A 115,047-nucleotide genomic window follows, 5' to 3' on the forward strand; every position below is an offset into this window, starting at 1 on the left:
TTTCTATGTTCCAAATTCATTAATTAAACTTCTCCTCCTTCATCTTTTATATTTATGCAAATGATTCCTTATATTTATGCAACTAATTCAAGAGCAAGGACAACATTGATTACTAAAATAATATATGAAGGACGAAATTGATGAAGTTGAAATAGAGGTGGGCTTGAAAAACGAAAAGAAAAAAAACAGAGCCATTCATTGATTCGAAAATTGAAAAAAAATCAAACCAAGGGAAAACAAAGAAACTGGACTAAACTAAAAGTTATTGGTTCAATTTCAACTTTAAAAGTTTAGAAACTAAACTGAATTAGATCTAAATTAATATTTTATATATTGATTTATCCTGGGTATTTATTTTCCAAGCCCCATATTAATTTCAACACAAGTCGCACAAGCCTAACTTGAGGTGCAAAAAGTCTAAACGTCTTATTCTTAGGGAAACCTTAGCGTATTTTATTCTTCATTTTATCTCTTTGATGTCTCTTTCCTTCTATCTCATCTTATTTCTCTTTTTTTCTCTACAACTATCCCTCAATGAACTAAGGGTGCGTTTGTTGCACCGAACTGTCTCAAACTGAACTAGCTTCAGGGACCAAGCTGGACTGGTTTAGACTAGACTAAACTTGACTAACTTAGTGAAGCGTTTGGTACAGCGTCGGACTAAGAAGTTGGACTCTAATATTTTATTTTTAAATCTATATAGACAATATTTTATCATTAATTTAATGTAATCTACCAATTTATTATTATTATTTTATCATTTGCCCTTTCTCTAGAATCATCTTCTTCCATCATTTTTATCTCCACACATTGCCTCCTTCCCCTTTCCATTTTTTCTCCCTTTTTCTCCCTCATTTTCTCAGTACCACTGTCTCCCTCCACTCTATCTTTTTTGTCCCGTTTCACCCCCAGTCACTACTCTACTTTCCTCCCTCTTTTCCACACGCGATTGGAATTATCATCACAAGAGACTTGCCTCCCAAATTCTCAATTCCCAAAAAAAACCCCAACTCATCCCTCTCAAGCTTAAGATTGCCAATTCGAGTAGCGGCCATGGAAAATTTCCCATTCAGCTCCTTCTCTCTTCCCTTTGTTTTTTTTTTTTTTTTTTTGTCCAGATCCCTCCCTCTCTTCCCTCCGCCTCTTTTCCCTTCCAATCACTGGGTGGTAATTGAAACAGGGTTCTAAGAGTTTAAGTCACGGGGCTTGCAGTCAGTGAATAAGGCTGCTTGCGACGGATAGGGAGAAGACAAGAGAGCGGCGAGATCTAGTCCTAGCTAATACCATACTTTCGGTCGGGATTAGTTAGCGCCAATTAGCGAGGCCCGGAGTCGAGGCGAGTCCAAGCTAGCGTCATTAAAGCTAAGCCTTTGCTGCACCAAACACTGGGCTACATTAGCTATTAGTCTAGTCCAATCCAGTGAGACCTAAGGATGTCAAACAAACACACCCTAAAGGGCGTCTCCTTCCTCCCATGATCTTAATTGCAAGGTCTTTGATTTTGCTTTGAATGAATAGTAGCGAAGTCAGAGATTTGTATGAATAGGGGCATCCTCAAACAACAAAGTCACTATTAAAACTCTCAAGAATTTATTGAACAAAACACTAATATATTAATCTATAAAGTTTTTCATACAACTTATTACATTATTCCTCGAATCGTTTTCATGTTTTGAATGCATTGCATAACAATATCATTACCAATACCATTATATAAAAATAATCATGTTATCATTCATCCATTGATCTCTAAATTAGAAAGCTAAATTCTAAATTGAAATGCCAAAAACAAATTAATGAAGTAACGTCGTATAAAATACCTTGTGGAGATAAAATTCTTGTGTTGAATTTTGATAATTGATTACTTGAACTCCAACTGTCTATAACACTCCAAAATCAATTGAGTTTTGGTTGAATGAAAGGGGAGGAAAAATCTGGAGAAGTTGAGGACTGGAATTGCTTCGCAGTATGTGGTGGGATGAGTTTTGTGTGTATTAACGACCCAGGGTTAGAAAAATGAGAAGACATAATTAAATTAATTGTTAATTAAATTGTCATTAGGTAGGGCATTTGGGATCCAAAACGGTAGACTAGTTTAGTTGCCTACCAAAATTTTTAACTGTAGTTTAATTAGGGCTCGTTATTGAGAATTGGAACGCAACCATGCATATTTTTTAAATGAGTGGGGGCATCCGCCCCCTAGGCATACACTAGCTCCATCCTTGATGGTGGGATTTTTAAAAAGTCTTTCAAAATCAATAGAAATGGTCCTTGAGATTGTCCACCATCCATTATTTTGGTCATTCCGTTAAAAACTCCATTAAGTGTCCCGAAGCTCTTGGCCAGAAGTTTGGACAATTTTTAAAGCTTCGTAACTCAATTATACCTATTTGTAAGCCCAATGGTTGCCGGAGATGGCCGGAAAATAGCTTGAAAAGTGACTGGTCTGGGAGAAAACTGGAAAACTAGCCTGAAATTGGGTAAACTTTAAACGTTCATAACTTCTTCAATACTCAACGAAATCGAGTGATTCAAAAACGAAAATCATACTTCTCAACAAAATGAAGAGAATGGTATATTTCTTGATAGCTAACTCGCCATAGTTTGACCGGAAAATGGCTTGAAAGTGGCTAACTCGACAACCAAGACAACCACTTTTGAGCCATTTTCAGGCCAAACCACGGGGAGTTATCCTTCAAAAAAGGTACCATTCTTTTCATCTCGTCGAGAAGTATGATTTTCATTTTTTAATCACTCAATTTGATTGAGTATTGAAGAAGTTATGAACGTTTAAAGTTTACCTAGTTTCGGGCAAGTTTTCCAGTTTTTCCACGGACCAGTCACCTTTCAGGCTATTTTTCGGCCATCTTCGGCAACCATTGGGCTTCCAAATGAGTATAATCTTGTTCTATACTTTCCTATCTTCATTTTGATATATTATGGGTCGAATTTGGTTAAGAAACGATCGAGTTACGAAGTTTTGAAAATTGCCTAAACTTTCGGCCAAGAGCTTTGGGATATTTAACGGAATTTTTAATGAAATGACCAAAATGATGTGTTATGCAAATCTCAATAACTATGTTGAATAAAAAGCTTTTTAAAAATTACAGGAAGTGATGCCCATAGAAATTCTTTGTAACCCAACTGGGCGGCTAGTTCTTGTGCGCTCTAGTTCTCTATCTGCAACTTTTCTCTCAACCCCTCTTCTTTACATTTATGTTTTCTTCTCTTGTTCGCACCATTCCAGAGTATATTCATGTGGGTGCTTGTTCCTTTTGGAAAATTAGATTGTACCCGTATGGGGATTTGTTTGATTATACCCCATAGATTAAGTTCTAGGTTTTAACAAAAAATTGAATCGAATGAAACTGAACCCACCTCTAGTATATACTTGCAGTTTAATCAATTTTAAATGCGAAAATGGTAATCACCCTCTAGGGAGTTTGAATATGATTTGACATGATCATAATGCATCAAAGTGTGTATTATTAAATATAACATATTTACTGTAAAAAGAACTTTGTTGCTCGTATAGTTTGGCTTGACTATGTTTATCGTACAATTTGAGAGTAATAGTTTTTTAACAAGCTCTTTTTTGTTACTGCTGATTACAGTTGATGCCCCATTGTCAAACATAAAAAATGGAAAATGCTATGAAGATCATGTTTTTAAGATAATATTTTGTAGACCATACGATGTAGTAGTAATGATTGGGTACACTCATTAATGATTTGAACAAGGCTTATTTTTAGCTACACTATTTATAACTCGATTTTGATTATATTTTGTCATCAGAAACTCAAAAGTCGTCTCTATAAATTTCAAACTCGCTTTACATTGCCTTAGATCATTAATTTCATTATCTGCGTTTGATTTGGGAGCACTAGGCTAATCAATTTCTTTTTTATTATTTTCATCTCTTCAATTTCTTTTAAACTTAATATTTGTTTTATTATTGAATGTTAGCACATAGTAAAGATTTATAATCAAATTCATTGGCACATGTGTCATAGTCTTTCTAGGTATTAGGTCTCATTTTAGGAAGCGACTTTTGAATTTTAGGGAGGAGACTTCACAAGTCAAAAGTGAAACGGATTTTGAGTTTCAGAGAGCAAAGTTGTGACCTTTAAGTTAAAAGGGGACAAAATGTGATCAAAATCGAGTTTCAGAGCATAATTAAAAAAATATTTTTGTTTTTACAAACGATATTATTTATAGTAAGAGGGTTGGGGGGAATAGGCTAGCCTTAGAGCAAGTCCAGCCCAGCACATTTGACTGGCACCCAGTGAAGAAAATAGCCCGGCATGGCATTTTTGAGCTCCAGCCCGCACAATTGACTGGCACCCAGCCCGTGCCAGTCAACAGCCCAGCCCAAAATGGACAGACCCAGGAGCCGGTCAATTGCTTGGCGCGTGCAACACACGCGGGTGCCCAGGCGAGTAGCCGACAGGCTTTGCAGGCGCTGGGGCCCGCGTGCAGGTCCACTTGCAGTCATCCGGGTGAGGCCTACATGGCCCTCCTCAGAGCCGTTGGATTTCCAACGGTAAAAAAAATTTAAATTTAAATTTTAAATTGGACCGTTCGATCACAGATTAACGGTCCACGTTTATTTCACCAAAAATTTAAAAAAAAAAAAAAAAAAAAGGCCCAACGGTCAGAAATTTGACCGTTGGCCACGTGGCATCGTGTTGGCTGTTGGATTTGATTATTTTTCAAATCCAACGGTCCAGATTAATTACAACATTAAAATTTATTAAAAATTAATTAAAAAATGTCAAAATTTTTTTAAAAAATACAGAAAAATTTTAAAAATTTAATTTTTTTTTTCTATAAATACCTAACCCTCATCTTCCACCTTACACCACATTTTAATATTTTCTACACTTTCTACACTTTCTATATTTGAATATTTTGTACACATTGAGAGAAAAAAATGACTTCGTGGAAGCTCAGTGAAGATGTTACGTTGTGTGAATGTTGGGTTCGCACTACTCATGACCCGATTACGGGTAATGAGATGGATAAGCGAGAAATGTGGAGTAAAATTACGAAATCGTTCAACGATGTACATGGAAGAGATGTACATGAAAAAGATACCAGATCTAGTCAAGGTCTTCAAGGTCGTTGGAAAAAACTCAACGCATCCTTTACTTGTTGGAAAAACGTCATCTCTCATGCTTCTGGTAATTTGCGTAGTGGGACAAGTTTAGTGGATGAGGTAACAATATTTTTATTTATTTATATGCATTCCACCCACATCAATATTTTAATTTATTTAATTTCTTATGTAATTTTTATGTAATATGCATTCCACAATACTTATGTAATTTTTATGTAATTTTTATATAATTTTTATGCATTCCACAATTCTTATGTAATTTTTATAGACACTACAAGCACAAACATTCTACAATGCAAAGAACCATAACAAATCATTCAACAAATGGGAATGTTGGCAAATTGTCAAAGATTGCCCTAAATACCAAATTGTGGCAACCGGTCCAAAAGTTGTCATGCACGGTATGGGTTTACACAGTTCGCTAGAAGCAGACACAGCCGAACAAGAAGCCAACACATTTGAAGACACGAAAGGGATGCCTGAACAAGTGCCAGAGACCCAACCGACTCATCAGTCCCTCAGGCCTCAAGGTAAAAAGGCATCAAAGAAAAAAGGTAGTTCTTCCAAAAATGACTACACTAAATATATGGAGGAACTTACTCGTCAAGGTGAACTGAACATGGCATGGGAAAATGCTAGAGATGAGGAAAAAGCTAGAGATATGGCAGCAATTATTGCAGCTACTGAGGCTCGTGATGCGGCGGCTGAGAGACAAAGAGAAATAGTTAATCGAGAGAACGAGATGATTAGAGAAGCACTTCATCGAGAGAATGAGATGCTTAGAGAAGAAAGGATGGCTCAAACAGATCGTGACACTATGAACAAGTCTCTAGTAAGACTGTCTCCGAATTCAAAATATTTTTGGACTTCAGAAAAAAGAGATGTCGTGCGAAGGAGGCGTGCAAGAGATGCCGAAACAAGTCAAGGGGGTTCTAGCTACAGAAATCCTAGCAACCAAGATCCTAGCACCACATATCCTAACTCCACAGACTTTATTTAATTTCTTATGTAATTTCTTATTTACTTTTAGAACTTTATTTAATTTCTTATGTAATTTCTTATTTACTTTTAGAACTTTATTTAATTTCTTATGTAAACTTAAAACACCAAATAAAATTACATAAAACACCATTTAAACTTAAAATTACATAACCTCACCATTTAAACTTAAAACACCAAATAAAATTACATAACCTCACCATTTAAACTTAAAAAAAAAAAGCAAACACACTAAATAAGATTACTTAAAAAACAATACACTTTATTCTTCAACCACAAGCCTTATTTTAATTATCTTCGCCTTCGTGCAATCTCCACTGATGGTCAATCAAGTCATTCTGGCGGGCTATGTGCCAGTATGGCTCTTGCAATGAAGTGTATCGTTGAACGATCAATTCATTGTAACGTCCATCCTGTTCCAACGGCTCGTGTTGCACGGGATCTTCGGTCCGGTCATGAGCATAGTAGATTTGTGTTCTTGAGTTGTTCATCGGATCCGGCTCGTATTCATCGACGACATCATAATCATACTCGTCTTCAACAATCAAATTGTGGAGAATAATACACGTCATCATGATGGATCGAAGAGCCTCGACATCAAACATTCTAGCTGCAGCCCTGACAATGGCCCAACGAGCTTGCAAGATACCAAAACAACGCTCGACATCCTTCCTTCACCCTTCTTGACACTTTGCGAAGTGTTTCTCTTTTTCACTTTGCGGGTGTGGCACTGTTTTGACAAATGTTGACCACCTTGGGTAAATACCATCTGCAAGGTAGTATGGTCCCTCGTACTTATAACCATTAACCCAATATGTGCATCTCGGCCCACGCCCTTGTAGCAGTTCGTCAAACACTGGAGATTGGGCAAGGACGTTTAGGTCATTCTGAGCTCCTGGAACACCAAAAAAAGCATGCCAAATCCATGTATCAAAAGAAGCCATCGCTTCCAGAATGATGCTTTTGGCTCATTTTCTGTCGCCATAAGCTCCTTGCCATGCACTTGGACAATTTTTCCATGTCCAGTGCATGCAGTCGATGCTTCCAATCATGCTAGGGAAGCCTCGCATCTCACCCTTCCTCAGAAGCCTTCGCATGTCCCTTGTCGTGGGTTGCCGAAGGTACTCATTGGTGTAAAGGGCTTCAATTGCAGAACAAAACCGCATCAGGGACTCCAGAACTGTTGTTTTTCCCATCCTTGCGATTTCATCCACTTGATCTGCAGATGCTCCATATGCAAGCATTCGCAAGGCAGCAGTAATTTTTTGCTCAGGAAGAAGACCTAGAACATGAAAAGCATCCTCTTTTTGCACAAAATATGGATCATGGTTGCAAACATCATTCATGATTTTAGCGAACAAACTTCGTTGCATTCTAAAACGACGTCTAAAAACATGATCAGGGTAAACGCTGTTGGGAATAAAATAATCTTCCAAGAGATCTTTACCTCGTCTTTCCCTTCTTCTATCGATGTTTGCCGCACGTCCGGGTTTGGCTATCTGACCCATAGCTTCCATGATACGGCTGGAATGTGAGGCCCTCCGCCTTCTATGGTGATCATCCTCATCCTCATCCATTGCGAAGGCCTTATCTCCACCTCCACCTTGGTCAAGATTGACCAATTCTTCCTGTTGTGCCAACAACCTTTTCTGCTGCTCTTGCAACTGTTTATACGCTCTCCTTGAAGAAGACATTGTAAGAACTCAAGATTTGAAAACGATAAAGAAGAATTCTGAGCTAAAAAAAAGGATTGAGTTTAGTGTGAGGATGGATGTAGGGATGTAGGGTTTATATGGACAAAAAAAAAAGAAGATGAGGTTCTGGACAATGCCACGTGGCACTATGTGATTGGTTGAAAATCTTAGCGGAAATCTATTCAAAAAATAGTACGTTCGGATAATGACACGTGGCGTGACGAGATTGGTTAAAAATCTTATCGAAATCTTGCCTAAATTATTGTAAACAGGAAGTGACACGTGGGTTGTCGGGATTGGTTGAAAATCTTAGCGGAAATCTATTCAAAAAATAGTACGTTCGGATAATGACACGTGGCGTGACGAGATTGGTTAAAAATCCTATCCGAAATTAAAACTATTTTTTTTATTATTATTTTATAAAAAATTTATTTAATATTTTAAATGGACTGGGTGCCAGCGCATTTTGTAGGGGTGGAGATCGTTTGTGCCAGCGCATTTTTAGACTAGGTGCCAACACATTTTTTTTGGGGTGGAGATGCTTTGACCTATTACTGTTCATTGGGTCTATTACTGTTCAATTAAGTGGATAAATGGGTTGAGTGCTGGCGCAAAGTGGATAGGGGTGGAGTTGCTCTTATAATAGGTAAGACATGATAATATGGTTTAAGTTCATTTTTGACGGTAATCACTTACAAACGATCATCGTAATACTAAATAACAATAACGGTTAAAAATAAATATTTAAACAAAGAATCTAACTATCAACTAGCACTTGTATAATCTACAAAATGAACGGTCTCTTGCCTAACAAGGGAGCCCCACTCATCTACTCCCACTCATACTTTTAACGCAACGCACCGTTCCCTATCTCCGCAGTCGACACCCCAAAAAACCCTAAATTCGAAAAAGTCTAAGTGAGAGAAAGAGTGAGAGGAGAGAGAAAGAGAGATAGCCCGCCACCTTCCTCATCATCCACAGCCAAAGTCTCAAAAACCCTACCTGCAACTCTCGACTTCGCTGCAGCAATGGCCGAGTCGACTCAGCTACAGCAAGCTCAACTGGCGACGATTCTCGGGTCCGACCCGGCCCCTTTCCAAACCCTAATCTCCCACCTAATGTCCTCCGCCAATGAGCAGCGCTCCCAGGCCGAGCTCCTCTTCAATCTCTGCAAGCAGACCGATCCTGACTCCCTCTGCCTCAAACTCGCTCACCTCCTCCAGTTCTCTCCCGCTGCCGAGGCCCGAGCAATGTCTGCCATTCTCCTCCGCAAGCAGCTCACTCGCGACGACTCGTACCTCTGGCCCCGATTGAATCCGACAACCCAATCCTCGCTGAAAACGATTCTCCTGACCTGTATTCAGCAGGCGGACAACAAATCTATCTCCAAGAAGCTCTGCGATACAATTTCCGAGCTCGCCTCCGGAATCTTGCCCGACAACGGCTGGCCCGAGCTCTTGCCGTTCATGTTCCAATGCGTCTCGTCCGATTCGCCCAAGCTTCAGGAATCGGCGTTTTTGATATTTGCTCAGTTATCGCAGTACATCGGCGACACCATGGTGCCGCACATAAAGGAGTTGCACGCCGTGTTCTTGCATAGCCTGGGGAACTCGCCGAACCCTGACGTTAAAATCGCAGCTTTGAACGCCGTCATCAATTTCATCCAGTGTTTGACAAGCTCTGCCGAAAGGGATAGGTTTCAGGACCTGTTGCCGGCGATGATGAAGACGTTGATGGAGTCTTTGAACAACGGGAACGAGGCCACAGCACAGGACGCTCTTGAATTGTTGATTGAATTGGCAGGGACCGAGCCCAGGTTCCTCAGGCGGCAGATTGTGGAGGTTGTCGGGGCAATGTTACAGATTGCCGAGGCTGACACCTTGGAAGAAGCTACCCGGCACTTGGCAATTGAGTTCGTAATCACCCTTGCTGAGGCCAGGGAACGTGCTCCAGGGATGATGAGAAAATTACCACAGTTTATAAGCCGATTGTTTGCCATTTTGATGAGGATGCTTCTGGATATTGAGGACGAAGCCTCATGGCATACAGCGGAGAGTGAAGATGAGGATGCGGGTGAGACTGGTAATTACAGTGTTGGGCAGGAGTGTTTGGATAGGCTTGCCATATCCCTGGGTGGGAATACCATTGTTCCCGTGGCATCCGAGCAGTTGCCTGCTTATTTGGCTGCCCCTGAGTGGCAGAAGCACCATGCTGCATTGATTGCTCTCGCCCAAATTGCAGAGGGTTGTGGCAAGGTAGTAATTGTTATTCATTATTCATGAGTAGTATTTCCAGGTTAACTAAATGTTGGTTTGTTACACTATTATAGGATATTTTGTTGTCCAAACACTTCAGATGTTTTTCTGTTGAAGTGGTAGAATCTGCGAAAAGTACACCTTGATTGTTGATGGGTATTGTTACATTCACACTTGACACATCTAAACGAATTTTTTTAACAACAAAGCCTTATCCTACTAAGTGGGATCGGCTGTATGGATCCTAGAACGCCACTGAGCTTAGTTTTACGCTGAGTTTTCCATTAGCGCCGAGTCTTTGTTTACCTTATTGTTAATCTGTTGTTTGGTGTTTCAGGTAATGACAAAAAATTTGGAGCAAGTGGTGGCAATGGTATTGAACTCATTTCAAGATCCACATCCTCGTGTAAGGTGGGCAGCAATTAATGCAATTGGGCAACTGTCTACAGATTTGGGTCCAGATCTGCAAGTTCAATATCACCAAAGGGTACTCCCGGCATTGGCTGCAGCTATGGATGATTATCAGAATCCCCGCGTTCAGGTTAGTTGCTGATTGTGTTTTTGGGTTCTCTTTCTGATTAATTGAATTGGTGAATGATTTGGTTTTTGCCATGCTAGTGTCATCTTTAACCTACTATAACTAACACTATTTACCAAAAAAAGGTACGGTTCATGTTGACCTTGTCACCACAAGACAAATATTGAGAGACAGTTTCTCTTCTTAATACTTTACGAGTTGTGAACTGTAGAGCATTATGGTATGTATGAAGTTGCTTAAATCAATAATCTAATTAGATAGTTCATTTGATTGACGTTTACTTGAGGAGTCATTTATGCTGGAAGTAAAAAAAAAAATTAGGCTTTAGTTTTGTGAGCACTATTTATCACGGTAGGAAACAATTTGTTATGTGCTTTAGTTTTGTGAGTTTGAGTTGCTTTATGTATTGAATTTGTAATATGCGGTGATTGCTCTGGATGATAATATGACATGCCCTTTTTATTAGCTCATTATCTGGACCATGTTATTGCATGTGCTTGATTATCTATTCATTTGCGTCCTCTTTGTAATTTGATATCTGCAGGCACATGCTGCTTCAGCGTTGCTCAACTTCAGTGAGAATTGTACTCCGGATATTTTGACACCTTATTTGGATGGGGTAGTGAGCAAATTGCTTGTACTTTTACAGGTATGTGCTTCTAAAGAAAATAACATATTCATCTAATAAAAAAACTTGCATAATAATAATCTTGTTGAACTAGTATTAGTTTACGTGCTTCTAAATATTTATGTCTCATGCAGAATGGGAAACAAATGGTGCAAGAGGGAGCCCTTACTGCTTTGGCATCTGTTGCAGATTCATCTCAGGTATTGTTTCTATTTAATGTATTACCTCTTGTTTAATGTTTTTTAATAGATGATTAAGTTTGATGGTAATGGGATTTGTAGGAGCATTTCCAAAAATACTATGACGCAGTTATACCTTACCTGAAAGCTATCTTGGTGAATGCAACTGATAAGTCTAACCGCATGCTTCGTGCCAAATCCATGGAGTGCATTAGCTTGGTTGGAATGGCTGTTGGAAAGGATAAGTTTAGGGATGATGCGAAGCAGGTAAGACATTATATCTTTGTATCCATTTTTCACTGTATCAGAGCATCCTTGTTTTTGAGTTTGTATTGAAATAATTATCTTGCATACCACTGGTTATGGAATGGGTGGAACAGTCTGGATGCTTTGAAGCTTTGTTTTTTTAATTTATTTCGTAACCTCCCCCTCACGTCCCAATAGAAATTTAATTTCATTGGAATTGTAACTTTTCCTTTTTCTTGTGCACTCTACAGTTTTATATTTTTAAGCTCTTTTATGTTATGGGAATGATAAATTGAATCTTCAAGCTGTTAAAGTTCTGCTACCATTTTACTTAATCTAAGATAAGAAACCTGTTTGGAATATGCTGACAATTTCTTGTGTTGTGTGTTTGAACTTTTAACTTAGCTAATTATATAGACTCGTAAACTGATCGTACCATTATTCTTGAAGGTCATGGAAGTGCTGATGGCTTTACAAGGATCTGGAATGGAGGCAGATGATCCAACGACAAGTTACATGCTACAAGTATGTTCTTATTTCTTAAATTGCACAAACATTACTATACTTTCAACCTGGTATTTTCCATAAGAATTGATCTACAATGGTGTAGGCATGGGCAAGACTCTGCAAGTGCTTGGGACAAGATTTCCTCCCCTACATGAGTGTTGTAATGCCTCCTTTGCTTCATTCTGCTCAACTTAAGCCAGATGTAACCATTACATCTGCTGATGACAATAGTGATATTGATGATTCTGATGATGAAAGGTAGAATATTTTTCAATTTTTTTCATGCAAGTTCAATACCAACAGCCATGTATAATGTATGTGAATGTGGTATTATTAGCTATTTCTTGCTATCCTTCCTAAAGGTTGTTATAAATGCATCTGGATTTATTGTTGGTTCATATTCATTTTTACCACATTACACCATTATCTACATGCCGCAAAATGGATAAACATAATGGCTTTGACATCCATAAATGATGTTTCTCTTCTTGAACCTTTGGACGATTATCTGCGTAATGTACCAATTTAGCAATTTAAAGATTGCAAGTTGTAGTTAGTGTAATTGAATGCAGAAGATATTTACATGTCGCAGTAGGGTTATTATGCTGCTCTTTAGTAGCTGTTTCTCTTAATGTTGCTTTTCCGTTGCAGTATTGAAACAATTACTCTTGGGGATAAGAGGATTGGAATCAAGACTAGTGTCCTGGAGGAAAAATCTACTGCTTGCAATATGCTTTGTTGCTATGCTGACGAGTTGAAAGAAGGATTCTTTCCTTGGATTGATCAGGTCTGTCATAGTGTATCGTAATTATTTTTCTTACCTGGCTTCCTATGAATGGTACTTAAAAATGTAATGTTTGTGCAGGTTGCCCCAACTTTGGTTCCACTTCTTAAATTTTATTTTCATGATGAAGTTAGGAAGGCAGCTGTTTCAGGTATTTTTTTAATTTTGATATTAAACGTTTTTATTTGGGTTTTCCCCTTCTGATAAAGAAGTAGTTGGAGGTTTGATAAAGAAAGATCTATTTTTTGTCTGTAGCGATGCCGGAGCTGCTGCTTTCTGCAAAATTAGCCATAGAGAAGGGGCAAGCTCAAGGTCGTAATGAAACCTATATAAAGCAGTTGTCTGACTACATTGTTCCAGCTCTGGTGGAAGCATTACACAAGGTTGTTTATTATTTGTCAATTAAGCCTCCTCGATCAGGGTGTAATGATATGATGTTTCTCTGAAGTATGAGAGTGCAATTTGTGTGCAGGAACCTGATACAGAAATATGTGCAAGTATTTTGGATGCACTAAATGAATGTTTACAGGTATGCCATATTTTGAAGAAATTTATTAAATTTCCTTCGAGACCTGGTTTAACTTGTGGTACTTATTCTGCACAAGTTCAGCTTTGTGGTGATGGGAATTGCTAAACCCGATTTGGGTGCCTTGCGCGGCGCACCAAAGTGCTTTACGCTTCTGACCTGGGATCGAGCCTGCCTCCTTAGAGTGTACGGTGTCTCTCCCATGGGAATGGTTGGTAAGCTAGAGCTTATGCTTTGGTACCGTCCAGCAAGAGTCGCCCTATCGGGTGAGCTTTACTGGTCTCTCGGAGAGGTACCCAATCCTCGGAAGATCCGGGATGAAACCAGCGAATTCCCGCAATTGTGGGAAACTCGGGATAAATGTTGCCTCATATCTTGCTGGGCACCAGTAGTCTATGTATCTTGAATGCAATTTGATACTGGATGCTATTGGATACTCGAGTTACCCTGTTTTTCTGCTTTTTATTTCAACTGTTTGCAGAAGAAAAAACTGCAGTAACTATAAGAATAATAGTTTATCATTATATCTTAATTATTTTTAAACTTTGAATTGAAGACAGTTACTGCACCATAATACTAATTGTTATGTAGTTGCTACTCTACTGTCTAAAAAAAGTTCTATTTGAGTTTATTCATACTTTGCTTAGTTCGAAATTCAATAACTTTATTTTGGCATTTCCATCTTTATCATTGCTTGAATAAGACACCATTCATGCATTCTCTGCATCTTTTGTTTCAGATATCTGGACCACTTTTAGATGAAAACCAGGTCAGATCCATTGTAGAGGAGATAAAGCAGGTGATCACTGCCAGTTCAAGTAGAAAAAGAGAGAGAGCAGAAAGGACCAAAGCAGAAGACTTTGACGATGAGGAAAAAGAGCTAATTAAAGAGGAAAATGAACAAGAGGAAGAAGTTTTTGATCAAGTAAGTTTTCTCAAATACAATCTTTAAGTAGCCCATCAATACTATTGTTGATGTTTTCATGATTTTCTTTAACACCTTTTTCTCATTCCAGGTGGGGGAAATCTTAGGAACTCTGATTAAAACATTTAAAGCCTCTTTCTTACCTTTCTTTGATGAGCTATCATCGTATCTAACACCTATGTGGGTGAGTTTCATCTCAAGGGAGCTTCCCGCTTTAAGATTTCAACTTATTTGTTTATATTTGCTTAGTATCATTCCCTCTGATTGTCATTTTGAGGAACCAGAATGTTCATTTGAAAATCTTATTATTTATGTTCTATTGTGCCGATCTTTATTTTCGAGTTAGTTTCTTTGTTTAAATTATAATAGTGGGTCCAAACCAACAGGCCAAGGATAAAACACCTGAAGAGAGAAGGATCGCAATATGCATCTTTGATGATGTTGCGGAGCAGTGCCGTGAAGCAGCTTTAAAGTAAGTTTGTTCTATTAGAAATGTTTGGGCTGAACTAAGTCATATTGTTGTGAACTCATCTTTTGTTCTGATGTTGTTGGATCAGATATTATGACACATTTCTTCCTTTTCTATTGGAGGCCTGTAATGACGATAACCCTGATGTTCGACAGGTCTGATCTCACCAATCTATTTTAATGTGTAAGGGTACTTTTTTCCGTAAGTTTTATGTGATTCTTTTTGTTTTTCTTTCCTTTTCAGGCAGCTCTATATGGACTTGGTGTCTGTTCAGAGTTTGGCGGAATTGTAATTAAACCTCTTGTTGGCGGTGAGTCTGCTTGTATGTTTTACATAGTTGGAATATTTCTGATTGCTTATTGTAACACTTTCTGATGGCTTTATCCAGAGGCTCTTTCGAGGCTAAATGCTGTGATTCAGCATCCTAATGCCCTGCAAGCTGAAAATGTGATGGCATATGATAATGCTGTTTCTGCTTTAGGAAAAATATGCCAATTTCATCGTGACAGTATTGATGCAGCTCAGGTACTTTATTTTTGTTGTGACATCTGAAATTCATTTGTTCTGTTGCCACTGTATGCAGTGTGTGCACTATACAGTGTTTCCTGAATTTTTTTTGTAGCACAACACTAATGCTTTGTTGTAACTTTTATTCAAGATTTATTGACATATTTCTTTTATTGGCTGCAAATTTTTTATTTCTTCGCTTTATGGTTTGTCAACTTTCTGTCATTTGGCAGGTAATTCCTGCATGGTTGAACTGTTTACCAATTAAAGGTGACTTGATTGAAGCCAAAGTAGTTCATGACCAACTTTGTTCTATGGTGGAAAGGTAGAGCTTTGTCTGTCTTTTACTTTGTGCCTAATCCTGTTACTTTTCGCCTTTTCATGCAATTAATGTTTAGAACACCATGACCGATGAAATTTATAGAGGTGCACCTTTGTAATCCATCTGCAGGTCTGACAGAGAACTTTTGGGTCTCAACAATCAGTGTCTTCCTAAAATTGTTGCCGTGTTTGCTGAGGTTTGTGATCCATAAAATGATTTAGCACTTTTACACCAAGTATTTTACACACTTAGAAAATCATGATATGTGATATTCTCTTTTCCTCAATGACACATATCTCATTAACTGATAAAAGTACAAGTATTATCTACATTCAATTGCCTAATTTGCTTTGTTGTACTGGTCTTGCTGATAGCTGTAAACTTTTTTCACGATGATATTGCCCCTTGCTGATTTTGTTTGTAATACATATTCAAGAGTGCGAGTATATTTACTTTGAAGGGTATGATTGTTCTCTCGTAGGTTCTATGCGCGGGTAAGGATTTAGCAACAGAACAAACTGTAAGCAGAATGATTAATCTATTAAGGCAGCTTCAGCAGACTTTGCCGCCAGCTACATTGGCCTCAACATGGTCCTCCTTGCAACCTCAGCAACAGCTTGCACTGCAATCTATCCTCTCCTCATAAGTATCGTGGCTTGGATTGTGCATATTTCTGCTTTCGGATACACAGATCTGTCTTGTGTGGTAATTTGTGTCACCAATTCTTTTCCTTGAGATGGTTCCCGGCGGTTGGTTTTGCAAAGTGTGGGTGTCATCATTGTGATTTGATTGTCTACTCCTTTTGGTAAAGATGGGGTATATGCAAGTGTCAATTGTGGGGGCTCTTTTTGTGGGTGGCTGTGGTTCGTGAGGGTTGTTGGTCGACAAATTTGTGTACCAGTTTTGGTCTCGTTTGCATGTTTGGTGTATTCTATGTCTACATTTTATGTTGTGGGAGTCTGTTGCTAGTGGTTGATTCTTTCATTCTGTTTGAAATTTTGATCCCAAAAGGCAATAAATTGGCTTTATGGTTTATACGACTGTAGATGCTCGTGTTGTGTTGGATTGAGCTTCGGCATCTCTCACATTTTTCGTCTTTTCATTACGTTCACGCGTAATCGCTTCAAGCGACCGTGGAAAGAGTGTTTGGGCCGTTTCTGTTCAAATTCGTACAAATAAATGTCCAGGAGTATCGGGTTATAATTTAAGGCGTACATTCAATGTCATTACTTGAAAATTGGGATCACGAACAAAGTTAGACTAGACTTGTAGCTCGTTTGGATGTGTTTTTAAAATAACTGAAAGTGTTTTTGGTAAAAATATTTTTGGAACCAATCTTTAGTAAAAATGAAAGTAAATCCTAGAAATGCTTTTGGAAAAGCACTTAAAAGTGTTTTATGGAAGAAGCCTATAACTGGTGTTTCTTGCAAAAATTACTTAAAATGCTTTTGGAACCCAAAAATATTTTCTCTAAAAGTGCTTTCAGCTATTTTAAAAACACATCTAAATGAGTTATTGGTTAACTGAACATTATGAAGGAAGTTAGGTCCTTTCGTATACCGAACAATTTGTAAACCTATAAATTTGAAGTGTGTAAAGATGAGTAAACCTTGAAAGATTTGTGGCAAGTTGGATGAAAATTCAAGAATAATTTTCTTTTAAGAACGACAATAAGGTTAGCAATGCAAGTTGGAAGAGTGCATTGAGTTTGTTTGGTGTGTTGTAAAGCTTAAGAAAAAAGTTATATAGGACGTCAATAAGATCATCAATGTTTTATAGCAAGAAATTTTGGTAGGTCAAAAAATAACACATGCAAAAAATTATTGTGTCGAAGATGAGAATGTTTTGATATGGATACGTGGACACATGAGAAAGTATAGGATTGGCACCACCTAGTGGGGAAACTTTATTGTTATTGTTGTTTTGGGTGGGAAGATTCATCTTCGGTATAAACAGAAGGTCCCAAGAAAACGAGTGCGCTTGGGCCTTGAGCAGAATCAGCACGGCAACCGTGACTTTTGCAGCACCGCGTGGTTGCTTGTCAGAGCATCTAAAGCGTCCAAAGCCAAAGCCAGACCAAAACCCGCCCTTTCTGTCTCACTCTCTCACTCTTCTCACTGGTTATGTGAGGCAAGTTAATAATCTCAAACTTGTCTTTGGCTTTGCAGTCACTTTAGTAATCTCACACTCCGTCATCGAATTACAAGTTTCAGACAGCGCGGAAGATCACTCGCTATTTACATTTTGAATGCACTCTAGCTGTTTGTGAAAAGTTGTGAGTGGCAGGTGGGTTGGGGGCTTTCGAGTTTCGACTTCATTTTTCGACGAATTATGGTGCTGAGGCTTAGTGGGAGGCGCTGAGGACAAGGGAGAAGATGCTTAATTGGTTAAGTAGGCGTTACTTTTGCACGGCTGCTCCACGGCCATGGCTATTTGTAGGTTTGGGCAATCCCGGCGATAAGTACAAAGGAACTAGACACAATGTACCCTACACTATAATGCATTCTAGATACCCTGATTTGACAATGTTTTGTATTTCTTGTTTTTTGTTTTAATAACAAGTTTCAGATTACCTTCTTTTGGTTTGAAGCAGACGGGGTTTGAGATGATTGATGCTTTCGCTAATTCACAAGGCATTGAAATGAACACGGTCCATTGCAAAGCCATCTTTGGGCAAGGCATGTGAATCTTTGCATATGTTACTTTGTTTGTTGTCATTTTTTATGTTTGTTTGTGAAGTTCATGGAAGTTTGGTATTGTAGGTTTTGTGGGTGGAGTTCCGGTTTTTCTTGCAAAGCCTCAAACTTACATGAATTTGAGTGGTGAATCTGTAAGTGGCTGATATACTTCCTTTTCACAATCTGATGGAATTATGATATTGTACTTCTATTTGCAAAAAGGTTATTCATTGATCTAGCCTACCGAAATGATATTTGTTCCGTACATTTCATTCCTTCTAGCACACTTCCAAACCCATTTGCAATTCCTTCGTGATTTTACCTGCTTCACTTTTGTATGTTAGAGACTTAGAGCTATTAATCCTACTGCTTATGTAACTAATGTTAGTAAAAGAGATATCAGTGAATGGTTTAACCTCGCGTTTCTCTTTGTTAAACAGATGGGGCCTCTTGCTGCTTATTATAAGCTACCTCTCAATCGTGTGCTAGTGGTACTTTCTTCTTCTAATTTTAAGCTTTTTTGTACTTATAGCATCTGTACGTATCTTTATGGTTTTCCTTTTATTCTTGGCTGCAGTTTCATGACGACATGACCTTACCATGTGGAGTACTTCGTCTTCACCCAAATGGAGGTCACTTATGCCACAATGGGTATGATCAAATTTATTACTTTCGGGTTTTAAGCAAATATGCTTCTATATGATTAAGCAATGATGAAAAATGTCTTGCCTAAATGTTAGAACCCACCTGGACATTTATGTTTACCATGGTTATAGTTACGTAGCCTGAATTGCTGAGTTCACAATAATTGGTGAGCTAATTATATAGCTGCATATTAAGATGGCTTTTTGGTATTAGTAGAACATCACTACTACCATGAAGAGTCAAGACCATTATTATGTGGTGTTACCAGAATTCTTCTGGTCAAGCTTGCCTTTTTCAGGATCATCAACCATTAAGCACTCATATATTTACTGAAAATGTATTAATTTTCCTCTATCTCTTGAAAGGCCTTTCAATTTTGCCATCTCCCACACTCAAACTTAGGGAAAATATGTGGAATCCGGTACTTATCACTGATTTTTTTTTTTTTTTTTTTGTTATTCAGGTTGAAGAGTGTGATCTATCACTTTCGAGGGAACAGAGAATTTCCTCGACTAAGAATCGGTGAGTTTGAATGTCCAAATTTCATAGTTATGTTAATTTTATTATCACTTCCAAGTGCTAGAAAGTTTGTTGAATTTCTTGTAAGGTATCGGAAGGCCTCCTGGTCAAATGGATCCGAAAGCATTCTTGCTGCAAAAATTTAATGCCACAGCTCAAGGACGAGTAAGTATATTTTGGTTGTGTATTTGTCTCAAACAACATTTCTTGACACATCCATATTCTTAGTTTGTTTCTTCTATTGCATTACAACAATTACCAGATACTTAGAATTTATAAAAAGTATATTTTGAAGGATTATACTACCATTTGTTTGCTTGTTATTTACTGATTCAACTGTGGATAAGACGTTAATTAAAGAGGTAGACCTAGCTGTTTAGAAAACTTTATGAAATCTGATCTTTGTAAGATCCATTCATTCCATATGGATTGCATTCATTTTAAATTTGGCCAAGTATTATCGAATCCTGCATTTTATGTAATTGGACTCGTTTTCTGCTTAACAATTTGATGTCTAATCTTCGTTTGGTTTATGTTATCATTCCTTATATCCTAATGTAAGTCTAGTAATTACTTGGAGGGATAATGATGATGTGCCTGTTTGATCTAGATTGATGCTGCTTTGCAAGAGGGAGTTAATATATTGAAGGTCGTGCTTTCTAAAGGCTTCGCAGAAAGTGCGAGACGCTTCAATTCAGAGCAGAAATACAAGCATCTAAGAGTAGAAACCTTGCCAACATGAATTTACACAGCAGCGTCTGTAAATGAGTAAATGGGTTTTTGTTTTTTGGGATAACACTTGGGTCGTGATTGTCAGAATATATGGAAACTCGACCGGTCGTTGAATCTAAAATCAAGAGGACCTACGGGCGTTGCATTGTTGACAACCCATGTCATCGAGTAGGGTTCCAACAATCACGGCTCAAGGATTATCTTTGTTTTGAGATCGTCTTTTGTGCTATAAATGTGACCCATCACCCATCAGCTTTAAATTTCATCAATGAAGGTAGAGCGATAAACGACCTCAGACTCATCATTTCTCGAAGTTTTGCCGGGGAGTAGGCAGTCGGAAGTCTCAATGTCTCATGACTGGGGGTTGGGATCCGGTGGGCACCCAGTGCATAATTTTATCATAAATGCCCATTGTATGCAGTTTTATTTGCATTGAAGTTGTTTTCACGATTCGAACGATCTTTCGACCATAAAAAAATAATATTTTCGTTTCATGAAGACTCGTCTTTCGGTCAACTCGTTGAATAAAGCGGAGACTGGGGAGTGGCTGCCGCTGGTTGTAGTTGTATTTGTAAGGTTGTCTGAAAAATAATATAGAAAAGAAAAGAAAATAAAGGCTCAGTGCTCTGCGGGTCCCGTCTGCGGCCATCCTGTGCTGTCATTTCTGCTGCACTTTATGATTCAAACTCCGCCAGTCCCACGCGCATTCGGGTAAAGGTTAGACTGATACTCTCCCATACGCAAAGCGTAATTGAAAGGAACATGAAAAAATAAAGTTAAAACAGAGTAGAGGTTGTAGGTTTCTAACTCTGAGTAGTTAAGATGATTAAGGCCTGGTTTAGTATTGAGGTGATTTTGAAAAAAGCTGGGAGCTGTTTTTGTGTTTGGTAAACATTCAGCTTTAGCTTTTTTTTCACAGTTTTGGGTTAAAAAAAGCCAAAAACAAGAAGCTGCAAAACCTAACTTTGAAAAATCGATTTTTTTTCACATCTGTTTTACATAAAAGTTTACCAAACACTATAATACTGCTTTTTTTTTTCAAAAGCATTTTTACAAAAAAGTTTACCAAACACTCTACTACTTTATTTCACAGATGCTCATTCTCACAGCACAGCAGAATCAACTTTTTTTCAAAGCACAGCAATACCAAACCAGCCCTAATTCATGCACTCGATTTATATTGGAGGTTAAAAAATATAGAATTATATACACACCGTCTAATATTTTAGTGGATATAGTGCTTCAAAGCGTCTTGGGTTTGAAACTTTATTTAAAAAAAAAATTATTATAATATTTTCAAACCCTTCCACTCCTCTTAATAATAATAAATAAAAAAAAAATACAGTATTATAAAATAAATCAATAAAAATCATCATATAAATGCTTAAAAGCTACTAATAACTAAGAGATATACATCAAGTGTATCTAATTAATATAGATGTACATAGCCACAATGGGAGAACTCCATACTGAAATTTTAAGTAAGGAAAAACATTGTGAGTGCACTAAATTGATGCAATTTTTTTTATAAGGCATCACTTAGTCGGATTCGTAATGTCATTTAATAAGAAATTATCACATTGACACGAGTAAGATGGAATTAACCAGCTGCCCCTAAATTCCAGTAGAGAAAATATAGCTCTGGTAAAGCAAGTGGTGTTAAAGCAATAGATAGGCGCGTGGGAGTATATTCAGCTGCCTATCACAATATTATTATAGCTGTGTCTCGGCTCCCCATCTTTTATCTCTCGATCTCATCTCCCATCCTCCTCAATACCAAACTAGGTGAAGGTACAAAACTATATCTACTTAAACACAAACAAAAAAAGAAAGAAAAACAAGATCAGGTTGTCAAGATATCAAAATCTCCATTTGTCTTCGCATTCGATCCACTCCTACTCAGAAGAAGAAGAAAAACAACACTGAAAAAGCTTTACAATGAGGAACCCCCCGTCGTCGTCGAAAGCAACAGCAGCAGCAAGTGCTACGATGACAACAGCATCGCCGTCGTCGAGTAAGGCGGGGATTGCCGGAGGGAGTAAGACGCCGTGTTGCGTAAAGGTGGGTTTGAAGAGGGGGCCGTGGACTCCCGAAGAGGACGAGCTGCTGGCCAATTACATCAAGAAAGAAGGTGAAGGACGGTGGCGGACCCTCCCTAAGCAGGCTGGGTTGCTCCGCTGCGGAAAAAGCTGTCGCCTCCGCTGGATGAACTACCTCCGCCCTTCCGTTAAGCGCGGCCAGATCGCCCCCGATGAAGAAGATCTCATTCTCCGCCTCCATCGCCTCCTCGGCAATCGGTAAAGCTACATACATACATACATACATTTATATACGCATTATCAATTTTCCTCGACAACATTATCTTATCCATATGTCCACTCTACAAATTTATCATCATTTCATTAAATTTTTAGGGTTAGGGTTTCACTGTTCATATATATTATTTTGAATTAGGGTTTAATTACTATTTTGGATGTGTGTATTATTTGTCTGTAGGTGGTCTTTGATAGCTGGGAGGATTCCAGGTCGTACGGACAATGAGATAAAGAACTACTGGAACACACACCTGAGCAAGAAGCTGATAAGCCAAGGCATAGATCCCAGAACCCACAAGCCTCTCAATCCAGATCATCACTCTGCTGCTGCCGATGCTGATGTGGACAACACAAATAAATCAGTTGCTGCTGCTGCTTCTTTCAAGGCCAATACCCGGTTCTCAAACCCTAATCCTAGTCCTCCTCCTTCTGATCGTCTTGTCCATCAAGGAGCGGATCCCAGTATCAACGGTAATGATGGAAACATCGCAATTGATCATGATCTGGGTACTATAGTCCATAGCTGTGCAAACTTGATCACGTCCATTAACAATCCCGATGCTTCTTCTTCGGCCGCAGCAATGGGCACTTTGAGTTTAAGGACCAACAACAACAGCCACGCTGGAGTACTACTTGGGGGAGGAGGAAATGAAGAGGACGAGGACATCAACTGTTGTGCGGACGACGTCTTCTCTTCGTTTCTGAATTCGTTGATCAACGAGGATCCATTTGCTGTACAACACCAATTGCAACAACAGGTACTGCACAATGGGAATGTTAGTACACACGCAGCTGGTGCTGGTTCCGACCACGTTCCTTTGATTTCTATGACTAGTGCTAGTACTATGACGCCGTCAACATTTAGCTGGGACTCTGCTGTGCTCATGTCTTCTGCTTTCATCCAAAATGATCACCAGAGGGTTACTGATCAAACGGAGCAGTAGCTAGCCACCTGTTTGATTGATCAATCACACTGCGCATGTTGAAACAAGCAATGCAGTTGCTTAATTAGTTAATTTATATGTGGAAATTAGTCCTAGGTAGGGTTTGAAATATCATATGAAATGTGATTTTGTGGGTAAGCGGTATCTCTATTCTTAATTATTCGACTACTTCAGCATCGATCATTTTGGCACTACGAATGGGGGCGTATATCACTGTATGGTCGATCATGTTTGTAATGTTATCTATATATATGTTACCGGTATTGTAAAACAAACATTTGATCAATGTTAATTAATCTATATTTATAAATATATAGAGGGTAATTTATGTGTGAATCAATTTCATGTTTTATATCTCTGCCACATTTCTCATTTTGCATGCATACATACATACATACATACATACATATACATATATGTATATGTATGTATGTATGTATGTATGTATGTATAGGGGTTTGTAACCCTGATGACAATGCACCGAAGAGCATCGAAATTATAATGTAAACACTTTGTATACAAAAATATAATGTCAGATGCTCAATTAAAGTTGATCTTCATGGAAGGAGATTATATATCCGTTCATTCTTTCTAAAGTGTGATCTTCAACGCATGCAAATTCAAGTTCATGGAGGGGGATCGATATGTGAATTCAACGCAGAAGAAGGTGCAAATTATCCCAGAAGTTCTTAACATGGTGAAGCTTTTACTTTACATTTATGATTAATATTGGCACTTAATGTATTCTTTGATGTTTGTATATCTCATATATAGTGTCAGTCAGATATATCCAGACTAATATGCTTCAATATTCAAAATCTACTAGCTAGCTAGGATCCGTGGATCATGAAGTGTATATGACAATCAGATACACATATATAGATGACATGAACATATAAATCTTCTTTGCTTAAATCCCAAATAAATCTTGTACTAATCCGTTTAGTATATCTGTATTCATTTAGTGCATAAACGTGGTAAATATTTGACATCTTTCTAAAATCTTATTACATCTAGCATATAATGCATCTGAGTGATAAAAGACTAGTTCTACAACCACACTTTAAACAAATTGATCATTGAGGGTAAGTATGCAAAATAAGTAAATAATGGTCGATATGATATATATGATTCCAAAATACGTTACAACACAATGATATTGCGTGCATGAAATAAGGCTATAATCATTATAGAAATTAAAATATCACATTCAGAATGTATTCATTTTTTTAAATATTTCTAACTTTGAATTTTCTTGTTCTTGATTCTCATATAATTAAATTTAAAAAACGGGTCTTTTTTTATACCGTGTTTCCTTACTAAATCATCAAAAACATTTGAGACAATGACAAAAACACGAAACATATATAGTAGTGTTTATTATCTCCCTACATATATATACGATAGCTCCAAAACATAAACAGAAAGAGGATATGGCAACAACATAGAGGATATGGCAACAACATCAAGGTTATAGACACAACTACTGATGTAAATTAACGTTGAAAGGAACTAGAGAAAGAGAAAGAAAGATAATTAAGTTCTTATATATGAAAGATCAATGCATGGTATTAGTTAGAAATATGTTTTGGTGCAAACTTTAGTAGTGAGCACGTATTCTTGCTTTCTGTATATATAATGTGAATATATAACTGTTTAATTTGATCAGAAGTACTTAAACCTATACATAATACCTTAGAAGACATTAATTCCATTAAGGGAATGAAGTTCTAACCTTATATATAATTTTAAACTCAATCTAGTTATACACTTATACTACGAAAAATCTGGGGTTAATTAAACCACTGTTTCTGTTTAGATAGAAACAGTAGGTAGTACTTATGTTAATTCCACGTAAGCACCAATGAATCAAGAAGCTATTTAATTAAGCCATCATGCAATATGCATACATACGTGTCAAGGATGAAAGTCACTTTCTCAGAATGGCAGAGCATGAAATAACATCATCTGGTTTCAACTGATAAAAATAATTATTGAGTGTGTACACTTGATCATCTGTGGAACAAGATTTCGTTGAGCAATTTCAATCAGTTTCCCAACATTTCTGATGCGATATCGTCGTGTGAGCTTCCTGCAGAACCATGCATGAAGAATAAAATGAAATCAATGGAGTATACGCCCTTGATGCATATATGCATGATAATCATATGCTGACCGTAGGATAACATCAACACGTTCGTTCTAATTATCTAAGATGGAAGATGGCTCACAACACCAGGCTGTTGGCTTATTGTACCTTCTCTCCCTCTATGACATATCGTATATTTTACCATAACAGGACAAGGCACGACAAGCTTACTCCTCAACACCTCAAGGCTTACGCCTTGCTTTTGCGAGACCCTAAATGTCTTGATTTACATCTTCGCCTCTTGAAACATATATTGTTTATAGACCGATGTACAATAAATATTACAACAAATTCATATTCAAAGTTTTCTTTTTGTTGATAATTAAAAGGCCTAAATATTTTCACGAGCACCTCCTCTAAATATGTTGACTCACAAACTTCATGTCTTAAACTATGAGCTATAAAATTAGTTGGGTTGTGTTTAGATGAGGGACTTAGAAGTCTCAGGGCATCGAGGCCAAATTAGTAAAAAAAGATGAAACTATAAAATGTTACATAAATGCTATATTTGGACGAGGGATTTCCAAGTTATAGGATTAAAAGCCAAATTATGAAGAAAAAGGTTACAAAATGATAGGAGAGATTAGCTAATCCCTTTGCGGGGATGTGTCATTTGCAATCTCTCTTACATGTATTTGTATCGCTCTATATATAATGCATTATATCCAACATTTTGTTATCATTTTCTTTATAATTTGGCTTTTAATCCCATGACTTGGAACTACCTTATCCAAATTTAGCCAAAGGGTATTACAAATGCAATACAAGAGAACTATGAACACATATGTCTCTATAAATGATTATGTAGTACATTTTTAATTCTATGTTTTAGTGTGTTTCTTCCTTTTTTAACCTAAATTCCTGTCACTTAGTATTACAGTCTAGTGATATTTTTCTTCACTTGTAAGTGAGAGGTCTTTGGTTTGATTCTTGCCAAAAGCGAGTTTGAATCACATTATTGCTACCTCATTAGAAGACTAAACTCACCCATTTTCCCTTAGTGTAGATAATATCGTTTGCGAAAAACAAAAATCTAAATTCCTTAGGATTAAAGTCCCTCACCCAAACACAATCTTGGCTATTTGATCACTTTGTTAGAGGCACATGCAAGCGTTTAATTTCTACTACAAACTAGATACCTTTTCAGTAACTATAATAATGTTTGAAGAAAGCTCTCCCAGCCTAGAAAAAAAGCGCGGCTCCCCCTCTCCCAGAGTCAAGAACCTCCAAACTCCCATCTCGGCTTCAGCCGCCGAGCCCTTCCTCTTGGGTGGGATCGGTGGCAACCCCATCTCCTTCTTCCCTAATAACCTTCTTCTTCTTCCTTAACTCTTCTTCCCTAATAACCTTCTTCTTCTTCCTTAACTCTATCTTCTTCCTTTTCTTTTCATTTGGCCCTTGATTTCGGGTAGTTTTGTTCCGAGATTGTCTCATTTTCCTTGAGGTAATTTGTCTTATTTTTCTTCAGCTTTGTCTCAATTGTTGGCAAATCTTGTCGTTGATCCAAGTTTCATGCATTTTTATTTCCAAATTGTTGTTCCTAGTTGCGAGCCACTGCCCACCTACTAGTATGGCTACTAAAGTGCATTTTGCTCTATTTGGTAGGATTATTATGGGAGTGGTTTAAGTGCGAGTGGCTTGCCCAACCCCATTTTCCGTTCATCCTTTATGCCTGTAGGTTCTTCTTTTTGGTGGCGGCTTGACGATGGTGGTGACACTAATTTGGTGGAGGAGGCTGGTTCTTGTTTCCAGATCTAGGGTTTCGGCATAGGCATTGTTATGTGCTCATTTTTGAAGCTTGTTTTCTTATTTTACTTTTATAACTGGCTGCAATTTTACTTTAGTGTTGTGCATTGCATTTGAATTTGTCCCGCTTTTTATCAATATGTTTTATTTTTAATGAAATTAGTTGTTTGACCGAAAAAAAAAATAATGTCAATAAATTAACCAGGTAGAACTGAAACTCGAGCAAAGTGGTAGGTAACACAGTCCAAACTAGTAAAGAAACCTACCTTGGTATTGGGTATGTGGCCTGATTTTAACTTATATTGAATTCTAAATGGGCCTTTAAACATTAGCCCAAAGCTTATATTACTTGCGTTTTTGTCTACTTAAGGTGGAAAAATAACAAATTTAACCTAGCGCACTTTACAGTTGACCTTAGTTGCTGTCTCCTAACTGTTCAGGACCGTTGTGGTTTGACCTGAATATCGAAATATTTATATATCTGATAATCCGACCCTCCACTCAAAAGATCAAACTACCAGTCTTCTGCGATTGGTAGATGGTTGACTTGTTGCATGCCAATTCAGTAGCTGCTTCTACTGCAACTTGTTTGACTATTTAAAACTTGAATAGTGCTATTTGTATACTTATTTTTACTTCTTACATATTTTTCTCAGTTTTCGATCGTCGGATCGAATAGACTAAAAAGATGAATGACTAAAATTTAACAAGAATGTATGGAAAGTAAAAATAAATGTATGAATAACACATTCCTAAAACTTTGGTTGTCTATCTATTCCCTCATGAAATGTCTAACACTCCATTGATGTCCATGTGCATGAACATTTTTTGCGTATTGATACAAGCGTATCAACTACCAATCTAATCTTATATGAATAGTCAACTAATGGGTGTGAAAGAAAGAAAAAAACCCGGTTTCATGATTATAATCTTAGTGTTGTCAAGTTACAGACTTGTAATTCAAGTGAGTGAGCAAATTTACTTTCACTTCTCCGTCTGAGATCATGTTGGATTTTTTTTCATCCCTAATATGACTTGTACAGAAAACAGTGTGTCATTTTATTTTCTTAGCAAATTGCAGTTCTTTGTCATGATTAACATGGATCAAAACATTTTAAGGTTTTTTCTTTTCATGGGGTACTCTGCGAGTAAAGGGTTAAAACCTTTATTCAAGTCATTTCCAATTCATGAAGAAACAAAAAAAAGAGTGTATATATGATTTTGTATTAAATAATATTTCAGGGGTGGGTCAAAGGCTCCGAAACAAGCTTTGAGAATTTGTCTTCTGGTGGGGGTATTTTCTCATAATTTCAAATGGCCTCCGATGGGCACAATGCTGCACCTTTTCATGCCATAATATTTTCTCAACATGATAATTTGAAGAAAACATCTCAAAAATAAAAATAATCACAAAAATGTGAAAAAAGAAAGAAGAAGGAACATACACAGACAGACGGAGTGCGTCGTGAGAGTTTTGTCGTCGCTAAAAAAACATATAAACCTGAAAAACAGAGAAAAGAGAGAAAACATATATAAACAGGCATTTGCTATGAGCCCCATTTAACTTAATCATGATATTAACGTTTTTGGGCAGGCTCATTAACTAAGATGATAAGAATAAAAAGCTACCATGTACATGCATAAACCAACCTACTTCTCCAAAAAGCGCTTAACATCCACAAACATGAAGAAGGCAAGTATCATCACAAAATGATGAAAGCAAAGCACCATTAAAACAGAAAACAAGAAGCAAAAGTTTTTCAGGACTTACTGAATCATATTCATCCGCGAAAAACTGTACATCTCCGCCGTTCGAGTCCTTTTCGCCAAATGCATTACTGCTCGATGAGACTGGCGCAATGATCAAACGGGGTCATGGAAATCTCAGTAACTTAAAGTAAGGGTTGAAACTGGAAAAAGTTGTGTGAAAGAAACTTCGTGTTGTAGAAAGCTCTTGCAATATATATCATTTTTCTACACGCACCCAGTTTTTTATAGGAAAGTACACGTGTCAGTCAGGTGCTTGGTGGCCAAAAGCTGCAGCTCCCTAGAGGAAAGGGATCATCTCAATATACCTTCTTTCTAATTCACCAAGTTCGGGGATCTGGATCGTTGAAATTTGATCCAACGATTATAAATAGGGACTCATTTTAAAAGTTATAATAATTTTAGCCGTTAAATCAAATTTCAATGGCCTAAATCCCTGAATTTAGTGGATTAGGAGGAAGGAATATAGAGATGATCCCTTTTCCTCCCTAGGGGCAGTGCAATGGGGGCTTATGAGAGAGGATCCGGATCTTTTTTGTGAAGATCCTCCAATTATATCCGTTTATTGTATATCGTGCGGTCAATTTTTATCAGTATTATTTATATTTAATTTTAAATAAAAAAAATTTACAATGATTTCCGACCATACGATATACGATGAACAGATGTGATTGAAGGATCATCCTAAGGCTTATAGCTGGAAGGTTTTATCTGGGATTTGACCGGTAGATTTGTATTGTTTATAAGAAAATAACCGGCTGAGAATCTTTCTGATAAAATTGGAAAACCCAACCAAACGTTCTAACCCAAAAAAAAGGTCATAGTGTTTGTTAGACAGACCAAACTTTCCAATCTCATTCTTTGCTGCCAAATACTTACTTCCCTTCTTCCAACTGCCTATCAGCTCTCAGTCTCTATCTGCATTTTTTTTGTGGTACTATATATAACTTAACATCTGCTTATTGGGCCACTGTAGTATTTTTGTGTACTACGTTGGAGGGATGAGCATATTTTAGCAGTTGTTTATATATAACAAGGTATTAGAGCTCTAGTAAGGTTTAGAAACCTCCGACTCCCGTGCCCCACATAGTTTCAGTTATTGTACGAAGGGTGGGGTTGTACTTGTTCCGTTGTGTATGTAAGTTTTGATTTCCAAATGCATAATGGAGTTAGACATGAGGAGAAGTGTTAGCTTGATGTATATTGTCGTCTCATTCTTTTACAATATAAGATTTTCGGGCCTAATAGCTAGGCTGAGATTTGACAAAAGAAAAAAAAAAAAAAAATTAGGTCGAGAGATTATGAACAATGCTGTTGCGGGTTTACAACTGATCAACTAATTAAAGATGTTTATGCTTAAGTGGATGATGTAAAAGTTTCAAAAAAAGAAGAAATGTTGATGATTTAAACAGAATTTTGTACAAAGTAGAGTATGGAACCACCATGAAAAACTGTTGTATGCAAATGTACTTCCATATTACCACCAATTAACAACCTACAGTCAGAATTTTATTATTTTATTCAAAAGGCAAACATCTAATTTAAGGACATGGAACCTACCATTCTACAGCTCAACATACAATTCCCACCGGGGAGAATATTTTAGTGTGCCGAAAACACTAGCTGATGCATTAAGAGTTAAGATACAATTTATTTTTTTCAAATTTTCAACTATTTATATTGTAACACTTGGTTGATCTAATCTTGTTTCTGTCACACTAAAACATCTCTCCTCATGCAGACCAATTTTTGATGAAAAAAATTAATATTCTTATGATTATGTGAGTCCTACTCAACTAATTGCCCCCCACCAAAATAAAAATTGTGATATTGCGAGAAGGAAAACCGAACATTAACACACAAATACAAAAAATAAATGTTCTAAATTATATAAAGTAGCTATTCAGATATAAACTCATTTCAAAGAAATTAAAAGTAAATAATTCTCAGATGCACAAGTGGATAAACCTGCTCTGCCAACTGTAAAGTTTCGCTTCATCACATAATTCCCAGTACTACGTTATATGGCAAAACATTGAGAATTTTATATGAATAAAAAAATATACAAGTTGACAGCTATAAACATCTGTTGAGAGAGAGAAAAAGATTAAAGTCACTTTACATCCCAAAAATAAAAATTATCATAAAAATTTTTTCACTAAAGAATATCTTAGAAAATTTAAGATATTGGATTGAGGTCGGTTTTTATTTTTTTTTAATTTTTTTATAAGGATTCAACATGATAAGAAATTATTTTACATTTTAAAATACAGTGATGTTCAAGAATTCATATCGAACATAATTAGTGTAATAAAGTTTGATTGTTGTTATTTTTGTAGTAAAGAAAATAATTTTACGATTTACATTTCTCAGTAAAATATGTCATAACAAAAAAAAAAAAAAAAACAAAAAAAAAAGAAAAAAGCTGTTTAACTAGAAATTGAGCTTCCCTTTGCGCATGCGCGCGCTCTGTTTCTCTCTCTCCGCCCCCAATACCAATTTCTCAAATTAGGGATTTCAAATTTGATAAGCGATTTATCAAATTCACCAAAGCCTTCAGCTTCCTTTTCCAGCTGCCCTGTAATTTCAAGTAATTTGGCTATCTCGTTCTCTCTCACAAATCCCATTTCAAATTTTAAGCTCATTGGCTACAACAAAATCTAATCGAATCTCCAAATCAAAGCTCAGATTTTTACATAATTGAACTCTCGATTTTATTGCAACGTAGTTTGCCATTATTTCATCTGGGTTCGGATCATAACAAAAGTCAATTGTTTACAACAAGCGGTAGTGCTTTTTTTCCTCCTAAAGATTGAATTTCTTTGGTTCAATTAATTGCAGGAAATTGAATTGAAGAAATGGGCGAGTGGAAAAGGCATAGAATTTTGATGGTCTCTGATTTTTTCTATCCCAATTTTGGTGGGGTGGAGAATCACATCTATTATCTCACACAATGCCTTCTCAAGCTTGGTCACAAAGTCAGTATACACATTCTCCTTCACCTTCTGGGTTCTGTATATGTGTTTTTGTGTCTTTAGTTATTTAGCAGAAAAGTGGAAGTTCGAATTTCAACTGCTGATTTATTACTTCACAGTGCTGTCATGTTGCATTTCCATTACATAATGTTGCAGCTCCCATCGTGGTTATGGGAGCATTAGATGGACCTCCATTTTGTTTAGAGTAATGATGGAGGCGGGTTGTGCCCAATAATTTAGTAGATACTCACGCGTTATTGTGTAATGTGATTGGAACAGTTTAGCTGCCAAGTGAACTTTTGAGTTATAAATCAATGAAATTCTTTCATGACACAAGTCAGCTTCCTTTGTTTAATTAGTTGTTGACTAGGTGAACTTTCATTGCTTGAGTGTTCAGGTGGTCGTAATGACTCATGCCTACAACAATCGTTCTGGGGTGAGATATATGACAGGTGGTCTGAAAGTGTATTATGTACCATTTCTCATGCAGAATACATTTCCCACCTTTTATGGGACACTTCCAATAGCGAGGACTATCGTTATTCGACAAAAAATATCACTGGTACACGGACATCAAGCTTTCTCAACTCTTTGCCATGAGGCTTTGATGCACTCACCCACAATGGGGTACAAAGTCGTATTTACTGATCATTCACTCTATGGTTTTGCTTATGCGGGAAGCATACACATGAACAAGGTATTGCAGTTTACTTTGGCAGAAGTAAGTCAGGCCATTTGTGTTTCTCATACAAGCAAGGAAAACACAGTGCTAAGGTCAGGTTTGCCACCAGAAAAAGGTCTTTGTAATACCTGTTGCTGTTGACACAGCTATGTTCAAGCCTGCACCAGAACGACTGAGTAGTCATGAAATTGTAATTGTCGTTATAAGTAGATTGGTTTACCGAAAAGGGTGCAGATCTTCCTGTTGAAGTCATTCCAGAAGTATGCCGTTTATACCCTAATGTGAGTTATTTTGACATAGCATTAGATGAGATATTACATTTCTAATATCCGTTTCTGTTTGATGAATTTTGATATTGACAAGGACTTCCGTGTGCACATCAATATTTCTATGCTTGCATAACTTGGCAGCATTTCCTGTAAAATAATTTTGTTGCATGAAGCCATAACCTAAGGGGGATGCTTTTATTATAACGAAAATGTTGAGGGTGGTTTGAAGCATAGCATCATTGATGTAATTATTGGCATAGTTAAATAGCACTCAATCATCGCATTCAGAAATATGTGGTAAGGTTTGTTTCATTGTTGGAGGAGATGGACCTAAACGTGTGCGGTTGGAAGAGATGAGGGAAAAACATTCTCTTCAAGATCGAGTTGAGATGCTAGGAGCTGTGCAACTCTCTAAATTACGATCTGTCCTAATTTTTGGCCATATATTCTTAAACAGGTGCTTGTCAATCTCTTCTTTCAAGAACTGGAGAACAGTTTGTGTAATTTCTTTTGTAACTACACCAAATTATGTGAAAAAATTAATGTTGGATTTTGGTAGTTGACTTTACTGCTGGTCAAATTGGCTCTCTCTTTCTTTAATAGGAATAGTACAGCAGCAAGAATTAGATTCTCTGAAGTTAAACAGTGGTGCTACCAAAGCGGTGATACTATTAACAAAATTTGAAATATAAGTAAATTAGGAGCTGCAATAGCTTGCATATACATCTTTACATGGTTCTTTTTCTGACTAGCTTACTGTTAAAACTATGGGGAAAGTATCACAAGTTCACAACTACAGGAATTTGTACCAACATATAGGGAAATCAACTTATTGTACGGTTCTCATGCATGCTTGCTTCTGTTGTATTTTTTCCTGATACAATTTCTACCATTATTGCAGTTCTTTAACAGAAGCTTTTTGCATAGCGATCTTAGAGGCTGCAAGTTGTGGATTATTAACAGTCAGTCCACATGTAGGAGGCGTCCCAGAGGTATGATATGTGAAATCTTCCACCTCTTAGTAGAATAGTGTTTGTGGAATCTAGGCTTGTTTGAGATTTTAGCTAACGTCATTTCTGGACATAGGTACTTCCAGATGACATGATTGTACTTGCAAAACCAGATCCCAGTGATATGGTTCAAGCAATAGAGAAGGCAATATCTATACTTCCTAGAATTGACCCATAAGAAATGCACAGTCGTGTGAGTACACTGTCATTGATTGTGATCTTTAGGCAAAGTTGACTACTAATGCAGTGGTTAAATGTGCTTCCTTGTTTATTTGTTTGTTTCTACATGAAGGCATTGTACAATTGGCATGGTGTGGCAAAACGGACATAAATTGTTTTTGACCGTGCTTTGAAATGCTCAAATCAAAATCTTTTACAACGATTCTCACGGTGTGTTTTTCAGAGCTTTCTTCTAAATTGCGTACTCATACAGATGTTTGGCTAAGTCTGGTTCTTAGAACAAATTCATTGTGCATAGAGTGTGAATTGTCTGTTCTCTTCATCACATCAATGTCTGTAAAAGCACAGTGATCAATTTGAGTTTTTCCTCACCGCTTTGGGGTGAAAAGGATGCACTGGTGATTATTTTTGCATTTAGAATGCCGGATGTTGTATCTCTAGTTCCATTAGCCTATAATGATCGCAAGATGGAGGGGAGAGGGAATGTTTGTGTACTTTGTTGTTGTAAAATGTGACGGTGATTTTTATTTAAGCTGCCTTAATTGGATGAAGTAAACTTGATCAGGAGGCGGTGATGGATTTAGAGCTTCATGTCCTTACATAATTATGTCGATATGCAGAAACATCTTAGGGGCAAGGGTTGCTAATTGCTTAATTTCTTTATTGTAGATACCTTTCGTGTGGAACTTGGGCAGGAAAGATTTTTTGCTTGGTTATGATCATTGACTTACTGTTATGACATCTGTTGCAACTATGGAAGTTTGTAAAGTTTCTGTGCATGTCTTTGAATTTCCGGATTAACAAGATTGCCATGTTTAATGACCTTCCCTTCATTGTCCATCAGCCTGCAGAGGATATTGAAGAGGTGCCCGATTTTGTTCTATCCCATGATCAAGATGAAGGGACCTCGCTGGACAATGCAAACCAACGCTCGAGATGACTGCATACAAGATTGACCTTTTTTTCTTTATTATTTTTTGGTAGGGATACGTAGGATTGACCTGGTTCTTCTTTGTGTTGATTTCAGTTGGTAGCATCAGTTTAATCCCGCAAGTAATCAATTTTGTTCCAGATTTTGAATATACAAGACATAAAAGATGATTGTCTGTCGCTTGTATGACAACTTTCGAACAAATTTTGGTGGAAATTTTAAATTTGAAAGTTTATATGGCACAAAACTTGCAAACTGAATATTTTTCATTTGATAAGCTACTCTAATTTACAGGGTGAGAGATTCAACTTGCGTGTAAGGGGACGGAAACGTTGCCTTTCCCATTGGCCTAATTCACACTTGTAAATTTATAAACCACAGTCACATGATGTTACTAATTCACGTGTTATAGGCTTAACGTATAAATAAATGGCAAAATAGATACCTTACGAACTTAGATAAGTGTTCAAAGTTTATTAATAACACTGCATGACGGTGTAATGAAACTATTGAGATAGAAATGAAGGGCCCACAAACAAGTTTCTTTGTAAAAAGAATATAGAAAGGAAGGGCAATGGTACATGGCACTTGGCAAGTTGGGTACATGGAGCAAGCCTAGACATGAAACAAGCTGACCTCTAACCGTTGGTTCATCTTCAACCTCTTCCTCTCTTTCACAAGAATCAATACCATCTGTGGCTTCCATATGAGCTTCATATCTTGTTAGACAAATAAAGAATATGGTTGGAGTCCTTGTGTAATTGTATATAATATTATTCACTATTGGAAGTATAAGCCGTCCTATAAGCCGTCTTACCTACAAAGTATAAGCCGTCCTACCTACAAAGTATAAGCCGTCCTACCTACACACTTGTATCCCTTAATTTAGGGTGATTTGATCTTGTTACTTGAAGTCATGTATATAAATCCTTGTAACCTTGTAGAGAAAGATAATGAGAAAAAAAGCATTCTCTTCCATTTTTTCCACATTCACGTATCAATAACAAATATATTTTTTAGCCTACATACCTTTTTCTACATGGTATACAGAGCAGGTTTATAACCCTAGCCCTATTTTTTTTTTTTCGGCAGCTTTCTCTGCCGTTTCCATGGCTGACTCTTCTTCTTCCGATGGTGTTTTTTCCCTTCATCATTCCGACCACCCGAATCTTGTCCTTGTATCCAAGAAGTTGAATGGTGATAACTACACATCCTGGGCCCGTGGCATGCAGCTTTCCTTGAGTGCCAAGAATAAACTTGGTTTCATCACTGGCGATATCCAAGAACCTTCTTCCTCCGACGACCCTGATGCTCACGCGGCTTGGCGTCGTTGCAATGACATGATTCTCTCTTGGCTTCTGCATTCCTTGGAACCTGACCTTCAAGAATCTGTGCTTTTTTCCACCTCTGTCCAAGTTGTATGGGATGATCTTCGCGAACGCTTCTCTCAGAGTAATGCTCCACGCATCTTCCAACTCAACCGGGAACTTGCTACAATTTCTCAAGGTTTTTCTTCTATCTCCGCCTATTTTACTCGCCTGAAAGCTCTCTGGGATGAGCTTGCTTCTTATAATGATGGCTGCACGTGCTCTTGCAACGCCAAGCATGACCGTCAACAACTCATGCAATTTTTAATGGGCCTCAACGAATCCTTTGCTGCTGTTCGTGACCAGATTCTTTTAATGAATCCCCTTCCCACTGTTCGTCAGGCATGTTCCTCGGTGTCTCAAGCTGAAAAACAACGCTCCCTGGGCGTCCTCCGCTCTGTCGATCAACCTGCTGCCATGGCTGTTCGTGGCCCGTCCCGTCCCTCCTCTGCTCGTCCTCCCCTCCACTGCACCTACTGCAATTTTGATTATCATACCCGAGACACATGCCATAAACTTCATGGCTATCCCGTTGGCCATCCTCTCCATGGCCAACCGTGGCGACCACCGCGCCGTGCCACTGCTTCCAGTTCTTCCCGCAGCCATGCACCTTCCAATCCTCCCCGGCAGCCACGGTTTTCTGCTTCCCGGCCCCATAATTTCACCCAGGCCCATCACGTGCAAGACACCCAGGCCCCCGCCTCCTCTTCTACTCCAGCGACCCACCAAGTGCACGGGGCCCAGCCCACTTTGCATGACTTGCAGCTTGCCATACCTGACCTCTCTGCCGAGCAGCACTCCCGTGTTCTAGCTGCTCTACGTGACACCACCACCCCTTCTCAGGCCAATGCCGTGCTCACTACTGATTTTGCCCAAGGTTTGTTACCTGTCACCTCTCGTCATGGTCAATGGATTCTTGACAGTGGTGTTACAGATCATATTACTTCTTCCGCTTCATGTTTGGTTAATCGTTCTCCTTCACATTTGCCGCCTGTTTCTTTGCCTAGTGGTGCTTCCGCTCCCATTACTTTTACCGGCACTCTTCCTTTAAATTCCTCAGTTACTTTGAAGGATGTTTTATGTGTCCCTAATTTCCGAGTGGACCTTTTATCGGTTGGTAAACTTATAGATGGATTATCGTGTTCCATAACCTTCTTTCCTTCTTGGTGTGTTTTGCAGGACTTGGTTTCGAAGGCGATGATTGGTGTGGGTAAGCGACGTGGCAATCTGTATTACCTTGTGGCCCTTACCTCTTCTCTCCCCACCCGGCAACCTCTCTGCAACATCATTACCATCCCCTCCTCCCTCTGGCATAGGCGTCTTGGTCACCCCTCCTCCACTCGTTTGCAAGCTTTAGCTTCTAGCTCTCTTAATTGTACTTTTGATTCTAGTCATATTTGTGATGTTTGTCCGTTGGCAAAACAAACTCGTCAACCTTTTCTTTTGAGTTCAATTTCATCAACTTTCCCTTTTACTTTAATTCATTGTGATATTTGGGGCCCGAATCGTCAATCTTCTCTTTCTGGTGCTCATTATTTCTTAACCATTATGGATGATTTTTCTCGCTTTACGTGGGTCTTCCTCATGAAACATAAATCCGACACTCAACAATTAATTAAGGATTTTTTTGCTTATGTCACTACCCAATTCCGCACTACCATCCAATGCATTCGTACTGACAATGGTGGTGAATTTTTATCTCTTCGTAGTTTTTTCTCTGATCATGGGGTGCTTTTACAAACTTCTTGTGTTTATACCCCCCAACAAAATGGCGTTGTTAAAAGAAAACATCGTCATCTTCTTGAAACCGCTCGCGCCCTTCGTTTTCAATCCCATCTTCCTATCAAGTTTTGGGGGGAATGTGTTCTTACCGCTACTTATCTCATCAATCGTCTCCCTACCCGTCTTCTCCATCATAAATCCCCATTTGAGGTTCTCTTTTCGAAAACCCCATCTTATGACCACTTCCGCATCTTTGGTTGTCTGGCATATGCCACCTCTGTCACTCCCACCACCAAATTTTCCCCTCGGGCTCATCGTTGCATTTTTCTCGGTTATCCTCATGGACAAAAGGCCTATACCCTTTACGATCTCGACAATCACCGCATTTTCACTAGTCGAGACGTCATCTTTCACGAAACTACTTTCCCTTATGCCGTTTCTCACCCTCCTATCCCATCCTCTTCGCCTACCCTACCCATCCCACCCCCTCTGGACTTTACATATAACCCACCCCTTCCTGCCCCGACGCCTCACCCTCCTCCACCTTCCTCCCCTTCCACGCCTCCCACAGATTCCCTTGCTGCCCCATTACCCGTTCCTCCCCATGCCCCTGCCCTCTCGGCATCCCCTCCTTCTCCCCCCCCCCCCGCTACTTCCTTACCTTTCACCCTTTTACCCACGGACATCCCTACCCCCCCACTACCTACCAATCCTCCCCTTCCCCGCACCTCTTCCCGTGCCCATAAACCTTCATCCTATTTAAAAGACTACGTTTGCTCGCAGATGATTTTGCCATCCCACCCATCTTCGACTTCGCAACCCGGTTCTACACAAGGTACGCGATATCCACTTTGTAATTTTCTCTCTTATCACCGTTACTCTCCCAGGCATTTTTCTTACATTAACTCTGTCAGTCGGACTGTGGAGCCTTCCTCCTTTGCCGAGGCTGCCATTGACCCCAATTGGCAACGTGCTATGACTGAGGAGCTTCAAGCTTTACATGCTAATGGTACTTGGACTTTAACTTCCTTGCCCCCTGGCAAAATTCCCATTGGTTGTAAGTGGGTGTACAAACTCAAGCACAATTCCGACGGCTCTATTGACCGCTACAAAGCTCGTTTGGTTGCTAAAGGCTTCACTCAGGCTGAAGGTATTGATTATCATGACACTTTTTCTCCTACTGCTAAGATGATTACGTTGCATTGTCTTCTTGCTCTTGCTGCTAGTCAGTCTTGGTCTCTTCATCAGCTTGATGTTAATAATGCTTTCTTACATGGTGACTTACATGAAGAAATCTATATGTCTCCTCCTCCTGGTCTTCGGCGACAGGGGGAGAATCTTGTGTGTCGCCTTCACAAGTCACTTTATGGTCTTAAGCAGGCTTCTCGCCAATGGTTTGCCAAATTCACTAGTGCCATCATTTCTGCCGGTTTTCAACAATCCAAAGCTGACTATTCATTGTTCACTAAAAAGTCTGGTATTTCTTTCACAGCTTTGCTCATTTATGTGGATGATATTGTGATTACAGGCAATGATGCTAGTGCCATTAATTCTCTGAAGTCTTTTCTCCGTGATCATTTTCGGATAAAAGACCTTGGTGATTTAAAATATTTTTTGGGTATTGAGGTTTCTCGTTCCAAACAAGGGATTTATATTTCTCAACGCAAGTATGCATTAGAGATTCTCAAGGACTATGGTTTTTTGGGAGCACGACCCATTGCTTTTCCTATAGATGACACAAAATTATCTGATAAAGGAGAACTTCTCAAGGATCCTGAAAAGTATCGACGATTAGTAGGTCGGTTAATATATCTCACTATCACTCGGCCGGATATCACCTATTATGTGCATGTTCTAAGCCGTTTTATGCACGAGCCAAGGATATCTCATATGGATGATGCGCTTCGTATTGTTCGTTATTTGAAGGCTACTCCAGGTCAAGGTTTATTATTTCGTTCTGACAACCAGACCAAGTTAACTGCGTTTTGTGATTCTGATTGGGCAGGTTGCCCTATCACTCGCCGTTCGACTACTGGGTATTGTGTATTCTTGGGCGGTTCTTTGATTTCTTGGCGGACGAAACGACAGAAAACCGTTTCGCTCTCTTCAGCAGAGGCGGAATATAGGGCCATGGCAGGTGCTTGTTGCGAGATAGTTTGGCTTCGTTTTTTGTTGAAGGATTTGAACATTCCTTTCGATGGTCCTTCCATTTTATTTTGTGATAATCAAGCAGCGTTACATATAACTGCCAATCCTGTTTTTCATGAACGAACTCGTCACATTGAGATGGATTGTCACTTTATACGAGATAAGATTGTAGATGGCACAATAGAGACCAAGCATGTGGGTACGACACAACAGTTGGCAGACTTGTTTACCAAACCTCTTGGGAAAGAAAAGTTTTCGGGTATGTTACGCAAGTTGGGAGTTCTTGACATCCACTCTCCAACTTGAGGGGGAGTGTTAGACAAATAAGGAATATGGTTGGAGTCCTTGTGTAATTGTATATAATATTATTCACTATTGGAAGTATAAGCCGTCCTATAAGCCGTCCTACCTACAAAGTATAAGCCGTCCTACCTACACACTTGTATCCCTTAATTTAGGGTGATTTGATCTTGTTACTTGAAGTCATGTATATAAATCCTTGTAACCTTGTAGAGAAAGATAATGAGAAAAAAAGCATTCTCTTCCATTTTTTCCACATTCACGTATCATGTATCAATAACAAATATATTTTTTAGCCTACATACCTTTTTCTACATATCTCACTTCAAACTTCATCAGTCCATTGCTCTCTCTCTCTCCCTCTCTCTCTCTCTCTATCTCTCTCTCTCGTCAAAGCCATGGCAAGCACCAGCTCCCTCGCTCTTTGTCAAAACTAGACTTTCCACTACTTTCCTCTCAAAGAAACACGCAAAATGTCCACCAAGTTAAGATTCCTCGTAGGTTGTCCAAGTTTTCAGGGACTAAATCAAACGGGTTTGTCCTGTTTTCTTTTCTGAATGGCCAGATTGTTGAGACCAACCTTCCAAGTGTTGAAGAAACCACTTCAGTAAACAATGCGTCAGACGTCCAACTTCAAAGCAGGTGTCATGTTTTCAGTTTTCTGTTATTCGTTTTTTTTCATGGTTCTGTTTGGTTTTAGAGAGTAGGAGTATTTGAAGCAATTGTGAAGTCCTTGTTTCCGGTTTCTTGGGAACCAAACGGAACTTAGGGGATCAAATCATCGAAGTAGACGACTTTAATTTAGTTAGGGAGTTGTACATAAAATTATAAAATTATTGAGGTAATTTAATTTAAGTAACCATAGTAATTCAATTAAAATAATAAATTATGTTTGGTCCTATGTGTCACATCCCGATCCGGGCTCCACCACATCCCGGGCTCGACTCTGTCGTAGTACGATATTGTCCACTTTGGGCCCCGACCACACCATAACGGTTTTGTTTCTAAGAACTCACACGAGAATTTTCCAGTGGGTCACCCATCCTGGATTTGCTCTCGTGCGAACTCACTTAACTTCAGAGTTTTGATGAACTTCGAAGCCAATGAGCTCCCAAAAGGCCTTGTGTTATATGGAGGTGGGCATGTATATATAAGGTACAGAGGATCCTCCCCTGGGTGATGTGGGATCTAACAATCCACCTCCCTTAGGGGCCCGACGTCCTCATCGGCACATTTCCGGCCATGGATTGGCTTTGATACCAAATTGTCACATCCCGACCCGGGCTCCACCACATCCCGGGCTCGACTCCGCCATAGCACGATATTGTCTGCTTTGGGCCCCAACCACGCTATCATGGTTTTGTTTCTGGGAACTCACACGAAAACTTCTCAGTGGGTCACCCATCCTGAAATTGCTTTCAGGCGAACTCACTTAACTTTAGAGTTCCGAAACTTCGAAGCTAGTGAGCTTCCAAAAGGCCTCGTGCTATATGGATGTGGGCATGTACATATAAGGCATAGATGATCCTCATCCCTGAGCGATGTGGGATCTAACACTATGGCCCTGGGTTGGAGATGGTTTTTTGTGATAGTGCTATGTTTGGCCTGACCCTCGGTTGGAGACGGTAAGAAATATAGCCTTGCACTGTTCATTAAAATATTAATTTCTTGGAGGGTCAGAAGGTTAAAATGAGCCCTCTGGCCCTCCTTTGGTTGGAGATGGTCTTAAAGAGTGTTCCAATTTTGGTTGCCATTATATTGTATCTTTGATCTTTATTTCAAGTGAATTGTAATTGATATGAATTATTTGTGTTTTCTATGATTATATTTATAGAGTAATGTTATTCTTACCATATTTTTGTACCACATTCATATACCACCTTATGTGGCATTTGATGTGGATAACCATATTATTTAAATTAATCAAAATTTAATTTAAATTAAAAACATTTGATAAACCAATAATTAAAAAAAAGTTTGAATTAAATGATGATTGTGGCTTACTAGGAGTCTTCTCCTTCCTTCCCTGTTCAATCCTGCTTCTTCTCCCGTTTCTTCTTTTACGCCATTTTTTTTCACTTTAGTGTGGACTATCACCCACGTCAGTACTTTTCTACCCACTCCACACTACTCACACCATACACCTTTTTTTTTTTTTTTTTTTTTTTTCACCCCATAGTACAAAACCACCTCTCATTATCGAGTAAAAAAGCTCCACCACCTCTTTCCACCTCTGGTCTCTAAGACACGCACTGATCATGGCCGACCAAGAGTACAAATTTCTATCACGCATTGCATAGAATTGAATAGAATTGGTGTCAATGCAAGATTGAATTAAATTCATGTAAGTAGTGGAAGTTACCTTCGACCCACTTTTGGCAATGAAGTCAACAACGGTGACGGCCTCCTTGAACTCGCCATTCTTGCAGAGGTAATTCAAGTCAGAGTTTGTGAATTTCGAGAGGGTTTTTCTGGAAAAGGAGATTGTGGGTTTGGTTTGTCGTGGTAAGAATTCATATGGGTTGCTGAATTTGGAAGGTATTATGGGTATTGGAGGTGTGAGTAGTGTGAAGTGGGTAAAAAAGTACAAGAGAGGGTGGTAGTCCACACTAACGAGAAAAAAACATGGGTGAAAAAAATGGCGTGGAAGAAGAAAAGGAGAAGATGCAGGATTGAACGGGAAAGGAAGGAAAAGACTCATCGTATGCCACAATCACCATTTAATTCTTTTTTTTTTAAGAGAAAACTAATGAAAATGATTTGAAAACTTTGAGTTTTAATCAAAAAGACAAAAAGGTGTTGTAAGTGAATAGTACCATGAGTGACTTTTTAGAGTAAAAATATCATTTTCGTTAAAAGTGAACAATACCAGGAGTGTTTTGTTAAAACTCCCATTTTTTTTAATTATTGGTTTATTTAATATTTTTAATTTAAATTAAATTCTGATTAATTTAAATGATGTGGTTGTTCACATCAGATGCGACATAAGGTGATATATAAATGTGGTATAAAACATGGTAAGAATAACATTTCTCTGTTTTTATATCACATTTATATACCACCTATGTGGCATTTGATGTGGACAGTTACATCATTTAAATTAATCAGAATTTAATTCAAATTAAAAATATTAAATAAACCAATAATTAAAAAAAAAAAACTAGAATTAAATGGTGATAGTGGCATACGATGAATCTTCTCCTTCATTTCCCGTTCAATCCTGCTTCTTCTCCGTTTCTTCTTCCACACCATTTTTTTTTCACCCAAGCTTTTTTCTTGTTAGTGTGGACTACCACACCCTCTCTTGTACTTTTGTACCTACTTCACACTACTCACACCTCCAATACCCATAGTACCCTCCAAATTCAGCAACCCATCTGAATTCTTACCATGACAAACCAAACCCACAATCTCCTTTTTCCAGAAAACCCTCCCAAAATTCACAGACTCTCACTTGAATTACATCCGCAAGCCTGGCGAGTTCACGGAGGCCGTCACCTTTCTTGACTCCATTGCCAAAAGTGGGTCGAAGGTAACTTCCACTACTTACATGAATTTACTTCAATCTTGCATTGACACCAATTCTATTCAATTCTACGCAATGCGTGAGAGAAATTTGTACTCTTGGTCGGCCATGATCGGTGCGTGTCTCAGAGACCAGAGGTGGAAAGAGGTGGTGGAGCTTTTTTACTCGATGATGAGAGGTGGGGTTTTGTACTATGGGGTGAAAAAAAAAAGGCGTCTAGTGTGAGTAGTGTAGGGGGGTGGGTACAAAAGTACTGGCGTGAGTGGTAGTCCACACTAAAGTGAAAAAAATTGGGGTGAAAAGAAAATGGCGTAAAAGAACTAGCGTGGAAGAAGAAACGGGAGAAGAAGCAGGATTGAACGGGGAAGGAAGGAGAAGACTCCTTGTATGCCTCAATCACCATTTAATTCCAACTTTTTTTTAATTATTGGTTTATTAAATGTTTTTAATTTAAATTAAATTCTGATTAATTTAAATGATGTAGCTATCCACATCAGATGTCACATAAGGTAGTATATAAATGTGGTATAAAAACATGGTAAGAATAACATTACTCATAAAAACATGGTAAGAATAACACTACTCATATTTTTAACGTTCTTTCTCCTGTGTGCCGTAGTATATGGAACTGGAGGGGTTATTCTATCCGATATCAGCATGCAGGCAACAGTGGCCCGGCATTAGTTTTGGTTCATCGTTTTGGAGCAAAGACGTCCACATCATCCACATATTACTTGTCATAAGCAGACGACTAATTGCTATAGGTATTACATGCACAAATTGCTAAGACAGTCATAATTTCACACACACAGAGACACGAGAGATATCTATTTTCGTTAGCTCGATGTATGATATGAGGTTTCATTAAATTTACATGCACATGGTTTTACTCTTTACATTGGTTGCCTATTAATTTGCTAGAGGATTATTTTGTACATAACCGGGAGAGAAATAATTAATTCTTTGCTAATTAGATTTAATAAGTCAGATCATTAGCTCCTGAAAACTGTCGCTAATGATTTAAGGATGCAGAGTCATTCGTAGAAACAAAATGAATGCTCGTTAGCACTCAAATTAGTACCCGATTAGTCCCTTATGATGATTTGAATACTTGAACAGTTAAGATCATGTTTAGAATGCATGCATACTGTGTTTAGTTCATTGGCTTTTACTGCTTCTGTCCTGTTAAAGCATGACATTTTGGACTCATGGGATGGGATACAGCAGAATAATATAATTAATACAAACTACAGACAATAGATCAATCATTAGAATTACTAATTATTTGGTTTGACAAAATAATGATGGGCTATTGTAAATTAGGCGGGAACAAACATTGATCCTAGTCTGTTGTGCTTTCTTTTTACTGTCTCCTTCATTAGTTTTTTCCCATGTGAAAACTAAGATGCATGCTGATTTATGTTAAATCTGTAGCAGATTCTCAAGGATTAAAATGAAATAAAGTCGGCAATATTGCTTCATAGTAAAATGGAGAAAAGAGACAAAATTAAGCCAGAGACATTTCACCAACATGTTCATTTGCCCATGTTTTTGTTTCACTATCGAATTTCTCTTTTTCTTTCTTGAACTATTATTAAAGCTTTGACCTTGAATTTCTCTTTTTCTTTCTTGAACTATTATTAGAGCTTTGACGTTATTCGCGTCGAATGAGGATAGAGATATGAATAAAGAATTCATGCACCGGTTATATCGAAGGTATACCTAATAAAAATAAGAAAAACAGATTGTAAGACAATTTCATCTTAAGAAAGATTGATCACGGGTCGTGCTTATGACGGTAATCCTTCGGCGGACTTGTGAAGATATGAAGAACTATTCCACACGAAATTTAAAAAACGTGTTTACAAAGAGTTTGGCGATTTCATTGTTAAATTGATTTAAGGATGAACTCTCAACTTCCACAACCCTAACAAAGAAAGTTGAATTCTTTTGGTGCCTCTTGTTCCTGCCTTTGTTCTTTGTTTTTCATTTCTTTATAGGTAACTTGCCCAAGTCCAAAGGCAACTAAACATGATTAGTGAAGCACCATATTAAAGCATGAGAGATTTCTACTTTAATTAAATCCGTTGTGGGCTCTTGTACATAATCATCATAAATAATGCACGCTTTAACCCCATTTTAGTATCATGCCTATCATAATTAAATCATGGATGGTCTAGGCCCAAGTGTGCACCAATATTGATCATTTAGTATAAGATATTCAAAGTAAAAAGTTGGCAAGTGTTCCAAGCACAGGGAGCTATATGCGGTTCTTATAGATTCATGAAAAAAAACTTATATATGGATTGAATAACCTGCTATTATGAAGGTGGGCAAACGGGTCTTGGATCCACGGGTAGGAGAATGTAGAAGTGGGTCGAGGTGGGTACAGAGCGGGTCTAATTTTTATAAATCTAAAACAGGGTGGGGTAGGACCGTTCTATGTTACTTGCGGGGCAGGGCAGGTCCAAATTGGGCCCCGACCGGACCGTATCTATTGTCCAATATGTGGAGATTTAATCTCCACCATTGATTAAATCCCACAATCCACATTCCACATTCCACATTCCTGCTCTTTTCTTTCCATACGCACCCAATCCAACTCGAATGAGTCCAGATCTCAGAAATTAGCACTCGTCTTCTTGGAAGTCTTGGTGGCGGTGGACCTGGTAATTGTGATTCTTCCATTGCCTTGACCGCTTGAGCTCCATGAGGAAGCATCAGTTCTTCTCGGGGGAAATCGTGTTGAAGTTGACCTTGCCAGTGATGGGGATTCGCTGGCTGGTCTCCGGCGAGGATAGAAAAACAGTGAACTGCCCCAGCAAGATTTTGATCTTGTGGCTTAGAACCGACAGGAACCGCGGGAAATCAAGCTTTGGGTAAACGACGAGGTCGCCGATATCGGTCTCGGTCTCATCGTAGGAGAAGACGACAGGGAACGAGACGCCTCTTTCGCCCTCCATCATCTCTACTCTCTCTTGTCTCCGGCGAGATGACATCAGATTTTCGATGATTAAATTCGTCAGAGATCACGTTGGCGACACGAAGGATCTAAGCTTAAGGGCAAGAGCGGAAGGGACGACCTTTTTGTTGAAGACCCTTTGTGGAGAAGGTGGTGGTCCAACATCTCCTGGAATGATCGAGATTTGAGAGAGCTAAAGAAGAAGAGAAAAAAAAAAAGAAAAAAAAAAAGACTCGTGGACCCAACTCGAACTGGCCCGTTTCAAACGAGCCGAGTTAGGTTCGGTTCTCGTATTAGAATTTCTTGTACCCACCCAGGCCTTTCTCGTTTCTTTTAAACTCGAGTCTGGTCTGATCCTTTTAAAATTGGGCCCGGCCCAACTCGTGCCCAACCCTAATTATGACGTCGCGGTTGATATAACTTGTTATCTACATCTACGTCAAAAGTTTCATTTTTGCTATATATATTAGCTTGAATTGAAGAAAAATGGCTATATCAACATATAAAACTTTTGAGAATCATGCATAGCAAATTATACAATGGGATTAAGCACCATAATAATCATCAAGATTATCAAATAGGATTGAAGCGTGGTCATAATTAAACCAAAAGGAGTGACCAGCAATATGACATATTGATACGACTGCTTATGATTAGGCGGTCAATGTGCTAAAAGTGCATGCATGCTAATGAGAATTTCCCTAAATTTTGCTATGTATGTATATATAGGATGGTACTATTCGCATATCCATTTTTATCTTTTACGCAATTTTCTCAATTTTTGGCCATTCGATCGAACGAATTGAAGAAAATTAATGGACAACAATTAACAAGAGTGTGGGAAGTAAAAATGAACGTGTGAATAAAATACTCTATATATATGTTGAAAAATTAAAGGATATTTTAAAGTATACCATTTAAACTAATTAGTACGATTGAGTCAATACGTTTTTAGCCACAAGATAGGTCTGTCAAAAGACAATATCATATCAAAATGTAATTTTGTTTTTATTTTCATTATTTATTTAAGCGATATTGGCAAGAGAAGGTACGAAACATTTTTGGTACTGTTCATTTTTAACGAAAAATCATATTTTTACCTTTTTTTTATACTATTCACTATACTTTTATTTGTCATTCTTTATTAAAACTAAAGTTTTTTTTGGACTTTTTATTAGTTCCCCATCCCCCCCCCCCCTCCCTCTCTCAATTAGGAGTGAGATTTCTAAATTGAAACCTCTTCCAATATATTTGGCATTTGAATACAATAAAAGAGCTTAATTAGTTGATCAAATAAGATTTTTCCAAATCAAAGTAAGCGATGAATCTCCTCTACATAAATTCTAGGAAAAATTAGGATCCAATCCCTAGTCACCAATGTTTATAGAATGAAACTTTATTGGTTTTCAGTTTTTGATCAAAGTCCCTTGACTTCTTGACTTTGTACACCTCAGCATTTTACTATAAAATACTTCCATGTCATCTTTTTATTTTTTTTTACAACAAATTTTAATTTATAATTTCTCCCACATTATCACATTTGTAATTGAAAATCCCAAAATTTTCTCACTCAAATTTATGCTTGTATTCAAATTCAACATTATTATATTGAATATGTATCTTCAAATTTAAATTTCACCAAAAAAATTTCAAACTTATTTTTTCTCTATGACCATCATATTGCAAAATCGTAACAAATGAACATTTATATTGCTCTGAATGCAATTTTAATTTCATTGGATACATTCTCTTCTCTTGTTCCTTAATCCATGTACCCAACTTTTATTATATACTACCATTGTAACTTTTTATTTTTTTTTGTACCCATATATGTATAACTTTTTCCTATAAGATTTATATAGTATGTACTCTTAAGTAATTTGGTCTTATGGTTTGCTTCCATTTTTCTATCCTTTAATTATTTTTTACATTAAGAATTTATATGGGCAAATTGTTTTTCTTGTTTTTGTTACATATGGGTTTTAATGTTGAAATTGTTTATGGATACATTCTTGTGAATTACTATAATTGTACATGGGTACATTCTTATAGGAACATTTATCTTTTATCATGACATTCAATAAAAAAAACAATTCTTTTCTAATGGTGGAGTTTGTTGTTTAATCCCATAAAACGTTAAAGTTCAAATCTTATGGGATTTTTTATCCCATAAATATGGTAATTTATTTTATTTAATTGTTTTAAATGTTCGGACAAAAAAAATTACTTTAAAGGATGTCTATATTACAATATTTAATATAATGTTTAATTTAAAATGTAAAATACTTGACATGGAAATTGATTAATGCTAATATGTTGATGTGTACAAAGTCAAAGGACTTTGATCAAAATCTAAAAATTAATGAAGGTGCAGATCGAGAAGGGTATATATATTATTGGTGCACCCACCAAACACAAATGAGATATAGAATACAAGTGACTGAAAGAAAGGCAGAATCTTGTTTGACTGAAAATTGATAAATACTTGCATTATTTTCATATACGTGGGACCTCATACATACATACATGCATGCATGCATGCATACATACATACATATATAGCATCACCTCTCACGTGTCATGCAAGTTCTACAGTACAAAGAATTGTTAAATCGAGTATATATATGGGTGTGTGTATATAGGTAGACATCTTAATATTAGAGGGTCTGCGACTTATTCAGCAGAAACATGCAATTGATGGGTAAGTTCAAAAGGATGTGTGTATTTTGTGGAAGTAATTCAGGGCACAGAAAGATATTCAGTGATGCAGCTCTTCAACTTGGGAAAGAACTGGTTGGTACTTCTAACCTATATATATATATATATATATATATATATATATAAAATAAAACACACTGGTTAATTAATAAATTGATTTGTTTTGTTTAATTATTGAATTTGCTTGATGGATTTGAGGGTTTTAATTGCAAGGGTTCTTAGTTAATCGATTAATTTTGCAGGTGGAGAGGAAGATGGATTTGGTGTATGGAGGAGGAAGTGTAGGGTTGATGGGGTTGGTTTCTCAAACAGTTTATGATGGCGGATGTCATGTTCTTGGGTAAGATAAGACTAATCAATGAGCACGAATATTATAAAAATAGAAAACTTTGGATTTTGAAGATATATATTCTTAGCTAATATGATTTGCGAATCTTTAGTTAATTAATCAAGTGATTAATATTCTTGTTTTTGCTTTGGCTAGAGTAATCCCAACAGTCCTAATTCCCCTTGAGGTTCTCTCTCTCTCTCTCTCTCTCTCTCTCTCTCTCTCTCTCTCTGTATTCTGCACACATATAAATGCTAACTCATGAGTATTTGTTTTGTGTTGTGATTGAATGTTATTTAGATATCAGGTAATTCAGTAGGAGAAGTATTGGTTGTATCGGATATGCATGAAAGAAAGGCTGAGATGGCACGTCGAGCTGATGCTTTCATTGCATTGCCTGGTATATATATGCATACACACACACACACACATGTTTCATATGCTTCCTTAATTACAGTATTAATTTGAATTAATTAACCAGCAAAACAAATTAACTAAAGTTACAAATATCAGAGTATGTATAAACTTCTGATGATAGTTAATTGTTAATTAATTAAGCTGCATGCATGTATGTATCATGCATTTTCATTGTTAATTAATTCTATATTTGCCTGGCTTGACTGCGAATTACTATAGGTGGGTATGGAACCATGGAAGAGTTGCTTGAGATGATAACATGGTCTCAGCTTGGAATCCATCATAAACCAGTAAGTAGTATATTACTATATATACATATTGTATCAACAATTGCATATTAATTTTATTTTCAGTTGTCAATTTTTGTTGGGATTAACTAATTAACTAGCTAGCTAATAACCTAATTAGAATTATTGGACTTAGCATATATAATTTGATTGCATGAACTATAGGGTGAGGAGGCATGCATAACCCTAAACTATAGGCATCCTTAATGATAATATTGTTTACTCAGTTATTTGGAAAATTTAAATAATTCGTACAAATTTTCCACAACAAAATGATTGTAAGAAACAATAAGATTCCTCCCCACTCCGCTCTTTCTAGAAACTTTTCAATGTGCCCGGATTACAGCCCATTATACTAAATTTTATAGTATAAGTGGTTAGAAGTTTTTTTTTATTTTTTTATTTTTAAGTTTCCAACCACTTGTATTATAACACTTAGTGTACCGGACTGTATTCCTGGCACCCTGGAAAATCTTTGTAGACAAGTTTTGCAAACTAAATGATGCGTCATCAATAGGAATAACACGATTATCAACTTTTAAGTAATAATCCAATTATCAATTTCCATGTCATTTAGTTTACAAAATTTAATCTATAATTTTTCTTTTTTTTAAAAAAAAAAACAAACGATATTACTAAGGGGAAGGGAATAATCATTATCCTATAATTTCTCACATGTTTGTGGAATTTTTTTTATGAAATTTGTTAAAAAAAAGAAAATAGAATTCACTTGATTTTTTCTTTTTGCGGAAAAGAAGACCACATGACATATTTATTCATCGAATATAATGTGTTAAGGTAAATCTTGGACGTGTACAATCACACCTATAGTGGTATTATTAGTCAAACATGTTTTTCATATCATTGTTTTTCGTTCTTGTAATAATTACTGCTACATGTGAAAGTTCATCAAAACTAAAAACTTCTTGGTATATATAAGCTTTTCATTTGAAATGATTATAAAAAGGGTCCATCCTAGGTCCTAAGAACTCCACCCTACACATTCATCTAGCTCTCCTCGGCTTCTTGTTCGATGGCGTGCACGTGAAATAACCTATTAATTTGGAAGGGAAAATATCATTGCACATTCTATGCAATGGAGGGAACTGGGTCTTAGGTGACAGTTGCTGTATAAGTTCACATATTCGTGATCTAATTATGTGATCTTGATTGTAGATCCATCATTTGTGATAAGACAATAGATTCTTTAAAAATTGATAATAGAACTTTCAATTTCTTAATGAATCTTGCTACGATCTGTCATATTAAACGCATATACAGTTTATAATCGTACATACATATCAACCTCACTATCCTCACTATGAGGTCTAAATGCGTTGTAAGGTCAAAAATTGCTCGCGCGCCACCGCGCAGCTGACCTTAGCACTCCTCTTCTTAGTTGCCATCCATTCAAATTAGCTAGCAAGTATTTAGCTCTATTTGGTTATAAGTCAGATCTTGCTTTCAGCTTGATAGCCATGGATATGTGATAAGGATGGCCATGGATAAAACTTGGCAACCATTTTTAGGCCCATATATAATGTGATTGAGCCCTACTCTTTCCTTGACAAATCCTTATTAGCATACCCTTGCACTAGGAAAAGGACATTTCACCTTTTTCAATAATAACCCACCAAATCTATGTCATTTATGAATTTGTAACCTTGACATTAACATATGAATATACCACATATTTTTGTCTGCAAAAATCAGGTGGGTCTCTTGAACATTGATGGGTATTATGATTGCTTGCTTCGTCTGTTTGACAAAGGTGTGGAAGAGGGGTTTATCAATTTATCTTCTAGGAATATTGTCATATCTGCAAAAACTGCTACAGAGCTGATACAGAAGATGGAGGTACTGGTATCACTCTCTCCTTTCATACTATTCCATGTCAAATTCCCGTTTTAGAAAGTACTTCTGCTCATAAACGCTTCTAGTAAAAGTTCAACACAATATTTGCTATCTGAAGTGCTTTCTAGTTGGTTTCCTTGTCCAGCACCAAAAACTGCTTTTAGAAACCATAAGCACTTTTGGTTATCTGGAAGCACTTTTCGCCCTTACAAAAGCATTCCCGAAATTACTTCAATGTGGAAACACCATTGAGGACAAGCATTGGAGATGCTCTTAGCTTTACATCAATTTCTGCTTTGAAGGCAGTTCATGTTTTCTTTTTCTTTTTTCTGCAGGAATACATACCTTTGCATAATCAAGTGGCTCCCCAAAACTGGAATGTGGAGGAAAACCATGCAAATGGTTTGTTTTAGATGAAAGCAAGGATTGAATTTAATTACATTTGATTTTCTATAGTTTAATTTGCGTCTTGAGATTGTGGATGTAATTGATACAATTGATATGGTATTTCCTTCCAGATGAAATAACAAATGTGCCTCTTAAGACATAATTCTTCATTCCCATATGCATAAAACTATAAACTGTTTAAGCATTCTGTAAAACTAAGAACACCAAAGGCGAACGATATGGCTACATGAGGAATTTTGGAGTTAAACCGATGCAAAAAGTTTCAAATTATCTGCAGGTTGAAATGTAAATCTAAACGTGCTGCATCGATCTAGACCTTTGACTCCACTTTTCAATTCAAATTTTCGCTCAATGGAATTGACTACAACTTCTAAGAGATAAAACTGATATAGGCTTTGATGTGATCAATAATACAACATATATAGCCTTTGATGATCAATATGAATTGCCAACATCCAATACAATAAAAGAACAAGCAAACAACAGCAATAAGCCTCACACGAATTCAACTGTATCATTCGAAAAGTGAATCAAAATATGGAATAAGGAACTATATGTTTCTCCAACCTGGGTCAGCATGTGTTGATTCCGTCCTTGCAATCTGCCGTCAAATTATAGAATGTTTCCACACGCGTCTTTGCCCTGTAAAGAACCTCGGTATCCACTTCAACCCTCATGTATCCATCAAAGTCAACTGGTCGTCCGTTGTTTAAAATGCTAGTCTCATTGTACCATTCACTTGTGTTACTCCAAAGTTCTTTGTAGTCATCAAGCAAATGAACCTTGTACTGCGACCTCAGTTTATCGAAGTAATTGTAGAACGGTTCATTGGTGGCTATATAAAGATTCCTCCAAGGCTGCACCATCGTCTTAACCTTCTCAAGAAGCATGTCGGGGGATGTATCATGATCGAGGTGAGGCCAAAGCTCCTTATTCTGTGCCTTCTCTCCTCGCACAACATGAACAGCATCAAAATCCCAGTCCATTTTCCCACTTATCTCTGTAACAATATTCATCAATCTCTTTGATTTCCACAGGGCATGCCACGGCCTCTGAACGTACTTAGCAGCCTGTCCTTCGCATACCCTGTACCAGTAGTTCTCTGGCTCCGGACCATCAAACTGCCTCCATATAATCGTGCTCCTCTCTTTCTTGAGTTGCATTGGGGTCACCTTATGGCTCGCAACCTTCTTAACGGGCACTTTCCTCTTATGGCTCCGATCCCACTTCTTCCAATCCTGCAGAAATTCAACCTCATCCACAATCGAGGCAGTTTCCTTCAGATGTTCATAATCAAAGTAATACCGAAAATCTTTCTCCTCCTCATCTTTATTACTCGCAGTATAACTCCCCGCCAAGCAGACACTCAAATCCATCACAAACGTCCTGTTCAAATACATAGCCTCACCTAAACCACACAAGAAACTCCATTGGAACTGATTCATCCCCTTGCAATAATCCCCTCCACGCGAATAGTACAAGTACCTCCCCCTCCTAAAATTCCTATCCGATCCCAAGCTAGGGATTGTATCATTGATCTGTTCATCACGAACTGGTGGGGCGATTTTAGCATTCCCACCACCCCTGGTGCCATTGCTACTAATCATCCTCGCCCTCCTCGCATTAATACCTGAATGCCACCCTCTGGCGTGCACCACCTTATAAGTACAATTCACTCCGAATCCGAGCTTAAACCTCCTAAAATCCCTATACTTCCTCCAAGACTTCTCCTTTCTGTTCCTAAATTTCCACAACACGTCACATTCATCCTCTTTCGACCCATTAACAGGCGTCTGATACTCCAAGAAGACAATGTTCTTAAACAACCTCAAATTAAATCTCTCCACCGCAATCAAAGCCCGTGGGTCAGAGCAATTCACTCTCTCCAAATCCTCACAATTCAACCCGTCCGACACGGTCGAATTGGTCGAACTAGAGACCTCGGCTTCGGCTTTCGCAATCACAGCCTCCGTGATTGCAAAACCCGAAGAAGGCGCAGGAACGGCGGGGGAAAGAGGTAAATCCTCGCCGGTTTTGAGGACAGAGTCGTCATTTTTGAAAGTGGCGTTCTCGGAAGCGGTGAAGAGTTTTGTTAAGGCCGGAGCTGACTCCAGCCATGGATCTGGGGGTTGGTAGGTGATGGCAATTACAGTAATTATAAGCACCGAAAATACAAAAACAGAGAAACAGAGATTGCTGATGAGTTTGATGATGTTTTGCCCGATGGGCTCGGTGGTCCGATTCGATTCTTTCATGAGTTTTCGAGAAAACCCAGGTGGGAAAACTGATAAGATCTTATGAATACATGAAAAAAATGGTGGGTTTTGAGAGAAAGTGGAAGAAAATGGGATGGGGAAAGGAAAACAGAGATTCGGAGTTGGGGATTTACTTACAGGTGATCGATTGACGAGATCTGCACAGAGAGACCAAAGTGTGAGACTTTTAGTTTTACTGGAGTGTTTGTTTTTGTTTACTTTTGTTTTGAGGACGGTGGGTTGGATGTTAATGTCGTGCGAGACAGATTTGGAGTGTAGAAGCGGAGGAGTGTTGGACTTAGGGAGCTTCAGCTGCAAGGGACGGAAGGAGGTTTCGGCTAGCTGGCCGCTGGCTTGTCTTTGACTGTTTGACTTGCACTGCTTGCATTTGCCCACGTCAGTCGTTTAGTAGGGCTCATACTTTTGTTAGGGCCCCTTTGGATGCATGGATTTGAGAGGGCCTAAAATTTCGACCAACTTTTTCTTTGGGCCTTAAACAAGAGCTTGTAAAAACGTGCAAGAACTCGTTCAAAAGTGCTAGCTGAAGTTGAGTTCTCAGGTACAAAACATCACTCGACTCCCCAAGATCTTCCCACGCAATTCCGATGTGAGATTCGGGGTATCATAATCTCCCCTCCATAGATATGGAACACAAACATTAACATGACCATGGATTTCACATTAGATCATTTTCAACCGAAGAGGTTAAACATAGTATTGTTCAAAATTATTATCATGTGAAAAATTATTTTTAAATGATCAATGTCACGCCAGATTTATATAAAAACCTAGCTCTCTCAATGATTGCTTTTACTCATCGTCAAGGAGATTCATCATCACTATTGGCCATGAATTCAGCAAGTTCATGTTCAGTAGTTTGGACTACTGGATAGTCTGACAATTTATCCATAAAATTGACAAGTTAATTAAAATAGTATTTATTCCTTTCAATTTTCATCGTCTATTTTCTACATTACTAATATGTATGGACTATTGAAGAAAAATTGAAATTTAACATAAACAAATGGGTTGCAGCTCAATATCAACTGTAATAACTCAAGGCATCATTCAAAAGTGAGACTTGGGAGTCTACATTTTTTTATTCTTACACATCTCTGGATGATTTATAATATGAACGGTTCTGATTATAAACACGAAGTTCTATAAATTAATAATGAACAATTTTGAGAAATTTTGAGTATGCGTTTCTATTTATCTTTGAGTAGTCAAGTATTGTTGATAAAATAATTATAGTGATTAGCCCACATGGTAAACAGCCGAAGAAACTGAGGAAAATCCCCACCTTCTTCAGAAACACACTAGAAGAGCCAAACCTTTTCTTTTTTCGTTGCTCCACTTAATTAATCCTAAGTTCTGTTGCTTTGTTTGGGTTAATCATTGTTTGTTCTTTCAATTTTCTTATTTTGGTTTCCATGTTACATATCAATTGTGCATTGCCACAATGACTCTTTGTAACTATATAAAGAGGCATTCTAAACATGATAGGAGATACGTTCCATACGAGATAGGCATTTTGATGACTCTGAAGGTTTTAGTAAAGAGAGCTATAGTAACGAAGAAGAAGATGACGACTTAAATCACCATGATCAAAGATAGATGGAAGCATTAAGAAATAGCATAGTCACTAGTTTGATGAATGCATCTAATTAAATTATTTTTATATTGAACTTGTACATATTTATTCTCTTTGAAGTATGTACGATATAGTTAATGGTATTTCAGTTAACCCGAGAATGACAACACTATTATTATATATTCGATGGTATTTTAAGGGTTGGATGAGGATCCTCACTGGATTCTCTTTATGAGGATCCCGAGAATCCTCCAATCATGTCTGTTTATCGTATGTTGTGCGGTTAGTTTTCATCAAGTACTATTTATATTCAATTTTAAATAAATGAATTTACAATGATTTATGACCGTACGATATACAATAAACGGACACGATTAGAGGATCCCCGGGATCCTCATTCTTAAGGGGTAAAATTATCCACACACCATTTTTACTTCTTACACACACCTCTCAATTTTCGGGTGTCGAATTGAATGAATTGAAGAATATCAATGACAAAAATTAACAAAAATGTTTGAGAGATCAAAATAAGTGTGCGGATAGTACTATCCTATTTTAACTACCATATTTCAATATTATAAATTTTTTTTCCATGATAATTATTTAGAACAGGGGCTAGGTAAAGTAAGACAGATTAAATTGGAATTGACCAATATTTTGAGTTTTTAACTACTTAATTAAATTAATGATCATCCAACAACATGTCATTTTTTATTATCTTACACACTCAATAGTTTTATATAAAAGTTTACCAAACATTCTTGATACAATGTTTTTTTTTTACTAAAAGCACTTTTATGAGTTTACCGAACACTTTCATGTTTTTCTTAAGTTATTTATTCTCACAACACAGCAGAATGGTTATAAAAAAAACATACCTAACCCCAAACGCCTTATGCGCAGTGAGCAAAGCTTAACCAGATCACCGAAGAGCATGGTTGTAGTCATGAAAGTGAAACTGTTTGTAGATAAAATGAGCCAACCATTTTGAAGCTGCGAATGACAGTATAGCAGCTGCAACGAGCATAGTTCTTGCAGCCACCGATATGGCAGCCTGCTTGGTTGCTGCAACAATTCCAACTAAAGAAAGAGCGACGACCTGCAAGACAACTTCAAGCACTTTCACACCTTTGTATCCGGCGCTGCAACTGCTGCAGTTCACCACATGGGACCAGTACCTGAAAGGGTTGTGCAAAAACCCATCGATGATGATTCAACAATATACGACTTTAAGTTTTAACACACTCTAACTTGGTTCTCAAGGCCACAACACAACCTGGTAAGGCAAATGCTTGCATTTCAACTAATAAACCCAAATTTTTTAATGTGTGCCGGAAAATTCTATATCTATTAATGGCTGAAGATTCGAAGAACAAACTGAGAGATACTTGAAGTTATTTCCAGGAAAGGAGTAAAAACTGCTCTAATTTTCTGAAACTAAGTAATCAAATTGTTGTTTAAGTCCTGCTTCATAACTATGTGAAAGTTACCTATCCAGCAACTGTTCTGTAGGAGGAGAGGGGGGAAGAGCCCCACTGAACTTGCCTCTCCAATCTACCTGACCGCCAGCATACTTGTTTAACCATTTTCTGAAACCAACCACGAGGGCATCTGACTTTGTTGGCACAAAACATGCTTTCTGCCACTGGGCAGGGCCGGCTTCCATTATCTTACGTTCCTGTACAAAGAACTCAGGTGTCAGGCAAGAATAACTGCGATAAAAGATTCGACTAAGACTTTTATTCCGTGGTCATGCAGCTGCATATTTTAACTCGTTCGAATATTTTTCTTATTGTTCAGAAGAAAACCCTCAACCGAAAAAGTAGTGTCTTACACATTCAGCAAGTGAAAAGCAAGATAATTTCTAAACCTACTATCAAGAGTTAAAAGTCACCTCAACATGAAGAAGACATAAATCGGAGTCCAGAACCAGATTGTGTCCAATATGAAACATCCACCGCGGAACAATCCTGTCAATCCATATGCCGAAGTTTCCTGGGAAGGTCCATATCAGCCTGCTATTACCCGGACTAACTGGGATGCAAATAAAAACTACAACAAGTGGCCCCTGGGCTGATGGCACCTACACAAATCACCAGACACATAAACAGATGTACAAGGATAAAAAGCTAAAGGATTTGAACAAAAAATAGAATGTTCTACCCTTTTGGTTTCAGATGATGATGCAGCCACATCACCCTGCTCAAGCGGATCAAGAGGAGAAACGTAGAACACACATGGTGACAAAAATTTACTTCGACCCCATTCCTGCTTTGCGATGAAACCATTTACGTCTAACTTCTGAACACTCAAATCCAATAGTTTACCTCCTTATCTATCAGCTTTCACTGTAAAGAAATGAAATGTAAATCATCCTGAACCTCCTACACAAAGCGAAATTAACTTAATGAAAGCGATGCATAAACTAGTATTTGCCTTTGGGTTTTTCTGGTTGCAATAATATTCCATAATGTGCATATGGAACATGAGCAGGGTCCATAAGATTTTCAATCAAGACCTCATACCTGGAATTGCAATAAAGATAACAAGCAAAGTTAAAAAGAGGAAAAGCTGAAAAATGAAAATTCCCCATACCAAAGCTTTCTCGAATCAATTAGTCACATAAGAATAATCGATATTACATATCGATACACCTAAAAATTCTTCGACATGAAAGAGGAAATAAGACCTGGATGCAGATTCACAAGGTTTCTTACTCAGTAGAGAAATAGTTTCATATCGGAACTAGTTGAAAAAATATATCTTTACTTACCCGTAAGGAATATTAAGCGACAATATCTTGGAGTATGATTGTTTCCTTTATTATAGGAATAGATTGATTTATGTAATCCTTGTATAAGTAGACTTCCTAGAATAGTCTAATTCTTATTGTATAAAGCTTGTACTTCCTGTGAAGAAAATATATACGAAAACATCTTCAACACTTCTCTCTCACGGCTTAAACCCTAGAACCCACGAAACCCTAGCAGGTCTTCAGCAGAAGCGGAGTATCGTGCCATGGCCTCTGCGACGTGTGAGCTTACATGGATGAAATACTTGTTGGCTGACTTACGAGTTGATCATCATGTGCCAGCAAAACTGCATTGTGACAATCAAGCGGCTCTTCATATAGCAGCCAATCCTGTGTTCCACGAGCGTACCAAACACATAGAGATCGATTGCCATGTTGTTCGTGAACGTATTCAATCAGGGGTTATCACGACAGCTTACGTTCGAACTGGAGCACAGTTGGCTGACATATTTACCAAGCCGCTTGGACAAGGGATGTTTCACTCATTACTTGGCAAGATGGGTGTGATTGACATTCACATTCCACCTTGAGGGGGAGTATTAAGCGACAATATCTTGGAGTATGATTGTTTCCTTTATTATAGGAATAGATTGATTTATGTAATCCTTGTATAAGTAGACTTCCTAGAATAGTCTAATTCTTATTGTATAAAGCTTGTACTTCCTGTGAAGAAAATATATACGAAAACATCTTCAACACTTCTCTCTCACGGCTTAAACCCTAGAACCCACGAAACCCTAGCAGGTTCATATTTTAACAAGGAATCTCTTTGTTTCCCATTGGACCACTATACGATGGATCATCTAGTTCAGGTATGTAGGGAGGTTTTTTATCTGCAAGAACATCTTTGTATTGAGGATCGGAATTTGGCCAAAACCACACAATGCCATTCTGCACCGTTGTTGGATAAGCAGCTACACACGCTTTTTTATTCGTGTGAATCTGCATATTAAGGTGAAAGCGTCATCCCTATTCATCTTATTTAAACTACAAATCATGCACAGCATGTAGTTTATTGCCATAGAACCATTTCTGCAAGAAGAACAACCATAGGAGTTTCGATTCAAACTTGGATACTATTACTATTACTAAGGCCACAGTTCGTCTCTAGGATTGGGTGATAAGTAACTCACTAGATTTGATGTATGGTGAAATAATAAATGAATTTCAACTGCCAAATTGTCATAGTTGAGGAATTAGATGGATTAACATAATTAAGCCATTGTCCTTGAACTGCAACAATTAGTAAGCTACAACACAAAAACGTCAGATCGCAACTGAAACTACAGAAATCAAAGAGGAACTTCGCCCGAAACTAGAGAAACCAAAATCATACTTCTATTCAAAACTATGGTATTATGTGGCATCTCTAGCAGTCTATCTGATTAACTTGTATGAAGGTTTACCGTAACCATAAGTAGCTATATATATATGTGTGTGTGTGTGTGTGTGCGCGCGCGCGTGCGTGTGTGTGTATTACTTGCATGAAGGTGAAGGATTTCGTTCAAGAATTATTTACCGGAGGGCCATCAGTTGGTGCTTGAGGGATGAACTTGCAGTCACCGGAGCCATTAAAACACCAACCATGATAGACACACTGCAATCTGCCCCACTGATCAATCCTCCCTTCCGACAACGGCGCCAACCTGTGCGGACAAGCATCATCGAAAACCTTCCAAGCACTCTCGTTCCGGTCCCACCACACCACCACGTCTATCCCCAAAACCTTCTTTCCATGTGGGACCCTCTTATCAAGATCACAAACGGGCATCAGAGGATACCATTGGGCGTACCAGTCGAATTTCTCCTCTTGGGTCGGGTTCTCGAGTGATAAGTCGGGTGGGTTAGCAGGCTCGGTCGAAAAGGATTGTACGGCGGCGTTGAAAGTCTTGCATGCTGATGATGCAGTTCTTTGAAACAGTGAAAAGGGTGAACTGAGTTGCGGGTTAAAACCAGAGAAAGTAAGTTTTTTGGGTTGGGATTTGTCAAATTTGGAGGGGAGTTGCAGTGATGGAAGAGATGAAATTCTCAGAGCTTCCATGACTGCTGCCACCTTTGGAGGTAAAAACTTGCAAGTAAAAGTGTTGTGGCTTCTTTGTGTACTCAAACTTTTCTAGATGGTCGTAGTTGTTTTCCGCAAGGTACTTATTATACCATGACCGATTGGCCTTGTTTAATTTTCCACGTTCAGCTCGGCCCCACCCCAACCCCAACACACCCCCCCCCCCCAAACAACAAAGGAACAAATTGGTAGGAGGGAAAAATGCAAAAGCAGCACTAATATAAATCAAATTTTTAATCTAAATCTAGAAGCTATTGTTTGAAAAAAGGGTTCATATCAACACGATTTGTTGATAGAGTGAGTAATTTCAACCCAACATGGTATGATATGATTTTTTTCGTTTGAAAAAAAAAAAAAAAAAGAGAGGAAAGAGGTAAACAGCACAAACGTCTTCCCAAACGAAAACTGAGGAAAAGTAAACCAATGACTGGGTCTTCATTTTTTTTCCACGCTGCCTATCATATTTGCAGCAAGCAATCACCATCACATAAAGCTAAAGGTTTAGATTTTTATGTGTCTGTCAAGCAACAGCAACAAACACAAGAGCCCCAATTCAAAGATCAACCCTTTATTCAGAAAACTCTACGTTGCACAAATTTGTTGAATTGGAATCAAACTAATGAGACTGAAATCAAAATTTTAAACGAAATCCAAAAAATGAAATTGAAATTAAACAAAACCCTAACTCAATTAAAGCCCATGTTAAAAACTCCTCAGTGATATTGAAGGGTTATTCTCACTTTACTATCATCAAGTATTGTGATCTTCAAATAGTAAAAACGCTACTCTTACCATATTTATACCATCTCTCTATTAGAGATGAGATCCACATATGTTGGTGAGCCATGCCTCTAAGAAGTGGTACAAATACGGTTAGAAAATATAGTAAGTGCAAGAAGTAGGGAATGTCACGAGGTTGACAGTACATGAAGAAAAAATTGAATCTTGATTGTATTAGAATTAAAAGGGAATCAAACCCACCAATATTCTAGGATTTTGCCATCTCCTTTTGTACAAGTCTACAAGATGAAGGCATGAACAAACAAAATTGTTGCTTTATCATATTTTCTATACACAAAAGAATAAATGAATCTATATTTTTCAGTCATGAGACATTAGCAATGGCGGTTGCTCTACTTCCCGTAAAAAGTTGGAAGGACTGAGTTCTAGGAAGGCTAATGCTTTTTGAAGAAAACTTTCCTCTCTCAAGTGCCGGGGAGCTTACGAGTGCTTCCACCTCCCCAACACATTTTGTGGGTGTCAACACCCTTGGACTCAACGCACTGGTGATCTGAGGAGAGAAGTATGACCTCAAACCGGCAGCACTTCGTGGAGACAAGTTCACGTGCTCCAGTGCTCGGAACTGGAGCTCCGAGGGATAGTCCCTCACACAACCAATGCGAGGTCCAGCTCCCGTTGTCCATTTGCATGATAACTGCCTTCCAAGTTGGAATGATTCCATTCCCTTGTGTGAGTTAATCCTTTTGAGAATTGATTCTTGAGGAACCGCTTCTTCCTCCTTCTCCTCATGGTTTTCTTCAAATAGGTTCTTCTTTGAAACCATGTAATCCTGTTCCGATGGGAGAGTTTCATCCACCGTTTCATAACCATCAACTGGATTTTCTACTGGAATACCGCTGCAACTTGAACCAGCAGGTTGAGTTGCGCTCTCTACCTTCTCCAAATACCTTTCCCTGTTTCGTATTGCAAGATTAGACAATTTTCTGCTAAAACAGTGGGGCCGGCTTGACATATGAGAGTCGATTGCAGCAGCTTGTCCTACTGAATCAGTGTCCTCCGGAATCAAGTCTTCGTCAATAGTCTCTTCAGTCTTTAAATCACATACATTTGGGAGCAAGTCCTCCTCAGATGAGTTGCATCTAATATGAGCACTGCTTCTTTTCTTGCCAAGCGAACCCTCCTCTTCCTCATCAACAGGACTTAACTGAAAATAACAGAAAAGCGGGATTATTAGTATAAAGATTTCCACTAATTTTCTCTTGAAACCTATTAAATCGTAGTAAAAGAATATAAAGTTTTATTTTTCTTAATTTATACCTTAACATCTGTAAGATCCACGTTGTTCTCTTCAAGGAATGAAAGAAAGTCTCTGAAATTTTCTTCTGTAGGCCGATAGTGACCACTGTGAGGCCAAACAGCCTGTACAAAATTAACAAGAAATCAACGTTAGAAACAATCACAATATGTCAATCTCTGCCATCAAAACGATGGTATGTACGCAAGGAGTAGGAAGATTTTACGAGTTTCTCGTACTATAGCCATACCTTAATGATACCGTGTTCAACAACTAATCTCCCAGCAGCAGATGTGGCTCCTCCAGCCAAAAAACTTGAATGCTGAAATGTCCCCTTCTTTTTCTTGCCTACATATAAGGTTCTAGAAGCACTGAGGACAAAAATCCATTTGGCACCATCGGATTCTCCGGTTGTATGGAGGAGCTCCCCTGATTGCTTGAAGAATAATTTTCCATCCTCCAAAACAACTTCATAGGCCATTCTTTCCATCTACATTGAGAAGAATAAAAATCAGTAACAAAATTGGAGAAGAAACAGATTAAATGATCATCAATAAGAACATAAGGGCTCACCGGTCCGAGGTACTTGATACACTGCTGTTGAAGTTTCGATCGAGGGCATTTTTCAACAAGATTTACTTCCTTCCCTTCTCCTATGTCTAGCCAGTAGAAGAACGGTTCTCTACTCTGACAGTGAAGCCATTTAACGTAGTAAAAGTGTAGGTTATGTCCGTACCGATGCCTTGGATCAATCTGTTTTTAATCAATAACAAAGAATCGAGATCAGTAATGGCTCATGAGTCATAACAGATAGAAGAAGAAAAAAATCAAGAGTCAAATGCAATCAACTTACCGCCTCAAGCCAGTGCTGCAAAGCAAGCTTTTGTGCTTTTTCATTCTTTGATAGACCTTTTCCAACCTGCAGTGACAAAGAAATTCTTAGTTTTCCTGAAAAAATTATGAGAAACTTAAAAAGTGAAGTATAGTAATCTGTTAAAATTTTACCTTTGCGGCTCTGGTCCTTGCTCTAGACCAACGCGAAATGGCAGTTTCATGTTTCTCGATTTCAAAGAATGAAATAGAACTCCGCTTGAGCTCAGCGAAATCTAATAGCTTCCACCTAAATTATTTCAAAGAATTTAAAATTAATAAGATAAAAGCACATTAATTTTTATTTTTATTTTTGATAAAATGGAAAGATTAGTTAGCACATGATAATGAAATGCATACCAGCTCTGTTCAACAAGAACTGCACAATCTGCTAGCTTTCGTCTGGTTCGGAAGCTTTTGTATACCTTCTGCAATTTAATTGCGGCCATGTGTTTGGGGCTGGCGGGATCCAAAAGTTGCGAGGGCCGGACCATCCCCAGAGGACTATCTGATCTTGGGGAGTGAATGTCAGTCTCTTTTCTAATGGGGCTGATTGGTGCAACGTTCATTTCTTTGCTGAAAGGGCTGAATGATGCATCGTTCTTGCTCTTTTCTAACGAAGGAGCCTTGTGCAACATCATTTTCTCTAACTCTCTCCCTTTAAAGCTAACAGAAGTTTCAAGTGTCATCTTTCCAGAACCTAAGGATTTCATTATTGTGGGTTCTGCATCACCACTATTGAAACTAACTGATCTAACCGGAGTTTTAACTTCATCGTGTCCAAAGCTGATAGACCTTACAATGACTGATTCTAACCCACTTTCCAAATCACCGTACTGCGAAAATGGGCAAGAAAAGGAAATCCCCATTCGACAGTGAAAGCAGTTTTAGCAACCCAGACAACTCGGAATCCTGAGAGAACAAAATAAATGAGGTTTAGTGAACAATTCATATCAGACAATCCATCATACAGCAAAAAAGCATGAATGAAGGTAAATCAAGCTGCTATCGGTGTAAACATGCAGTTAAATTATCCCACCATGAAAAGAACTTGGATCCACAAAACCTATAGCCTATGAGAAGATTTAGCATACAACCGAAAAGGTAACGAAACATACACATCCAGATGCAATTGCATTATCTATTTTCTCCTAATAGCATTGCCTATAAGGTAAAATCTGTCAATGTGCAAACAATTGAAGAACAAGAGGTATCATTTTATGCTTCTGCATAACCCATTGAAAAAGACCATGAATCCACATTTAGTGAATAATCCTTTGCATTATTGGATCAAACTTTGCATACAAACCCATTAAGCAAGGAGCAGGGATCCACAAAACCCATTACTTGGTAACTCAAACTCAAACAAAAATCACTGAAGAACAAGCACATTTGCATGAACTCGAGCAAACCCAGAGAAACCCATTTCATCAAAATATCATAAAGACCCAAACTTTCACCCAAGAAAGAAACTTTTACCATTTCTAACTTCATTTTACCAAACAGCAAACAGACAATACAAGTAGAAAAAGAAGAGCGAAATGCGAAATTATGTACAGAATTAAAGGGCGCATGCTTACCTTAAAAGGAGGATTTTGCAGCCAACGAAAGAGTAGACAGAGATTTTTGTGTAAAAATAGAAACGAAGGTTTTGAATTTGAATGGCGAGTGAGAGAGTTGGATTGGTTTGGTTTGGATTGAAAGGGTTCTTTTGGATTAAAAGAAGAGTTGGTTTCTCTCTTCCTTCCTTGCTGTACAAAGCTCTTGTGCTTTTCAAACTCTCCCTTCCATTGATGCATAATATATAGGAACATCACAGGTTAGAGAGAGAGAGAGAGAGAAATAGAGAGAGAGTCCATTTTCCCATTCCAACCACGTGGACTTGGGGATTTTACTGGGAAAAGAACCAAAATTTGAAAGAATTTTCTTTTTCCTTTAAATTTTGTTTTACCAAAAAATAAAACTTTATGCTTTTGTTTGTTTTTTCTTCCTTCTTCCCCTCTTTCTGAGAAATTGTAAGAATTCATAATTTTGATACTTGACCAAGTAGGCAAATCTGATATGTGCCCAAAAGTACATACAAATGACAAAATATAAATTTTAAATGGTTTTGCAAATGACAAAATATAACAACATATTACCCGTTCTAAAAAGATTAAAATAAAAAGTTCATGATGAAGTTACATATACATAAACATATAAATTATTAAATACTATCACTTAAGGAATTAGTATAAAAAGTTCAAAATTTGTTGTGATTAATATCTACTATCTTAATTACTATTTTCTTTTTCATGTGAATCCATCTAGCAGACTAGTAATATTTTAAGTCTTTGACTTCATCATAATTTGAACAATCTCAATATACGCGTAAGACAATTCTCATATATATCATGAAAGCTATCACATAATTTATTGTCTATATGTGTCATTTTCACTTGAAATCATAGTCAATTTACAAAGTGAGATTGACTCTCACATATAGTCGCCAGCACTTATGTCATTATATAGAATCGTGGTACCTCCAAGTAATATGGGTAACGTTGCTTAACTCGCAAGCTTTTAATTCGCTGCATATAAACCAAAGGGTTTACTAGAAGATAGAATTCACTTATATATATCTAAAAGTAAAATTACTTGGAAATACAAAAGTGACACACTTGTTAATACATGCTCTAATATAGGTTGACCCTGCTGTTATTTAAGTTTCGTTTGTGTTAGTCTTAACACGTGTGTCCAAATAACATCACATCTATCTGAGAAATATTTTTGCTCACCACCCTATTTATTACTGTTAGATGAGTTTAAATTTCAAGATATATATAGTGGATTAACACAAATTTTAAAATTTAAGCTCTTCTAATAGTGATAAATAAAACGGTGAGCATATTACCACCACTTGAGGGTGATGATTTCAAGATATATATAGTGGATTAACACAAATTTTAAAATTTAAGCTCTTCTAATAGTGATAAATAAAACGGTGAGCATATTACCACCACTTGAGGGTGATGAAACAAATGCATTCCTCTATCTATTCATACGTAAGTTGTTAGTTTGATATGGATGATGTGTGTTCACATGTGTAGTGTTTTGGATGGATATGATGAGTTGTTGGACATGATTAATTTGGATTGTTGTGTTAATTATATTGGTCTCTATTGAATTTGTTCTATATACGTGTATATTCGAAAGTGAAAGTTGAAAGTCTTTGAAACTTCCATGCATTCGCTTCTATAGTTAGAGCTATGTCCTACAAGTTGACTTGAAAATACCAAAATGCAAAAGGGGTTTGATGAGTTAATAACAAAAAGAATTCCTTGAAAAGTCTAAAGCTTGTGTTTTGTTTAGTTCCCACATATACATGAAACAGTGTATATATTATCTGTCCAAGGAAACAAAACTAAAGCGTTTATATATAGGCTGTCTGTCTGCAATATACATATATGAAATATATATGTATATGTGCATGCATTTTGGTACGAAACATTTCTTATTTAATTACAACGAACTACTTTATATCCCACTATAATTAATCAGTGCGACATACTATATATATATGTGTGTGTGTGTGAAAAAGGGTAATGCTAAAGTGACTAGTTATTTAAATCATATTTTGCAAATTATATGATGTGATTGTTGATGATTGAATTATTACTTAAATATTAATTAACGTGCTTATATTTTCTACTGGTGACATTGACACAACATATGATTTGCATTTATCTAAAAACTGCATATACCTAGCATTATCCTTTAAAGAAAGAAAAATTAACAAGGATATATGTGTTTGTGTGTGTGTATATATACATATATTAATAATTAGTAAAAGGCTATCCTTAGTAAAACATTAATAACTCTTTGTCTCAACTATATATACACAATGACTCAGCTGATGTATTTAAAAAAACAATTTAACGTACGTTTAAAAGACAGAAAAACTTGTGATTTCCAAATCTGAGTGATTTCTTTTGAACCGAAAAGGAAAAGAATAGAAAAAAGTAAAACAGTATGCTGTTGCCGTGGATAATGAAGCTAAATTTGTGTGCTACTTTTGCTTGCCATTGGACATACAACTTTTGAAAATCTGCACTTAAATGGCCAACAAAAGGATTCTTTTAAGTGGCTTTTACTAGTTCAATATTTTTAAGTTTGATCCATAATTATTTTCTATAGCTTGGAATCAAAGTTTATTTAATTTATTGCATGCATACGTAGAAATTTAGAATGACCATGCAGAGTGCATAAACGCGTAGCCGAAAAAAACCTACTTTATATCTATATCTATATATATATATATATATATATATATATATATATATATATGCATGTGTGTGGGAAAGTAGTCCACAGCAAAAGCGTATGAATAGTAAAATATCATATACCAGTAGACAATACGTACTATCACCCAATTGACAGCTAGGTTTACGCAGCTTGTTCATGAATTCAATGCATAACTCTGTACGGAAAACCTAAAAATGTTGCTTTAGGGGTTTGCTCCTAACAATAAAGTCTTATCACATTAAGTGATGTCAATATAATCATCACAATATCAAAACCTTACACCATAGCATTTTTGAGCAAGTTAAATGAGTGTATCATATGATGATTTTTGAACCATTTAGCTTGAGTAATGTTAGAGAAACCAAATTTTTAAACAGAATTTCTAAACCAAATGATGTGTCACCAATAAAAAATAAGTACGTTAATCAACACTTAGTTAATAATTCAATCATTAACGTTCACATCATTTGATGTACAAAATAATTTAGTTTACAAATTTAATTTCCCTAACATTATCCATTTCTATTTTTGGGATAAATTTCCTAGTTAGTTGTCACTCATGAATGAAAGTTAGATTTAGTAGTGACCTCGACACGCTAAATTGTTTTATTTATGCAATCACCAATTATCGTGGCGTAAGCTAATATGGAAAGTTTTAAAGTCAGTGTCCTGTGTTCTCGTTTGGTTTGGATAAGTACCATATTTCAATGCATATTAAAGTAAAAAAAGACATCAAACTTTTAATTTTGTCTAAATTGAAAGTAGAAAATAAATTACATATAAAAAAAACTTTTCACTTTTGATCCTACCAATATGAAAAAAAAAAATATTCGTCATGTCTAATTCATCTTGTAGCTAGCTTCAACTTGAACAAAATTTAAAAATTAATATCTTTTTTTATTTCAATGTAAATTGAATGTATTGACGAATCGAATCTAATTCAACAGAAACCATGAGAGGCAAATAATTGAAGTTTCACCGTCATTTGTGTGTTAATACGAGCCACACAATCAACAATAAGTGTGTTAAAGATTGATATTCTAACAAACCCGAATGAGATCTCAGTGTAATCTAAACGCAAACCGATCTAGATTTTCTTCCTTTTCCTTTTGGATATGGAGGTGTTAAAATATATATCATTAGTTTGGCACCTGTAAAATGAACATAAAATAGTTTTGTAGAACTCACATTTTGCAATTGGCAACGTGTTTGTCAGAAAGAGGAACCACTCAACAAACCTCGTCTTTATATACTGTGCAGTTGTTTTATAGTTTTGTTTTGTCTTTGTTTTCGAAAACCCTAATAAGTCAAAAACCATCGCGAACCTCAAAAGTTCTAAATTCTAAACTTCAAGTTTCAGTAATACATTATTATTTGGTCTGTATAATTAAAACCCTAGCTATATGCTAATTAACATTTAATTACTGAAAAATAAAAGTGAATCAGACATAACACCGTCACGTCCAACTGTCATCAATTTCGGATCTTCATGCATAAGCAAGATGATGGAAAGGATTCTCTCCGGATTCTTTCCTTCTAATCCATCGAATCAGAAAATCTGTACTATTGAAAATTGGTTCAACGGTTGAAATTATTATAACTTTTCAAATGGGCTCTTATTTGTAACCGTTGAATCAAGTTTCAACGACACATATCTCTTAATTTGATAAATTAGAAGGAAAATATCCGAAGAGAATCCTTGTCAAAGATGAAAGGGTACTTTGCACCGTACAAGGTGTGGACTCGCCGACTACTGGTGCATCAAGGACACGTATCGGTTTTCTGGTCAACCACGATGTGCTGCCTGGTATGAGTGGTACATACATACATACCTAACACCCAGACAACTAAATCCCATGAGAGTCACCGTGTTCATACATATTAATTTTGTAGTTAATGTTTTATTTTCACTCGATCACTCGTTTTGCAGTCATATGCAGATCGATGTAGCTACCACATTGGCTATAGTCTATACGTCTACATTATTTTCTTGTTGAGGATTGCACTATATGATCACTTGCTCACCTCATGTTAAGGATCTTAATAATATATATGTGATTACTTTAAAAAGAATAATCTATACATGATTAATTTCTGATCATACATACGTATAAATTTCACAACTGGATGTTCATGCATCAACACCTAGAGATATATATGTCACTTTTCCACGTGTAATGACTCTAAAATCTTAGAGGAAGTAAGGTTAAGCCAAAACTACCCTACCCAGTTAATCATTAAGATGCCTACAAAATGCTTTAAGCACATATAATCTTTATCATCTCACTGCAGAGGTCTATACAACAATTACATGTTCAAAACGCGAAGTAACCTAACATAATTAGCTATAAGAATCCTACTACTTACAAAAAGCTGTAAAGAAAAGTAAATCAATCATACGAATCAATCACAATGTTGTCTTAACAATTAGGTATGCAAGTAATTTTGCTTTGGGGTTTTTTCTTGCAAACGAAAAAATCCCTATATATGAATTCATTCCATCATGATTAATTATAAAGTCACAATTAGATGTACTGATGTACATGTAATTTTGAGTTTATACCAACCACAAAACTTTGTTCCCTTTCATTTCAATGGGATTAATTAGGGTTACATAGGAAATTAGGTTTTAATAAAAGTCTTCCTATTTGCTAATCCGATGAACAATAATATAAAACATCTTCCTAATTGCTATCCAAATAGCAATAATGGATCCCTAATTAAGCTGAGGTACCAGTGAGCATAACAACATAGCTGGAGAGCACGCGTGGTCAATAAATATTATTTGACAGCATCTATATAAATAGCGATATGCTGCATGCTACATATTAGATAGGGGTAGATTCGTGGCACCATAAAAAAAAAACACAAGTTTTAAACCATTAGATTAGTCTACTTTTAATGGTTGAGATGCAATCTATTTAGTTTAATTAATTTTCTTTATCTAAGAAATTTTGTATTGAAATAAAATTCTAAAAACCTTTTAATTGAGATTTTTTTATTCTCTCTCTTGTCTCATTAATTATTTTTCATTAATTTGCTCTTTTTTCCCTTTGAATCTTTCTTCTTCATTCATCCTCCCCTGCTATTTTTTTACCAAGTTTTTTCTTCTGTTTTTTTTTTTTTTTTTTTTAACTAATTTCTTCCCCATCTTGATCATGATGGTCATATCTTGCTGCACCAACCAAACAGGTACCACTTATTGTTTTCAATTTTTAGGGTTTAGATTCGCACTCAATTTGGTGGTTTTAAAGTAATATAGTCCTCAACATCTTTAATCTCTAGATACAAACCCAAAACCACCGGATGGTAGTCGTGGTGGTGGTAAAGTATTATGAGAGAGAGGAAACTGGATATTTTTTTTTCTCAGTATTATTCAAAAATACATGATTTCTAAGGCTACAAAGTATATGTAAGGGTGTGAATAAAATCTAGTTACAAGAGCGAAGCTTTTATGTGGAAAAAAGACTTGTGGTGCAATTGACTGGAAGATGTGAACACGAAGTTGAAGAAAATTTTCAGAATAGAGGAGATGATGAAGAGAAAAAGGAAATAAAGGGGAATACAAGAGAGAATCAAAGAACAACTAATTAGTATTGAGGAGAGAGAATCAAATTCATAATTAAGAAAGTTTTGGATTTTTATTTTTATTTCTACTGTATATTTGTTTGAAGAGTTATATGTCAAAATAAATGTCATGTCACATTGTATCTCAACCACAAGTCCGCCGCTTTATATATGTACACACATATAGCCAAGGTTTGACTGCTTAATTGTTTGTGCCCTATTGACACTTCCAGTGAAATCCCAGCTCCCATGTTTTCAAAGGAAAACTAATGAAAATAACTTAAAAATTTTAAGTTTCAATAATAAAGACAAAATAAAGAGTAAAGTGAATAATATCAGGATTGACATTTTAGTGTAAAAATATGATTTTTCTTTAAAGTAAACAATATCGAAAGCTTTTCGTTAAAATTCCCTACTTTCAAAGATCCCAAAGAAACAGAAAAAAAAAAAAAAAAAAAAACGCGTTTCTAACCGTGAGTAGTATTTGTCAGCACCGACGTATTATATATAGGAGCAATGCTGCATTAAAACATTATGGTGGTCTTACATTGTAGCAGTAGTAGTGCCGACCAAGTAAACTGTAAATGTGAGCTCAACTTTACTGTGCTTCTTCCTTTCGATCTGTACGATCAAAGTGATTGTATTATGTTGACCAAGAGTATCCTATCGGATCCTCTGTGTGAGGATCCCAAAGATTTTCAAATCGTGTTCTTTCATCGTATATTATGCAATCAGTTTTCATCAAATATTATTTATATTTAATTTAAAATAAAAGTATTATAATAATTTCTAACTGCATAATATATAATAAACGAATACGATTTAAATATTCTCATAAAACCGAAGCATTTTTATGTAGACGTTTCCCAGATTTGGCTTTTGGCTTTCGGCTTTTGAAATTTGGTGGGTCATGGTTGATCTCTGCCGGTCAAACCGGTCCAGAAGCTGACGGTCCAGTTTGAGCTTAATACACATGGCGATTACTTACCATATAACATAGCAATAAAATATTCTCATCTCAAAATGCACGTCATAATAAGTTTGAACTTACTAATATTGGACGGCTATTAAAGCAAACTATGGATTAATTGACTTGGAAAACTTGGTGGATATATAAAAGGATTTGATCGTTATGTGATGTTACTAGTTCACTTATCATTGTATTGTTTACTTTATATTATTAAAATGTAGATTAACAACAATACTTAATAAAAATTTTCATACCGTTCTTATTTCGCACCACATAGAAAGAGGGGTAGTGTCATGACAGTTGACGTTGTTCCTTCCTCTTCAAGTTCATTTATGGGGACCCATCTGGTCTTGGTTAATTTTCAAGTGTTTCTTTAATTTTCAAAGGTGTTTGATCACCAAGAAACTAAGTTTCACTGTGGGGAGTATTATATTTAATTCCAGTTTCTTTTCCAATCCATAAACCCAGGAACTTGTCAAGCAAGTCAGCACGTACCCAACAAAGAACTTGTCAAGCAAGGAACAGCGATCAGTCAATTTTTGAAACATGATCCGTAAGAGTAACAAAAGGGTTTTGAAAAGTTTCAAACACATGTATAGGCAATGCCAAACCATGTTTTTCCGTCATGTTTAAGAATAATTTTATAAGGCATTTGAAAACAGTTTTGCCATTTATTGAGCCACATATGTAATTTCAATTTAATATTTAAGGCAAAAACATAAAAATAAATGAAAAAACAATTGTAGTAGGCCCAAAACGTTGCCGAAATGGGACTTTATCCACAGAATATCAACGAAAATTTTTAGACGAAATTTTAAGACCTCACGGTGCTTTGAAGGTGAATGCATATAGATTTTAAGAAGATTTTTGTACTATTTTGCAAAACTGCGTAAAATTGTGATACTTAGCCCACGTTTTTTTAAGAAAAATTCAAAAACAAATTTATGCAAATTATTTTCCGTCATGCTTAAGAATAAGTTTATAATGCATTTGAAAATGGGTTTACCATTCAATAGAATATTTAAGGCCCGAAACGGGACTTTATCCACAAGAAAATCAACGAAATTTCTTACGTGAAATTTCAAGACCTCACGGTGTGTTGAAGGTGAAAAGCATATAAATTTTAAGATGATTTTTGTACTATTTTGTAGAACCGCCAAAACTGTGATGGTTAGCCCATGTTTTTTGCGAAATTTTCAAATTTTATATTTTGAGAATTATTTTCCATCATGCTTAAGAATAACTCAATAAGGCATTTGAAAGTGGTTTTATTATTTATTGAGTCACAAATGTTTTTTCAATATAATATTTAAGGCGAATACCTAAATATAAATGGAAAAACACTTGTAGTGGGACCCAAAATGTTGCTGAAACTTCATTCACAAGAATATTAACAAAAAGTCTTACATAAATTTTCTAGACCACGGTGCGTTGCAGTAGCATATAGATTTTATGAAATTTTTGTACTACTTTTCAAAACCGCCTAAAATTGTGATGACCCACGTTTTTCGAAAATAATTCAATTTTTTTATTTTTGCTAATTATTTTTCTTCATGATTAAGAATAACTCTATATGACATTTAAAAGTGGTTTTACCATTTATTGATCCACAAATGTATTTTTAATAGAATATTTAAGCTAAAAACATAAAAATAAATGGTAAGCAAATTGTGGTGGGGAACAAAACAATGAGAAACGAGACTCCTTCCTCAAGAATATCAACAAAAAGTCTTATATAAATTTTCAAGACCTCAATGTGCACTAAAGGTGTAAGTATATAGATTTTTGTACTATTTTGCAAAATCGCCTAAAAACCACGACACCAACGTTTTTTTTTTTTGTTGAGAAAAATGCAAATTTTTATTTTCAGAAAATATTTTCTGTGGTCATTTAGAAAAATTTTACAAGGCATTTGAATACAGTTTTACCATTTGTTGAGGCACAAATGTATTTTTAATATAATAATTAAGCTGAAGTTGAAACATATATGGAAAACAAATTGTAGTGGGGCCCATCATTGCCAAAAAGGGTCTATTCTCAAGAATATCAACGGAAAGTTTTACATGAATTTTCATGACCTCACGGTGCGTTGAAGGTGAAAGCATATAGATTTTATGACGATTTTTGTACTATCTTACATATATTTTCAATAGAATATTTAAGCTCAAACTTGAAAATAACTGAGTTGTGGGACCAAATTATTGCCGAAACTGGATTCCATCTAAAAAAATATCAACAAAAAGTTTTACATGAATTTTCAAAATCTCACCGTGATAAAGCATATAGATTTTTGTACAATGTTGCAAAATCGCAAACCGAATTCTAGTATGGTAAGTTTAAAGCAATTCAGTTCCGTTTTAGCGTACGGATTCTACTCATCATAAAGCTACGCACACCTCTCTTCAGCCATATTCGAATAAAATGTTCAAAATTATACAGATTGCTCGCTCATGAGCTTTAAGCCATATATGCTCGACACACTACATTATATGTTTGCTTGTCGTATGGGGTGACGGTCTTAGAGAGACCCCATGGCCACTTGCTTCCAAAGTTATCTTTATAAACTTGATGATGCATGGCAGTATTAGTATATATAGCTCACCCCCTCAAACAAGTTGTGTTTGTTGGTTGACATTGAAAGCAGCTAGTGTCATATTTAATATTGCAAAAAGTCACCCAAGTTGATTTATTATATATATAACTTATGATTGACTTCAATCTTATATAGTTACTATATAAAGTAAACGGGATTCCTGTATAATTTAGGATCACATCACAATACTTCGTTATTTAGAGTTTTTAGATTCAATTTTAATAGTTGTCCAATTTCTTTGACAATCGTTGGATTGGATATTAGGGCTCTAATTTTCTTTGATAGCCGTTAGACGGGGTCTAAAGTATCGTGTAGTTCTCGCGTAATGTAACATAAAACATGTACATATGTTAATAGGTCAACCAAATCAAGTTTTTTGATAAAAAAACATATTTATACTAAGGAATGGTGGAATAAATTGGTTTCGAATTCGTTGATCATTCACTAGATTAGAACTTAAAATTTTTTATTTACAAGTAAAGAAAAATATCACTAAAATATTATCTGCCAAGTTAAGCACTTAAAGTTCACATATATAGCAATATGCTCATGCAATTTGTTCTTTAATTAGTACATTTGTATATTATATTTTGTATATATATTATCGAAAGGATGTAAGTTTATTTAGATGTATGCATGCGGGAGCAATCCCATCGCCAAGTGATCATTTGGCTTATAATTGAAATTTCCATATGCTTATTGTGTATGCGTTAGCTAGGTTCGATTTTATAAATACTAATTATTATGTTTTTATGTCGAATAAGTTCGATTTTAGCTGATAGAAAATAATTTAATTTAATGAAAGAATGTACTAACTAAGAACATAAATGGAATCATGCGCAGCATACAAAAGCAAGGGTTTGCCTATAACTGTATATACACGTGCGACATTATGCGATAACACCTACAGCTAAACAAAGCAACATGTTTAGTGGTTGAAATCTTGAACTAATTATACATAAATGATAGTCATGTCTTCTGATAATACTAAATTTACTGTTTTATATACAAAAATAATGATAATTAAGGGAAGAAAAAGAAGTTGAGGCAAACAGCATAACGTACTCTATTATTTCATAGTTGTACCTGCAGCTGCAGGCTGTATCAATCAGAGTTGCACATGACCTAATCCCATTTATAATTCTTCCATGTCTCTGGATTGGTGCGGGGGAGAAAGGAGTGAAATATTAGTATTGATCATTTGTTGTCAATAACTGTTTCATTATTCAACTAATCCAATATTAATCGTTGAAATTTGTAAATTATGGTTGGTATGAAATGGTCTTTTTAATTTATTAATAACCATATGTATGAAAGAAAATTTGACCCTTAGCTAGGTTGCATCTAGGAACAGTTTATTATGATTGTTTATATTGAATGAATACCATTTACATTGTAAAAAAATTTCACAGATTGTTATTTGGTGGGCTTCACCATCGATTGTGCTTTTATTTGTAGAATGACTTGATGTGCATGGTCTCTTGTTTGCTGAAATTTTTTGTGCATACCCCATTATAGATCTGCTTAATTATTTATCGTTGTTGTGACAGATTTATATACACATCTGGTAAGTTTTTGCTATCGATCAAATACTTTCTAGAACAAGAATTGTTTGAACATAACGTCTACGACCAATCATATATGTTTATTAGAAGATCGGCCGATCACTATTTGACTCTGTATATCGCTTAGGAATTAAAGAAAATTAATGATACCGTGTGGTTTGGGATGTTAGATGATTCAGACTGCATGGCATGCATGGAGGGAGCTTGGAGAAATTAATTAAGGGATTGCATGCTCTAGGTAGCTCAGAGGACGTGGATGTGGTCAACACTTGCAGACCGATCTTACCAGCTGAGCAAGCTGGCATGATTCATAAATTAAACCACCAACCATGCATCCCATTCCCGTTCACTCTGCATGGAGATAATAAAACTCAAAAGTTTGAACAATTATAATTAGGATTTTTATGATAAATGATCCTTGAAATTGATCAAATTCCTTATTTTGGTCTTTCAATTTTAGAAAGGATCAATATCGTCTCTAAAATTGACTATTGCACCTCAATTTGGACATTCCGTTAAGATTTATTAGTTATTTCGTTAGTGTGCTGACATGACACACGTTTGGAGTCTAGAAGTTCAATCAAATGTTGTCATGTTGAAAAATAATTTAAAACCACAATCAAAAGTGATTTAAAACAATATAAAAAACTTAAATAAGGTGTGATAGTCAATTCCATGGATGATATTGATCGATTTTGAAATTGAGGGATCAGAATGAGGAGTTAGATCAATTTCACAGACCATTTGAGACAAAAATCCTTATATAATTATCTGCATTAGTGTTTGTGTCAAAAATTAAAAAGCACAAATTAATCACGACGATATTATCTACAACTTGCACATCTACCTATATGTTAGCACAAGAAGTATGGTTCGATCATAAAAGAAATCAATGTAATTAGGAGTAAAACTATATATATTCGTTGTAGATATATTGTAATTCACTTCGTCACAGTTTCCCGACTTGAGATTTTTTGCAGTCTTCAACACTTATGTGCATGCATGGCAGCAGGAACATACATCTATCACGATCTTAACCGAATGATTTGTGTTATGCGGTGGCGTTCTAGATTAATTATATATGTACTTTCTTACTAGCTTTAAGCTTATACACTCTCACGTGATTGAGATATGTCAAGAAAAAGGTCTTTAGGAATTAATGACCAGTGATCTGTTTCTGCAAGGGAATTCGAGGTTTCATGTTGAAGTACCTACGGAAAATCAGATCTGCCGTTGAAAAGAAAGTAAATTATTTTTGTTTAAGTAGCTAATAACTAGGAGCCTGCTTATGGATCACATAGAAATAATGATAACTATGTTCAAGTCTTCAAGACAAGCTGGATGATTTTCCGGCAAGTTGCTCAGAGTATAAGCTGGCTCTGCAATCCCTCCTCATGGCTCATGCATGGGAATTATTTTTTTATAAAATTTGTTCAGTTTTCCCAGGACACTGTTTCTTACGGTTACTGAGTCATTAATACATGTAATGCGCAAAGTTTTCTACTTTTGTTTGGTGACATGAATTAGGGTTTTGAATGTGCAGATGTAATTACTATTTGCATAGGGGTGTGATATCCACGCACCATTTTTTACTTTTCACACACCCTTCTAATTTTCGGCCGTCGAATATGATGAATTGAAGAAGATCAACGGACAGAAATTAACAAAGGGTATACGAGAAGTAAATCCACACACCTCTTTGCATAAACAAATGTTCACATCCAGGAGAAATTATTGCATGGGGCCGGCCAATGAACCCTTTTAAATTTATCAATGTCGTCCCAACATGAACAGCACAAGGCTGGCCATTTGGGCCAGCCCTAAAATGCAGCTGGAACACAGATGTTTCTCCTGTTTATGGCCAGCCCTAAAATGCAGCTGGAACACAGATGTTTCTCCTGTTTTTGTTTCATTTTTTTTCTTATAATTGATTTCTTAAGAGTGAATCTAACAAAACTTATAAAGTTTGTGCGTAATAAAAACAAAAACAGAAAGTGATGGATTATCTTGATGGTTACTAGATCGAGTCTCCCTGTTCCCTCAGTGTAGTTTAGAGTACGAGTATCAATTGTATTCAAATAAGGCGCAAAATCTATTAACAGACTTGTTAAATACAAAGTTGAGGACAAGTATTTCTTCTTTAAGATTTTCCAAGTGACAAAACCACTATGATAAACATCCCTGTAAACTCGGGTATGTCTTCAGCAACCGCATCAAGCAGACTTAAAGGGAAAAACATATCCGCAGGAGGAGTTGGGTCAAATTGAATCTTCGGATTCATCAGAGTCACTTCTATCGGGATCCCCAGCATTTGTAGCTGCCTCTGGAACATCAGGTTGTGACACAGGTTCTTCAACAGTCTTTTTACTTGCATTACGAGCATTTCCGTCTCCATCCTTTTCTTGCTCAGCTGCTTCAACATGTGAGCCTACTTAATTAAGGATAAGCAAAACAGACCATGCAGACTCTGCACATCTAATACAAATCTACTAATCTAGTGTGTCACAACAAGGCAACAAGGTCGAATTCATCATTCAATTGGAAAGTAAATTTCTCCATTGATAATCCAAACGTGTCACGTGGTTTGACATAACAATATCAAATTTGTAACCTAAGAAACATGAGAACTTTAAAAGAAATATCGTCAAAAAAAAGGAAACATGTCCAACAGAGCAGTAAAACGCATGTCAGTAATTTAAGTAGCCTCAAACATCAGAAAATGGCACTCAATTAGGCTTGAGACTAGAACCAATAGTAGCGGGGATCCTATTTCTCACTTAACAGAAGAATTCATATTGCCTTTTGCACAAAATGATAACAAGAAAGTAATGAAACATAATATGTGAGGATATCAATATTATCAGCTGGTCCGCTTGTACTAATATTCAATAGATCTTCCTCAACACGCCGGACAAGCTCAGGCTGTAAAATGCAAGAAAATTGCAATCCGTAAAAGCATCCAGATATGAAAGAATATCGCAATAAGATAAAGCTGAAAAAAAAAAAATCCAAGTAAAGAGGCTAATGATACATTTAGATCAGGTTCCCTGCGAAATCTTCGCTTTCGAGCATCCCTCGTCGGAGGGGTGAGGCCATGCCTGTACTCCACTGTTTCTGGAGCTGGGTCATTCGGGTCTCTAACCATAATCATCTGTTAAAACCACAAATGTTCGAATAAATCCCTTCGAAATTAAGCACTGATCTATTTAACTGCTTCAATATTGATATACGAGACACACCTGACCAATATCTGCTGTCTTAATCAACACACTATCATCATATGTTTTGAACGACTCCACAACACAAGGAAGATCAAACAGTGATGCAGGGAAATGGTCATTGCCAATAACAAATGTGCCAGTCCTGCCATCCTCTGCATGATATTTCAAGTTTAAAAGTGCGACATTTGGTGAAACAGGGAAAAAACATAGTATTAAACAACTATGCTAGAAATTCATCGTTGTTACTTGTCCATCACTAGTTGGCTAGTTGTGCCATGTCCATAAAACATACTAGAAATGAGAGTTGATCGAGAAATTGATTTTAAAAAAAGGAGCTACAGGCATAAGTAGGCAAAACATTAAAATTAAATATGGGCAGTCCTGAATGTGGAATATGATTTTCCACACATGCCAAAGTACTATATCTGCGAAAACCTTTGAACAAATCTCACATATCTGCTCGACACTAAACCCAAAAAGGTGCACGATACCTGTCATGCATCTGCATTATACTAAAAGTTCACGAGTTTAAGGAAAAGGTTAACACAACCAGGCATCACACAAATCACAACCAAGACTCATATACCACAAGACAATGCATAACATCAATATCACACATACCAAATGGCTGTAAAATGCCACCATCACAACTGCAACATAACAAAAGAAGCTTCAAACCGACAAAGTATACTTTTTGCCAAAACTAGGGCCTGACCGGGACTGCTCCCAAAAGAGCTAAAAGCACTTCCTAACTTAGAAGTGCTTGCGCGTTGTAGAACCACTTTCTGGGGAAGCAAGTGCTTTTCCAAGCACTCGGAATTCCCATAAAAATCTTGACATGTTTATAATATAAGCGTTTGTGAGCAAAAGTGCTTCTCACAAAAGCAGTCCCATAACAGGCCATTATTTCTTTCAAATCACTTCCTCACCCCGCCCCCCAACCCCCACCCCCCCAAACAAAAAAAAAAGAAAAGAAAAAAGAAAAAAGACAATCCAAGTTTGAACCAATCACTCCCATGCATAAGCAATATCAGCAAATTCCAACCATCACAAATGAAGCTACTTAATAACAAACATATTAATCCTTAAACACTGATAATTACGTTCCCAATTGGTCCTCATTAGCAAAACGCTTTCAATACAACAGATTAATTTACAATTAATAAATACTTAAAACGCAATTCAATCCAGCAAAAGGAGGTTTCTTTCTGACCTCCGAATGACAAATCCAACGACTTGTCGTCGGTAGAAGCGTTTTCGCCCAGAAGGCGGTCCAGTCGCTCTGCAACAGAAGGTGGGACTCTGAGCACGAACTGCTCCTCCATCACTGCGACAAAACGGCACCATATCAGCCTGAATACGAGCGCAAAAAGGGAGAATAAACCCTAGATGCCAAGCAAATGTACAATGAATTCAGAATTTCGGTCCTAATTGTAAACTAAATTCGTTGCCGGAGAGATTACCTGAGAGAAGATCAATGTCAGAAGGAGAGAAATTGGACTGCTCTGCTCGTGTGACCAATAAGGATGAGAGAGAGAGGAAAATCAAACAAAGCATTTGAGAAGGGTATTTTCGAAAATAAGGTAATATGAATCACGAGTTGGTAGTCCAGTTGTAAAGAGTGGATAACGAATCTTATTTAAAATTAAAAATTAAAGATTTTGGATTCGAAATCCGCTGTTAGTTAGAAAGCCAGATTTGTGACAGGAGAGGCTGGAATGCTACAGTGAATCTTTTCGGCTTTCAAAAATAGTAGATATCCAAACAAAGCATTTGAGAAGGGTATTTTCGAAAATAAGGTAATACGAATCATGAGTTGGTAGTCCAGTTGTAAAGAGTGGATAACGAGTCTTATTTAAAATTAAAAATTAAAGATTTTGGATTCGAAATCCGCTGTTAGTTAGAAAGCCAGATTTGTGACAGGAGAGGCTGGAATGCTACAGTGAATCTTTTCGGCTTTCAAAAATAGTAGATATCCGTGGCTAGCTTCCCTTCAAAAAAATAAAAATAAAAAAGAAAAAGAAAAATGAAATTGGGTCATAAGAAAACGGGTAACCCTAAACAAAGGACACTTTTATATAAACTCCTACGGATATTCATCTCTCTATCGACGCTGTGTCTGGGCGTTTACAGAGCCAAAACAAAAGCAAGCTACCGCCGTCGACTTCCAGTTCCTCAACCTCAATCCATCCTCTCCGATTCTCCCCCTTCAGGTCTCATTCTCTCTCTCTCTCTCTCTCTCAATATGTTTGCACATTGTTAGGGTTAGAGTTCGGAGCTCGGGAGTTTATGCCTGTTAGGGTTTATGTATTCGCAAGGAATTTTTTCAAATTGGTAAATTTTCTCCCAAATGTATGGTTATAATTCCTGATTAATGTAGCCAATTTCACTTATTATTCTAGTGTTTGAAAAAAAAGATCCATGTAAAAGGTTGTTGTAAAAACAAAATAAATTTGGGGGCTTTTTTTTCCATGGATTTGTTGTTCTTGTTTTTACGTAGTAATTTTGCTTTATTGCGAAGAACTTGAGCCGGGCTCGAATGTTTTTGCTTGAAATTTTGGTTCTTGATTGTTGGATTAAGTGGGTACTTATAGATAGTTTTTGTGATGTCGTAATATTCTGCTTTTGAAGTTTCTAATGAATTTTTGAAATTGGTCAGGAGGCTGCTGACAGTTCTATAATGAGGGGAAGGAGTTACAGTCCATCACCACCACCGAGGGGAGGATATGGTAGGAGGGGACAACGAAGTCCTAGCCCCAGGGGTCGCTATAGCGGTGGTCGTGGTAGCAGTAGAGATCTTCCTACAAGCCTTCTAGTTCGCAACCTTCGCCATGATTGCAGGTTTGTTGTGGTTAACACACATGGAATCTCTTTTTTATTTGAAACATTCGATTTGCATTGCAAATTTTGTGTAAGGGAGTGTGATGGCTGTTTTAAGGGGGAAAGTACAAGAAGGCATGGTATTTTGAATTTATGAATTAATGAGCTGTTGTTTTTCATGTGTTTTATCACAGGCCAGAAGATCTCCGCAGGCCATTTGGGCAGTTTGGCGTGCTTAAGGACATCTACCTGCCAAAGGATTACTATACTGGGTGAGCATATTAGAGTAACGTTAGTTGAATATCTTGATGAAATAATAATTTTGTTTTTCTTTATATGTTTAAGTATTCATTTTGTGTACGTATATTTTACCTTATGAGTAGAAATTTTATAGTTTTCTGCTTGCTTATTTTCCGTGATTTCTGAAACTATGGCATGATTTTGCAAGCTTTTGCAACACTGGTGTAGCAAATTTAAATTAAGTTTTAGATATAAGCTTTCTTGTAGATGGAATCTCTATGGTTGAACTTCTCTTGTTATGAAATTGCTACAATGTGTTTTAGCGTGCTTCTGTGCCCACATTTTATTTTAATGAAAACCAGAGCTTTTAAACCAACGAGGGTTGGCTCAGTTGGTAAGGTTGCGCGCTTTGTAAAGTCCTACGTAAATCCATACTGATGGCAGCTGGCAGTTAGGTGTCACACGTAAGTCCTTCAGGCTCCAGGTTGTGGGTATGCCTTGGTGTTGGTGGTGTGAGTAACCAATCTTCCCCTAAACTTTTCTTTACCAAAAAAAAAAAAAAAAAAAAAAAAAAGGACAAAAAAAAAAGCAGAGCTTTCAAAAACAATTATTCATGGCAATATGTTCAATGCTATTTTAATTATTTATTAAGGAATCATTTTAATATTGGAATACTTTGGAGACCTGCTCTGCTTTTTCTAGATACTGTCCTTAAGAAGGGGGCTTATTTTACGTGATCTTTTCTTATTGTTACGATTGGTTGGGTGTGTTAATTAAAGTTTGTGAGGTTTAACAGTGAAATTAAAGTTTTGAAGACAAGAATCAAGTAATTAGAGTTTGAAGATGATGTTAGTGGTAGTGAAGATTTGAAGGAAGTTGGATTTGAGTACATTGTGAAGATGTTCCAAGTCTTGAAGAATTTCAAGTCATCTTAAAACTGAATCTTGCAAGGTCAGCAGCCAAGTGCTTGCTTCTTTATAGTGACCATCCATATTTTTTGGTGGTTATTTCGACAAATTTATTAGGAAAGATTTTGGGTCTGTTAAGTATTTGCATAATTTTGCTTTTCAGTGTAGCTCCTTTGTGATTATTGTTTTTCTTCTCTTTCCATCTATTTTCGCAGGGAGCCTCGTGGTTTTGGTTTTGTCCAGTTTGTTGACCCTTCCGATGCTGAAGAGGCTAAATATCAAATGGATGGTCAGCTTCTTCTTGGTCGGGAGATAACTGTTGTATTTGCAGAGGAGAACAGGAAGAAGCCATCTGATATGAGGCATAGGGAGCGTCCAAGGTAAAAAGCTGCCTCTTGCTTTTTTTCGTATCGCTTGTGAAGTTGATGCTTAATTCGAATAATATATCTTCTGGATGTCTATTTCATGTGGTTGTGAACTTGTTTAAAAGAACAAAGAAATCACTTGTATATTCCTAGTTGATGTATTTTAACATATACTAAGTCATTCAACAAGAAAAAACCAAAGGATTGCCAATCTGTGTATATCAATTTAGGAAGTGTAAAAAATGCCCATATTTAAATGGTTGAGTTCTTGCATTAGAATATACGTATTATGTGTATATATATGAATTAGTCATTCTAGTAATTTTAACGGGTCTGCTATCTAGTTTGCCTTCACACATTGTGCAAGGTGAATTGAGTTGAGATGATAATTAATAATGTGTAATTGAGAAACTGGTATGATACTTTTTCTGCTTCTGAGTTGCACCATCAGTCTAACTTTTTAAATCTTTTCTCTTAGCTCCCGGACTACTAGTCGATATCGTGATCGAAGACGGTCTCCTCCTCGCTATTCACGCTCTCCACCTCCACGCCGTGCAAGATCTCGGTCTCACAGCCGTGATTATTATTCTCCTCCAAAACGAAGGGATTATTCCAGGTAGTAGTTCTGTTTCTTCTCTGCTGTGTCCTCTTTCCGGTAAAGCCATTTCTTGTTGGTTTTGGTTATGGAAACTAATTACTAATGTATGCAATCTGCTGTTTATCATTCCCAGGGTCCAAATAAGATGCATTAGAATATAGGGGATAAATATATATTTTGGGTTTTGGGTTTCTGACGGAATTATTCCTACCGGTATTGATTCCTCATATATTTTGGGTTTTGGGTTTCTGATGGAATATGGTAGACCTGTTGTATACGAGTCCCTTCCACATTAAGCGTATGAACTTAGATGCTTCTGTCTAGTGCTTCCTGCTATTTGTTCTAATGTGTGCTTCCTGCTTCTGTTTTCTAGATCTGTCTCACCCCAAGAGAGAAGGTACAGCAGAGAGAAGTCGTTTTCTCGATCTCCTCCACCATATGAGGGCTCAAGGAGCCGTAGTCAGAGCCCAGTTAGGGGTCCAAGCCAGAGCAGAAGCAGAAGCCATAGTCCAAGGCGGAGCATAAGAAGAAGCCGAAGCCCTATCAATGAAGATTACCCAAGGGAACCAAATGGAGACAGATCTCCTAGTCCATGAAACCTAGAAAGATAATTGCTCTCTTAAGCTAGCGGAAAGTGACTTGTTACACCATCTGTTGGATTTCGTTTAGTATTTTGGTCAGTCCGATGTTGATGCTACCGTTTGATGAGGAGACTTTGGTCGTTTTTCGGATTAAGATATGTAGGTTTATGCTTTTGTTTGAATGGCTTGTATTATGACAGAATTTCTAAACTTTCTTATCATCTCTTGCGATTTTGTTCCATTAACTTGGTGTTGCTGAGTCTTCGTCTCTAATGAGAGCCCATCTCCAGTGCATCTCTCCGAAGAACCGGCGATACTCGCTTTGCTTGGGAGGGAGAGACGTACAACCGGGATAGTTAAAGAGTCTTCTCTTTTCCCATCCGGGCTTGGCGTAATATTTTTGCCAGTCTTTCCTTATCCGATGCGAGTGTATTTTCAACTTTTTTTCTAAAATCGTATTCTTTTTGTTTTTTCGCAAATCGATAATTTAAGTTGGGTTACACAACTGAATTTCGATTTAAGATTTTTTTTTTCCTCTCGAATAGATATTAAATTAGTTATTAACGAAATTTGAACTTATCATACAATAGCTCAACATCTTTCTACCATTATGATAAAAGGCGTTAAATCCGATTTAAGAGTTAAGAAGTACAAAACCGTTCGTCTTCACGCGGCTTATCCCATGACTTTTCATCACCTTTTTCTTTCTTTCAACCTGAGAAAATTGGCTTTTGGAGGGAAAACCTAATAAAATCACCGACATAATTAAATAAATTAACAAGGAAAAGTAGCGATAATCCCAATGACTCCGGTCAATGAAATTTCTTGTGTGAAAAAAATAAAATAAAAATAGAAAAGAAAGACAAGGCAGAAAATGACAAGCAATGAAGAAACAAAGCAAGCGGAGTTTCGAATACCTGGCTTCAGTTGGGTTCACACTCTCAGTCTCAGTAGCTCCTCCACTTTGCATTTACAGGTTCAATCTACAACCTTCCTCTTCCCATTATTTTTTTTATATTATATATATATATATTTTATTTGTTACTGAATAATATTAAAATGATTGGATGGTGGGGGCAACTTTTGTCAGAAATTTCTTCTTTTTTATTTTCCTGGGATGTAAATTGTAGTAAAGGTTTTATTGTTTGTGAAGTGCTCATCTGGCTTCCACGTTTGAGCAAGTTACTTTTTTTGAGCTTTAAACAAATGAAGAACCTTTCTTGGATTCTTGCTTGGTTCTAGGCACTTCAGTTTCTTATGTGCTTTACTGTTTCTTATCTGGGTTTTTTGTTTGAATCGTTGGAAGTAAACTTTGCGTCTGTTTTCAGTTGGGCAAGTGGAATCGCGTACTGCTTTTCTGGTAATTTTTCTCTAATTTTCAGCTTCTGGGTTGTTCTTGGTTGTGTTGTTTGTGGTCGATTTGCTTCTGCACTGGCTTTTTTTTTTTTTTTTTTCTGGTTTTCTACATCTGGGTTCTCTGGCTATGCGTTTTCCTGTGCCGGGTTCGTGCGAAAAATCGAAGCTTGCGCAATTTTATGTACTACTTAGTTTGCTCAAGCTGGGAGCTTGAGATCACAAGTTTTAGTTCAGATTTCGTATCGAAAATGATAGGTGGAGGAAGTGAAAGAAATTGTTGGAGGAAACGAAGAATTGTTGCTTTTGTTTGTCTGTCAGCTGTTGAGAATAAGAGTATATCATGTCTAAATCGGAATGTTTGGTTCTTGATAATTAAATTCACTTGCGATGAGCCTGTGTGGTTGCGAGTTGTGTTTACGTATGCGATCTCTCGTACTCTTTTTGTTATTCACATTTGCATCCCCTTTTCATGTTGTATATTATTTGGCAGTGCACATTATATTACGAATGCCATTGATAATACTCAAAGCTGTTGCTGAACTTTGGTTTTGTTAATCACGATCTCATCGCATTTTGTGTACGGTTCGTTTCTTTCAGTTTAGGAACTGCAGGGCATTGGAGGTCCAAATTGAAGTGTGGTTGGTACAAATGATGCGTGGAAAATGGATTGGAGGCATGATTTTCCTCCTAGTTGGCATGTTCACCAATGTACTAGGTAACATTGTAACCTTGTTCTGTTTTCTGTTGATTCCGTTTTTCTATTTTTGATAGTATGACTTCGAGCTCCATTCTGCCTGAAATCCTTGTCCTGAGGTCTTGGTTTTACCAATTTCTTCAATATTCCATTGCCTGCATCATGTTTATGTTACTACTTTTAAGCTCCGTATCAACACTGTTGATTTGCTTTCTAAACTACATCCTTATCTCGGCTTATGATAAGTGAGTATAATAAGAAACAAATATATGGCCCCTCGTTATAATTGGAAAGCATACATCTACATAGTTTTAAGTATTTCACTTGTACTTGCAAAAAATATCGTTTTCCCTTTACCTTATCCGATATGGCAATATGTTGCCAGCCCCGCCTTGTTCTTGAGGCTTTGCCGTTGTAGGTATATGTGGTCTTGGGGGAACTTTTGGAGTATGTTCACTTGATATCTAGATTCTCTATATATTTTCAGGATTTTTTATACTTTAATGTTTTACTTTAACTGAAGCGCACAATTTGGAATTTTGAGATGCCTATGTTCGTTGTTGTACTGTTACCATTCTAACAAGTTACTGAAATCACAATTTCAAATTTATAGGTTCATTCATAGGGATAAACATTGGGACTGATGTTTCGGACCTTCCATCTGAGACAGATACGGTTGCACTCCTTAAAGCCCATCAAATTACACATGTGCGCCTCTACAATGCTGATGCTCACATGCTGAAAGCCCTTTCAAACAGCGGAATTGAAGTAATGGTAGGTGTTACAAATGAGGAAGTCCTAGGGATTGGAGAGTCTGCATCAGTAGCAGCTGCCTGGATTAACAAAAATGTGGCAGCTTATTTGCCTTCAACCAATATTACCGCCATTGCTGTTGGCAGTGAGGTCATTACCACAATCCCTAATGCTGCGCCAGTTTTGGTTTCTGCTATGAATTACCTTCATAAAGCCTTAGTTGCGTCAAACCTAAATTTTCAGATCAAAGTTTCGACTCCACAATCCATGGATATAATCCCAAAGCCTTTCCCCCCGTCCACTGCCACATTTAATTACTCATGGGGACCTACCATTTACCGTATCCTTCAGTTTATTAAAAACACTAATTCCTATTACATGCTAAATGCCTATCCTTATTATGGTTACACCAGTGGGGACGGAATTTTTCCGCTTGATTATGCTCTTTTCCGACCCATTCCCCCGGTCAAGCAGATTGTTGACCCGAACACTCTTTTCCACTATAATAGCATGTTTGATGCTATGGTGGACGCCACCTATTATTCTATAGAGGATTTCAATTTCTCTGGGATCTCTGTTGTTGTCACCGAGACTGGCTGGCCATGGTTTGGCGGATCCAAAGAGCCTGATGCCAACACGGGAAATGCTCAGACCTACACTAATAATTTGATTCGACGAGTGTTAAATGGTTCGGGTCCACCCAGCCAGCCAAAGTTGCCCATCAACACGTACATTTACGAGTTGTTCAACGAAGATCAGAGGCCAGGGCCAGTGTCAGAGAAAAACTGGGGTGTGTTCTATACGAATGGGTCTGCTGTATATCCTTTAAGTTTGAATGATTCCAATCAAATTACTGGGAATTCTTCAGGGGTTTTCTGTGTGGCAAAAGCTGATGCAGATCCAGATAAGTTGCAGGATGGCTTAAACTGGGCTTGTGGGCAAGGCGGGGCTAACTGCACTCCCATTCAAAAAGGGCAGCGGTGTTATCTCCCCGATACTATTGTAAATCATGCTTCATATGCTTTTAATGACTATTACCAAAAGATGCAAAGTGCTGGCGGAACATGTGACTTTGATGGCACTGCCATGACAACTACTGTTGATCCAAGTAAGTTTCTGTCACATCTTGTTATCCCTTGATATTGAGTATGTTTGGATTCAGGAAGCACTATTTTTGTGATAGTTTTGAAGACAAGTTTTCAATTGCCTTTCATTAATCTGCGGTGTTATATCAGCTGGAAACAGCCCTAATTACAATGTCGACAATCATTAGGAGGGTTTTTTGTTTCTTGTTTTGTTGCAAAGAACCTCGTGCTTCTTATATTGGTTTTCCGGTTAAACAAAACAATAGTTTAGTTGGTTGCATAACCTTTCCGAGAAAAGTAAGCTTCTAGTAAATGCTGCTTTAACTAGTTTTTAAGGTGTGGTTTTTAAATCGGCGCTACCGTTGCATGAAAAATGGCTACATGTTTCTGATTGTAATATTGACTATTGATGTCTGCCTGTCAACCTTTGAAGTATTTTGTTTCTTTTTATGGCTACTTTGCCCATTCTACTACCTCTCAAGTTAAGCATATTCCTTCCATTTATTCTCTCTTTTTCCTCCTAATATTCGTTTTGGTCGGCATTCGTTTACAGGCTATGGCGCGTGTAAATTTTCCGGAAGGTGAGCATCTTTTTCAGATTTATAACTATAGAACTTGTACAATAAATTATGAGTTTGGCTCTAAACTTGCCCTATTGTGACAGTTCTAATTCAAGCACATTTACGGGACTTACACCAGCGTCAATTGCACCTTCAAGCCCTGTTGGAGGCTGGAGTTCGAATCTACAAGTTTCCAATCTTCAATATCTCATGCCGGCTGCATTTCTTTTACTGTTTTTGCTTTGACTTGAGGTTCCGTCCAGTTTTTTACCATGTAGCGTAGTTATAGAACCAAATTCGAGATAGCAAAATGATTGAAGACTCGGGAAGCGTACGGCAGCACAAGCTTGGTGACACAGTGGAATGTCCGTACGTTGTTTCATCAATTTTGCTTGTGTTTCCAACTTCTGAGACCGTCTCCTTCACCTGTGCAAATTCCGGGGAGTTTTGTGTAGTTCGTTTTGCGCTTTGCGGGCATTTCTGATGAAGTAGTGGATAGACCTTGATTTTTTCGGACCAACTTAACTAGAACTTAATTTGTACCTTGTCAATGGAAAAGTAATTCTACCTTCCAATGTACTTTCATCGTATCGAATTTTATCTGTGCATGAATTTAACATGTTTCTTAATTTATGTATCTCCCCAAATCATCGGAAAAAATAATGTTGTCCGGATCATTTAGAAAGAGCTCATAATATCTTACTCCGCAACCAAATATGGGTGTAAACAAGTTGATCCTACACGAAAATAATGAGTTTCGAGTCAAACTTGTTAACTAGTCGGATCATTATCGGGTTATAGTAACTTGGTAATGTGTCATGTCGTCATTTAGTCGCCCCTTAAAAGAATCCGATGAGATATCGTTTGCCAAATTTAGAAATTAGGCATGACAATTTCTTGTATGACTCGTTAATCTAGCATGAAACGGCACGATTCGTTTACGAATCAGGTCGTTATTGGGTCACCTGTTAAAACTGTTAAAATAACATGTTTGACACGACAAGTCCCGTTATCTTAACGGTTATGATACAATACGACATGAACATGACCTGTTTGTCAAGTTTAATACCAATGTTAGAGTTATGGAAACAATTTATACTTTCTTTCGGCCCCATCTGTCAACACATCAGAGTGGCGCAGCGGAAGCGTGGTGGGCCCATAACCCACAGGTCCCAGGATCGAAACCTGGCTCTGATAAATTATCTTACTTCTTTTTTTGTTGTTTCCTCCTCTTTTCCCTCTAAATTCACCCAAAACGGCGCCGTTCCGTCATCCAACCTCTGCACTGCAGCTTCTGACCGAAGCAGCATTTATCTTTCTTTCCTCTAAATTCACCTAAAGTGAAGTGACAGGCGCGTCGAAGATGACGACACCGTCAGCACCGTCGTTGGCATCATCGTCGAGGTGGGCGTCGACGACCTCAGTGTCGTCCTCAGGGAAGAGGATTCATAGAGAAATGGTGGAGCTTAACATCGACCCACCTCCCGACTGCTGCGCTGGGCCCAAGGGCGACAATCTCTACCACTGGATCGCCACCGTTTTTGGCCCCCCAGGTTCTTTCACTTCCCTCCTGCAAATCACTTAAATAAAACGATATTCTCTGTTTTTTTCTTTCTGTTTTATGAATTGTCGCATGGATTTTGTTTGTTTTATTTTTCTGGGTTAAGCTTAATTTGTTACTCCAGTGTGGAGTTTTTGGTTTGAAATGGATGGTTCGGTGATGAATTTTTGGTTTCCCAGCTCAGTTTTCTCTTTTGAGATTTGTGTATTGTGTTTACTTTGCTTTCTGGATTAAGCTTTAATTTGTTAGCATTTTGCTTCTGTGTGGGGTTTTGGGTTCAAAATTGATGGTCTTTTGTGAGATATTTGTTTGCTTTGCTTTCTTGCTTTGTTTTTCTTTGCTTTTTTAATTTTTAATAACCAGAGTGAAGTGTAAGGTTTAAAACTTAAAAGTGAAGAATTTTGGTACTTTCCTGGGTGATGGGTTGGTTTCGAATTTCTGGGTTTAAGGCGGATCGATTTTTATATTTTTAGGTTTACTTTTGGGAAGAACATGAAAATGGATTTTGCCTTTTTCGAGTATTTCATCAGAACTAGCTTGCTGCGTAGTGCAAATATAGTTCCCTAAGCAATCTTTCTTGTTTTTCAACTCTTTAGCTGATGTGTGGCTGCAACATGATTTTGTTTAAGATTGCTGCCAAGGTCTTTTTATCAGTATTAGGTTTCTGGCATGCGCGTCAAGCAAGCTTATTCGTTTTTCAACTCATTATACTGATTATGGATTTGTAGTTGATCGAGTTTTATTTCGTCTGCTGCAAAGGGGTTTTCATTTGCATGTCTGGCGTGATAAAATCATGCCCTTTGGATTATGGTGCTTATTCTGATTTTTATCTGTAACTGTGGGTGATATAACATCGTAGGCCTGTGGGTAGTAGAATATGTAGTCTTTACCCTCAAAGATACTGAGCACGTCCTAATAGCTCCATCCCTAGGTTTGTGATTTTGTTGCTCGATTACTGAGGTTTATTTTTGGATGTCTTTTGGCATGGATGTCAGAAAAACTTAAATTTGCGGACAAAAGGTTTTATGTTAGAACCAAATTTGTAATTTTTGTGTCTTGTAAAAGTTGAATGCTGTGGGAACCCATCAGTTCGTCATTTTTTGTGTAAGAATGCCGTTTTCTGCTCTTTTATGGTTTTGGGTAGTATTACATTACTGATATGGTTTATGTTTTGAATGGAGTTGAATAAATTATCCACTGGATATGATTTTGACCGGCTTTTCGGTTTATGTTTGTTCTGTAAGCTGCTAATAACTATGCAGATTGAGTGATCTAACCTCTCCTTGGCCATAGCGAGCTTTGACACACTTCTGTGTTCTTGTTCCTAGGAACACCTTACCACGGTGGCATATATTTCCTTGACATTACGTTTCCGAGTGACTATCCGTTTAAACCTCCAAAGGTATTGCGTCCTATAAATCTCCAAATAGTGCTGTTTCCTCTGGAAACTTGATAGAGTATAGAATAGTTAAATATTTGAGGTATTACTCTCTTATTTCATTATTTATTTTACTTTAAGGATCAGTTTTGTAGGTTGTATTCACAACTCGAATTTATCATTGCAATGTTGATTCTAACGGGAATCTAAGCCTGGAAATGTTAAAGGATAGTTGGAGTCCAGCTCTAACAATAACCAAGTTGCTACTAGCCATCCGATCCATCTTCACAAGACCTGATCCTTGTAAGTTCTAATATCTTTCCTCCAATTTTACCTACGGTATATCACTTCGTCGGTCTTAATTATGTAAGTAGTATATCACTTCGTCGATCTTAATTATGTAAGTATTTTTAAGGGAAATTTTGGCATAATTCCACGCAAATAAAAAAATTTGATAACAGGTTGGATCCATGTCTTGTATGCAAAATGATGTAGGAACAGAGAAAATATTCCCAACCATAGTAATAACTTAGCTTGCACCCCTGAGCAGCATGATGTATTTTTTGTACTGATTGAATGGATATTCACATCTGAGCAGATAATCCCCTTGTCCCCAGCATTGCCCGTTTGTACTTGGAAGATAAAGCTAAATATGATGAGCTTGCTTCTGAGTGGACGCTGCGATTTGCTAAGTGATTTTACCTGGGATCTTCTTATATCGTTGCAAATAGTCAGGAAGGACGTTATGTTATGAACTGAATACTGTGAGCTAGCGTGTTATGTACCCAACGGGTTTGATACCAAGCATGAATGTACCAGCTGAATTTTTTGTGGACCCATCGTTGAATAACCGAAAACCATGCTCAAAGGAAAATGCTTGTAATATATCCTTCATATGAGATCAATATCATATGTAATATATCCCTATTGCTTGATGTGATGCTCCACTAAGTTTACATGGTGCATGCTGCCGGGATTGTAATTTTCTCGTAAGGCCTTAGTATTCACCCGTTTCTCTCTCTTTCTTATGAAGAAGTCATGCAGGAACGTTGAGAAGAAGCAGTTTTAAGTACAAGATTTAAAAAAAGTGGTTCAAAGTTCCGACTTTGATTTGCATCAATGAAAATTGCAAGGATTGTGAGCTATCGTGGCTCAATCTTTTCCATTCATATTCTCTTCACACCTCTTGTTCAAAGAAGAACAAACTGTTATAATTATGACTCCTTTGGATCTTGCTTTTTGATGTATCCGGCAAATACACTAAACTTAGCAAATTAAAGAATTAAAAACACACAAGATTTATATTGGTTCGGTAGAACTTATGTCTATGTCTAGTTGTGATTTCTTTGGATAGAGAAACAATGGCTTCTTTGATTAATAATAGAGTTACAATACTTTTGCAAAACCCTAGAACTAATCTCTCTTTGTCCCTCTCGGCTGTCTCTGGCTTTTCTCACTTGCCAGCGTCTGTTTATGGCTTTTCAGCAAGCTTTCCCTAGCCTTGCCACACCCTATATACAAGTATAGGTTGTGGTTTATATGCCTATTTTCTGATTAAGTTTCCTATTCTATATGTAATAGGAAAGTACACTTACTTTCCTTTTTCCAATGATCAATAAGGATTTCCAATCTAATTGTACAAGGAAACTTTTATTCTTTCGAGTCCTTTTAAGAGAAGAATCGGTGCACCTTTAATTTCCCTAATACGATCCTAAACAAGAAAGAACACTAACTTTGACGAGCCAAAATCCTGACACAAACATTTTGGTGATCCTCAGAAAAGAGAGAGACAGGCGGCAAATCCTCTTCTAGCAGGAGCGCTAGGCAATCGACGATGCATAGCTGTTGAAGAGAGCCTAGTTGTTGAGGTCCTTCTCCGGGCAGGGATTCGAGAGTGCCAGGTGTTTTGATCCAAAGATTTCAAACTTGGTAGTCCAGATGGTGAGTGGTGGAGAGCAGCTTTTGTTTGAGCAATGTCTCCAACCGAATCTTAAATTCTCCACTGTTAAAAAAGCACAGATATTATAAATGCAAATCTAGACAAGCAAAATGAAGAAAGCAAAGGAAAAGGAAGGTACAGTACAATTTACGAATCATCACTGTTCAACCGGAGATGTAATCTTTCGGTAAAATCTGTAGCAGAACAACCAGCCTCCTTGTACTGGCACTGGCATTGGCATTCATCCAAACACAGTTAAGTGTCGAACTTTGAAGAAACCAATTATATAGGAAAATACAATCAATTTAACATTAACTACAGATAAGTGGTGCGAAATACGTACACATGTACCAGACTTTGTCTTGAGAGTTGAGAGTGAAAAAGGAACGATGAACCCCAACTGAAGTGTCTCTTTTCCCAGCTAACATGAACCCCTAACTGATTAGCAATTTTACTGCGACAACGTACGTGAAGCACTACAACGGTTCAGAGTTGTTGCGTACCAACAAAGTTTCTAAACATGACGGCCTGCTCCAAACCATTCTCCATCAAATTTTGGTAAAGAAGTATCATCCGTTTCTCCACTGCATCTTCCTCTGGAGTTGTTAATGAATAAGATGATCGCCTATGCTGCGAGTGACTCTGCAATGTTTCTACGCAAATTCAAGTCAAGTCATGCGTAAGTCATCACATACACACACACACACATATCGGAAACTAACCTATGCACAACCTTGTTGGTCTCCCATCTCTCTCGCAAGCACAATGAACAATTGCATTAGAGCGTAGCCTTGCCATCATGAAATATATTAGACCAAACACTCAATAATTCTGCTCCTTTTGTAGCCACCATTTGCATCCCGTGATGTAGTGCCATGGCCTCGATGTGTAGAGGGGACTGAACCCCGATGCACTTGGCTGAACAGGTACCAATCAGAAAAACTAAAACCAATCAAGAGAAACAATCAATGGACCCCTTCGCGATTAGAATTTACTGGTGCTATCTGCAATAATGTATACACGAAGCACTATCATGGTTGAAGTTATTACTTACCAAAAAAGTTTCTAAATTTTCAGGGGCTGCTCCAACTTTCCCCATCATCTATTTCTCCACAGCTTCTTTCCACTGGAGCGATTAATGAATCAGATTATCGCCTACACAGTGAGAAAATCTGCAATGTTCAAATAAATATTTTTTTTTTCTTTTGTTAACTTGCCATGCGTGCCACGTGACACCACACACGCTAATACATTGAAAACAAACCTCCGAGTCCAGATGCAACTTTGAATATTCTCGTGATTGCTCATGAAATCCACAATGGCGAGAAGAATGCTATAATCTCTTAGTTCCTTTGGTTCGCTAACAGGAGATAAGATGTTCATAGGCGGCCAGCAACAATAGGCACAAGTTCAGATAGAAACATGTGATATTTTCCTTTAAGGGATGGGGATGCAGAGTTTTGATGCAAATGTAGGAAAAGAACGCAGAGCTTTTTACCTTCACTTGCTTTGTACCATTGTTACAATCTAAATCGAACTGTGAAAGACATGTTTTCTCTCATTTCCATTTCAATAGGATGCCAACTTAATTGCTTTCCTCTTTCATCCCGAGCTCAACAAGATACTCCTAAATTCATAGATGAATAAATTATCACTGATACATTATCTTAGAAAACAAGCAAATGGAACTTAAAATAAAAGAGAGTGGAAAGCTGAATTACAGCTCATGTGCAGCGCTCAACGTAAGAAATATCACTCCTGTGAAATCCATAGCACACCAGCCAACCACCTATTCTAGTAACATCATTTACTGGAATTCCAACAAGCGCGAGCATGATGGCTAGTGCTACAACGATCACGCTGAGCTATTCAACCACTTTGCCTGTACAAAAGCATATCTGCACCCACTTGAAGATGAGAGTGACATCAAGAGAAGATGAAAAGACGCGCCTCTCATATTCCAAGTTCAAACCGTAGCAGTATTAGAAAAAAAAAAAAAAAAATCGTTCCAGGGGTTACCTCTCATTCATGCCAGACAGCCGGAGCTAGCACCATTCAAGGACAACTAATTTATGCACGTTTAAATTGTTGGCAGTAGATGATCCTATCTTAACAATTATAGAGGTGCCATCTGCATCAACAAAGCCAACGTATATGTCAGTCCCATCTTGTTGTCCTGACAGATAGCATGGTTGAATTACACTGTTACGGAAAGGAAGAATAACTTACACTCAAGTGTTCAACTGCTTACACTGAAATCTGTAGGCGCGGCAGCCAGCTATCGAGTCTAGTAACACTCAAGTGTTCAACTGCTTACACTGAAATCTGTAGGCACGGCAGCCAGCCACCGAGTCTAGTAACACTGGCATTCTAGCAAGCGGTGCTAATAAGCCATGCTCTCTTCAAACATTGTGTTTGTAAAGAAACATGTGTATACACCTACCTCAAGATGACATAGGCATTGAAAGATGAGTAAGCATTCCGCCGTATGGAAACCACAGCAGTATATATATACACAAGTACCTGAGTTGTTGATGTAATCTAACATCATTTGCCCTCTGATAATCCTATCCTTACAGTTCAATAGTTTTTTCTCTGGACCGATGAAGTCCAGGTGGTGTTGAAAGTCCATTTCCGTCCTAAGATTTCAAAGTTGATAGTCTAGAAACCCAGAGCAACATTTGATGATCCTGTCTTTACAGGTTTACTCTATTTGCTTGCTGCATCAATGAAACCGATATATCAGTTAGTCCTATCACATTTTCTTGACTTAGCATATGGTTGAATTGAACTGTTAAAGTGATTATATAAATGCAATACGGATAAGGCAAACTGAATATAGAAAAAGTGAGAGGGATTAATTACAATTTACAGCTGATCCGCAATGTTCCACCGGTGAAATCTATAGCACAACAACCACCCTCCTTATCTAGTATCGTAATGTACGTACTGGCATTCAAGCAAACACAACCTACCTGAAGATTACAGTTACAGTGAAAGATGAGAAAGTTATGCCGAGAGAAGCATGAAAAAACCATCATGCAGGGTTTACCTCTTCTCAGGCAGGAATATATATATATATCCACCCCAAGTAGTTTCACGGTATCAGACTAGAAAGAAGTCACTCTCCTCGCATTCTCCTGTAATTTCATTGGAATTGGACTCTTAAACTTGAATTTAAGTAAGAATATTGATGAAGACAATCAATATAAATAAAAAAGTACCTGGCTTTTTTCTTGAGAGTTGAGAGTTGGAGAGAGTGAAATGAAAGCTCATTGGATGATGACTTGGTCATTTATCTTTATGCAAGGAATGCGAGATATCTTTCTCCAATATTTTGCCTTCTTCAGTGTAGGACAATCCCAGATGATCAGATAAGAAAGAGATGCCGGCAAACCCTCTTTTGGCAGGAATTCGAGACTCTTGCAGCATGAAATTCGTAGCTCTTGAAGAGAAGTGAGGTGCTCAAGTCCCTTCCCGTCCAAAGACTTCAGATTCGATACATAAGAGATATCGAGAGTGTGAAGAGTGGCGGGGAGCAGCTGTTCATTAAGCAACGTCTCCAGCACATCCTGGCTTCTGCCGATACAATAAAATGAATGTAGGTTGGAAGGCAAACCCCCCTGTGCAAATGACACCACATTTGGAAGATTTTGTATCCAAAAACGTTGAAGGGCGGTGAGGGTGTGCATTCGGTCCGGCAACAACTTCAAATTCTCGCATCCAGCGACTCTAAAGTCAGTCAGGTTGGGAGTGGGCAGTCCTCCGTAGGGAAAAGAGACAAAATTTGGACAGTAACTGATATCCAGGGTGTTGAGATGGTTGAGATTTTCATTTGCTCCTCCTTCAACAGAAAGGGATTCCAGATTCTGACAACCATCGATATCAAGAGATGAAAGTTTAGGGAAAATGCCCAAGGGGAAGGACCTCAGAGAATCACAGCTATTGAATAGATCCAGAGACTGAAGGGAAGTCAATTTGGCCATCATCTCAGGTGATAGGAATTCTAATTTCTTGCAATGCTCTATACGGAGTGACGTCAGGGTGGTGGGCAGACCATTTGAAGGCAACGACAAGAGTGAGGAACAGCTATATAGAGTCAAACTTTGAAGACGATTGCTGTTGTGCAGCATTTGCGGCAACGACTGTGTCCCTGTCCCAACAAGATTAATATGGAGCATCTGAAGCGACGGCAGCGTCTCCGTCGTCTCTAGTAGCAATGAGAGACCCGGGCATCCTCTTATTTGCACTTCTTCAAGAGATGGCCGAAAGGATTCCGTGTTCAGGGTATTACTGGCTCTGTTTTCATGTAGAACCTCACAGTTGGACACCCAAAGTACCTTCAAGGAAGGAAGATGAGTGGGCAAGTTTCCTCTCAGCTTCTCACAATTTATTAAAGTCAAGTTCTTAAGACGAGGAAAATCTGGACTTTCACCTCCACTTGGAGGCACCCATTCCTCCCACGCTGGCATATCCATAAACTCTAGCTTCTCTAAAGATGGAAATGGTTGATTTCCCCCATAGAATTCAGCACTAACACTCGTAACAAATTCCATCTTTTCGACGTAGAGCTCTTTCAGAGCAGGTAGCTGACCAACTGGTGGCAGAGAACTACAATTACTACAATCAATCAGACGCATCACTTGTAAGTTGGAGAAGGACGAGTCTCCCACCCATTTCGGGAAACTGGTTCCACCATATGACCTGATGGTCAGTTTCACCAGTTTTACAGAAGGTTGAAGGCTTTCAAGTACTTGTCTCTCTTTCACGGAATCGTCGGAGACCACGCTACCCCATGACAACTCTACATCATTGAGATCTTTCTTATCCTTCAGCAAGGCATCAATAGCACCGACTACATTTCGCAGATTCAAGATAGAAATTTTTCCTCGAAGGTGCGACAACTCCCTCAGTTCTCCAATATTTGACCCAGTAGATTTCCCTAACACAAAAGCAGTAAGCGTTCTCAAACTTCTTAGTTTACCCATTTGCACCGGCATCGCTTTTATTTTAGTTCCACTAATATCAAGATGACGCAAATGAATCAATTTCCTCATGTCTGCAGGCAATTCAACAAGAGAAAAACAGCCTAACAACAATAGAGTTTGTAAATTATAAAGAGTACACACTCTATCTGGTAACCTTATAATTTTTGTGTAAGAGAGATCAATGTAGCGCAAGTGTGTTTGTTTACCAATGGAATCAGGTAAGCGACTGATATTATCATATCTTGACAATGAAAATGCCCGTAAACATTTTTGTGCTTGCAGTAATTTATCAAGAACCTTATTACTTACATTTCCCCGGCTATTATATGGTGATAAAGACATTGGCAAGAAGGCACGCAAACATGTAACTCCATCTAATGGCTTAAATTTTGGGGCTGTATCAAATTTTCCTCTCATATACGACCAATGGCGAACTCTTTTAGGAACTTCATGTGAGTTTTCCTGATCCAATCTAAAACAAAATTTTCTAGACAAAGACATAGCCAAGTCATTGATGAGATCATGCATAGTGAATTTTGGTTGATCCAATCTTGATCTTTGAAATAGTGATCGCGATAACAGTTCATCAAAGTATCTTTCACCAACCTCTTCCATTGCTTTCTCGCTCTCTGGTTGTGGAATTAAACCTTCTGCCACCCATAATAGAATTACATTTTCCTTATCAAATTCATAGTCCTTCGGGAAAATTGAGCAATAAGCAAAGCATCGTTTCAAGTAAGTTGGAAGATAATGGTAACTCAATTTTAGAGAAGGAAGAACACTATTAGCATGTGGTAGATCCCAAATATTGCTATCCAATATGTGATTCCATTCCTTATAGTCTAGGTTACAACCTAAGAGACCCCCTAGTGTTTTTGAAGCTAAAGGCAAACCACTGCATTTACGTGCAATTTTCTTACCAACTTCTTCCAAGTCTGGATGTGCACTAGGGTTTTCATTTCTAAATGCATGTTTTTTCAGTAGCAACCAACAATCCTCCTCCGACAATTTTTCTAAGTCGTGAATTGGAATGGTATTGTGCACGATGGATGCAACACGTTTACTCCTTGTTGTTACAATGACCTTGCTTCCCTTCGCCCCATACGTGAAAAGAGTTCGTATCCGATCCCAATCACCATAGCTTTCATTCCAAAGGTCATCCAGGACAAATAAAAATGTCTTTCCCCTTACTTGTTCCCTTAGTCGAATTTCAAGGGAATTCATATCTGAGATATCACAAGATTTCTCGGTGATTTGCTCAAAAAGGGTCTTAATCACCCTCAAAGCATCGTACTGTTCGGAAACACAAACCCAAGCATTCATATCAAAGTGCTCTTTAACTTGTTCATCATTGTAAAGGACTTGAGCAAGAGTTGTCTTACCAACCCCACCCATTCCGACTATAGGGACTACAGAAAAATTATTGCTACCTTCATTGTTAGATAGCAGCAGTAGAGCTTTTAACTTTTTTTTGTCTCCATCCCTACCATAGGTACAAAATCCTTCCTCAACAACAGAAGTTGTGGGATTTCTTTGTGAAACCTTGCCCCCAACACCTCCTCTAAGACCGAGGATATCCTTTTGTTTTGCAAGGTGTTCCAACTTGTTGAATAAATTTTCTAATCTATCATTCAAGCCTTTATAATTAAAAGGATTCAGAGAGGTAGAAAGGATGTTCCACACCTGGGTTGTCCCAGTCTGATCTTTCGCCTTGTGATGCAAAGCTTCAGTATCAATCTCATCCACCAAGTCCTCGGCATCGAACACAGCATCTTTGAGCTCGTCAAGCCACATCTCGACGGCAGGGTTGACAATCTGCTTCTCCTCTGCATCGTTGAGCACTGCATGGAGGGTCATCAACGTCACCTTCAGTCTGTCCACGAGTGAATGGTTGAATCTTCTTGCCCGGAAGAAGTCCATGAACTCTCTGGAGGCAATCTTGTGGCATATCACCTGGATTGAACCGGAGAGTAAAGCCTCTCCGACCAAAGCCATTTTCCCTTCTTGGCAAAAAGACTAATTTTGATGGAGAATTTGAAGTTGAAAAACTGGAAATTCTTGTGAAATTCAAGTAAGGAACTAGCAAAGCCTGCAGGATTATATATCTTAATTTTACATCGTAATCAGTAGTGACACGACTTGGATGGACATGTGTCTTGGCGTGTGGGTTGAAATTTCCAAAGGAGTACAGAAGGGTGTAGAAAATGCGTCGGAGGGATGACATTTTCCTTTTCTTGTGAATCAAAATTATGGAATAGGAAAACATATTTAGTGGTAAAACGTAATGTGTCGGTTGGATGACGTTGGATTTTTGCGCCATATTCAACGGTTTGGTTCTCCGGGTCAATTCCACAACTCTATATATAAAAGAGGTTACCGATTTCATGTACAATATGATACGTGTTGACATCTTGAGCATCAACACCTTGAGCATTAATATATATATATATATATATATTCTTTTCTTTTCAAATCTCTCTTTTAATTTTTTCTTTTATTTTGCAAATGTATGTAGCCACTTTGTTGAAATATCTCACATCAGCAGAATGAGAGAGAAATAAAATATTTTAAACATATTAATTCCATTTTAATTAATAATGAAACCTGATACTTGTCGGATTATGCATATAGTAGTTAACAAGTTAAAGATAATATTGGTGGTATTGAAAGTGAGCATTTAATTAATCTCTCTAATAATTGGACATTGTATTAGAGAGTTTCTCTTCGACAGGATTAATTGGATGTCGTTAAATTGCATTACTACACAAATTTTGTCGAGAAAAGTGCATATAATAAACTTTCATTTGATTTTATAAAAACAAAATTTCTGGTATATCAATAAAATGGCAAAGTTGTAACTTGATTCTGTGATTTTTGTTGTCAAATCAGAGCTTTTTTGTTTGACTAGCTCTTTAAGTATCATTTGTATAAAGAAAAATATTTGATAAACAACAGATGGACAATCATTAACATAATCAATTTTTTTTTAGGAAATTAATTTAATCAAATTAATAAAGAAATTCAAGAAGTCATCAACTGCTCATTTAACTAGTTTTTAGTTGCTACCATAGTCAGAAACTAGTGACGGCTGTACGACCACCACACGAGTCAACTGTCCTTCACATCTCTCACTTCCGAATCTTCTTTGCAAGGATCTCGAGATCCGTAAATCATGTACATTAATCGTATATCGTGCAGTAAGTTTTCATCAGGTACTGTTTGTAACGACCCGTTCCTAAATTTTAAGGTTTTTATAATTTTAATATGTGAATTTACGAAAATGCCCTTCGAGATAAAAACGCTAACTTTTGTTGACCGTATTGTTGTGTCACGTAAGATTCATTCCCTTGGTGTAGCATCGTAGTACTCGTTGTTACAAATGCGTGGGCATAAGCGGAAGTGAAGTTGGAGCTAAAACAAAGATTTTACGGAACTCGGAACAATAAGGGTATTTTGGTAATTTTATAATTGGAGATGTTTCCCTATCATGAACCACTGGCGAGCTGACACGTGGCAGATCTTCCCCCGATCTCATGGAATCCCTCTCCCTTCTCTCCCGGACTTCTCCTTCTCTCTCTCGAGCTCTCTCTCTCTTCTCCTCCTTCACTGTGCCACACCCATAACCCATATCCTAAAATCATCATCAAAACACATTTTCGACATCACCATCTTCTTTATCTCATCATTACGAACACAACCATAATCTTGGCATCTTAGAAGTCGAACCATGAAGCCTCGTACACCAACTCCGACGCAGGCCGCCAATTTTCGAGCGATCCACAACGAGTTAAGAAAGGTATCATTCTCTTTTTCTCATCGAGAAATATGATTTTCGTTTTTGAATCACCCAATGTCGTTGAGTATTGAAGAAGTTATATCCATTTGAATAGTTTCCAACGACCTCCGAGGTTTTCGAGCCATTTTCCGACCAAATTACGGCGATTTAGCCGTCAAGGAGGGTACCAATCTGTTCGTCTCGTTTTGAGGTACGGTTGTTGTTTTTGAATCACTTGATTTCGTTGAACCCGTACCTTCCAGGCCATTTTCCGGCCAACTCCGGCCACGGTTGAGGAAACCAAAGGTATATTCCCATTCCTTGTTCGTTGGGCTTCAATTTGATATATTGAATGACTAGTTTTGGTTAAGATTTAAGGTCGATTACTGAGGTTTATTTTTGGATGTCTTGTGGCATGGATGTCAGAAAAACTTAAATTTGCGGACAATAGGTTTTATCTTAGAACCAAATTTGTAATTTTTGTGTCTTGTGAAAGTTGAATGCTGTGGGAACCCATCAGTTCTTCATTTTTCGTGTAAGAATGCCGTTTTCTGCTCTTTTATGGTTTTGGGTAGTATTACATTACTGATATGGTTTATGTTTTGAATGGAGTTGAATAAATTATCCACTGGATATGATTTTGACCGGCTTTTCGGTTTATGTTTGTTATGTAAGCTGCTAATAACTATGTAGATTGAGTGATCTAACCTCTCCTTGGCCATAGCGAGCTTTGACACACTTCTGTGTTCTTGTTCCTAGGAACACCTTACCACGGTGGCATATATTTCCTTGACATTACGTTTCCGAGTGACTATCCGTTTAAACCTCCAAAGGTATTGCGTCCTATAAATCTCCAAATAGTGCTGTTTATTACTCTCTTATTTCATTATTTATTTTACTTTAAGGATCAGTTTTGTAGGTTGTATTCCCAACTCGAATTTATCATTGCAATGTTGATTCTAATGGCAATCTAAGCCTGGAAATGTTAAAGGATAGTTGGAGTCCAGCTCTAACAATAACCAAGTTGCTACTAGCCATCCGATCCATCTTCACAAGACCTGATCCGTGTAAGTTCTAATATCTTTCCTCCAATTTTACCTTCGGTATATCACTTCGTCGGTCTTAATTATGTAAGTAGTATATCCCTTCGTCGATCTTAATTATGCAAGTATTTTTAAGGGAAATTTTGTCATAATTCCACGCAAATAAAAAATTTTGATAACAGGTTGGATCCATGTCTCGTATGAAAAATGATGTAGGAACAGAGAAAAATATTCCCAACCATAATAATAACTTAGCTTGCACCCCTGAGCAGCATGATGTATTTTTTGTACTGATTGAATGGATATTCACATCTGAGCAGATAATCCCCTTGTCCCCAGCATTGCCCGTTTGTACTTGGAAGATAAAGCTAAATATGATGAGCTTGCTTCTGAGTGGACGCTGCGATTTGCTAAGTGATTTTACCTGGGATCTTCTTATATCGTTTCAAATAGTCAGGAAGGACGTTATGTTATGAACTGAATACTGTGAGCTAGCGTGTTATGTACGCAACGGGTTTGATACCAAGCATGAATGTACCAGCTGAATTTTTTGTGGACCCATCGTTGAATAACCGAAAACCATGCTCAAAGGAAAATGCTTGTAATATATCCTTCTTATGAGATCAATATCATATGTAATATATCCCTATTGCTTGATTTGATGCTCTACTAAGTTTACATGGTGCATGCTGCCGGGATTGTAAGTTTCTTGTAAGACCTTCGTATTCACCTGTTTCTCTCTCTTTCTTATGAAGAAGTCATGCAGGAACGTTGAGAAGAAGCAGTTTTAAGTACAAGATTTAAAAAAAAAGTGGTTCAAAGTTCCGACTTTGATTTGCATCAATGAAAATTGCAAGGAATGTGAACTATCTTGGCTCAATCTTTTCCCTTCATATTCTCTGCACGCCTCTTGTTCAAAGAAGAACAAACTGTTATAATTCTGACTTTCCTTTGGATCTTGCTCTTTGATGTATCTGGCAAATACACTAAACTTAACAAATTAGAGAATAACTAAAAACACACAAGATTTATACTGGTTTGGTATAACTTTTGTTTAGGTCCAGTTGTAATTTCTCTGGATAGAGAAACAATGGCTTCTTTGATTAATAATAGAGTTACCATACTTTTGCAGAACCCTAGAACTAATCTCTCTTTGTCCCTCTCGGCTGTCTCTGGCTTTTCTCACTTGCCAGCGTTTGTTTCTAGCTTTCCAGCAAGCTTTCCCTAGCCTTGCCACCCCCTATATATAAGTATAGGGTGTGGTTTACATGCCTATTCTCTAATTAAGTTTCCTATTCTATATGTAATAGGAAAGTGCACTTTCTTTCCTTTTTCCAATGATCTTCTAAGATTTCCAATCTAATTGTACAAGGAAACTTTTATTCTTTCTAGTCCTTTTAAGAGAAGAATCGGTGCATCTTTAATTTTCCTAATATGATCCTAAACAAGAAAGGACACTAACTTTGACGAGCCAAAATCCTGACACAAACATTTTGGTGATCCTCAGAAAAGAAAGAGACTGGCGGCAAATCCTCTTCTAGCAGGAACGCAAGACAATCGACGATGCATAGCTGTTGAAGAGAGCCTAGTAGTTGAGGTCCTTCTCCGGGCAGGGATTCGAGAGTGCCAGGTGTTTTGATCCAAAGATTTCGAACTTGTTAGTCCAGATGGTGAGTGGTGGAGAGCAACTTTTGTTTGAGAAACAGACTTTGTCTTGAGAGTTGAGAGTGAAAAAGGAACGATGAACCCTAACTGACGTGTCTCTTTTCCCAGCTAACATGAACCCCTAACTGATTAGCAATTTTACTGCGACGTACGTGAAGCACTACAACGGTTCAGAGTTGTTGCGTACCAAGAAAGTTTCTAAACATGAAGGCCTGCTCCAAACCATTCTCCATCAAAATTTGGTAAAGAAGTATCATCCGTTTCTCCACTGCATCTTCCTCTGGAGCTGTTAATGAATAAGATGATCGCCTATGCTGCGAGTGACTCTGCAATGTTTCTACGCAAATTCAAGTCAAGTCATGCGTAAGTCATCACACACACACACACACACACACACACACATATCGGAAACTAACCTATGCGCAACCTTGTTGGTCTCCCATCTCTCTCGCAAGCATAATGAACAATTGCATTATAGCGTAGCCTTGCCATCATGAAATATATTAGACCAAACACACAATAATCCTGCTCCTTTTGTCGCAGCGCCGCCAAAGCTAGAGTGGAATCACTCTCCACTTCCACAGCAGCTGCCCCCAAATCAGCCACCATTTGCATCCCGTGATGTAGTGCCATGGCCTCGATGTTTAGAGGGGACTTGAACCCCGACGCACTTGGCTGAACAGGTACCAATCAGAAAAACTAAAACCAATAAAGAGAAACAATCAATGGACCGAGGTACCAATCAGAAAAACTAAAACTAATCAGGAGAAACAATCAATGGACCCCTTGGCGATTAGAATTTGCTGGTGCTTTTTTTTCTTTTGTTAACTTGCCATTGGTTCGGAACACCAACTGGCAGAGGTGAGTTGGAGTTCCCGGCATCTTGAATTTTTTTTAATGTTGACAGTCACAGTGATTACTTTTATTGATTTTAAATCTTGGATCAAAATAAATAGTTATGTCAATCTTATATAAATCATTTTGACTCAAAAGTCAAGAAAAATTGAAAAATGGTATACATGTCTAGTGTAAAACACGATGCAAGAACGTAGCAATGCTCATTTTGTTTAACAAAGTATGAGTTGGAGTGGACAGGAATTGAGCACCACATGTCAATATGATCTAGATAAATATTAAAAAATTACCAATTTAAAAAAATTAAAAATTAAAAAACTAAACCAACAAAAAAATGGCCTAGGGAGGCGGGCTTTCCCATTCCTCCACCGGCCACAGTTCTGCTGTCCCCAAAATATATGTCTCCTTCATGTCTCTTATTTAATATTACGACACCTGTTCAACACTTAACAGATAATTACCACTATTAAATCTTTCTTTTTTTTTTTTGGTTCGAACGTTTAAGTCCTCTCTTATGGAGGTACCCACTGGTACCAGAACCATTCCGATAGACTCATCCTCCATATCTTCTGGCCAGCAGTTGCGAGCACACGCCACCAGGAACGTCCACTCTGCTAATCTTAACGAATTTGTCAAAACAAGTCATTGTATCTTTCAATATTTCAATTTCAAACTCGTTTTATCTTTTCATCAATCAATTTTTCGGTTATCGTTAATGAAAACTGAAAAAAGTGGTTTTGCTCTAACCCGTGGTTGCAAACAAAGAAATAACAGAGGAGGAGGTTTGTTAAGGGGGCTTGAGTGTTAATTCTCTGTTAAGTGTTGGATAGGTGTCGCAAAATTACCGAACAGACACCAAGGAGACATTTATTTTGGGGACAGCGGACCCGTGGCCTCCTCCACCTGCACCACCTCTTTTTCTTATCTTCGACAACCACAAAGAGCTTATCTTCGACAACCATAAAGCTTATCTTGTGTCTGCTGCCGAGGAAGAAATACATATCGATTTTCGGACTCTAAAGTTTGAATACAAGACTAATAGTTTTGCAAAGTTTAATATCAAATTCAGCTTTCAGTGTACCAAATGTTAAGTAACTTGATAATACTTCACATCATCGAGAAAGTTAATGAGATGACCTCTTTACTTTTCATCGACAAAGACTTAAATAGATAATCAATCAATCTCAAAGTAGTACTATTTATCTAAACTAAAAGTATGTTGTCGGAATAAAAAAATAAAAATTTCAAAATGTTTGAGGTTTCTTGTAAAACGAAAGTTTTTGCATAGCAATTTTGTGAGTTAATTTTTTGGGTAAATATCAGTTTACTACCCTCAAGTTTCGTGGTTTTCAACATTTAGTGTATAAAGTTTTTTTCGTCCCAGAGTCATATCTAAAGTGTTAATTTTGGGACAGTCTCATATATCTATTAGTCTGGCTATTAAGTTTTCTTTTAACTAATGATGTGGTGCCTATGTGGACAATGACTGGACGCTACATGTCAATAAGGGGTCACATGGAAATTAAACATTAAAAAAAAATTCCTGGCCCAAATTTAAAATATTAAAAAAAAAAAAAAAAAAAAACCAAACCAAACCAAACCCAGAACCTCCATCCCCTTCACTCTCGGATTTGCTCGAGCTCTCTTCACCTTAGCTCCCTCTCATCTCTCGGCTCTCTTTCACCTCTAACTCTCTTTTACTCTAACTCTCTCCCTCTCTGCTTCACTACATCGTGAGCACCACCATCCCTTTCCGCCATTTTTTCACAACGAACAACTCAGGCCACCCCGAATTATGAAAACCCAGATAAAACCCAAGCTCGAACCTAGGCCAAGGTTTCTTTTCCCTCTTTGAACATGAAGGCAATGACCATGGTCAACACGACGAGTTCAATTAGTGTTTCGGCGTCGGAGAAAGTAAGCCTTGGTGAGGGAATTGGGTCGGGCCAATGCGCTCCGGTCCACGAGCTAGTACCAGGGGCAGCGTTGCAAGAAGTCATGGCGGATGGAAGAGGATAAGCCATGGTGGACGGAGGTGTAAATTTGGATCCAATCTGTTGTATTGAATTACATTGTCTGCTGCCATTGCAGCAGAGTTTTATATACAGTTTTACTACATACGCATGCAAATAAACAAAACCAACTGGAAGTGGCATCCTTGCTGTCCACTATGCATAATCATACATCCTTAGGTGGTAAACCATTTTCCAGTCTGTAAAGCACAGTGCAAACTGTAAAGCACAGTGCACTGCATGAGGAGCATCATTAACACTTAATGCACGGGAGAAGTATCCTGAGGTGGACTTCGTCTAACAGCCCCCCGCAAGCTTACTGGTGGGGAGACAACTGGAAGCTTGGAAACTAGAAACTTAAACCTTGACGAAGATAACCCTTTGGTAAAAATGTCAGCCAGTTGGTCCTGAGAACAGACATAATGAACCAAAAGCTGCCCACGAACAACTTTCTCACGAACATAATGAAAATCAACTTCCAAATGCTTGGTTCTGGAATGAAAAACGGGATTGGAAGCAAGAGCAATCGAGGAGACATTATCACACCATATAACTGGTCGAACCAAGTGCAAATGGAGATCACGATATAACGATCGTAACCATGAGAGCTCAGCGGCAGTATAAGCCAATTGCCGGTACTCCGCCTCGGCACTCGATCTTGAGACAGTCTTCTGCTTCTTCGAGCTCCAGGACACAAGGTTGGAGCCCAAATAAATACAGAAGCCTCCAGTAGAATGACGAGTATCAGGGTTACCTGCATAGTCTGCATCAGAATAGGCTGTTAAGGTGGCATCTCCAGGTCGATATATTAAGCCATGACTAAACGTTGCTTTTAAGTAACGAAGTATGCGTTTAACCGCTGCCCAAAGTGTGTTCTTTGGTGAATGCATGAACTGGCACACCTGATTTACAGCGTACGACAAATCAGGCCGAGTTAGTGTTAGATACTGTAAAGCACCAACAACACTACGATACATTTCTGGATGCTCATGGGGATCACCAACATGTGCACTCAATTTCTGACCAGTCACCACCGGAGTAGAAATAGGTTTGACATCAGTAAACTTAGTTCGAGTGAGTAAGTCTAAGGCATACTTAGACTGACTGAGATGCATGGAATCACCATTATATTGGACCTCAATACCCAGGAAATAATTCAATGGTCCCAAGTCCTTCATGGAAAACAAACTGCCAAGTTTCTTTATCAAATTTGCCATTTGAGTAGAACTATTTCCTGTAATTAAGATGTCATCGACATAGACTAACAGGAGAAGATAGACACCTCGTTTATTGAAGACAAACAAACTGTAGTCACAGGTGGATTCTTCAAAACCGAGTTGAAGTAAAAAATCCGAAAACCGTTGAAACCAAGCCCTAGGCGCTTGTTTTAAACCATAAAGTGAACGTTGCAACTTACAGACATGGTTGGGAAACTGCTGATCAATGAAACCTGAAGGTTGACGCATGAACACATCTTCAGATAAATGGCCATGCAAAAACGCATTTTGCACATCGAGTTGGCGCACAGGCCATTTCTTGGACACGGCAAGACTCAAGACAAACCAAATGGTGGTGTGCTTAACCACGGGACTGAACGTCTCATTATAATCCACCCCAGCTTTCTGGTGAAAGCCATTGGCTACTAAACGAGCTTTGTGACGCTCGATAGTACCATCAGCTCTTCTTTTAATCTTGAACACCCATTTATTGGGAAGCACATTCATGGTATGATGAAATGGAACTAAAGTCCACGTCCCACACCGTTGTAAAGCATTGAACTCCTGGACCATTGCATATCGCCATTCCTCATGCTTGACTGCCTGGCTGTAACAAGTAGGTTCAACAGACACAGAATCAACGGCAACATGCATAGCATACTTAGGGTTAGGTTTGATAACCCCTGACTTGAATCGAGTAGTCATGGAATGACCCGTAGTACTAGGTTCATCAATATGCACAGGTTGAGAATCCACTAATACTTGCTCATTGGGTTGAAGGGAGGTTCCTAAACTTCGGCTAGGTTCAACAGGGGACAGGTTTGTATTTGGCACGGTGGTGGAATCATGAAGGGAGTCTGAACATGGGACAGAGGTCGAAACTTGTGGGATAGAGGTTGTGACTTGTGGGATAGAACAAGAAACATTTGGGCTAGGATTAGGCAAAGCAGGTAGGGAAGGATTACTAGATAAGGGAAAGTTAAATAATAACGGGGGTGAAAAATTGTTACCTGGCAGGTCAACACTCTCAGACGAAGATATGAGTCCCTTAAAAGGGAAGAAGTCCTCATCGAATAGGACATGGCGAGACAAATAAACTCGTCTTGTGGACAGATCCAAGCATTTGTATCCTTGATGATTGAGTGAGTATCCAAGAAAAACACATGGTTTAGACTTTGGTTGCAATTTATGTTGATTGTATGGTGTTAACCAGGGAAAACAACGACACCCAAATACTTTTAACATGTCATACTTTGGTTGTTTTTGAAAAATTTTCTCAAATGGTGAAGTGTTTGAAAGCACACGCGTTGGCAAACGATTGATTAAGTATGTAGCAGTTAAACAAGCATCAACCCAAAATTTATGTGACATGGAAGATTTGGAAAGCATGACAATGGCAGTTTCAACAATGTGGCGATGTTTGCGTTCTGCTAAACCATTTTGTTCAGGGTGTTTAGGGCACGAAAAGCGTTGTGAAATACCATGAACATCAAGAAATTGCTGGAACACATGACTTTTATATTCACCACCTTCATCACATTGAAGAGTTTTGATTTTGCAATTAAACATATTTTCAACTGTGGCTTTAAACTTGACAAAGATTTCAAACACTTCAGATTTTTGTTTCATGGGAAAAATCCAAGAATATCTCGAATAATCATCAACAAACAAAACATAATAACGATAACCTTCATTAGAAATAATGGGAGAACACCACACATCAGAATGTAGAAGTTGTAAAGGAAATTTAGACATAGACTCGGAAATATTGAAAGGTAACCTAGTGCTTTTACCTAGAGGGCATGACTCACAAAAGGGTACATCACAGGCACCATCAATAGATACCATTTTATTTGAAACTAAAAATTGAATTATTGGTTTGGCAGGGTGACCAAGACGAGCATGCCACGTTGGGGCCGAAACCCTGACACCCACACACGCAGATACAGAATGCTTGAAATGTCCACTGCCATTTGGAAATGGGTACAACCCATTCTCACATCTCCCTCGGAAAAGCATCTTCCGTGTCTTGAGGTCCTTGACAAGAAAGAAATGGGGAAAAATGATTAGGTAACAGTCATTATCTAGGGTAAACCTATGGGCAGAGAGTATATTGGTGGAAGCATTAGGACAGTGAAGGACATTTCGTAAAACAAAGGAGCAAGCATTAGTTTCAAGTTTATTTGAACCATAGTGTGCAATCGAGATACCTGCATTATTACCTACACCTCCCACGCCTTCATTCCCATTGTATTCTTTGGGATTGATCAAGTTCTGAAGATCAGGAGTTATGTGCGCGTTGGCACCTGTGTCAAGGAGCCAAGAGCCATTCTTTTGTTTGTTCAGGGTGATAGGTGAAGACGTCATTGCTGAAAGACGGGCAGCTGGTATTCGTCCTTCGAATGCAGTGTTCATGCGATGGTAACAATCAAGGGCAGGATGTCCTGGTTTACCACAGATTTGACAAACTATTCTTTCGCCATAAGAAATAAACCTGTCTCCATTACCTTGGGTATTCTGCAAAGGATTGTTGTTGCGAGAGTTATTTCCTCTCGGAGCTGCACCACGGTTGGAGAAGTTGCCACGTCCTCCACCACGAGAACGTCTACCACTACGTCCTCGTGAAGCCACAAAGGCATTGACAGCAGTGCCTTCAACCAAAGGAACGTTGTGTTCTGCCAGTCGCCTTTCCGTAGTCAGCAGCAAGGATTCAAGAGTTGGATAAGTGATAGGAGTGTCACGTGCTTGTGCAGCACTCACAGTCATCTCGAACGCTGGCCCAAGATTATTCAACACGATCTGAACCAGTTCGTCGTCACTCACAGGTTGCCCAGCAAGGGCAAGGTTGTCAGCTAGTGCATTCATTCGATCCAGGTAATCCGCCACAGATAGATCACCTTTTTTTGTTTGCAACAACGCATTTCTCAGAAACAAAATGCGATTTTGAGATGTGGATGCATACCTTTGCTCTAGAGCTTCCCAGGTAGCTCGAGCCGTTCTTTTGCTTGCCACCACAGACAAGACAGAAGCAGTGAGAGATCCATTAATCCAACTAAGAATCATTTGATCCTGCTGCACCCAAGTTGTGTATGCAGGATTGACAGTAGCAACACCATCAACATGTTTTGCAGGACATAACACCGTGCCATCAACGTAGCCCATCAGATCCCTACTTTTCAGAATAGGGAGAATTTGTGCCAACCACAGTGGGTAGTTGGTCCTATCTAATTTGATATTGACGACAGTGGAGAATGACTGGAAGGTAGGAGTTTGGGGGTTGGATTGGACCACAGGAGCAACGGGAACATTGTTTTCAGCCATGGAAGCGATGTTGGGAAGGATGACAGGACTAGGATCTTTGTCGTTTAGACAAAAAAGGCTCTAGAAACCATGTAAATTGGATCCAATCTGTTGTATTGAATTACATTGTCTGCTGCCATTGCAGCAGAGTTTTATATACAGTTTTACTACATACGCATGCAAATAAACAAAACCAACTGGAAGTGGCATCCTTGCTGTCCACTATGCATAATCATACATCCTTAGGTG

At 37.6% G+C, this 115,047-nt stretch overlaps 12 protein-coding genes, 2 long non-coding RNA genes, 1 other non-coding gene and 1 pseudogene across 27 annotated transcripts; 10 read left to right on the plus strand and 6 right to left on the minus strand.

Annotated features, from left to right (window-relative positions):
- Positions 1–8,671: 8,671 nt before the first annotated feature.
- LOC137715226 (uncharacterized) lies at positions 8,672–16,735 on the plus strand. Its single transcript, XM_068454472.1, has 20 exons — positions 8,672–10,067; positions 10,405–10,608; positions 11,150–11,254; positions 11,368–11,433; positions 11,515–11,679; positions 12,109–12,183; positions 12,269–12,423; positions 12,817–12,952; positions 13,031–13,100; positions 13,205–13,332; positions 13,422–13,478; positions 14,215–14,400; positions 14,492–14,584; positions 14,787–14,872; positions 14,958–15,024; positions 15,113–15,179; positions 15,258–15,394; positions 15,610–15,701; positions 15,828–15,894; positions 16,180–16,735. The coding sequence occupies exons 1-20, from the start codon at positions 8,841–8,843 to the stop codon at positions 16,342–16,344; spliced, it is 3,348 nt and encodes a 1,115-aa protein (XP_068310573.1). The 5' UTR covers positions 8,672–8,840; the 3' UTR covers positions 16,345–16,735.
- Positions 16,736–17,602: 867 nt separating this feature from the next.
- LOC137716214 (peptidyl-tRNA hydrolase, mitochondrial-like) lies at positions 17,603–20,821 on the plus strand. The gene is made up of 8 exons (XM_068455633.1): positions 17,603–18,181; positions 18,292–18,376; positions 18,461–18,528; positions 18,817–18,867; positions 18,954–19,027; positions 19,485–19,543; positions 19,629–19,705; positions 20,151–20,821. Exons 1-8 carry the CDS (start codon positions 18,074–18,076, stop codon positions 20,280–20,282), a joined length of 654 nt encoding a protein of 217 aa, XP_068311734.1. The 5' UTR covers positions 17,603–18,073; the 3' UTR covers positions 20,283–20,821.
- Positions 20,822–21,781: 960 nt separating this feature from the next.
- LOC137716017 (transcription repressor MYB5-like) lies at positions 21,782–23,874 on the plus strand. Its single transcript, XM_068455403.1, has 2 exons — positions 21,782–22,569; positions 22,769–23,874. The coding sequence occupies exons 1-2, from the start codon at positions 22,211–22,213 to the stop codon at positions 23,529–23,531; spliced, it is 1,122 nt and encodes a 373-aa protein (XP_068311504.1). The 5' UTR covers positions 21,782–22,210; the 3' UTR covers positions 23,532–23,874.
- On the minus strand, positions 23,430–29,342 carry LOC137716018 (uncharacterized). Its single transcript, XR_011065624.1, has 4 exons — positions 29,198–29,342; positions 28,872–28,927; positions 25,446–25,623; positions 23,430–23,560 (listed from the first exon to the last, which is right to left on the minus strand). It is a non-coding gene; the product is annotated as an uncharacterized lncRNA (long non-coding RNA).
- A 3,476-nt stretch (positions 29,343–32,818) lies between these two features.
- LOC137716284 (phosphatidylinositol N-acetylglucosaminyltransferase subunit A-like) lies at positions 32,819–35,475 on the plus strand. 2 transcript variants are annotated; one of them, XM_068455717.1, is made up of 4 exons: positions 32,819–33,131; positions 33,408–33,576; positions 34,021–34,111; positions 34,206–35,475. In XM_068455717.1, the coding sequence occupies exons 2-4, from the start codon at positions 33,473–33,475 to the stop codon at positions 34,305–34,307; spliced, it is 297 nt and encodes a 98-aa protein (XP_068311818.1). In that variant the 5' UTR covers positions 32,819–33,131; positions 33,408–33,472; the 3' UTR covers positions 34,308–35,475. The 2 variants fall into 2 exon arrangements, with proteins under 2 accessions (XP_068311818.1, XP_068311819.1); XM_068455718.1 differs by having other exon boundaries at positions 33,444–33,576.
- Positions 35,476–49,952: 14,477 nt separating this feature from the next.
- On the plus strand, positions 49,953–53,400 carry LOC137714182 (cytokinin riboside 5'-monophosphate phosphoribohydrolase LOG8-like). The gene is made up of 7 exons (XM_068453460.1): positions 49,953–50,058; positions 50,226–50,323; positions 50,468–50,498; positions 50,612–50,711; positions 50,948–51,018; positions 52,729–52,872; positions 53,205–53,400. The coding sequence occupies exons 1-7, from the start codon at positions 49,954–49,956 to the stop codon at positions 53,280–53,282; spliced, it is 627 nt and encodes a 208-aa protein (XP_068309561.1). The 5' UTR covers position 49,953; the 3' UTR covers positions 53,283–53,400.
- Positions 53,401–53,671: 271 nt separating this feature from the next.
- LOC137714180 (uncharacterized) lies at positions 53,672–55,907 on the minus strand. The gene has a single exon (XM_068453459.1). The coding sequence runs from the start codon at positions 55,530–55,532 to the stop codon at positions 53,850–53,852; it is 1,683 nt and encodes a 560-aa protein (XP_068309560.1). The 5' UTR covers positions 55,533–55,907; the 3' UTR covers positions 53,672–53,849.
- Positions 55,908–57,892: 1,985 nt separating this feature from the next.
- Positions 57,893–62,137, minus strand: LOC137714183 (protochlorophyllide-dependent translocon component 52, chloroplastic-like; annotated as a pseudogene).
- Positions 62,138–62,933: 796 nt separating this feature from the next.
- Positions 62,934–66,688, minus strand: LOC137714179 (IQ domain-containing protein IQM2-like). Its single transcript, XM_068453458.1, has 8 exons — positions 66,486–66,688; positions 65,266–65,817; positions 65,041–65,155; positions 64,889–64,954; positions 64,609–64,788; positions 64,286–64,525; positions 64,059–64,160; positions 62,934–63,945 (listed from the first exon to the last, which is right to left on the minus strand). Exons 2-8 carry the CDS (start codon positions 65,772–65,774, stop codon positions 63,106–63,108), a joined length of 2,052 nt encoding a protein of 683 aa, XP_068309559.1. The 5' UTR covers positions 65,775–65,817; positions 66,486–66,688; the 3' UTR covers positions 62,934–63,105.
- Positions 66,689–79,934: 13,246 nt separating this feature from the next.
- LOC137716394 (transcription initiation factor TFIID subunit 7-like) lies at positions 79,935–82,687 on the minus strand. Its single transcript, XM_068455840.1, has 6 exons — positions 82,569–82,687; positions 82,319–82,432; positions 81,124–81,257; positions 80,916–81,035; positions 80,735–80,806; positions 79,935–80,304 (listed from the first exon to the last, which is right to left on the minus strand). The coding sequence occupies exons 1-6, from the start codon at positions 82,660–82,662 to the stop codon at positions 80,143–80,145; spliced, it is 696 nt and encodes a 231-aa protein (XP_068311941.1). The 5' UTR covers positions 82,663–82,687; the 3' UTR covers positions 79,935–80,142.
- A 488-nt stretch (positions 82,688–83,175) lies between these two features.
- Positions 83,176–86,858, plus strand: LOC137715443 (serine/arginine-rich SC35-like splicing factor SCL30A). Its single transcript, XM_068454778.1, has 6 exons — positions 83,176–83,318; positions 83,765–83,946; positions 84,120–84,197; positions 85,289–85,453; positions 85,917–86,054; positions 86,410–86,858. Exons 2-6 carry the CDS (start codon positions 83,786–83,788, stop codon positions 86,630–86,632), a joined length of 765 nt encoding a protein of 254 aa, XP_068310879.1. The 5' UTR covers positions 83,176–83,318; positions 83,765–83,785; the 3' UTR covers positions 86,633–86,858.
- A 690-nt stretch (positions 86,859–87,548) lies between these two features.
- Positions 87,549–91,660, plus strand: LOC137714772 (glucan endo-1,3-beta-glucosidase 4-like). Of its 2 annotated transcripts, XM_068453912.1 has the most exons (6): positions 87,549–87,593; positions 87,946–87,977; positions 88,571–88,688; positions 89,281–90,528; positions 91,059–91,086; positions 91,170–91,660. In XM_068453912.1, the coding sequence occupies exons 3-6, from the start codon at positions 88,622–88,624 to the stop codon at positions 91,309–91,311; spliced, it is 1,485 nt and encodes a 494-aa protein (XP_068310013.1). In that variant the 5' UTR covers positions 87,549–87,593; positions 87,946–87,977; positions 88,571–88,621; the 3' UTR covers positions 91,312–91,660. The 2 variants fall into 2 exon arrangements, with proteins under 2 accessions (XP_068310013.1, XP_068310014.1); XM_068453913.1 differs by lacking the exon at positions 87,549–87,593 and having other exon boundaries at positions 87,730–87,977.
- A 530-nt stretch (positions 91,661–92,190) lies between these two features.
- On the plus strand, positions 92,191–92,262 carry TRNAM-CAU (transfer RNA methionine (anticodon CAU)). The gene has a single exon. It is a non-coding gene; the product is annotated as a tRNA-Met (tRNA).
- A 49-nt stretch (positions 92,263–92,311) lies between these two features.
- LOC137714773 (constitutive photomorphogenesis protein 10) lies at positions 92,312–94,939 on the plus strand. 2 transcript variants are annotated; one of them, XM_068453914.1, is made up of 4 exons: positions 92,312–92,618; positions 93,955–94,028; positions 94,160–94,307; positions 94,603–94,939. In XM_068453914.1, the coding sequence occupies exons 1-4, from the start codon at positions 92,429–92,431 to the stop codon at positions 94,698–94,700; spliced, it is 510 nt and encodes a 169-aa protein (XP_068310015.1). In that variant the 5' UTR covers positions 92,312–92,428; the 3' UTR covers positions 94,701–94,939. The 2 variants fall into 2 exon arrangements, with proteins under 2 accessions (XP_068310015.1, XP_068310016.1); XM_068453915.1 differs by having other exon boundaries at positions 94,232–94,307.
- Positions 94,940–95,019: 80 nt separating this feature from the next.
- LOC137714771 (putative disease resistance RPP13-like protein 1) lies at positions 95,020–102,984 on the minus strand. Of its 8 annotated transcripts, none has more exons than XM_068453910.1 (14): positions 99,168–102,984; positions 98,996–99,083; positions 98,809–98,918; positions 98,467–98,663; positions 98,173–98,382; positions 97,963–98,074; positions 97,665–97,841; positions 97,442–97,570; positions 97,208–97,303; positions 96,998–97,098; positions 96,666–96,885; positions 96,287–96,596; positions 96,088–96,171; positions 95,020–96,006 (listed from the first exon to the last, which is right to left on the minus strand). In XM_068453910.1, the coding sequence occupies exon 1, from the start codon at positions 102,924–102,926 to the stop codon at positions 99,216–99,218; it is 3,711 nt and encodes a 1,236-aa protein (XP_068310011.1). In that variant the 5' UTR covers positions 102,927–102,984; the 3' UTR covers positions 95,020–96,006; positions 96,088–96,171; positions 96,287–96,596; positions 96,666–96,885; positions 96,998–97,098; positions 97,208–97,303; positions 97,442–97,570; positions 97,665–97,841; positions 97,963–98,074; positions 98,173–98,382; positions 98,467–98,663; positions 98,809–98,918; positions 98,996–99,083; positions 99,168–99,215. The 8 variants fall into 8 exon arrangements, with proteins under 8 accessions (XP_068310011.1, XP_068310010.1, XP_068310005.1 ...); XM_068453909.1 differs by having other exon boundaries at positions 96,998–97,115; XM_068453904.1 differs by having other exon boundaries at positions 96,998–97,303.
- Positions 102,985–104,844: 1,860 nt separating this feature from the next.
- LOC137716618 (uncharacterized) lies at positions 104,845–106,427 on the plus strand. Of its 3 annotated transcripts, XR_011065699.1 has the most exons (4): positions 104,846–105,012; positions 105,466–105,539; positions 105,618–105,773; positions 106,070–106,427. It is a non-coding gene; the product is annotated as an uncharacterized lncRNA (long non-coding RNA). The 3 variants fall into 3 exon arrangements; XR_011065698.1 differs by having other exon boundaries at positions 104,845–105,012; positions 105,466–105,836; XR_011065697.1 differs by having other exon boundaries at positions 105,466–105,773.
- The last annotated feature ends 8,620 nt before the right edge of the window (positions 106,428–115,047 follow it).

The sequence above is a fragment of the Pyrus communis genome, chromosome 14, assembly GCF_963583255.1.
Source record: "Pyrus communis chromosome 14, drPyrComm1.1, whole genome shotgun sequence".
Lineage (NCBI taxonomy): Eukaryota > Viridiplantae > Streptophyta > Magnoliopsida > Rosales > Rosaceae > Pyrus > Pyrus communis.

What these genes read in the sequence shown, in the direction of transcription:
- LOC137715443 (XM_068454778.1), top strand. Translation starts at nt 83,786, where the DNA reads ATGAGGGGAAGGAGTTACAGTCCATCACCACCACCGAGGGGAGGATAT. An exon ending in AACCTTCGCCATGATTGCAG is followed by an intron (nt 83,947 to 84,119) that starts GTTTGTTGTGGT and finishes GTTTTATCACAG; the next exon opens with GCCAGAAGATCTCCGCAGGC. An exon ending in AAACGAAGGGATTATTCCAG is followed by an intron (nt 86,055 to 86,409) that starts GTAGTAGTTCTG and finishes TCTGTTTTCTAG; the next exon opens with ATCTGTCTCACCCCAAGAGA.
- LOC137714180 (XM_068453459.1), bottom strand. Translation starts at nt 55,532, where the DNA reads ATGAAAGAATCGAATCGGACCACCGAGCCCATCGGGCAAAACATCATC.
- LOC137716017 (XM_068455403.1), top strand. Translation starts at nt 22,211, where the DNA reads ATGAGGAACCCCCCGTCGTCGTCGAAAGCAACAGCAGCAGCAAGTGCT. An exon ending in CATCGCCTCCTCGGCAATCG is followed by an intron (nt 22,570 to 22,768) that starts GTAAAGCTACAT and finishes ATTTGTCTGTAG; the next exon opens with GTGGTCTTTGATAGCTGGGA.
- LOC137714179 (XM_068453458.1), bottom strand. Translation starts at nt 65,774, where the DNA reads ATGGGGATTTCCTTTTCTTGCCCATTTTCGCAGTACGGTGATTTGGAA. An exon ending in GTATCAAGTACCTCGGACCG is followed by an intron (nt 64,526 to 64,608) that starts GTGAGCCCTTAT and finishes TTCTCAATGTAG; the next exon opens with ATGGAAAGAATGGCCTATGA. An exon ending in TTGAACACGGTATCATTAAG is followed by an intron (nt 64,161 to 64,285) that starts GTATGGCTATAG and finishes AATTTTGTACAG; the next exon opens with GCTGTTTGGCCTCACAGTGG.
- LOC137716284 (XM_068455717.1), top strand. Translation starts at nt 33,473, where the DNA reads ATGAGGGAAAAACATTCTCTTCAAGATCGAGTTGAGATGCTAGGAGCT. An exon ending in GGCCATATATTCTTAAACAG is followed by an intron (nt 33,577 to 34,020) that starts GTGCTTGTCAAT and finishes CCATTATTGCAG; the next exon opens with TTCTTTAACAGAAGCTTTTT. An exon ending in ATGTAGGAGGCGTCCCAGAG is followed by an intron (nt 34,112 to 34,205) that starts GTATGATATGTG and finishes TTCTGGACATAG; the next exon opens with GTACTTCCAGATGACATGAT.
- LOC137714772 (XM_068453912.1), top strand. Translation starts at nt 88,622, where the DNA reads ATGATGCGTGGAAAATGGATTGGAGGCATGATTTTCCTCCTAGTTGGC. An exon ending in GACAACTACTGTTGATCCAA is followed by an intron (nt 90,529 to 91,058) that starts GTAAGTTTCTGT and finishes ATTCGTTTACAG; the next exon opens with GCTATGGCGCGTGTAAATTT. An exon ending in GCGTGTAAATTTTCCGGAAG is followed by an intron (nt 91,087 to 91,169) that starts GTGAGCATCTTT and finishes CTATTGTGACAG; the next exon opens with TTCTAATTCAAGCACATTTA.
- LOC137716214 (XM_068455633.1), top strand. Translation starts at nt 18,074, where the DNA reads ATGCTTAATTGGTTAAGTAGGCGTTACTTTTGCACGGCTGCTCCACGG. An exon ending in ACAAAGGAACTAGACACAAT is followed by an intron (nt 18,182 to 18,291) that starts GTACCCTACACT and finishes GGTTTGAAGCAG; the next exon opens with ACGGGGTTTGAGATGATTGA. An exon ending in CAAAGCCATCTTTGGGCAAG is followed by an intron (nt 18,377 to 18,460) that starts GCATGTGAATCT and finishes TTGGTATTGTAG; the next exon opens with GTTTTGTGGGTGGAGTTCCG.
- LOC137714773 (XM_068453914.1), top strand. Translation starts at nt 92,429, where the DNA reads ATGACGACACCGTCAGCACCGTCGTTGGCATCATCGTCGAGGTGGGCG. An exon ending in CACCGTTTTTGGCCCCCCAG is followed by an intron (nt 92,619 to 93,954) that starts GTTCTTTCACTT and finishes TCTTGTTCCTAG; the next exon opens with GAACACCTTACCACGGTGGC. An exon ending in CTTCACAAGACCTGATCCTT is followed by an intron (nt 94,308 to 94,602) that starts GTAAGTTCTAAT and finishes ACATCTGAGCAG; the next exon opens with ATAATCCCCTTGTCCCCAGC.
- LOC137714771 (XM_068453911.1), bottom strand. Translation starts at nt 102,926, where the DNA reads ATGGCTTTGGTCGGAGAGGCTTTACTCTCCGGTTCAATCCAGGTGATA.
- LOC137716394 (XM_068455840.1), bottom strand. Translation starts at nt 82,662, where the DNA reads ATGCTTTGTTTGATTTTCCTCTCTCTCTCATCCTTATTGGTCACACGA. An exon ending in AGACAGCAGATATTGGTCAG is followed by an intron (nt 81,036 to 81,123) that starts GTGTGTCTCGTA and finishes TGGTTTTAACAG; the next exon opens with ATGATTATGGTTAGAGACCC. An exon ending in GACCAGCTGATAATATTGAT is followed by an intron (nt 80,305 to 80,734) that starts ATCCTCACATAT and finishes GTAGGCTCACAT; the next exon opens with GTTGAAGCAGCTGAGCAAGA.
- LOC137714182 (XM_068453460.1), top strand. Translation starts at nt 49,954, where the DNA reads ATGCAATTGATGGGTAAGTTCAAAAGGATGTGTGTATTTTGTGGAAGT. An exon ending in CAGTCCTAATTCCCCTTGAG is followed by an intron (nt 50,499 to 50,611) that starts GTTCTCTCTCTC and finishes AATGTTATTTAG; the next exon opens with ATATCAGGTAATTCAGTAGG. An exon ending in TTGGAATCCATCATAAACCA is followed by an intron (nt 51,019 to 52,728) that starts GTAAGTAGTATA and finishes TGCAAAAATCAG; the next exon opens with GTGGGTCTCTTGAACATTGA.
- LOC137715226 (XM_068454472.1), top strand. Translation starts at nt 8,841, where the DNA reads ATGGCCGAGTCGACTCAGCTACAGCAAGCTCAACTGGCGACGATTCTC. An exon ending in CGTATCTAACACCTATGTGG is followed by an intron (nt 14,585 to 14,786) that starts GTGAGTTTCATC and finishes CCAAACCAACAG; the next exon opens with GCCAAGGATAAAACACCTGA. An exon ending in CTTTGTTCTATGGTGGAAAG is followed by an intron (nt 15,702 to 15,827) that starts GTAGAGCTTTGT and finishes ATCCATCTGCAG; the next exon opens with GTCTGACAGAGAACTTTTGG.